Source organism: Lepisosteus oculatus, chromosome 14 (assembly GCF_040954835.1).
Source record: "Lepisosteus oculatus isolate fLepOcu1 chromosome 14, fLepOcu1.hap2, whole genome shotgun sequence".
NCBI classification, from domain to species: domain Eukaryota; kingdom Metazoa; phylum Chordata; class Actinopteri; order Semionotiformes; family Lepisosteidae; genus Lepisosteus; species Lepisosteus oculatus.
The window spans coordinates 48,416,442-48,537,028 of NC_090709.1; the positions used below are offsets into that span (position 1 = coordinate 48,416,442).

The 120,587-nt window shown below is 45.2% G+C and overlaps 16 non-coding genes across 16 annotated transcripts; 10 read left to right on the forward strand and 6 right to left on the reverse strand.

Moving 5' to 3' along the window:
* Nucleotides 1-9,080: 9,080 nt before the first annotated feature.
* Nucleotides 9,081-9,138, forward strand: LOC138243812 (U7 small nuclear RNA). Its single transcript, XR_011192430.1, has one exon. It is a non-coding gene; the product is annotated as a U7 small nuclear RNA (small nuclear RNA).
* A 20,627-nt stretch (nucleotides 9,139-29,765) lies between these two features.
* Nucleotides 29,766-29,837, forward strand: trnap-agg (transfer RNA proline (anticodon AGG)). Its single transcript has one exon. It is a non-coding gene; the product is annotated as a tRNA-Pro (tRNA).
* Nucleotides 29,838-31,954: 2,117 nt separating this feature from the next.
* trnap-agg (transfer RNA proline (anticodon AGG)) lies at nucleotides 31,955-32,026 on the forward strand. Its single transcript has one exon. It is a non-coding gene; the product is annotated as a tRNA-Pro (tRNA).
* Nucleotides 32,027-32,784: 758 nt separating this feature from the next.
* trnaa-agc (transfer RNA alanine (anticodon AGC)) lies at nucleotides 32,785-32,857 on the reverse strand. The gene has a single exon. It is a non-coding gene; the product is annotated as a tRNA-Ala (tRNA).
* Nucleotides 32,858-49,404: 16,547 nt separating this feature from the next.
* On the reverse strand, nucleotides 49,405-49,476 carry trnah-gug (transfer RNA histidin (anticodon GUG)). The gene has a single exon. It is a non-coding gene; the product is annotated as a tRNA-His (tRNA).
* Nucleotides 49,477-50,864: 1,388 nt separating this feature from the next.
* trnad-guc (transfer RNA aspartic acid (anticodon GUC)) lies at nucleotides 50,865-50,936 on the reverse strand. The gene has a single exon. It is a non-coding gene; the product is annotated as a tRNA-Asp (tRNA).
* A 1,009-nt stretch (nucleotides 50,937-51,945) lies between these two features.
* trnaf-gaa (transfer RNA phenylalanine (anticodon GAA)) lies at nucleotides 51,946-52,018 on the forward strand. The gene has a single exon. It is a non-coding gene; the product is annotated as a tRNA-Phe (tRNA).
* Nucleotides 52,019-52,127: 109 nt separating this feature from the next.
* Nucleotides 52,128-52,200, forward strand: trnav-aac (transfer RNA valine (anticodon AAC)). The gene has a single exon. It is a non-coding gene; the product is annotated as a tRNA-Val (tRNA).
* Nucleotides 52,201-52,775: 575 nt separating this feature from the next.
* Nucleotides 52,776-52,847, reverse strand: trnah-gug (transfer RNA histidin (anticodon GUG)). The gene has a single exon. It is a non-coding gene; the product is annotated as a tRNA-His (tRNA).
* Nucleotides 52,848-53,541: 694 nt separating this feature from the next.
* On the forward strand, nucleotides 53,542-53,614 carry trnav-cac (transfer RNA valine (anticodon CAC)). Its single transcript has one exon. It is a non-coding gene; the product is annotated as a tRNA-Val (tRNA).
* A 621-nt stretch (nucleotides 53,615-54,235) lies between these two features.
* Nucleotides 54,236-54,307, reverse strand: trnad-guc (transfer RNA aspartic acid (anticodon GUC)). Its single transcript has one exon. It is a non-coding gene; the product is annotated as a tRNA-Asp (tRNA).
* Nucleotides 54,308-55,501: 1,194 nt separating this feature from the next.
* Nucleotides 55,502-55,574, forward strand: trnav-aac (transfer RNA valine (anticodon AAC)). The gene has a single exon. It is a non-coding gene; the product is annotated as a tRNA-Val (tRNA).
* An 18,123-nt stretch (nucleotides 55,575-73,697) lies between these two features.
* trnal-uaa (transfer RNA leucine (anticodon UAA)) lies at nucleotides 73,698-73,780 on the reverse strand. Its single transcript has one exon. It is a non-coding gene; the product is annotated as a tRNA-Leu (tRNA).
* A 16,606-nt stretch (nucleotides 73,781-90,386) lies between these two features.
* Nucleotides 90,387-90,455, forward strand: trnae-cuc (transfer RNA glutamic acid (anticodon CUC)). The gene has a single exon. It is a non-coding gene; the product is annotated as a tRNA-Glu (tRNA).
* A 15,802-nt stretch (nucleotides 90,456-106,257) lies between these two features.
* Nucleotides 106,258-106,329, forward strand: trnap-agg (transfer RNA proline (anticodon AGG)). The gene has a single exon. It is a non-coding gene; the product is annotated as a tRNA-Pro (tRNA).
* Nucleotides 106,330-108,444: 2,115 nt separating this feature from the next.
* trnap-agg (transfer RNA proline (anticodon AGG)) lies at nucleotides 108,445-108,516 on the forward strand. The gene has a single exon. It is a non-coding gene; the product is annotated as a tRNA-Pro (tRNA).
* Nucleotides 108,517-120,587: the final 12,071 nt, after the last annotated feature.

Here is a 120,587-nt window from a genome sequence, read left to right on the forward strand (position 1 = left end):
GTACTGCCGGTTTAGGCGGTCAAAGGCCTTTTCTAGGTCTACACCTAAAATGCACAGAGGGAGGGAGCGATCCTCAGAGTACAGACAGACATCCCTCAACAAGGCCAGGTTGTCGCTCATCAGGCGTCCTGCTATCCCACAAGTCTGTTCTTTCCCTACCAGTGAGGCCACTACATTTTGAAGGCGCAGGAAAAGGGCTTTGGACAGGATCTTAGTGTCCACGCCTAACAGGCTGAGGGGTCTCCAGTTCTTTATGTCATTTTTTGCTCCTTTCTTAAACAAGAGAGAGATAGTGCCTTCTCTTAAGGAGTCAGGCAGCAATTCTGTCTTGTAGCTTTCCTCGAATAGGAGCAGTAGCGGATCCTGAAGCAGATCCCAAAAGGTGTAATAAAATTCTTTAGGGAGCCCGTCAGCACCCGGAGTTTTCCCCTTCTGTAAGCTCTCCATAGCCTGTCTCAGCTCTTCTACTGTCAAATCCCTCTCAAGTACTTCCCTATCTTCTTCACTCAAAATGTTTTCTAGCTTTGAGGTAAAAAAATGAATATCTTCATCCTTTACCTCTGTAGAGCTGTACAGTCTTGAGTAGAAGGCCTCGGTGCAGGAGAGGATAGCACTCGGCTCTGTTCTCTCTCGTCCCTCCTCATCAACTACACTTTCCATGACAGTCTTGGAGCCTACCACTTTCCTGAAAAAGAAGCGAGTACACTTCTCATTTTCTTCCAAGAACTGCACTCTGCTTCTTAACAGCACTCCTCGACTACTTTCTTCGGCTATGCTCCGGATGTCCTTTTTTAAAAGGGCGATATCCTCGAGCACATCGAAGCCACTGTGCAGCATCGTGTAGAGACGCTGCAGCTGCCTCTGTTTCCTGGCTAGCACTCCTCTCCGTCTGGCAGCAGCCTTCCTTCCCTCAGCCATGAAAAAGGCCTTTGTCCTCACCTTCACCTCCTCCCACCACTCTCCTACTGACCCGTACAGACACTGCAAGGACAGCCACTGTGATAGTTTCTCCTTGTAGCGGGATACTACCCCCTCGTTCTCTAGCAGCTTTGTGTTGAGTTTCCAGAGGCCTGGGCCAAAGACAGTCCCGCCCTGGAGTTCCACTCTACACCCTAAAGCCTGATGATCTGAGAAGAAGACAGGCTGAAGAGTGACCCCAACAACTTTCACTCTCTCTGAGACAAAGCAATAGTCAATTCTGGAGCTGCTATTCCTCCCTGACCATGTATATCCTGCTGTTGTGGGATATATACATCTATATGTGTCTGAGAGTTTAAAGTCTTGAACTAAGTTTTGCAGGGCCAGTGAGCTGGAATCCAATTTTATCGGCGAGCTAGACTGCCTGTCTGTGTGCTCTAAGATACAATTAAAATCCCCTCCCACTATCACGTCTGTGCTGCATAACAATAGGGGGGAGAGTGCCTTGAGTAGCTCCACCCTTCCTCCTACGTCAGTAGGGCAATACACATTGATTAGCCGCAGGTTAACGGTCCCCCATTCCACATCCACACACAGCAACCTGCCATCTATGACCCTCTGAATACTTTTCAATTTGAATGCCCATCCTTTGAAAAGAATGGCCACGCCAGAGGCTCTGTTGTTATTGTCCCCTGACCAAACAGAAGGCCCTTTATCCCACCTATCTTCAAAACTTTTATACCTCTCTTGATAGGCTAAAGCACACTCCTGCAACATCAACACATCTCCCTCTCTCTGCTGGAGGTAATCAAAGACAGACTGGCATTTAACTCTGTCATTGATACCTCTTGTGTTAAGAGAAATTATGTTAAGAGCCATATTACATAAGAAAGTGGAACCAGTCTTTACAAAACACATTTCTCTTCGCTCTCACCTGTTACCTTTTTCTTTTTCTTTTTCTTCTTACCAATTTCCTGCCAGCCATCCTCTGAATGAGCCTTCATCAGGGTGGCAGCAGTAAAAGCGTTCACAGAGTCCATTTCAAGGAAGGGGGTAGAGGGAGGGGTGGAGAGGTTCCAGCTGTCCCCATCGCCATGCTCTCCTTCCTCCTCGCTCGGGGAGAAAACAGAGTCATTTTTTCTTTTCCTCAAGTCCAGCTCCTGGGAGCACTGAGGGGAAAGGGGTGCAGCCGATGCACCAGTCTCCTCTTCCCCCTCACCCACCAGCTGCTGCAGATCCTCCGTGATGGACTGGATGGAGGAGAGGAGGGCATCTGTAGCACTTGCAGAGTCTGAGAAAAGCAGCTCCGCTGAATCCTGGGTATCCTCGCTGGACCCGCTCCACCGGGGGGCCCCACACTGGCCCTCGTTCTGAGGAGCAGGAGTGGGGGAGGGGTCCTCGCTGTTCTCGGGGGTTTTCAAACCCTCGTGCTTGTCTGGTGCAGTCTGCGGTTGTGGGGGCGTAGTGGATTTCTCTTCCACCAGCCCCGGAGCCACAGCAGGACTGATCCTGGCTGGAGGCTGAGAGTCTTTGTCCAACAAGGGTTCTTTGTTTGACTTGTTGTTTGCTTTGGATTTTCGGGCCGGTTTGGCTGAAACAAGCACTGCCTCATCCTTTCTCATTTTGAGTTTATTGGCGTAGGCGTGAGGGCAGTTCTTAAAAACGTGTCCTTCCGAGCCACATAAATTGCACTTTGGCAGCATTGAACAGTCAGAGGCTAAATGTCCCTGTTTGCCACAGGTCTTGCAGCATTTCACAGTGCAGGACGATGCCAGGTGTCCCACAGCACCACAGCGCCGACACACCTTTGGTTGTCCCACATAAAACACATAGCCATTGCAGGCGCCCAGCCGGATTGTAGAGGGCAGGTGCCTTAAGCCTCCATTTACGCTGTCCGGTAGCAAGCGAACCTCGAATTTCCTTGCTCCTGTTTTTATACCATCAACATCTCTAACCTCAGTTCCATGGTGGACGGTGCAGTACTGGTTAAGCCAGGTGTGAATGTCCTCCGTCTTTGCCAGTTCCGAGAACATAACAACATGCACCGTTTTCCTCTCTCTCTGTGTCAGAGGCTGCAAGTTGATCTTCTCAAGTGCAGGAACTTTGCCTCTTTTTGCCTCAAACACATCCACGCATTGTTCAAACAGAGGATAGGTAGCAAATACAACCTCAAATGCTTTCTGACCTGGGAGAGCGAAGATGAAATCCAAGTGCCGAGGTTCAAAGCCAAGTTCCTTCTGTAACACTTTTCTGCTGAACTGCATACGATCCATGAAGAGGTCATCCAAGAGCTCAAAACGTACAGCATTCTTACGGGATCCAAAGGTTGCCATTTCAAAAACCGCAAATCGAACACTGCTTCCAACAAAAGAAAAACAATCCAACTACTCCCCCTACAGGCTGATCAAGGTATCTCCCCTGCCAGGTAAGTATGAGCTGTACAAGCCCCTGCAAGCGGCCCGCACCCATAGCACAAAGCGCGCAGCCTAGGCCAGCTCCTCGCCCCACACACCACCGCCTCCTGCTGGGCCCACTCTTTCGCACACTCACACGCCACACTAACACTCAAAAGGGTGGGCAAAACGAGAAAACGAGCGCGCCGTTTTCTACACATCTGCAGTCGCCAATGCGCATTCGCAGCATGTCCCGGGACGCAATTCGGCCTCATTTGCATAACACCAGACCGGCAGATCGCTACGCAAGCTTGCGTCGTGCGCCTGCCACACACACTGTATTATTATTACTGAGAGAGAAGCTCACTGTCTGTTCCTCAGGCTGGGACAAGAGATCACACACTGTATTATTAGTATTGAGAGACAGGCTCACTGTCTGTTCCTCAGGCTGGAACAGTAGATCACACTGTATAATTATTATTATTGAGAGTCCGGCTCACTGTTCCCCATGCTGGGACAGGAGATCCCACACTATATTATTATTATTGAGAGACATGATCACTGTTTGTTCCTCAGACTGGGACAGGACATCCCACACTGGATTATTATTATTGAGAGACAGGATCACTGTCTGTTCCTCAGGCTAAGACAGGAGATCACATACTATATTATTATTATTGAGAGAGGCTTACTGTCTGTTCCTTAGGCTGGAACAGGAGATCACGCACTGTATTATAATTATTGAGAGTCTGACTCACTGTTTCCCAGGCTGGGAGAGGAGATCACACACTGTATTATTATTATTATTGAGTATCTGGCTCACTGTTCCCCAGGCTGGGACAGGAAATAACACACTGTATTATTATTGAGAGACAGGCTCTCTGTCTGTTCCTCAGGTTGGGACAAGAGATCACACACTGTATTATTATTATTGTGAGACAGGCTCACGGTCTTTTCCCCAGGCTGGGAGAGAAGATCACACTGTATTATTATTATTATTATTGAGAGTCTGGCTCACTGTTCCTCAGGCTGGGACAGGAGATCCAACACTGTAGTATTATTACTGAGAGACAGGCTCACTGTCTGTTCCTCAGACTGGGACAGGACATCCCACACTGGATTAATATTATTGAGAGACAGGATCACTGTCTGTTCCTAAGGCTGACAGGAGATCACATAATTTATTATTATTATTGAGAGACAGGCTTACTGTCTGTTCCCCATGCTGGGACAGGAGGTCACACACTGTATTATTATTATTGAGAGACAGGCTCACAGTCTGTTCCTCAGGCTGGGACAGTAGATCACACTGTATTATTATTGAGAGACAGGCTCACTTTCTGTTCCCCTGGCTGGGGCAGGGAATCACACACTGTATTATTAGTATTATTGAGAGACAGGCTAGCTGTCTGCTCCTCAGGCTGGGACATGAGATCACACACTGTTGTAGTGTGCTCTCACGAGGCACCAGTTCTGTAGGGGTTTGGGCATTTACTGGTACAATTATTTTTGTGGCAGTAAATCACAAAATTGATTATTTTAATGGTCTTAGAATCCAACCATGCGATATAACTCAAACAACACTCATACAGGTACTAATACACGAGGATACATTTATTAATATATAGAATATGCATGTAAACCTAACAGATCTTATCGTAAGGGTTATAAGAATACAAAAGATATACATTCATTCAGTTACAAAGAGTTACACATATCAAGAGGACATAAGTTCGGTATATCATTCATTTAGACTGTATCGTAATTGAACTTGTTTACAACTTCTACATTAGATACTCAAAACAAGTACATAACCCTTAGGAATTAAATTGATATCAACTGGTTGGGAGCAGTAATGCAATGAGGTTGAATACTCACTGCCACTGGGCCTGTATTCTTACCGTTTCCGTAGTTGGGAGAGCGATAGACTGAAGATCTAAAGATCCCGGGTTTCGGCATTTTGTTTCATCGCGCCCTTTGTTCCTCTCTCCAGCGCCCCCTGCCTAAAGTGACGCGTCCCTTTCTCAGCCCGAAACGCAAGCGAGACACCAGCAGCGATCCCTTCAGGTTTCCGTAGTGTAGCGGCTATTATGTTCGCCTAACACGCGAAAGGTTCCTGGTTCGAGACCTTGCAGAAACAGCCTCGTTTTGCACGCTCCTGTACTTCACAGAGGTCTTGAGCGACCGGTCATTTGTTCCCAATGTATTTCCGGTGCCTTCATGCACTCTTGTACCAAACGCACGTTCATTCTGTACGCTGCGCCGATCATTTGCAATTGTGCTGTGCCGACAGACCAGGACGAGCTCTGTCGGCTCAAAAGCAGCGCAGGACCTGCAAGAACAACAGAAAGATTAGCATCCAGAGGGGGCTTCTTAGTGAGCCCAAGATCTCATCAAGAATCGGCTCCAGCAACAGGGCTGGGCGCTTTGTTCCATTCTCCGACCACTCTTGGTGTAAGCAAGTCCCTCCTGGTCTCTGCTTGAAATGCACTTTCCTGCGTTTGCTTTGGTGTAACTGGCTTCCCCTGCATGGTCGAATGTGAAGAAAATCCTTAGTAAGTCATTGAAGAAAACCGAGAAGAGGTCGGAGTGGCCTCTGTCGTTCATCAACGATCCAGTCAGGAAGTACTCCTCTGTAAAGCGCCGTTCGTTCACATCGATTGGCTTTTTTTTGCCTTCATTCGTGCAAGTAGTAAAAGCAGACGCCCCTTTAGGGAGCCTGTCAGCACCCGTTTTCCCCTTCTGTAAGCTCTCCATAGCCTCGCAGCTCTTCTACTGTCAAATCCCCCTCAAGTACTTCCCTATCTTCTTCACTCAAAACTTTTTCTAGCTTTGAGGTAAAAAAAATAATTTCTTCATCCTTTACCTCTGTAGAGCTGTACAGTCTTGAGTAGAAGTGTCACGCCCTCTGCAGCCAGAGGGCGGTCCTTCTCTGTCCTGTCCCTAGTTTCTGGTCTGCTGTCCTTCCTGTCCCTCTCTTTCCCTTGGGCTATATATTTCCGGGTCTTGCACTCTGTCCTCGCTCAGCACTGACGTTCGGATGTCCTGAGACCCGCCTAGCACCAGGGCGCCCCACGTCCGCTCCCTGAGGGCACAGGTTTCTATACGGCATTCCTGAACTCTTTGCACTAATGAGCCCGGGCCTTTTTCCCGTCTTGCCGCTACGCATATGGGTCTTTTTCCACCCTCCTGCTCCCCACGGTTAGTCCCTTTGGACGTCCGTGACAAGAAGGCCTCGATGCAGGAGAGGATAGCACTCAGCTCTGTACTCTCTCTTCCCTCCTCATCAACTACACTTTCCATGACAGACTTGGAGCCTACCACTTTCCTGAAAAAGAAGCGAGTACACTTCTCATTTTCTTCCAAGACCTGCACTCTGATTCTTAACAGCACTCCTCGACTACTTTCTTCCGCTATGCTCTGGACATCCTTTTTTAAAAGGGTCGATATCCTCGAGCACATCGAAGCCACTGTCTCGTGTAGAGACGCTGCAGCTGCCTCTGTTTCCTGGCTAGCACTCTTCTCCGTCTGGCAGCAGCCTTCCTTCCCTCTGCCATGAAAAAGGCCTTTGTCCTCACCTTCACCTCCTCCCACCACTCTCTTACTGACCCGTACAGACACTGCAAGGACAGCCACTGTGATAGTTTCTCCTTGTAGCGGGATACTACCCCCTCGTTCTCTAGCAGCTTTGTGTTGAGTTTCCAGAGGCCTGGGCCAAAGACAGTCCCGCCCTGGAGTTCCACTCTACACCCCAAAGCCTGATGATCTGAGAAGAAGACAGGCTGAAGAGTGACCCCAACAACTTTCACTCTCTCTGAGACAAAGCAATAGTCAATTCTGGAGCTGCTATTCCTCCCTGACCGTGTATATCCTGCTATTGTGGGATATAAAAATCTATATGTGTCTGAGAGTTTAAAGTCTTGAACTAAGTTTTGCAGGGCCAGTGAGCTGGAATCCAATTTTATCGGCCTTTTGGCTAAGATCAAGTTCAAGTGGCATGCCCGTAGTTCTTGTCTTTCCAAAGTTCTAGAAGGCGATCGAAGATCCTGAAGAGTGCTTGAGCTGGTATCGCCCTAGGTTGAGCCTAGGGGGTTAAGGCCAAGCAGCAGCTGAGCTGGGTGGGATCCGGCAGCAACGTTCTCTCTCTCTGCTCTCTCCTCTCCCCTCCCCCTTTCTCTTGCTCCACCTCCTTGGCCTCTTGGCTGGGAGTAGGTACTCTTGGCCTGCCCGCGGTGCTTGCTTTCTTCCTCGAGACTCGGAAGCGCTATCCGCTCCCTCTCTCTCTCTGCCTCCTTGGCCTCTTGGCTGGGAGTAGGTACTCGTGGCCTGCCCGCGGTGCTTACTTTCTTCCTCGAGACTCGGAAGCACTATCCGCTCCCTCTCTCTCTCTCCTCCTGCGCCTGCACCCAGCTGGGCTTTGCCCACAAGGACAAAGTCTAGGGCTCACTCGCTGCTCCTTTAGCAGCTAAACCCTCCTCTCCACAGGACCTTGCTCTCTCTCTTTCTCTCCTTTTTTCTTTTTTCTCCTTTCCAGATGGCAGACAAGAAGACACTGATCCGGTTCCACTGGACCAAGAAAACAGAGACGATGCCAACTGCGAAATCCTTTTTCATTACCTTCCTGAGAGGGATCCTGCAGTTGGTGGCCGGAGATCTCTACTGCCTGCAAGACAACAAGGCAGAGAGATACATGGAGGCCTACATGGCCACGGTCACCTCATATGAAAAGGCAACGAAAATGATCAGAGAAAAAGGTAAGCACCCCCGTTTCTCTGATTTCAGGCCGGGGCCTATGAGGAAGACAAACCAGAGGACCATCACAGTCCTCACATACAACCCCTACGTACCAATGGAACTGGTAACAGCGTTCCTAGGGAGGTATGTAACTGTGGTGGGCAAACCGATGGAGATCAGGGACAGTTGTGGCGTCTGGTACGGCAAACGCCAGTACCGAGTCCTCCTGAAAGAGGACCTAGAGGGCGTCGACGGTTTCCAGCACCCCCCGGCCCGCTTCAACATCGGAGCCGACAGGGGGTACCATTACTACCCCAGGATGCCGGATTTCTGCAAGAAGTGCAGACAGTCCGGCCACAAGGAGAACACGTGTGACATCGTCAGATGTCACAACTGTAACAAAGAGGGGCACCTGGCAAAAACCTGCCGGGCAGCCAAAAAGTGCGACGGATGCGGTGCCGAGGGACACCTCCTTCACCAATGCAATCAATCTCCGTTCCGCCGTTGTTTTTTATTACATGGAGTGTTAATATGTGTGAGATGTTCCTTTTGAGATGTTTTTTTTGCGGAATAAAGTATATTTTGTAGAACAAAAAAAATCTTATGACATGGTTTACAAGTTATCTGTTGAACTACATTCTAATAGGTGTGGTCACAGTCCAGGTCATTTGTTTACGTTTTTGTTTCTGCAGCAACTGTTAGATGAAATGTGCTAATATGTAACCTAACTCCAGTGTGAATAACTAGAAGAGGGGAGCAGCTCCATTCCAGACCAAGGGAGCTTTGAGATTGGCTGGGCCAGATCTCTCATTTGCATATCTGATTTGGAAATACAACACTAAACCCCCTTCTTGCATGGATTTAACTTGCACCCAAGAGTCCCCTACTGTGTATTGCTACTTATTTTATTATGATAAGTGGTGATTACCAGTTGACAGGTTTTATTTGTTGAATTATAAATGGTTTTGTATTATCATCCTGAATGGCCTGTACTCAAGGTTTGGTAGGGTATGTGTTTTCATTTCATTTACCAACTGGAATTTTTGCTCTTTTAGTATTTGTCTAGAAGGCTTTCTAAAGTCAGGAAGCCCATTTATTTGGTGATTTATTTGGACTGTAGTGGAGTCAACAGGGAATCCTTAGGTCGCTGGTTCGATTCCGGCTTGAAGGAAGGTGCTTTTCGTGTAATTTAATAAAAGAGTTAAAAACGTTTTATTCAGACATTGATCAAAAGCTCAATAATCGACTAAGCAAAGGCTCCTGTTCCGAATTCAGCCCACGTCTGATTGTCTTGTTTTGGCCAAGATCTGATCTTTGAATTAAGGGACTACACTGTCTGCTTTGTAATTCAAAAATACATACAAATGTCAAGTTTTTTGTAGATATAAAGGTGTTCTCTGTTTTCAAAGGATAGTTACTTAATTGGCATAATGATTTGGTATTGATTTTGTATCGTTGTATTATAAAGTTTGTGCTTTCTGTGTTTTTATCGTATTGTGAACTTATTTTTTAAACAAATGCTTACAAAGGCAAACACGGCACACATCTGTTCATACCAGCGGTGAATTGTACATTTTTATTAAGTACAAGCTACTGTGCACTTCTGGGAGTATAACAGGTTCGATATAAAGTGGCAAAAATATAGAAGGGGAAAACACCCCAGACTGCATGTAAAGCCCTCGTTGTGACTGTTTTAGATAAAATGGCGTACTATGCACGAAATGTTGCAGAAACACAATCTGATATTTTGATACAGGTAGGCCAGCGCTTCCAAAGCATGCAGGTGTAGAACAGGACTTAATGCATTTTTATACAAAAATTCGTATTCTATATTCTGGTCGCTTGCAGATTAGAATGGCATATGTTTAGCAATAATATTATTTATGGTACCTGAAAGTTTCAGGTTGTTGCACAAAGCTAAGGTATGCGTATACGTGATCTGACAACTGGAATCAATTTCCTGTCGTTAAACTCTGTTTATTTTTAAGTTGAGGCCCAGGATCCAAATCTTCAGTTCTGATTTTTTAAAGTGATATCTTTCCTTCCTGTCGTGGAAGTCACACGATGTGAGCAATTGTTTTTTTTACGTTGCGATCCAAAGAGCCTCAGACGCACAGTCTAACAGTAACCAAACCAGAATGGATTCTGCTGGGAGCCGGGCTGAGCTCATTCTCACTCCCTGTGCTGAAAACAGAATTATTTCTTCCCCGAACATCGTCTACAGATCACTTGTGCGCTTTTAACCTTCTCGCAGCTACGGGCGAGACTGACGCTCATGATATGAAGGCACCCGCTGGAACACATTCTCTAACTCTCACAATCACGACAGACTTCGCTTTTTTTAAAAAAAGTAGATATAGCCCTGAAAAAAGCATTAGCTTTATCACTTTTTACATTAATCTATTTTGAATCAAAGTTTGATTTTTTTTATTGCATTTTACATTATAATAATAATAATCATCATCATCATTATTGCTTACACTTATATAGCGCTGTTCTGGATACTCCACTCAATGCGCTTTACAGGTAATGGGGACTCCCCTCCACCATTCTCCTGAATGATCACAGAGAGTGAGGACCTCGGTTTTACATCTCAGCCGAAGGACGGCACCTGATTACAGTTTAGTGTCCCCGTCATTGTACTGGGGTATCAGGACCCGCATGGACTGCAGGGTGAGCGCCCAGCGACAGAAACCAGACGTGTGTCGGGCTCGGCTGTGAGCAGGACAATGACGTCATGGGGACAAAGTAGAGGAAATCAAAACGGTTCTATAAAAGACCTGTGTCAGCTGTTGGTTTGCAGTCTGGACTCTGAATCCTCCGATCTGATTTTAAATCTCTCTAATATCTGAGCGGCTTCTTCCGAGTATTTATTCGTATACTTATTAGTAGTATGAAGGATGTGACAAATTTATGATTTCTTGGAACAAAATGGTTTTTATTTGCATTCGAAATGAAGCGGAATTTTAGCGCGACACACAAACCCTTTGTCTTTTTTAGAAAGTAATTTTTAAACAGACATAAATGTAGAAAACTTGTTTTATTTTAGCACTACAATAGCAGGGTCAGTGGCGTAATGAATAACACGTCAGGACTTCCATCAGAAAATTATACTGTAGGTTGGACTGCCGTCTGGCTTGTTTCGTTTATACCACTTACATTCTTTTATATAAAAGAACTCCACCTGAAAGCTATAGAACACACTTTAGGTAAGTTGTATGCAGCCTCATGCGAATTTCGACAACTTACCCAAAACACTTGTAAGAAAACCGGTTCAGGGACGCTAAATATGTAATCATAGTGGCTCTCTGAAGGCACCAGTTCTGTAGGGTTTGGGCATTTACTGAGACAATTATTAATTGTAGCAGTAAATCACAAAGTTGATTCTTTTGATGGCTTTAGAATCCAACCATGCGACATAACTCAAACAACGCACACACACAGGTACTAATACACGAGGATACATTTATTAATACATAGAATATGCATGTAAACCTAACAGATCTTATCGAGAGGGTTATCAGAATACAAAAGATATATATTCAATCAGTTACAAAGAGTTACATATATCAAGAGGACATACGTTCAGTATATCATTCATTAAGACCGTTTCATAAATGAACTTGGTTATAACTTCTACATTAGATACTCGAAACAAGTACATAACTCTTAGGAATTAAATTGATATCAACTGGTTGGGATAACAATTGAATTCTCGAGCTGTAATGCATTGAAGTTGAATACTCATCCAATCTCTGGGGATTCAGATCTCCTGCGGGCACAAAGAAACACTCTTTGCACTCCGCGCTCTCTGGCTCCGTGCCAGGCTGTGCTGTGCGGCTTGCGACGGTGCGCTGCTGATGCTCACTGTTGGCTTTAACTAGCAAAGTTTGTGCACAGGAGAAAAGATGACTGTGGGTCCCAGCAAGTCAGGAAGAAGACCGGTTCGTTCCTGATGAAGAGCTCGTTCTGAATAGTGATTCAGCTGTCCACAGTTCCGACCTGTTCACGAGGCCTGCTGCTGGTTACTCTCTGGCAACCTCCACTCTAGACTCTTAGAACAAAGGAAGGATCTGGCACTCGGACACACTAGCCGTTCCGTGGTTGTCCGGGCTGAGTCTCAGGATGGTCAGGAGGCGCTCTGCGAGAATGTCCTGCCCTTGGGAGCCTTCTGGTCCTGGGCCGTCCTGCCCTGGAATTCTCCTTTGAATTCCCTTTAGAACAGTCTACAGAATCCTCTCCAGAATCTTACTGAATCTCGTTGAATCTCTCAGGCTCTCTGTGTTGCCTGTTTTTACCTGGAGGAACTTCAGCTCATTGATTGGCTGAAAGTTCCATGGGCATCAGAGTCCCACGTGGGTTACTTGGCCCTACCAGTCCCTGATTGGTTGATCAAGGTGAGATATGAGTCACTTAGTCCTGATACTTAGTAATGCAGTCCAGATGTCCAACTGGCACTCCCTAGACAGATAGGCGCCAATGGATGACCATTGATCATGATAGCCAGGCTTAGCTAAGTGCATCCCCCTTTGGGAGCTGTCCTTATCAAAAGAAAACATCTTGCATGAATAGTTTCTCTGTGGCTGCACCACAGAGATGAACAGAGAAATGGGGCCTCATTTGGGAAGGCTCAGAACACTTAATTCTTTCTTATTAATAAGCCTCGCCGCTACACACTGTACTGTCTGGAGTTCAGCTCCAGCTCTGAACTCAATTGCAATGAAAAACCATGCGTAACAAAACTGGAGAACAGCTGAACTTGTGCTCAGTTCGGTGATGAGGGTTCAGAACTGTCCTTGTTGTAATTAGCACGAACTGCACAGGCTCTGAATCAGACCATGTCAATTAGTCTGATCAGTGTAGGACACGTTAATGTAGAATTATTAATAGGTTTATTAGTTAGTTAGTTCAGGTTTACCCACCTGAACTAATGTAGAATTATTATTTGGTCTGTCTCTTGTTTGTATATAAATGAATGTCTCTGACAACTTAATGTTACTTTTACGATGTAGGTCAGGCGTTGACATATGCACGAGTATACGAAATGTCTCACTCCTGATTCAACTCATGTTCTATAGGAGATTGGCGATTCCTCCTGTTTCTCGTACAACCATATCAGAACAGAAGACCGTGTCACCCAGCTGTGATTCAAGATCGACTCGCATCTTTATCCCTTTTTTGTTTGTGATCATTATTTTCTTAAGTTATGATCAATATTGAACTTTTTCTAAATGAAATGACAATAATCAAACATGCAGGCAGATTTTTGAAAAGTATTCAGAATTGACAGGGTGACCCTTTGGAACAGTCGTCAGAAAATGTGAGAAAATGAAAGTTATGTAAGCTCTCACACAAAGCATTGAAGATTGGAATCTGAGTGTAAAAAAGCTACCCGTCTCCCAATGATAGGCAGGGATACACACCATGACTCGAATAGACTCAGCGAACTTTAACACCTATGATATTACGAGTGCTTTGCACGTGTCGAATTTCAAGAAGGAACTACTACAACAGTTGTGGACATAATTCATTACCACCGGCAAAGTCCAATACCGGCAACTTCTGAGAAAATAATGTTCACTCATGGAATTTGGTCTTTGAACGGCTGGCGGGAAAATTCATTTACACTCCTGTTGCACCCTCAGCTGAAACATGTTAAAATAACAACGCAGATTTGTTGGAGAACATGACAAGAATTATTGGGTTAGCACTGTATGTATTCTGGTATATTTACTTTAATTTTAATATAAATGTTAACATGCATGCTGTATAATCTATTGTAATTTTAAAATATGTTAGCTGAGGATGCGAGGGGGGCTATTATACCTTGTGAAACACGCAAGGAACTGTAAAAAAGGCTGGTATTTGAAAAAAATTGGCGATCACAAGAAAACCACAATTTATCTGGTATTTTCATCAATATCCTTCAAAATCTACGTTCAAATGAAGGATTTGAAGAAACTATGAAAAAAGCAACAGTAATAGCAGAGGATTTTGATTTTTGCTCTTCAAGTCATTAGATCACCGTAGAGTTGTGCCCCTACAAACAGCACAAAGGATGAATCCCACCTCCTTCGTTATTGCTATGTTTGTGCCGGTGAAAGTAGCGTTTGTGCTATTGAAAGCATCTCGAAAGATGAAGGTGCAGTCACTTCCACATGTCATGATATCATTAGATCCGACGACAAGAGCTGAAGCCCCCGGCATTTTCCAAGCCAGCAATGTGAGGAAGATGGGCATGGAGGAATGTAGCGTGGCCGAGCGGTCAAAGGTGCTGGATTTTAGGCTCCAGTCTCTCTGGGGGCATGAGTTTGAATTCAACCGCTGCCAAATGATACTGTTTTAAGACCTGCAATACGATCAGTAAAAGCGCTTTTTGTTAGGCTGCGGGACGTGTTTAGAGATAGACTTTCTCAACAGAAATTCTCTTTGGCACGTTCAGCTTTATGTAGGGAACAACGTCTGCTGAGATCACTTTTGAGGCAGTGCACATGATAGTGTACCGGCAAGTACATTTAATATTGGCTGTGGTGGTGAGCTGCTTTTGTCTGTGAAACTTTTAATTCTTCACGCTGAATCGTTGGCAGGGGTAAAGCTTATTAAATCTTTGAACATAGCACTCCATCAGAAATACTTTGTTCGTGATCAAAAGAGATAAGAGGATTAACTTAATGAATTCACATAGCATACCTTACAGGAAAGATTTAAAAGGGGAATTTATTGTGCTACCTGATGTTGTTCCTGTGGTTTCTTTGGATACAAAGGTGAATGTTCTTTGACGTTCTGCTAGAGTATCCACTGGGTGGGTTTTATCGATAAGCTTGGATAGGTCATCAGTGCTCCGTCTCTGGAAAATAATCAGCACTGTTTTTTCCTGTGCTGTCTTTTAAAACATATAAGATCACGAGTTTACAGATTTCTCCAAATAACAACTATACATTTTAACCCAGCGGTTAGCATTCCTTCAATCCAATAGTTTTACTCTGGGTTAAAAGCAGCGCAATATACAGAGAGATGATATTCAAATATTTCAACGTTCTGTTGGATTACCTGTATGGAGATATCGCTCAGAATTCCTAATATGATTTTGAGTTCAGTTTTGCTTTACTACTTTCAGAGTCTTTTATTGACCTTGCTGAAGCAGAGAAGTGACATAATCACAAATGCGACCTACCTGTGCTGCTGTTTCTGGTTAATAATTATTATTGCGAGGAAAAAAAAAACAGCTTCTTGCATTAAGAGCAAGAGCAACCAACGCGCTCTCTTGTTGAGTTGGGTTTTTTCCGTGGTGCTCTTCCTCAGATGCAAAGTTATTTGGCGAGCAAGGACCTCTGAGAAGGAGCCTGAATCCGTCGAGAACTCTGAAATTCTAATATCGCACTACCGTCTTGTGTACAGAGATCTGCTTCTTCCTTTTTGAGTGTTTTGGTGTTTAAGAGCACACTTCCTACCTCGAATGTTAGTTTCAGGAGATGTGTTACCAGATCACAGATCATCTTGAAAAGATTTGGGGATGCACTGGCTCAGTTATTTGAAGGAACCTATACCACCAACGCACTTCTGAGAAGCACCTGCACATTTTTGCAATCCTCTCTCTCACCTACAAAGTTATGAAGACACAGATGACCAACAAAAACTAATTTGATTCACTCAAGGCTTCACTCTTCTGTTGTGATGTCGTTTTAATTAGTGTTAGCTGTGATGAGGTGTTGTTTCTGTCTCTTAAAGTTTAAGAGTCTGCTCCTTTCTTCCTGGTATAGAAATAACATGTTCCATCTTTGTTTACAAACACCACTGTAAATTATTTGTCCATCTCTAAAGCCTGTGTGTATTGACAAGGCAATTCAAAAGCACATATTAAATAAGAACACGATCCTTCTTGTTACCATTCACGTGGTTGGAGCGTTGTTTCGCCCTTTAACATTCTTCTACAATATTTACAAAAGGGCTTTATCACTGGAGTTGTGTGCATCGGTCCATGAACATCAACTGTACTGCTGTTTTTCTATGCGTAATTTAATCGCAAGCACTTAAAAGATGCAAAAAGGTTTCAAAGAAAACATAATTGAAAGACAGTCGAGTAAGGAGGTAGAAAAACACACTCCCCCGTTGAAGAATCAACCACCGTCGCCCATGTGACTGGATATAAAAATAAATTATTCATTTCAATTATTCATGAAGGGTGGATTGTGGTCAGTGAACATATGCACATCTTTAAGTCAGTTCCACCACCCACGCTATAGGGGATGTAGCTCAGTGGTAGAGTGCATGCTTTTCATGTATGAAGTCCTGAGTTCAATCTCTGGTGTCTCCAGATGTTTTATATTATTGTGCTCACATCGCAATCTTCTGTTGAGTAAGAACTCTTTGCTCGTGTTCATAGAGAGCCAGGTTTACATAATTAAATTCAGTCACACACGAAGTGCTACAGTCTTGCTCTGCTGTTTTAAATGTACCTCCAAAGCATTTCGTTCTGTTAACTACCAAATGATTTGAACTAATTTTACGTCATATTCAGGAAATCCAGAGAAGGTCATCAGACTTTTAGTGGCTGTTGAAGAAAACACTTGTTGAATCTCACCAGGGATTTCTTGAGAGATCATTCAGCGAGCAAGTCCTCCCTCTGGACTCCAAACATTTTGGGTTAAACTGTTATTCACATACTCTAACGAAGAGAAACATTAGTGTCTTCCGGTGTGTGAGCCCATTTCTAAAAAAAAAGTTATATAAATTGAATTGTTCTACTTTTTAGGCTTGCATAGTCTTATTAATATTTCAGTTAAATCTTTTTTTCTGTAGTAACATCAGGTGATATTAATATTAGTCCTGATTTATAATTTTTTGTCATGGTTGATCTTAAATAATTTTGTAATTAGTTTTAGTTTTGAAAAATCATGCAGAGAAGCTACCAAAACTGGTAATGTTCATATAATGTGTAATGCAATAGCAGCATTTTGGGTTGAAAACAAAAAGTATATCTTGGTATGAATCCTAACACTTCATAGGCAGCGTTCTAGGACTTCTCGCTTCAGATAAAGTTGTCAATACATCATAGATTTCTACTCAATCAATATCAGCAGTGTTATCGCTACCGAACGCTAAATATAGATCCTGGCAATACTTCGTGAGATCTTCGTAAGAAAATCCAAAATACTACAGAAGGAATCAAATGTATATGTTTCTTTGGATCGAGAAGATGATCATTATGAGACTCAAAACATGCCTGTCTTTTCTTTTTTCGAGGACAAATGGATTATTGAGGTGTAAAGATGGGTTCAAAACCAAAATCACCTGCTATCGCTGCTGTTTCTTCAAATCCTTCAACTGATCATCGATATCGAGGAATAATATATAGTTTCTTCAAATCCTTCAACTGATCATCGACATAGAGAAATAATATTATACAATTGTGGTTTTCTGTTAATTGCCAATTTGACTGTAATTACATCTTCGTTTACAGATGTCTTGCATGTATCACAAGGTATAATAGTCGTCGTGCGTCCTCAGTTAAAATGTACGACAAAAGTACAACATTTATGGTTACATCCATATTAAAATGAAGGTAAATATACCAAGATATTAAAATACAATTGTACAGTCCTAACTTAATAATGCCTGTGAAGTTTTCCAACAAATCCGAACTGTAATTTTGAAATATTATAGCTGAGAATGAAAAGAGAGTACAAAGATCAAATTCAATGAGTGAAAATGCACCAGTAGTTCTCTAAACTGAGTTTCTTCCCTGAACATGACTTGCTTGCGAAGCACCAAGCAGCCTTGAACGGATCGCGGAAATCAAATATACAGTACAGATGGATTCAGAGTGTGCTTTCCAACTTTTGTGCAACAATTACCTTTGATAGGGTGGAGTTGTCTTCACAATCTGGGTTAAATAAAAAGGAGTGACGTCAGTGTTAAACAGCTTTCCTTCTTGGAGAACAACGGTTGTGTTCCATATTTCTAATTATTTTGGTTTCAAGATCGCAATTTAGTGTGAAACATAAAAGCTAGCTGGATAAGCTTTATTAATTTCCCTCATGGGATCAATAAAGTATCTACAGCAGTGGTTCTCAAACTTTTTGGACCAAGTACCACCCCTAATCCAACCAAAGCATCCAAGTACCACCTACAAGTCATCATCTCATAGGAACCCCAGAAATAAATATTATAATAATGAACTTTATTTGATATAGCGCCTTTAAAGGTGGCTTCTCAAAGTATTTTACAGAAAAAAACATTAACAACAACTAATAAAAAAGCACCATTTCAGTGAGAGGGGTGAGCCTATTTAGTTGAGCAAAGGAGATGTGAATTAATTTTTCGAGCCTTGATACAATTCACAACAGAGTCTAACAGATATTAAATCGTCAGGCATTTTCTTGACGGCAAAGGTCTCGCGGTGGATGTTGTAATGCGTACATTAATTTCTGGAGCAACCTCTCTAATTCGTGCAACTGCACCGTTATGTCGGCTTGTCATTGCTCTAGCACTGTCTGTACAAACTCAGACGCATTTTATCAAGTCGAGGCCATTCTCTTCGAAAAATTCATTCAGAAGCTGAAATATGTGCTCTCCTGTAGTTCCTGTTGGTAGCGGTTTACAGAACAGAAAGTCTTCATGGGACATACCCTCAAACTCGTATCTAACGTAAACGAGCAAATTGGCCAAATCGACTACAGACTCATCTAATTGCAGTGAAAAACATCTGCTCATCTTAACGCACTCTATCAGTGTACTTTTGATATAATCCTTCATTTCAATAATTCTTTGAATGACTGTGTCTTTCAGGGGGAGGGGGGCAGCAGGTCGAGCTGTTTAGCAGCTTTTTCTCCACACATAATACGTGTCAGCTCTTTTGCCAACGGTAAGTAAGGTTCTTCAAAAATAGTGTAGCTTACCTGCTTTAGCAATCCGCAAGCTTGCATTTTTCCGCGTTTCTGTTTTTATTTCCGTATTTATTTAAAGTTTTTATTTCATGCGCATGGGAGCGAAACACAGAGACGCTTGGTGTATTTTTCTCAAATTCGAACAGTTCTTAAATATTTTTCTGTTATCACGCTTTCGTGTGCTCACAAGATTGCCTGCGTTCGTAGCACGTATTTCTATGCATTCCTGTGTTTACAATGTTGGCATTGTTCCAAAATCACGCACATTCTCCTTTCTCCCTATTTGCTGGAGATACAATAGCTTTTTTTAAATACAATTGGTCACTTGCATCCGTAGCACGCATTCCTATAGAGTGGTATAGAATTACAGAGTATCTCTTGTGTCCACTGAAGTATTAGCATGCACTGTATCGTAGTACGTAGGCTGCGTATTCGACACGTATTAAAATACAAAATATGAAAACCCGTCCCGATTTTTCAGTGCACACTACACAGTTCCAGGGTCATTTGGCATACCACCTGGTGGCACTCCACGTACCACTGCCGGTACGCGTACCACAGTTTGAGAACCACTGATCTACAGTATCTATAAATCTCTTACACGTCATTTACAATGGCTTTTCAACTAATAGCCCGTGCAGGGATCAAACCCTAGCTATTGGTACAGTACGAGTTGCGTAAGGCTCTGTAACGCGCAGATGAGAAACTAACCTCTACTTCTTCATTATATACACAGTGAGCTATATATGCGAGCTTACTGCCTCCTACGGGCTCTGTATTTGATTGCGGTACAAGACCGGCCGTGGAGATAAAGTGAGACGGGTGTGTACATTAAAAGGCTCATAGTGTCCCTTGGAGGGCTCAAACCACCACCTTTTTGGTTAACAACCGAACCACAAAGACTCATGTACAGCTTAACACTTCTCGGTCTCAGTGAAAGTGATACACTCCGTAAAATTTCCAGAGATTCATTTATTTTTAAAGGAAAATCACCAACAGCGGCCGAGATCTACTGGAGTTTTTTCATTCTATACTGCGATTTCTGAAGGGTACTCTGTGAAAATACGAGTTTTGACGAGAAGGGATGGACATATAAGGTCAAAAGGCTTGGGGAATTGAACTTTAAGGTGAAGACTGCGGGTTCAGTAGCAGCAGAACCTGATCAGTATCAGTTGACTCCGATATACTTTGAAAATGAACTTGGGGATTTAGAGTCAGACGTGCTACCGTTGCACCATGGGGTACTTAAGTTAAAAAAATAGGGGAAAAAAATCAGTGTTCCTGGATCTGTAATTGAGAACAACACCTGCACAAGAGCTGCACAGGAAGAATAAAATGTGGTCTGGGATGAAGAGACTCTCTTCGGAAAAGCGGCGCTCTTCACAGGAGATTTTTTTGTGTGAAGTCGATTTGTCTCCTTTGGGAAATTCAAAGGTGCTGATAGCCGTGGCGCAAAGGTAGCATATCTGACTCCAGATCAGAAGGCTGCATGTTCAGATCACATTGAGGTCTGCTTTTCGTTTTTCAGGTTCTGCTCGTCCTAAACACGGAATTCACACCATGTAGTTGAGTTCTATCTGTACACCACATAGATAATCTAAACAAAATAGAGCCCTACTGGACATACAGTTAGGATCTCACACAGCGAATACCCTTGAACACAAGAGAGAAGGCACAGTTCACATCTGCGAAACATCACATCCGTCTTTAGAGACAGCTATATCAGAGAATGGAATCCCGGAAGTTTCAAATAACTTCTTTTAATACAGGTTCAAGCAAACCTGAAAGTTAGGGAGTTTCCGGACACTTTTGTTTTATTAAAAAGTGTCTGAAGCCTGAAAATGTAATTTGAAAAAAAAAAACCCGCTATTGGACATTAGCAGGTACTTTTTGTAACGATTTGCTATTTCATGCTGGAAAACAAAGGAAACAGACCCAATGTTTGCTTTTAGGTGCGGTTCATTACATAATAGACATCTATTACTGAGGAGCTTGAATAAAATTTACACGAGCCAGGTAGAAGTCGAACCTACAATCTTATGATTCAAAATCAGATGCGTTATTTATTAAACTGCTGGTATTTCACATAACCGGAATTCCCCCCTAGTGTGCTCAGCGTCGCTACTAGTAATATACCGCCCCGTCTAAAATTTCAAAGTGAGAAACATGTGTTTTCCGATTTTTTATGATTTTTAAAATATTATTTCTTTAAATCAGACAAAGGGTTTATGTTTCGCACTGGAATTCCGATTGATTGAGAATTCAAAGAAAGACTGTTTTCTTCCACAACACCGTATAATTAACACATCCACCAGACTCTCCAACTTCTCCAGACCTTGCTGGGTGAGCATTTACTCCGATAAACTAGGTTACGTATCATGTTAAATCACCTCTTCTCAACACAACATTTCCTGGTGTACGTTTTCTCTATGAAACAAATACATTTTTTCCCTTGCACGATTTCTCGTTTTTTTATCAAAGCGTACAGAAATAAAAAAGAAGAAGAAATAGTGTTGCAAAAGAACTCTGTCGCCCTTGGGAGATGTCAAACGCATTGGACATGAAAAATGCCAGATAAAAGCCAGTTCTCTTCGTTTCTCAGTGTCGGGGCTGCTACTGTATGTAAAAGAGGCAATTTGCTCTGAGAGCAGGTTCAGCGCTTTCTGAACACAGATGTCTCAGAGCGGTGTGTCCAAGTGGGTGTAAAAGGTGATGGAAGTCATGTCACCGTAGCTTAGTTGGTTAAAGTGACTCTTTATTAAACAAAAGAACCGCGGTTCAAATCCCAGCCGTGTATTTCTTCTTATCTTGTAGTACAGAACGTACCATTTTGGGCACTCACAAAGAGCTTGATTTCGTTAAATGCATGTGTTCATTTCCCTTCTGGAAAACTTGTTTTTGATGAAATTCACACAGCTTGCGAAACATGAAATTCAGTTCTTGGTTATCAGTGCAGAAGAAATATTACCGGCTGGCAAAATAAACGGTAAGATATTTTTTTTTTGAGCCGAGGAAAGACTCTGTGGAACAATCGGTTATCGCGTTTGGCTATTAACTGAAAGGTTGGTGGTTCAAGTCCCCCCAGGGACGGCTTTCTTCTGCGATGTAAACATTGTTTTACATACTGTAGGTCGATTGGATTTCTCAGCTAAACCATAGCCATTTTAATATTTGTAGGAAATGCGACTGTTCAACACGTGTCAAAAATGTCCAATAATGCCCAACATCGCAACTCCCCAGAAAACCATATTTACCCAAGAAAAATGATCGTCGAATCGTCATTTATACTCCCGTCACATCCTCTGCTGAAATATTTTAAAAATACAATGCGGATTTGTTTGAGAACTTGACAAGCATTGTTTTGTTAGCACTGTGCAGTTGGATTTTGATATTTTGACATTTATCTTAATTTTAAACTGTAAATACTGTACAATCTATTGTAATTGTGTTGTAATATTAAAATATGTTAGCTGAGGATGCAAAGGGGTGAAAGGGAAAGGTCAGAGGGTACAGTAACAACAAGGTTAGGACTGGTGGAGGTGGTAGGGGTGTTGATGGTTTTTCTCTGTAGAGGATGATTGAGTTTTTTATCCTTCTCTGAAGTGAGAAACTGGAAGAGTGTAGTTGAGAGATCTGATGAGGTTAGTTATAAAAGGAAGTTGATGTGGAGCTGCCGTAAGAATCCCTTAATGTCTTTGATGTTGTCATCAAAGATAAACTGCAGTAAGCAAAGATAAAAAGAAAATTATCTTTGCATACTGCCCTGTCTTTCTAACACCTGAAGAAGGCTCCACGGCCAACACGTCGTGTTTCCTTTCTTCTCTTTTCAGCATGGAATAACCCTTTACTTGTTCCTTTGCAGCCTACGCATGCTGACGCAGCTACTCACCTGATATTTAACATTCCTATAATCACAACTATGAATGTCCACTGTGGGTATTTATTCCATGAGTATTTATTCTGTCATTGAAGCATATTTTATGTCATACCGAAGTGTCATAATCACTGAATTTATTTTTTCATTTAGAAAGTAAGAAAATGATACATCACTATGAATTGCATTTAGCCTGTTCTGATCTAGATTTTCTATATACTTTAACATGCCATGTTCACAATGTCACAACTCAGAAATGCAACAGTGAAGTGTTGTAATTACCAATGTACATAGTGTTGGAACATTGAGATGTTTTGGTAATGAGGAAGGAGGGACATGCCATGTTCACAGGGTCATATTTAAAAAAATGGCACAGTAAAATTTCCTAAAGTTCAGGATTTTGATAGTCTGTTCCATTGTCTCTCACACCTCAGTGTCAGAATTTTTAGATGTTTTTATAACCAGGGGATAGGTTTATAGCAAGAAGCAGAAAGTGCCATCACCAGTTGCTCATCCTCAGTTAACCATATATTCTCATATGCCATGTTCTAAATGTCCCATTTATTTTAAAAAGTTCTTGTAAAATGCAAGATTTTAAGACTTTTTATGATCAGAAGGTAAGGTTGTGGTAAATATGCAGAAAGTGCCTGTGAACTTATGTTTTACCTTTGTCTTATTTACTTATTGTGTTTGTGTTATTGTGAGTTTTGAAAATTGGTTTACAATTTTCTGAAATGTGTTTCACACAAAAATTCTATTTGGATAGTCACTACTTACATATTCCCCTTTACTGAGGATAAATACAGTAATCCATCCCGATTAGTACTTTTAAAAATTACTGTAAAGAGCCATCTACAGGTGAAAGGCGGCATAACATCACAGCAGCAGCATTTAAGGCAGAAGAAGAAGCTGGCGAATAAGAAGCCAGATTCAGCCTCGTTAATGCAATACCATTGGGTGAGGTGGAAAAATATTTCTTGCTCTGAATCCTAACATTTTTATAGGAGGTGTTCTAGTACTTCTTGCCTCAGATAAAACTACCAATACACTTATTTCTACTCCATTAATAGCAGCAGTGTATCGGTACTGAGTCCTAAATGTATGTCCTGTCATCATATAAAATGTCAAAAGTTTCGACTGCATTCAACTGATCAAATTTCTCTTCGATGACAGTTATAATGTTATCCAAAATACATCCGAAACAAATTTGCACTGTTTTTTTTTATCCAGAAGAGCATCATCATGAGACTCAAAACATACCTGTTTTTTTTTCTTTCCAGGAGGAAGGATTGTTCAGATGCAAACATTGGTCCAAAATCAATGTACTCTCCTATCGCTGTTGCTTCTTTAAATCCTTCATTTGAACGTCAATATTGAGGGATGATATCTTACACATTTTGGTTTTCTTTTAAAGCAAATTATATTAAAATATGAGCCTCAGTTATAGTTGTCTTGGAAGTTTCGGAAGGTATAATAGACCCCCTTGTGCCATCAGCTAAAATATGATAAAATACAACAAAATGTATTTACATAGAACAGCATTTGTGGTTACATGTATATTAAAATTAAGATAAATATACAAAAGTATTATGCTTGTCAAGTTCTCCAACAAATCTGTGTCGTAATTTTAAATATTCTAACTAAGGATGCATCGAGAGCATAAATGAATTCTTCTGCCAGCCGTTCGAAGATCAAAGTCCTTGGCTGAATATGATGTCCTTGAATGTTGGTCATTATTGGCAATTCCCAGTGATATTGACTTATGTACTTAATTGTTTAACAAAAACATTCACATTTCCTGCAAATATCAAGTGGGTTAAGGTTTTGCTAAGAAATCCGAATAAGTAGAGATGAGATTTACATTGCAATAATGAGAAGTGCATTTCTGGGTAGGCTCAAACCACTAACCTTTCAATTAACAGAGACTCACGTGTGTCCCTTTTCTCCATTTGCAAGCTTCTGATTAAAAAAAAGAAAATAATGCTTCTTTCTTACCAGCCTGCGATATACAAGGCAAGATTTGTATTTCATCTTTCGCAAGCTGTATGAATTTCATGAAAAGCAAGTTGTTCTAGAAAGAAAATGAAAACTTGCATTAAACAAAATCAAGCTATACATAATCATCCATAGTGATACATTTTGTAAGACAAGACAGGAAGAAAAGCACTGTTGGGATTTGAACTCAGCATCTCCTGAGGAAAGCATATTAACCAAATCAGCCAAAGTGCCATCAGTGTATCGACACCATGTCTGACTCAGTGGTTGCAGCTGACTGTCACTGGAGGACAGTTCATCGTGAACAAGTCAGTCTGCATAATGAGGGGGAAGAGACTGACTTCTGTGATGCAGTATCGACAGATACTAACCTTCTGTCCAACTGTTCTCTGCTGCATTCTGGATTAGCAGGTAAATATTGGTTTCCATGCATGTGTAGGGGTTTTGTGTATTTACTGGGACAATTATTAATTGTAGCAGTAAGTCACAAAATGATTCTTTGATGGCTATTAGAAAACCGACCTTGCGGGTTAACTCATTAACGCACACACACTGATACTAATACACTTATTAATACATAAAATGTGCATATAAACATAACAGATCTTAAGAGTGTGGGTTAGCAGAATACAAAAGGTATATATTAAATCACTAAGAGTTCCAAACCAAGAGGGACATACATTCAGTATACCATTCATTTAGACTGTTTCGTAAATGAGCTGGGATTACAACTTCTACACTAGATACTCAAAAGCAAGTACATCACTCATAGGTATTAGATTGATATCAATTGTGGTTGAGGTAACAATGGAATTCTCGAGCTGTAATGCAGAATGTTGAATACTCATCCGATCTGTGTGGATTCAGATCTCCCGCGGACACAAAGAAGCAGTGGCAGGCTGTTGCTGTGTGCAATCGGCGCTCTCTGGCTTGATGCCAGGCAGTGGCCGGTGCGGCTGGCGAGAAGGAGAGGAGGGAGAGATTCCTGCTGCGATGCGCTGCTAATGCTCTTTGAAGACTGGCTAGTTAGTGTTGGCTGAAACTAGCAGAGCTTGTGCACATGGAAAGTGACTGCAGGTCCAAGCAAGTCACACTCTTTAGATGGGAAGAAGACCAGTTCGTTCCCGATGTAGCGCTAGTCCTGAATCCTGAGATTCAGCTGTCGACAGTTCCAACCGTAGTTCACTCGTTGATCAGGCGAGCTTTGGCGGTGGAGTACCGGTGGTTCACGAGGCTGTCAGCTGGGCTAACCTTGGGCAGATCTTTTTGTTATGCACGGGCAACCTCAGTTCTCGACTCTTAGAACAAAGTTAAGTCCTGGCACTCGGACGCACTGGCCGTCACGTGATTGTCCGAGCTGAGTCTGAGAACATCCTGGAGGGACACCTTCTGGGCATTGTGCTGCCTGTTTTATCTGGAGGAACTACGGTAGTACAGTGGCTTAAAGTTCCGCGGGCATTCGAGACACACGTGGGGTTACCCTGCCCTTCCAGTTCCTGATTGGCTGATTGAGGTGGAGGATGAGTATCAATGACCTCTGACCTTGTAAACCTTGGGATGAGACTCTCCCATGGAATCTCCCAGACAGTAAGGCGCCAGAGATGACCACTTATTAGGGTGGCTGGTGAATCTCAGCCTTGGGAGGTGTTCCTTATCAGGAAACTCTATCAGCTAGAAAAACACCTTAAATGTGAACCAGATGGAATGGCCTCTCTGTATCCAGCTGCACTGAGATGAGGGAGAGAGGGACTAGCAAGGGAGCAGCAAACTTAATTCCTGTATTTTAAATACGCCTTGCCACTACAGAACTGCCCTTAGAAGAAAAACATCTTCTATGATAGTGGTACAGTCCATCACACCCCTCCTATAGCCTTTCAAAGAGAAAAAAAACTGACAACAAAGTATGTCTATGTGTGGTAATCAACCAGGTCTTACAAACATTCTTAAACCCTTCCACCTCCTTTCATTGCAAATGATTTGTACATGTTAGAAGGTTAATTTTGGCTTCTGATATTATGGTGGATTAAGAGTCCTGGAATCTTTGTAGAAGGACAAAAGACGGAAAGAAAGAGCAGTGTAATCATGGCCAAGAGAAGGCAAATGTTGGACTATCTGCTTGGAGTGAATGGAGCAAAACGTAGGCAACTCCTTGAGCAGAACCTGCTTCATCCTTCAGACTGGGGTTTCTGAAGATCTGTACATTTGAACTTTCAAAGTGACTAAAGTAAAGGAGTTTTCCCTTTTTACCACATAATTCCCACAGATCAACACTAACAGAGAGCCTAATTCCAGCCAGGATTCAATCACTGTCTCTCAGGCATCCCAGCAGTGGATTTCATGACTTCAGAAAGCCATCTTCACCAGTGGAGAACTCAATGCTCTGAGGTTTACTGGCAGAGTCTCACACTGGGTAATGTTAGATGTTGATAAATAATGTCCTATGGAATTCTACTATTGATAAATTCTACTATGGAACTGTGATGTGTCCTGAAAAAAATCTTCTATGATAGTGGTACAGTCCAGCACAGTCTTTAAAATAGAAAAAAAAAACGGACAGCAACAAAGTAAGTCTGTGGTGTAATCAACTAGGTCTTGCAAATATACTTAACCTCTTCCAGCTACCAACATTACAAATGCTGTTTACACATTAGATGGTTATTTTTGGCTTCTGATATTATGATGGATAAAGAGCCCTGGAATCTTTGTAGAAGGACAAAAGATGGAAAGAAAGGGCAGTGTAACCATGGCCAAGAGAAGGGAAATGTTGGAGAGATCTTTTTTCATTCACTTTTTATCATTGTTTTTCCAGCCCAACAAAGATCAACATATATGAGCAGGCGTCCTGTGTCAAATCCAATCTGCATTCCTTCCAAGCATACAGGAATGTCAGTGAATTAAATATTGACATATGAAAATACACAAAAATATGCAATCACACATATGCAGTTTGAGCAAATATAAGACAATAACCAAGAACCACAAACTACCAGGCATCTAGTATCATTAGCAGTTCAGGTGGGGAGCTGCGTTACCATGTGTAGGCTGCAAAGGAACAAGTAATAGGTCTATTCCATACTTAAAAGAAAAGAAAAAAAACACAACATTTCAGCCGTGGAGCCCTCACACCTGAAGAAGGCTCTACGGCTGAAACGTTGTGTTTTCTTTCTTCTCTTTTCATCTAGTGTCATTAGCCTTTTAACAGTTCCTGTCAAAATAAAATAGAAATGGATAACATTCTAGAGAGAGTTTGAAATACCAAGGTACAATTTAAAACATATCTCTTCCACTACAACCACAATATTTTGGAGAGATCGTTGAACCTCACTGTTCTGACATGTCCGTTGGCCTCCGTCCTGCTTCAGCAATGAATGTGGCGGGGCACATTCTGAGGGAGATGAGGTCAATCAGGTGGCAGGAAAACCAAGCTAAGCTTTTTTTTGAGATCCTGAAAACGAAAGAAGGGCCATGTATATGTGTGCAGCTGGATATGTAATTGCAGGTGGCGTAGCAAATTCTGCTGAAGCCCCACTGCCTGGTGTGGACGGTAGCTGTGCATGTTGCAGCATGTGAGATCAAGGGGGCATGTCATGTGTTTCAGCACTTCACTTCATTCAGTAGCACATGATTCCCTGAGTTCTTTGGATGACCTGTGGACCGATCTTTCACGATGAAGAATTCCTTAAGAAGAATAGATCTCGGCCCACCATCCCAATGCCTCCGTCTCAAAACAGCAACCTCCAACTGCCCTTAGTCTGCAAGGCAGTCCTTTCAAATGCGATGACAACGCCGGGACCTTCGTTGCCTATTGTACGAGCTGAACTTTTGTGCTCATCAATTCAACGCTCTTTCCATCAACTCATCTTGTCTTTTGACGCTTCGTGTTTTGCGCTCCTTTGACTATCGGCATATCGGGTGACTGCAAACACTGAAGTTCTTGCTTACGGAGTGTGGAACATTGTTTTCAAGTGATCGCTGTTCTGTCATGTTGACGCCGAGTGAATCTTTCTTTGGCAACATGGGCAGGCTGACAGCAGTGCGAGCGAAAGTAATGGCAAATTTCTTGACTTATTTCTGAATGTGAATGTTCTTTAGAAAAGGGATGCGGCGTTGCTTCTCGCCCGTGTAAAGGTCACGCATTCCAGACGTGGTTATGAGCGAACAGTTGCCGCAAGTGTTTGAAAAGAGCAAGAGAGGAAGCAGCCCTGCCCCGTGTGAGGATCAAACTCAGGCCCTTCAGATGACGAGACTGACGCACTACCAATTACGCCAACAAGCCCAGCTGCAGTACACACACCGGAAAGTTTGCCTCACATGGATTTCAGTCGCCCGTTCCCTAATCTTTAGACGCCCTCTGCTGAATGTTGCATTTGCCTTTTGATCTCACCGATACATTTTTGGTCTGTTTCTGTTGCGAGTCCGTCTTTCAGATCTCACCTAGCACAAGTCTCTGTGGCTGAAGTGGCCTCTCTGCTTCAGCATCGTGCCCTCACTCAGCCATTAAAAATGTCACTCGGACTTCTGACATGCTGACATGAAATGTCAAGAGAGAGGGGCGGAGTGACGCTTAAGCCAGAGAGAAGATGAAAAGGGGGCGTGGCTGCGAAATGCTTGACAGCTGCACGATGCTCTCCATATAAGGCGGGACCACAGGCTAAAGGACACCTTTTGGCACATCAAGCTCTAAGCACACACCTGGAGGATGCGGGAATTGATCCTGCTATCTCCCACATGCAAAGCAAGCGCTGTACCATACAAGCCAACCCCCCTTGCTGGGACTTATGCCTCGGCGTCACCTAGTGCCGCTTGTTCCCCTCTTACCGGGCACAGTTCACTGCCCTTCGTCTGCAAGGCAGTCGTGTAATTGCAGCTTTCTTGACTTATTGATGAAGGTCTGACTGGACGAGCGAATGGCGCCTCTCCCCATCCTCAAGCTCGCTGACAGATTGAAATGGAAAGTGCTGCTGTGGCTCGTTGGTCTAGTGGTATGATTCTCGCTTAGGGTGCGAGAGGTCCCGGGTTCAACTCCCGGACGAGCCCTCGTGTGCTCTTTTCCTCCTCTTCCACAAGACTGGGAACTGATATCCACATCACTTCGCAGCGTCTGCTTATGGCAAACGATGGAATGTGACTAATGACTGAACGAGCCTGGTGAATTCTCATCACGTGGCACAATGAGAGCGTGCAGTCAGCTGTCCAAGGCGGCAACCTCATTGCTCGTTCAAAAGAACACGTACTGAAAACTCATCACCACTGTGTCGTAGATGAGCACCGCGATCGCTTGTTGTCATGCGTCCTTACTTGGGAAATGCAGAAGCAAAAACTGCCCTCTCTCAGCCACCGAAACGTGTGCGGCTCGCCTTGCGCTCTCTGCGCCTCACATATTTGTCGAGCTGTCTGCTCTTCTTTCTGTTGAAGTAATCAAGTTACGGGGCGTCCTGCAGCCTATGATGTTCTCACTGAGAGCTTTCAAGATTTGAAGGAAAACTACGAGCTTGATGGCTCAAGTCGAACGAATGTGATTGTTAAGCAATCGATGATCAAAAGCACGTCTTCTAACAATTCGTGAGAGTATTATCAGCACTGTTTTCACTCGGATATACTTTTCACTTGCTAAGCTGACAAATTGGACGAGAAAATGCCGGAGACGCACTCAGTGCAGACTGAGGTTGGGAAGGAGGTGTGGCCCTTCAACGCTTGACAATTGAAGGACATTCTCTCCGCAACGGAGGAGCACCTGTCAGAAGTCGCAGAAGCTAAACAAGAGCACCGGGCTTCCGGAGATCCAAACTCAGACCTGGAGGATGCGGGCATCGATCCCGCTACCTCTTGCATGCTAAGCGAGCGCTCTACCATTTGAGCTAATCCCCCTCGCATCATGCATCTCGGCATCATGTCTTACCGCCTCTGCCCCTCTTACCGGGCACCGCCCACTGCCCTTGGTCTGCAAGGCAGTCCTTTCAAGTGCGATGACGACGCTGAGACCTTCGTTGCCTATTGTACGAGCTGAACTTTTGTGCTCATCAATTCAACGCTCTTTCCATCAACTCATCTTGTCTTTTGACGCTTCGTGTTTTGCGCTCCTTTGACTATCGGCATATCGGGTGACTGCAAACACTGAAGTTCTTGCTTACGGAGTGTGGAACATTGTTTTCAAGTGATCGCTGTTCTGTCATGTTGACGCCGAGTGAATCTTTCTTTGGCAACATGGGCAGGCTGACAGCAGTGCGAGCGAAAGTAATGGCAAATTTCTTGACTTATTTCTGAATGTGAATGTTCTTTAGAAAAGGGATGCGGCGTTGCTTCTCGCCCGTGTAAAGGTCACGCATTCCAGACGTGGTTATGAGCGAACAGTTGCCGCAAGTGTTTGAAAAGAGCAAGAGAGGAAGCAGCCCTGCCCCGTGTGAGGATCAAACTCAGGCCCTTCAGATGACGAGACTGACGCACTACCAATTATGCCAACAAGCCCAGCTGCAGTACACACACCGGAAAGTTTGCCTCACATGGATTTCAGTCGCCCGTTCCCTAATCTTTAGACGCCCTCTGCTGAATGTTGCATTTGCCTTTTGATCTCACCGATACATTTTTGGTCTGTTTCTGTTGCGAGTCCGTCTTTCAGATCTCACCTAGCACAAGTCTCTGTGGCTGAAGTGGCCTCTCTGCTTCAGCATCGTGCCCTCACTCAGCCATTAAAAATGTCACTCGGACTTCTGACATGCTGACATGAAATGTCAAGAGAGAGGGGCGGAGTGACGCTTAAGCCAGAGAGAAGATGAAAAGGGGGCGTGGCTGCGAAATGCTTGACAGCTGCACGATGCTCTCCATGTAAGGCGGGACCACAGGCTAAAGGATACCTTTCAGCACATCAAGCTCTAAGCACATACCTGGAGGATGCGGGAATTGATCCTGCTATCTCCCACATGCAGAGCAAGTGCTGTACCATACAAGCCAACCCCCCTCGCTGGGACTTATGCCTCGGCGTCACCTAGTGCCGCTTGTTCCCCTCTTACCGGGCACAGTTCACTGCCCTTCGTCTGCAAGGCAGTCGTGTAATTGCAGCTTTCTTGACTTATTGATGAAGGTCTGACTGGACGAGCGAATGGCGCCTCGCCCCATCCTCAAACTCACTGACAGATTGAAATGGAAAGTGCTGCTGTGGCTTGTTGGTCTAGTGGTATGATTCTCGCTTAGGGTGCAAGAGGTCCCGGGTTCAACTCCCGGACGAGCCCTCGTGTGCTCTTTTCCTGCTCTTCCACAAGACTGGGAACTGATATCCACATCACTTCGCAGCGTCTGCTTATGGCAAACGATGGAATGTGACTAATGACTGAACGAGCCTGGTGAATTCTCATCACGTGGCACAATGAGAGCGTGCAGTCAGCTGTCCAAGGCGGCAACCTCATTGCTCGTTCAAAAGAACACGTACTGAAAACTCATCACCACTGTGTCGTAGATGAGCACCGCGATCGCTTGTTGTCATGCGTCCTTACTTGGGAAATGCAGAAGCAAAAACTGCCCTCTCTCAGCCACCGAAACGTGTGCGGCTCGCCTTGCGCTCTCTGCGCCTCGCATATTTGTGGAGCTGTCTGCTCTTCTTTCTGTTGAAGTAATCAAGTTACGGGGCGTCCTGCAGCCTATGATGTTCTCACTGAGAGCTTTCAAGATTTGAAGGAAAACTACGAGCTTGATGGCTCAAGTCGAACGAATGTGATTGTTAAGCAATCGATGATCAAAAGCACGTCTTCTAACAATTCGTGAGAGTATTATCAGCACTGTTTTCACTCGGATATACTTTTCACTTGCTAAGCTGACAAATTGGACGAGAAAATGCCAGAGATGCACTCAGTGCAGACTGAGGTTGGGAAGGAGGTGTGACCCTTAAACGCTTGACAACTGAAGGACATTCTCTCCGCAACGGAGGAGCACCTGTCAGAAGTCGCAGAGGCTAAACGAGAGCACCAGGCTTCCGGAGAGCCAAACTCAGACCTGGAGGATGCGGGCATCGATCCCGCTACCTCTCGCATGCTAAGCGAGCACTCTACCATTTGAGCTAATCCCCCTCGCTTCATGCTTCTCAGCATCATGGCTTACCGCCTCTGCCCCTCTTACCGGGCACCGCCCACTGCCCTTGGTCTGCAAGGCAGTCCTTTCAAGTGCGATGACGACGCTGGGATCTTCATTGCCTATTGTATGAGCTGAACGTTTGTGCTCTTTCCATCAACTCATCTTGTCATCTTACAGTCTGGGTAATTGGAGACTGCACTGTTCTGCTTCCTAAGCTCATATAGGGGTTTTTCGCATGAAGCCGTATTGAACAGTATTTCTCGCATTGTGAACATGTGCACACAGCGGTCCCCCGGGTTCCAGTTAGTGCGTAATTACGCATCGATGAAAAACGAAATTAGCTCACTGAAAGTTTGATGTAGAGAATGTGGAAATTTCCACAAGTTGTGGTCTTTAAAATGCATTTGGTTTGAAGACGTTCTGTGCTTCCATTGTGACGATATGGACAAAACAATATTTGAGCGTGGTAAAAAAAAGTCATAAAAATGGCAAAGTGAAGGCTGAGAAAGCATTCACAATGCATTTTATACACAAAGCAAGTGTTTTTGTAACTCTAAGAGATTTCGCAAAAGCACTACAGGTGTGCCAAAATCGTTTTTGAACTTCAAGCTAACTTTACCCCGGTCTTAGAGAAAGGACTACCTTTCACTTCTCTGTGTTTTCTTTCACAGCGCTGTGCACTTCTTCATTGCTCTCGCTTTCAGAGCCTCTGCACAGCACACGACTCAACATCAGGAAGCACATTGAAGTGAAAGCAGAAAGCGCTGCGACATGCACTGTGCAGATCCCACCACACTAAGAGGTGAGTGGGTCTGTTCGATCACAGCACTAGGCGAATCCCCAAACAGTGTGCGTGGCAACAAAAAAAGCTGCTCTGTTTTGAACTGGGGACATTCCACATGTGAGGCTAACGTGATAACAACTACACTATGGAAACGGTGGGAAATCATGCCCAGTGGCCCAGTGCTGAGCTTCGCCAATGCTATTCAGGGGCTATTCAGGGGCCAATGCTATTCGATGTGAATTGAATGCTATTCAACTCGCCAATGCTATTCAGGGGTGGAAAAGGGTGGAGCCGTGTGTGTCTTTTGTTCAAAGACACCCCCATCTCAGAGCTGGAAGTACAGGCCTTCCTCCCGCAGGTCCACAAAGATGTTATTTTTTAAGAAGATCCTGCGAAAGTCGGCCATCCGCCTCTCAGCCCTGCAGTAGGCCAGACTGAGAGAGAAGCAGTCCTTCACCCTGGCAATGTACAGCCTGACAAGGTCTGGCTTCAGGCCATTGTACATCATGAGGTTCCTCCTCTCCCAGACAGCTGTCCTCGTTAGGCTGAGGAGGAGGTTCACTAAAATGGCGTTAACCCCCCTCTCAGACCCGCGGTACCCAAAGAGGAACAGCTCTTTCCAGGGCACCCCGTCAAGAACAGCTCCTCGAACAGAGCGAAACAGGCCATCCAGCAGATCCGTCAAGTACGCCCTGGCTCGAGCTGGGGGAAGATCTTACCCCAGAACACCTCTGAGACCGGCACTCTGAAGCGTTTCGCCACCATCAGCCTGTAGAACATGCTGGTGGTGAACCCCAGGAGGTCCACCCCACGGTCCCCCCACTTCACCCTCAGCTCCGGCCAGGCCGGGCCTGCTGCCCCGTCTTGTAGATGGAGCTTCTCCAGCCAACTGTCCGGGAGACCGAGTTTGAGCTGCTCGTAATCCTGACGGATCTTACTGACAGGCAGCTCATCGTCGACCTCTCGCACAGCATCGACAATAGCCTGGGTGGGCAGAAATCCGTCCTTTACTTCATAAAGAAGATCCTTGACCTTGGATATGCCAGCCTCGTAGAGCTGCCTGTTCCATCGAGACACCAGCAGGGGGTCGAGGAACAGAGGCTGTTCCAGAATCTGGGCCCGGGTCTCCGGCGTGTAGGAGACATGCTGGGACATGAACTACCCCCTCGCCAGCAGGACCTCCCTGTAAAAGGAGGGCAGATGTTTTATCAACCCCGGAGTCAGCCTCACCAGGAGAGTCTCCTGCCCCAAGCCCCCGCAAGTCTCGAGGTAGCTTCCCATACCAATCTTCCAAATGCTGACATTATCCAGGTCAAGGAACTTCTTCACTACTTTCAGCCTAAAGCTTTTCAGCTTCAGGCCTACATCACACAGCTTCAGCCCACCCCTGGAGATTTTCCCAATGAGGGTGTCATGAGTGACCCGCGGAGGCTTCCCCTCCCACACGAATCCCACCACCAGTTGCCTAATCTCATTCTCTACCCGTTCAGGAAGAGGCATCACAGACAGTGGGTACCACAAGAGGGACAGGCACAGTGTGTTAACGAGCAGGACCCTTCCCTTTAGGGTCAGGGACCTGTGTCTCCACCGATTTAATTTGCCCTCATCTTAATGAGCTTCTCCTTCCACAGGAGAAGCCCAGTGGCCTGCTCATCAGCGTTAATGTAGACGCCAAGGACCTTCAGGTGACCCGTCTCAACCCTGAAAGGGTAACCGAAGAGCGGGGCAAGGTCTGCCCTCCCCACCGGCATGACCTCAGACTTCTCCAAGTTTACCTTGGCGCCCGAGGCAGCGCAGTAGGCCTGCACCACCTCCAAAATGGCCGAGATCTCCGCCACCTCTGCCAACGTCAGTCTGGTGTCGTCAGCATATTGGTAGATCAACGAGGTGGCGGTGCCCCCAGGCAAGGTCACTGGAAAGAAGCTCGTGAGGGAACCATTCACCTTGACACAGCTCACGATCCCCTTGTACACGAGCCTCACCCAGGAGATGAAGGCCTCGCCGAAGCCAAAGCTCTTCAAGACCTCAAACAGGAAGGAATGCTCCACCCTGTCGAAGGCCTTCTCCTGGTCCAGTTTCAGGACGTATCCACCCCTCGGCTGCTCCCGCATAAGGTCCACAACATCTCTGATGGAGCACACCGTGTCCGCGATGTCTCTCCACTTGACGCAGTAGGTCTGCGAAGGCGACAGGATCCTGGGCAGAACCTTCCCGAGCCTGAGGGAGAGAACACGAGTTAGTATCTTATAGTCTGTGTTCAACAGACTGATCGGGTGCAAGTTTTTCAAAAGGGAGGGATCCCCCTGCTTTTTGTAGACAAGAGAGATCACCCCCCTTCTCATAGATGGGGTCAGAGCGCCGGTCCTGGCAATCTCCTGGAACACCTCCAGAAGGAGGGGCCCCAGGGACTGCTGAAAGTGTCTGTAGAGCTTGGAGGAGAGCCCGTCCCACCCAGGGCTCTTGTTAGGAAACGAGCCCCGAAGTGCTTCAAGCACTTCCTCCAAGCTCAGCGCACTGTCACAGAGCTCACGATCGCTCTGTGACAGGCGGGTACTCACCCAAGCCAGCATGGCCTGGGTCTGCTGCTCATCCACCCATTCGGACCGGAACAAGGCGCTATAAAAAGAAAACACCTCATTCCTAACGGCCTCGGGGGCAGAGAGCCTCACACCGTCCTCTCCCACCAGCTCCTCGATGAAGGAGCTGCGCTGCCTCTCCTGCTCCAGGCCGAAAAAGAACCTCGTGCTCTTCTCGCCCTCGGCCAGATACTGGGCTCTGCTGCGCACCCTGGCTCCTCTCCACGTCTCCTCCTCCAGGGCTTGCAGCTCACCCCTCAGCTCCAGCAAGAGCTCGCAGCCCCCGCCGTGATCTGCCAGGAGCCCGAGCTCTGAGGTGATCCGAGCCCGAAGCTGTCTCTCCCGCCTGGCCTTCTCCCGCCCCCGGGACAGGCCATACTAGATACTGAACTCTTTGATGGCGTACTTGAGATTATCCCACCAGACCAGCTTTTCTGACCTATACAGGGGACACTGCAGCTGCTGCCGGATAAGGTCTTCTATGCCCTGACAGAATGAAGCCTCCCCAGGAGCGCCTTATTAAAGCACCAGAGGCCGGGGCACCGGTCCTCCTGTGCCCCTGCTAGAGAAAAGTGAAGCACAGCATGGTCGCTCAGGGTCATGAACACATAGCGCATCTGGCTCAGGCACGGGAAGAGACTCATGTGCCCCTGCAACAGGTCGATCCGGCTCTGTCTCAAGACACCTTCAACGACCTGCCGCCGAGAAAAGTCCCTCCGCGCACACTAAGCCTGACGCCACGCATCCATGAACCAGTGAGCTTCCGCACTGCGCTCCAGGAAGCTGCGAGCAGCACTGCTCTTAAAGGTCATCCCAACCGCGACATCGAGCGCACTCAGTGCACAGTTAAAATCTCCGACGACCAGCCCTGGCTGCTGAAAGCAGCTCGCCTCCAGCTGCTTGAAGAAGGCGAGCCGCTCAGCTTCCCCATTGGGGGCGTAGATGTTGCTCAGCAGCACGGACTGTCCAGGAAACCCAAGACAGACCTGCAGGAGCTGGCCCTACGTGTCGCGGTGCAGGAGCCTTACGCTATCGTACACTCCCCTCCTCACCAGCACAGCCACCCCCCTCCTGCACAGGCTGGAGGTGTTGCTGTAAAACAGCTCCCCGTCCCACTGTGCTCGCACCTTCCGGACACACTCCTCGTCCCAGAAGGTCTCCTGGAGGCAGACAACATCCGTCTGCCCCAGCAGAGCTAACACTGCCCCCAGCTTTGCTCAGTCCCTCAGCCCGTTGGCGTTTAAAGAGGCGAAAGTTGCCATCACGCATATGGCCATAAGAGTGAAATTAATTCTCCGGCCCGCGCGACAGTTCCCCCGCCCTTTCTGCCACATTCTCATTGCCAACACTTGCCGCTTCCTCCCCACCTCCTGTCTCTGCCACCGCAGAGACATCAGGGATGGGTCTGCGGACAACTCTTGAACTGGGCTTCAGGTTGGGCTGAGGCCTGACGTGGTGCCACTGGATCCCAGCCTTCGAGGGCCCAGGCGGTTGTACCCCGGCTTGCCCACTCCCCTCCCCCTCCTCCCTGTCCTCCTTCTCCACCCCATCCATCTCCACCACCTCCCCTTCCCCCTCCATCTTCATGCCCTGTAATACCCCTCCTCCGTCCCTGCCCCATCCATCTCCAGACACCCATCCTCCATTCCTACTTCCACCACTTCCCCTACCTCTCCTCCCACGACCATATCCAACTCCCCTTCCTCAGTCTCTGCCAACGGTGCCTGACCGAGTATTGAAGAGGCTCCCTCACCTGGCAGGCCGGTGTCTTGTGGCCGCTGCAGGGCAACTGGGCGCTTCCCCTCAGGCTCCTCTGGGTCCTCGGGCGTCTTTTCGTCTGGGCCTATGTCCACCTTGCCAGGGTCTTTTCGCCGTTGCCGCTGCCGCTTGGTCACACGCCTCACAGCAGCGCCTTTGCTGACCCCAGCAGGCTTCTCATGCCTGGACCCAGAAGAGGGCCCTGCTGGCTCACTGGTAAGCTGGAAAACCGCTGACGGTGATGGTGGTGGTGGTGCTGGTGCCGTCGCCTCCTCCCTCTGCCTCTCTCCCTGCACAGGCTGGGGTGTCAAAAGCCCACTGGTACGCTGAGGGGCTGCCTCTGGTGGTGGTGGTGCCCGTAGGATCTCAGCTGCACCACGCTGCACCGCCGCATGTTGTGGAGCAACCTCCCTCTGCTTCTCTTGCGGCACAGAGTGGGATGCAGCAGGATTGTTAGGGCAACGGGGCGCCCCTGCTGGTGGAGATGCTGGCTGGTCCCCGGCTCCTTTCTGCTGCGCTATACCCAGGATTGGAGGGGCCTCCCTCTGCCTCTCCCCCATCACCGGCTGGGGCATTGCTGGCCTCTCCATGCTCAGCTGCAGCGGCCACTCGTAGTCCATCTTCAACCCCCTCGGCGTTGCGGGCAGCTGCTCCTGCTCCGGCTGGATCTTCCGGCTCCGGCTCGCAGTTGCAGCTCATGAGCGCATGGAGGCAGTCCGGGCACTTGGCAGCGGTGCAGTTCCTGGCGCGGTGGCCGGGCTGTCTGCACTCATAGCAGAGGAACTCGGGGCAGTCCTTGGCAATGTGCTCCGAGTCCAGGCAGACATGACACACCCTTTGTTGCTGGTCGTGGAGGACCCTGAAGTACTGGTCCCCCTCTGCCGTGGCGAAGCGGGTGCTGTATGGCAACGAGGCTACATGCCATCAGCAATGGTGGTCCCAGGGCAGTGGCGCATCCTGATGTCCGAAATCACTCTCACCCCCCAGCTACTCAGCTTCTCCTTGATAGTCTCGTCTGAGATATATGCCGGGAGGTGGAGGAAGGAAACCACTACCTCCTTCTGCTCCAGCCTGCGGCAGGGTCCGCGTGTTCTTTTGAGTACAGAGTCAGTTCAAACTCTTTTGGCGTCTGGGGGCGGCAGGCAAAAAGAGAGCCCTCCCCACAGACGCCATGCACCGCTGCGATAATAGCACCCGCAGATGGTTTCTCCACACAGCTCACATCCACCACAACAGTATGCGCCCTTGCAAAAACCCGCCGGGGGGGTCGATCCGAATTCCTCATCCTTCTCTTTCCTACACCACTCTCCTCCTCCACTACAATAACATTTTCTGCCTCCATGTTTTTTCCTTCCATTAAAACACAAACAGGACTCAGAAAGCAACAAAAAAGCAACAACAAAAAACCAAAAGTCTCTCCCCTCCCCAAACAGCGCTAGGCTGAAGGGGAGGGCTTCAAAAATCAACCAAAAATTCACAAAAAACCACAAAAAACAAAGTCTTACTTGAGACAAACAAATGCTCTATTCCTCTCCTTCTTCCTGCTCTCACGCTGACCACGGCCCCTGTGACGTCAGAGGGCCTGCTCAAGGGGGTGTGACCGTAAGCGAGAGCAGGGCTCAATGGCACCTTTCTTATAGAGAGGACAGCTCCGTCACCTCTTTTACGACGCTGCTTTTTTCCCTTGCGTTTTTCTCTTCTTCCCACGTTCTCTCTCTTCACTGCCTTCGTCCCCACTCTATTTCACTTCAGTCTTTCACTTGTAGCGGCAATGCTTGTTAATAAGACAGAATTAAGTGTTGCTGTGCTTTTCCAAATGAGGCCCCATCTCTCTGTTCATCTATGTAGTGCAGCCAATGTGAAGCTATTCATGCAGGCTGATTTAAAGATGTTTTCTATTGATAAGGGACAGCTCCCAAATGGGGATGCACTTAGCTAAGACTGGCTATCATGATCAATGGTCATCCATTGGCGCCTATCTGTCTAGGGAGTGCCAGATGGACATCTGGACTGCATTCCTAAGTGTCAGGAGTAAGTGACTCATATCTCACCTTGATCAACCAATCAGGGACTGGTAGGGCCGAGTAACCCACGTGGGTCTCTGATGCCAACGAAACTTTCAGCCAATGAACAAGCTGAAGTTCCTCCAGGTAAAAACAGGCAACACAGAACTATTCAAAGGAGAACTCCAGGGGTGCGAGACAGTTCCAGGGCAGGACAGCCCAGGCGCAGAAAGGCTCCCAAGGGCAGGACATTCTCGCAGCGCGCCTCCTGACCATCCTGAGACTCAGCCCGGACAACCACGGAACGGCCAGTGTGTCCGAGTGCCAGAACTTTCCTCTATTCTAAGAGTCTAGAGCGGAGGTTACCAGAGAGTAACCAGAGGATCCACACGAGGTTAGCACCAGCAGCAGGCCTGGTGAAAAGGTCAGAACTGTGGACAGCTGAATCACTATTCAGAACTAGCGCTTCATCAGGAACGAACCGGTATTCTTCCTCATCTGCTGGGACCCACACTCATCTTTTCTCCTGTGCACAAACTTTGCTAGTTAAAGCCAACACTAACTAGCCGGTCAGTGAGCATCAGCAGCGCACCGTCGCAAGCCACACAGCACAGCCTGGCACGGAGCCAGAGAGCCTGCAGGATATCTACATCCCCAGAGATTGGATGAGCATTCAACTGCACTGCATCACAGCTCGAGAATTCAATTGTTATTCCAACCAGTTGATATCAATTTAATTCCTAAGAGTTACGTACTTGTTTTGAGTATCTAATGTAGAAGTTATAACCAAGTTCATTTACGAAACGGTCTAAATGAATGATATACTGAACGTATGTCCTCTTGATATATGTAACTCTTCGTAACTGATTGAATATATACCTTTTGTATTCTGATAACCCTCTCGATAAGATCTGTTAGGTTTACATGCATATTTTATGTATAAATATTTTATTAATAAATATTTCCTCGTGTATTAGTACCTGTGTGTATGCGTTGTTTGAGTTATATCGCATGGTTGGATTCTAAGGCCATTAAAAGAATAATTTTATTATTTACTGCTACAATTAATAATTGTCCCAGTAAATGCCCAAACCCTACAGAACTGGTGCCTCGTGAGAGCACACTACAACTGTATTATTATTATTATTATTATTATTATTATTATTATTATTATTATTGAGAGACAGGCTCACTGTCTGTTCCTCAAGCTGGGACAGGAGATCACACACTGTATTTTTATTATTGAGAGACAGGCTCACTGTTCCTCAGGGTGGGACAGGAGATGACATACTGAATTATTATTATTGAGAGAGAGGCTCACTGTATGTATTTTTATTACTGAGAGAGAGGTTCACTGTCTATTCCTAATGCTGGGAAAGGAGATCACACACTGCATTATTATTATTGAGAGACAAGCTCACTGTTCCTCAGGCTGGGACAGGAGATCACACTGTATTATTATTATTGAGAGTCTGGCTCACTGTTCCCCAGGCTGGGAGAAGAGGTCACACACTGTATTATTATTATTGAGAGACAGGCAAACTATCTGTTCCTCAGGCTGGGACAGGAGATCACACACTGTATTTTTATTATTGAGAGACAGGCTCACTGTTCCTCAGGCTGGGACAGGAGATCACACTGTATTATTATTATTGAGAGACAAGCTCACTGTTCCTCTGGCTGGGAGAGGAGGTCACACACTGTATTATTATTATTGAGAGACAGACTCACTGTCTGTTCCTCAGGCTAGGACAGGAAGTCACACACTGTATTATTATTATTATTGAGAGACAGCCTCACTGTCTGTTCCTCACGCTGGGACAGGAGATCACACATTGTATTAATATTATTGAGAGACAGGCTCACTGTTCCTCAGGCTGGGACAGTAGATCACACTGTATTATTATTATTGAGAGACAGGCTCACTGTCTGTTCCTCAGGCTAGGACAGGAAGTCATACACTGTATTATTATTATTGAGAGACAGGTTCACTGTCTGTTCCTCAGGCTGGGACAGGAGATCACACACTGTATTATTATTATCGAGAGACCTGCTCTTTCCTGACTGTTCCTTAGGCTGGGACAGGAGATCATAATCTGCTTTATTATTATTGAGAGACTGGCTCACTCCTGTCTGTTCCTCAGGTTGGGACAGGAGATCACATACTATATTATTATAACTGAGAGACAGGCTCACTTTCTATTCCCCAGACTGGGACAGAAGATCACGCACTGTATTATTATTGAGAGACAAGCTCACTGTCTGTTCCTCATGCTGGGACAGGAGATCACACACTGTATTATTTTTATTGAGAGACAGGCTCACTGTCTCTTCCTCAGGCTGGGACAGGAGGTCACACACTGTATTATTATTATTATTGAGAGACAGGTTCACTGTCTGTTCCTCAGGCTGGGACAGGAGATCACACACTGTATTATTATTATTGATAGACAGGCTCACTGTTCCTCAGGCTGGGACAGGAGATCACACTTTATTATTATTATTATTGAGAGACAGGCTCGCTGTCTGTTCCTCATGCTGGGACAGGAGATCACACTCTGTATTATTATTATTGAGAGATAGGTTCACTGTCTGTTCCTCCGACTGGGACAGGAGATCACACGGTTTATTAATATTATTGTTGAGAGACATGCTCACTGTCTGTTCCTCTGGCTTTGGCAGGAAATGACACACTGTATTATTAGTAATGAGAGACAGGCTCAGTGTTCCTCATGCTGGGACAGGAGATCAAAAACTGTATTATTATTATTGAGAGACAGGCTCACTGTCTGTTCCTCAGATTTGGACAGGAGATCACACACTGTATTATTATTATCGAGAGACTTGCTCTTTCTTGACTGTTCCTTAGGCTGGGACAGGAGATGATAATCTGCTTTATTATTATTGAGAGACTGGCTCACTCCTGTCTGTTCCTCAAGATGGGACTGTGGATCACACACTATATTATTATTACTGAGAGATAGGCTCACCTTTAATTCCCCAGACTGGGACAGAAGATCACACACTGTATTATTATTATTGAGAGACAGGCTCACTGTCTGTTCCCCAGGCTGGGACAGGAGATCACACAATGTATTATTATTATTATTGAGATACAGGCTCACTGTCTGTTCCTCAGACAGGGACAGGAGATCACACAGTTTATTAATATTATTGTTGAGAGACATGATCACTGTCTGTTCCTCAGACTGGGACAGGATATTCCACACTGGATTATTATTATTGAGAGACAGGATCACTGTCTGTTCCTCAGGCTAAGACAGGAGATCACACACTGGATTATTATTATTGAGAGACAGGTTTAGTGTCTGTTCCCCAGGCTGGGACAGGAGATCAAAAACTGATTTATTATTATTGAGTTACAGGCTCACTGTCTGTTCCACAGGCTGGGACAGGAGATCACACAGTTTATTTATATTATTGTTGAGAGACATGTTCACTGTCTGTTCCTCTGGCTGGGGCAGGAAATGACACACTGTATTATTATTATTGAGAGACAGGCTCGCTGTCTGCTCCTCAGGCTGGGACAGGAGATCACACACTGTATTATTATTATTGAGAGACAGGCTCACTGTCTTTTCCTCAGGCTGGGAAAGGAAGTCACACACTGTATTATTATTATTGAGAGACTGGCTCACTCCTGTCTGTTCCTCAGGTTGGGACAGGAGATCACACACCGTATTATTATTATTGAGAGACGGGCTGACTGTCTGTTCCTCAGGCTGGGACAGTGGATCACACGACGTTGCGCTGCTGATGCTCTCTGAAGACCGGCTAGTTAGTTTTGGCTGAAACTAGCGAAGTTTGTGCACAGGAGAAAAGATGACTGTGGGTCCCAGCAGGTCAGGAAGAAGACCAGTTCGTTCCTGATGAAGCGCTAGTTCTGAATAGTGATTCAGCTGTCCACAGTTCCAACCTGTTCACGAGGCCTGCTGCTGGTGCTAACCTCGGGTGGATCGTTTGGTTACTCTCTGACAACCTCCGCTCTCGACTCTTAGAACAAAGCAAAGTTCTGGCACTCGGACACACTGGCCGTTCCGTGGTTGTCCAGGCTGAGTCTCAGGATGGTCAGGAGGCGCGCTGCAAGAATGTTCTGCCCTTGGGAGCCTTTCTGCTCCTGGGCCGTCCCACCCTGGAATTGTCTCACAGCCCTGGAATTCTCCTTTGAATTCCCTTTAGAATAGTCTTGGAGCTCTGTGTTGCCTGTTTTTACCTGGAGGAACTTCAGCTCGTTTATTGGCTTAAAGTTTCATGGGCATCAGAGACCCACGTGGGTTTCTCGGCCCTACCAGTCCCTGATTGGTTGATCAAGGTGAGATATGAGTCACTTACTCCTGACACTTAGGAATGCAGTCCAGATGTCCATCTGGCACTCCCTAGACAGATAGGCGCCAATGGATGCCCATTGATCATGATAGCCAGACGTAGCTAAATGCATCCCCATTTGGGAGCTGTCCCTTATCAAAAGAAAACATCTTTAAATCAGCCTGCCTGAATAGCTTCTCTGTGGCTGCACCACAGAGATGAAGAGAGAGATGGGGCCTCATTTGGGAAAGCACAGCAACACTTAATTCTGTCTTATTAACAAGCATTGCCGCTACAATTAGTAGGAAGAAAGATACAATATTTTGAAAATGTAATATGTTTTAAAGGATTAAAGGGAAAAGAAATACTTTATATACGCAAACTAATTCTACTGAGCTCCTCTAAACAATATCGCCTGAAGAATTGTCAAAGCACAGTGTATCAATTTGGGTGACAGTGGGGGAAAAGGATCACAACATTGAAAACCACAAGGCTTATTTTCAACAACAAAATTTGTGCTTGATAATATTTGACAAAAAAATGAATATTACACGCACGGAAATCAATATTTACCATTAGGGTAGAATGCAGCATAGAACAGTTGGATAGAAGGTTAGTGTAACTCTATAGTGCATCACAGAGGCTGGTCTCTTCCCCTCATTATGCAGGCTGACTTGTTCACAGTGAACTGTCCTCCAGCGATAGTCAGCTGTAATCACTGATGCAGACATGATGTTAATACTCTGACAGCATCTTGGCTGATTTGGTTAAAGTGTTTTCCTATTAAACAGGAGATTCTGCGTTCAAATCCCAGCAGTGTCTTTCTTCTTGTCTTGTCTTACAAAATGTATCACTATGGATGATTACATGCAGCTTGATTTTGTTTAATGCAAGTTTTCATTCCCTTTCTGATGACTCTCTACAGTAATTTTTAAAAGTACTAATCGGGATGGATTACTGTACATATCCTCAGTAAAGGGGAATATATAAGTAGTGACTATCCAAATTGCATTTTTGTGTGAAACACATTTCAGAAAATCGAAAACCAATTTTCAAAACTCACAATAACAAGACAAAGGCAAAACATAAGTTCACTTGCACTTTATGCATATTTACCACAACCTTGCCTTCTGATCATAAAAAGTCTTAATTTTAATATAGCAGTTTTAAATGGGACATTCAGAACATGGCATATGAGAATATATGGTTAACCGAGGATGAGCAAAGGATGATCGCACTTTCTGCTTATTGCTATGAACCTACCCCTGGTTATAAAAATGTCTCAAAATTCTGACACTGAGGTGTGAGACACAATGTAACAGGCTCTCATAATCCCGAAATACAAGAAATTTTACTGTAGCGTTTTATAAATTTGACCCTGTGAACATTGCATGTCCCTCCTTCCTCATTACCAAAACATCTCAATGTCTCGGCATTATGTACATTTGTTATTACAACACTTCACTGTTTCATTTATGAGTTGTGACATTGTGAACATGGCATGTTAAAGTATATAGAAAATCTAGATCAGAACAGGCTAAATGCAATTCCTAGTGATTTATCATTTTCTTACTTTCTAAATGAAAAAAAAATATTTTTCAGTGATTATGACACTTCAGTATGACATAAAATATGCTTCAATGACAGAATAAATAATAATAATAAATAATCATGGAAAAAATACCCAAAGTGGACATTCATAGTTGTGATTATAGAATGTTAGATATCGGGTGGGTAGCTGCGTCAGCATGCGTAGGCTGCAAAGGAACAAGTAAAGGACTATTCCAGCTGAAAAGAGAAGAAAAGAATCACAATGTTTCGGCTGTGGAGCCTTCTTCAGGTGTCCGAAAGACAGGGCAGTAAGCAAAGATAATTTTCTTTTTATCTTTGCTGAATGCAGTTTATCGCTGATGACATCAAAGACATTAAGGACATTAAGGAGTTTTTACGGCTAACAGCTCCACATCAACTTCCTTTCATAACTTTCATAACTAACCTCATCAGATCCTTCAACTCTTTTCTTGGGTGAATATGGTTTTCTGGGGAGTTGCGATGTTGGGCATACAGTAACTGGACATTTCCCGGTGATTCTGACACATGTTAAGCACTCGCATTTCCTGCAAATATTAAAATGGTAAAGGTTTCGCTGAGAAATCCAATCGACCTTTGCGAAGACAATGTTTACATCGCAACAGAAACCCGTCCTTTGGTGGACTCAAACCACCGACTTTTCAGTTAACAACCGAATGCGCCACACAGACGGAATGGTGGATTCGTGTCTCACATCACAACTTTCCGGTTAAAAAAAAATATTTTTTTGCCAGCTGGCAATATTTCTTCTGCACTGATAATCAAGAATTGAATTTAATTTCTCGCAAGCTGTGTGAATTTCTTGAAATACAAGTTTTCCAGAAAGGAAATGAATACATGCATTTAATGAAATCAAGCCCTTTGTGATAGTCCGAAATGGTACGTTATGTACCACAAGATAGGAAAAAAAACATGATTGGGATTTTAAGCTACTGTACGTGACCTATGGTACCAGACCGGGGTAAAGTTAGCTTGAAGTTCGAAAACGATTTTGGCACGCCTGTAGCGTTTACACGAAACCTCTTAGAATCGCGAGAATACTTGCTTTGTGCATAAAATACATTGTGAATGCTTTCTCAGCCTTTACTTTTTCGTTTATATTACATTTTTTTGGACCAAGCACGAATATTCTTTTGTCCATATCTTCGCAACGGAAGCACAGAACGCCTTCAAACCAAATGCATTTTAAAGACCACGACGTGGATATTTCCACAGCCTCTACATCAAAGTATCAGTGAGCTAATTATCTTTTTTTAAACCTCCGGTTTTTCATCGATGAGTAATTACGCACTAACTGGAACCCGGGGGACCGCTGTATACACAAGTTCACAACGCGAGAAATACTGTTCAATACGGCTTCATGCGAAAAACCCGTATATGACCATAGGAAGCATAACTGTGCAGTCTCCAATTACCCAGACTGTAAGAACGGGAATAAAGCTTTGTCTGAATTCTGAAACCCTTCCTTTACGTCCTGTTTTCATTCAGGTAAGAGTCAACTATATGCAAAATACTACTGAGAGCAAGAAGATTAAAATATTCTTTACTCAGCAGCTTATTAAACACAGCTCCCATGATGTTCAAACCGATTTTTTACACAGAACACTGACACAGCTTTGCGTTCTGAATCTCTTTTTCTCGTGTGTTTATTTAATGTGGCACAATGTACTGGGATAGGGGTGGGTATTCTGTTCACAAACCAATAGCATTTAAACCACAGCACCCACAATGCTGCAAGTAAGTGTTTTGCACACTAAGCAGAGAGCGATGTCTTCGTCGTTAGTATAGTGGCAAGTATCCCCACCTGTCACCCGGGAGACCAGGGTTCATCAGGACATGCATTGAAGTGAAAGCAGGATGCGCTGCGACATCCACTGTGCAGACCCGCCACACTAAGAGGTGAGTGGGTCTGTTCGATCACAGCGCTAGGCGAATCCCTAAACAGTGTGCGTGGCAACAAACGAAACGGGCCTGTTTCCGCCCGGTTTCGATCCGGGGAAATCGGGCCCAGTAGTGGCGGGATCTGTACAGTGCATGTCGCAGCGCTTCAATGTGCTTCCTGATGTCCTACCCCGAGTGCAGAAAAGACAGCATCCACAGCAACAACAGCTCAGGTCTCTGCACAGGAGCTAAGCTGCCCTCATCTCCTCTGCTCTGCGGCTCCTGCGGAGTGGAGTCCTGCCTGGAGCCGTGTTTGCAGGCTGCGGCTCCCCACGCCCTGTCTGTGCGTCGTGTCCAAGAGCTCCTGGGAGGAAGAGAGAGCCCTCCCACTCGGGGGCTTTTCCACGGTCTGTGTGAGGAGGGGCGGGTGTGTCCAGTAGCTTATCGAGCGGAAGCCTGGGGCGGCGGAGAGCTGTGATCGTGCAGACCTTGAGGTGTCACCTCTTTGTCTGCTTTCCCGCCCCCCCTCCGCCCAAACTCTGCTCCAAAGTAGCCCGGCAACCCCTCACACCTGCACTTGTCACAACCTAAGGTGCGGTCATGAGACACCCATGGGGTGTCGTTCTGTTCTTGCTAATTGTTTCCTGCCCGTCGCAGGCAGGAGTCCATGCGAGGAAGATGCGCTGGACAGAGCTCAGAGGGCGCAGCTGGGTGGCTTTCCTTCTGAGTGACGTTCCTGCAACACTCTCCCGCTACTCTTGGTGCGCTCATGCCACAACACAGGAAGGCTGGAGCAGGTGGCTGTGGGCTTTGCGCACCGCTGAAATAGCTCAGTTGGGAGAGCGTTAGACTGAAGATCTAAAGATCCCGGGTTTCGGTATTTTGTTTCATCGCGCCCTTTGTTCCTCTCTCCAGCGCCCCCTGCCTAAAGTGACGCGTCCCTTTCTCAGCCCGAAACGCAAGCGAGACACCAGCAACGGTCCCTTCAGGTTTCCGTAGTGTAGCGGCTATCACGTTCGCCTAACACGTGAAAAGTCCCCGGTTCGAGACCGGGTGGAAACAGCCTCGTTTTGCACGCTCCTGTACTTCACAGAGGTCTTGAGCGACCGGTCATTTGTTCCGGTGCCTTCGTGCACTCTTGTACCAAACGCACGTTCCTTCTGTACGCGGAGCCGATCATTTGCAATTGGGCTGTGCCGACAGACCAGGACGAGCTCTGTCGGCTCAAAAGCAGCGCAGGACCTGCAAGAACAACAGAAAGATTAGCATCCAGCGGGGGCCTCTTAGTGAGCCCAAGAGCTCATCAAGAATCGGCTCCAGCAACAGGGCTGGGCGCATTGTTCCATTCTCCGCCCACTCTCGGTGTAAACAAGTCCCTCCTGGTCTCTGCTTGAAATGCACTTTCCTGCGTTTGCTTTGGTGTAACTGGCTTCCCCTGCATGGGCGAATGTGAAGAAGATCCTTAGTAAGTCATTGAAGAAAACCGAGAAGAGGTCGGAGTGGCCTCTGTCGTTCATCAACGATCCAGTCGGGCAGTACTCCTCTGTAAAGCGCCGTTCGTTCACATCGATTGGCTTTTTTTTTGCCTTCATTCGTGCGAGTAGTAAAAGCAGACGCCCCTATTCTGCCGTGACCCGGATTCGAACCGGGGTTGTTGCGGCCACAACGCAAAGTACTGACCACTATACGATCACAGCGAGTTACCGAGACACACGTGGCAGGGTGGAAAGGGCTGTGCTCTCTTCGTGTGACATAATTCGGAAAAGTCCTGACGTTGCATTTCAACTGAGCCCCAGTATACATCGACCCTTCGACACTCTGAGTGACAACTCTCTTGCGTGTTTTCTCATATTTATGTAGTTTGCTTGCATGATGCCGGGAACAGCATGGTTGTTCGCTGCCATATAGTCTAGCTGTTAGGGTTCCTGGTTTTCACCCAGGCGGTTCCACTAGGTTTTGCCTCCTGCTTTCCAAAAGATCAGCACCGTGTATGAAAGAGCCGCATTAAAACTACTCGAACGTGCAAAACGTGCGAGAAGAGGGGGCGCTTGTTTCCAACCGAAACTTCTCGCGTGTGAGACGAGCTGATCATCGCTGTGGGAGGGTTACTCTGGTAGACAGGGCTGACCTTCGGCAATAGGATTTATAGTCTCCAAGATGATATTTGCACTTTCTGGAGAGGCGATTTTCTCCACTTCAGTAGCCCGATTTCGTCGATTGCGTGGAGAGGGCTGTAGAATGTGGCGCCACCTTTCCTGCTCCGTCCATGACAGGCGTGCTGGTCTCTGGAGAGAGAGCACGGTCCATCAGCGCACTCCAATAAAGGCACTGGAAGCAGCTGAATCGCATTGGCGAAGCTCAGCACTGGGCCGCTGGGCACGTCTTACCACCGTTTCCGTAGTGTAGTGGTTATCACGTTCGCCTCACACGCGAAAGGTCCCCGGTTTGAAACTGGGCAGAAACAGATATCTTTTGTCGCCAGGCACAAAAGGGGATTGGGGATTCGCCTAGCGCTGTGATCGAACAGACCAACTGGACCCACCTCTTAGTGTGGCGGGATCTGCACAGTGCATGTCACAGCGCATCCTGCTTTCACTTCAAGGCGCGTCCTGATGTACCCCAGTCTCCCGCGTGACAGGTGGGGACAGGTGACAGGTCCTATACTAACGAGGAAGACATCGCTCTCTCCGACCCCCGGCATCGTGTCCCGACCCACCGTGCTGGAAGCCGACGCGTGCTGTGATTCCTTTACGGAGCAGAAATGACAACCGAGGAGCCGAGAGATCATTTCAGCATTTCGCGTCTGAACGGAAAACACAAACGACCAACTCGGAATGACTTGCCTTTGACGCTTCTCAAAGCGTTCTTTGTGCATCGAACAGACCCACTCACCTCTTAGTGTGGCGGGATCTGCACAGTGCATGTCACAGCGCTTCCTGCTTTCACTTCAATGTGCTTCCTGATGTCGAGTCGTGTGCCGTGCGGAGGCTCTGAAAGGTAGAGCAATGAAAAGGTGCACGACGCTGTGAAAGAAAACAGAGAAGTGAAAGGCAGTCATTTCTCTAAGGAGGTGAAAGAAAAGCTACTCCCCGTCGGGGAATCGAACCCCGGTCTCCCGCGTGACAGGCGGGGATACTTGCCACTATACTAACGAGGAAGATATCACGCTCTCCAACCCCCGGCATCGTGTCCCCAACCAGCATGCTGGAAGCCGACGCGTGCTGTGATCCCTTTACGGAGCAGAAATGACAACCGAGGAGCCGAGAGATCATTTCAGCATTTCGCATCTGAACGGAAAACACAAACGACCAACTCGGAATGACTTGCCTTTGACGCTTTTCAAAGCGTTTTGTGCACGACGACTGCGCCGCCTAGCAGATACAAATGGGTTGTACAACTTTGAACTTGCAAATGGAAGAGGGCTAAGCCCCCTCTCTTTTAGCCCAGGTTCGATCTGTCTCCCAGAATCACCAGGGCGCGCACAGACACCCGTGCCATTGAAGTGCTCTGCTTCATTTCTAAGGGCAACTCAACATTCACTCCTACCCCGAGTGCAGAAAAGACAGCATCCACAGCAACAACAGCTCAGGTCTCTGCACAGGAGCTAAGCTGCCCTCATCTCCTCTGCTCTGCGGCTCCTGCGGAGTGGAGTCCCGCCTGGAGCCGTGTTTGCAGGCGGCGGCTCCCCGCGCCCTGTCTGTGCGTCCTGTCCAAGAGCTCCTGGGAGGAAGAGAGAGCCCTCCCACTCGGGGGCTTTTCCACGGTCTGTGTGAGGAGGGGCGGGTGTGTCCAGTAGCTTATCGAGCGGAAGCCTGGGGCGGCGGAGAGCTGTGATCGTGCAGACCTTGAGGTGTCACCTCTTTGTCTGCCCCCCTCCCCCCAAGCTCTGCTCCAAAGTAGCCCGGCAACCCCTCACACCTGCACGTGTCACAACCTAAGGTGCGGTCATGAGACACCCATGGGGTGTCGTTCTGTTCTTGCTAATTGTTTCCTGCCCGTCGCAGGCAGGAGTCCATGCGAGGAAGATGCGCTGGACAGAGCTCAGAGGGCGCAGCTGGGTGGCTTTCCTTCTGAGTGACGTTCCTGCAACACTCTCCCGCTACTCTTGGTGCGCTCATGTCACAACACAGGAAGGCTGGAGCAGGTGGCTGTGGGGTTTGCGCACTGCCGAAATAGCTCAGTTGGGAGAGCGTTAGACTGAAAATCTAAAGGTTCCTGGTTCGATCCCGGGTTTCGGCATTTTGTTTCATCGCGCCCTTTGTTCCTCTCTCCGGCGCCACCTGCCTAAAGTGACGCGTCCCTTTCTCAGCCCGAAACGCAAGCGAGACACCAGCAGCGATCCCTGCAGGTTTCCGTAGTGTAGCGGCTATCACGTGCGCCTAACACGGGCAAGGTCCCCGGTTCGAGACCGGGCGGAAACAGCCTCGTTTTGCACGCTCCTGTACTTCACAGAGGTCTTGAGCGACCGCTCATTTGTTCCCAATGTATTTCCGGTGCCTTCGTGCACTCTTGTACCAAACGCACGTTCCTTCTGTACGCGGAGCCGATCATTTGCAATTGGGCTTTGCCGACAGACCAGGACGAGCTCTGTCGGCTCAAAAGCAGCGCAGGACCTGCAAGAACAACAGAAAGATTAGCATCCAGCGGGGGCCTCTTAGTGAGCCCAAGAGCTCATCAAGAATCGGCTCCAGCAACAGGGCTGGGCGCATTGTTCCATTCTCCGCCCACTCTCGGTGTAAACAAGTCCCTCCTGGTCTCTGCTTGAAATGCACTTTCCTGCATTTGCTTTGGTGTAACTGGCTTCCCCTGCATGGGCGAATGTGAAGAAGATCCTTAGTAAGTCATTAAAGAAAACCGAGAAGAGGTCGGAGTGGCCTCTGTCGTTCATCAACGATCCAGTCAGGCAGTACTCCTCTGTAAAGCGCCGTTCGTTCACATCGATTGGCTTTTTTTTTGCCTTCATTCGTGCGAGTAGTAAAAGCAGACGCCCCTATTCTGCCGTGACCCGGATTCGAACCGGGGTTGTTGCGGCCACAACGCAAAGTACTGACCACTATACGATCACAGCGAGTTACCGAGACACACGCGGCAGAGCGGAAAGGGCTGTGCTCTCTTCGTGTGACATAATTCGGAAAAGTCCTGACGTTGCATTTCAACTGAGGCCCAGTATACATCGACCTTTCGACACTCTGAGTGACAACTCTCTTGCGTGTTTTCTCATATTTATGTAGTTTGCTTGCATGATGCCGGGAACAGCATGGTTGTTCGCTGCCATATAGTCTAGCTGTTAGGGTTCCTGGTTTTCACCCAGGCGGTTCGACTCGGTTTTGCCTCCTGCTTTCCAAAAGATCAGCACCGTGTACGAAAGAGCCGCATTAAAACTACTCGAACGTGCAAAACGTGCGAGAAGAGGGGGCGCTTGTTTCCAACCGAAACTTCTCGCGTGTGAGACGAGCTGATCATCGCTGTGGGAGGGTTACTCTGGTAGACAGGGCTGACCTTCGGCAATAGGATTTATAGTCTCCAAGATGATATTTGCACTTTCTGGAGAGGCGATTTTCTCCACTTCAGTAGCCCGATTTCGTCGATTGCGTGGAGAGGGCTGTAGAATGTGGCGCCGCCTTTCCTGCTCCGTCCATGACAGGCGTGCTGGTCTCTGGAGAGAGAGCACGGTCCATCAGCGCACTCCAATAAAGGCACTGGAAGCAGCTGAATCGCATTGGCGAAGCTCAGCACTGGGCCGCTGGGCACGTCTTACCACCGTTTCCGTAGTGTAGTGGTTATCACGTTCGCCTCACACGCGAAAGGTCCCCAGTTCGAAACCGGGCGGAAACAGACATCTTTTGTCGCCAGGCACAAAAGGGGATTGGGGATTCGCCTAGCGCTGTGATCGAACAGACCCACTGGACCCACCTCTTAGTGTGGCGGGATCTGCACAGTGCATGTCACAGCGCATCCTGCTTTCACTTCAAGGCGCGTCCTGATGTACCCCAGTCTCCCGCGTGACAGGTGGGGACCGGTGACAGGTCCTATACTAACGAGGAAGACATCGCTCTCTCCGACCCCAGGCATCGTGTCCCGACCCACCGTGCTGGAAGCCGACGCGTGCTGTGATTCCTTTACGGAGCAGAAATGACAACCGAGGAGCCGAGAGATCATTTCAGCATTTCGCGTCTGAACGGAAAACACAAACGACCAACTCGGAATGACTTGCCTTTGACGCTTCTCAAAGCGTTCTTTGTGCATCGAACAGACCCACTCACCTCTTAGTGTGGCGGGATCTGCACAGTGCATTTCGCAGCGCTTCCTGCTTTCACTTCAATGTGCTTCCTGATGTCGAGTCGTGTGCCGTGCGGAGGCTCTGAAAGGGGGAGCAATGAAAAGGTGCACGACGCTGTGAAAGAAAACAGAGAAGTGAAAGGCAGTCATTTCTCTAAGGAGGTGAAAGAAAAGCTACTCCCCGTCGGGGAATCGAACCCCGGTCTCCCGCGTGACAGGCGGGGATACTTGCCACTATACTAACGAGGAAGACATCACTCTCTCCAACCCCCGGCATCGTGTCCCGACCCAGCATGCTGGAAGCCGACGCGTGCTGTGATCCCTTTACGGAGCAGAAATGACAACCGAGGAGCCGAGAGATCATTTCAGCATTTCGCGTCTGAACGGAAAACACAAACGACCAACTCGGAATGACTTGCCTTTGACGCTTTTCAAAGTGTTCTTTGTGCACGACGACTGCGCCGCCTAGCAGATACAAATGGGTTGTACAACTTTGAACTAGCAAATGGAAGAGGGCTAAGCCCCCTCTCTTTTAGCCCAGGTTCGATCTGTCTCCCAGAATCACCAGGGCGCACACACACACACACACCCGTGCCGTTGAAGTGCTCTGCTTCATTTCTAAGGGCAACTCAATTCACTCCTACCCCGAGTGCAGAAAAGACAGCATCCACAGCAACAACAGCTCAGGTCTCTGCACAGGAGCTAAGCTGCCCTCATCTCCTCTGCTCTGCGGCTCCTGCGGAGTGGAGTCCCGCCTGGAGCCGTGTTTGCAGGCGGCGGCTCCCCGCGCCCTGTCTGTGCGTCCTGTCCAAGAGCTCCTGGGAGGAAGAGAGAGCCCTCCCACTCGGGGGCTTTTCCACGGTCTGTGTGAGGAGGGGCGGGTGTGTCCAGTAGCTTATCGAGCGGAAGCCTGGGGCGGCGGAGAGCTGTGATCGTGCAGACCTTGAGGTGTCACCTCTTTGTCTGCTTTCCCGCCCCCCCTCCGCCCAAACTCTGCTCCAAAGTAGCCCGGCAACCCCTCACACCTGCACTTGTCACAACCTAAGGTGCGGTCATGAGACACCCATGGGGTGTCGTTCTGTTCTTGCTAATTGTTTCCTGCCCGTCGCAGGCAGGAGTCCATGCGAGGAAGATGCGCTGGACAGAGCTCAGAAGGCGCAGCTGGGTGGCTTTCCTTCTGAGTGACGTTCCTGCAACACTCTCCCGCTACTCTTGGTGCGCTCATGCCACAACACAGGAAGGCTGGAGCAGGTGGCTGTGGGCTTTGCGCACTGCTGAAATAGCTCAGCTGGGAGAGCGTTAGACTGAAGATCTAAAGATCCCGGGTTTCGGTATTTTGTTTCATCGCGCCCTTTGTTCCTCTCTCCAGCGCCCCCTGCCTAAAGTGACGCGTCCCTTTCTCAGCCCGAAACGCAAGCGAGACACCAGCAGCGGTCCCTGCAGGTTTCCGTAGTGTAGCGGCTATCACGTTCGCCTAACACGCGAAAGGTCCCCGGTCCGAGACCGGGCGGAAACAGCCTCGTTTTGCACGCTCCTGTACTTCACAGAGGTCTTGAGCGACAGCTCATTTGTTCCCAATGTATTTCCGGTGCCTTCGTGCACTCTTGTACCAAACGCACGTTCCTTTTGTACGCGGAGCCGATCATTTGCAATTGGGCTGTGTCGACAGACCAGGACGAGCTCTGTCAGCTCAAAAGCAGCGCAGGACCTGCAAGAACAACAGAAAGATTAGGATCCAGCGGGGGCCTCTTAGTGAGCCCAAGAGCTCATCAAGAATCGGCTCCAGCAACAGGGCTGGGCGCATTGTTCCATTCTCCGCCCACTCTCGGTGTAAACAAGTCCCTCCTGGTCTCTGCTTGAAATGCACTTTCCTGCGTTTGCTTTGGTGTAACTGGCTTCCCCTGCATGGGCGAATGTGAAGAAGATCCTTAGTAAGTCATTGAAGAAAACCGAGAAGAGGTCGGAGTGGCCTCTGTCGTTCATCAACGATCCAGTCAGGCAGTACTCCTCTGTAAAGCGCCGTTCGTTCACATCGATTGGCTTTTTTTTTTGCCTTCATTCGTGCGAGTAGTAAAAGCAGACGCCCCTATTCTGCCGTGACCCGGATTCAAACCGGGGTTGTTGCGGCCACAACGCAAAGTACTGACCACTATACGATCACAGCGAGTTACCGAGACACACGCAGCAGGGCGGAAAGGGCTGTGCTCTCTTCGTGTGACATAATTCGGAAAAGTCCTGACGTTGCATTTCAACTGAGCCCCAGTATACATCGACCCTTCGACACTCTGAGTGACAACTCTCTTGCGTGTTAGTAGTATAAAGCGACACCTTTCGTCAAACTTTTGACAGGTACCACGCCCCCTTTTCCATCCAATGGTCGTCCGCGGTGTTTGGTTGTCCCGCCCCCCAGCCATCCAATGGCGTGTTGTTATTTGTGCATGTCCCGCCCCCTCAGGAGCCAATGGTGTGGTTCGGAACCCCCACCGGCCGGTCGCCCCGGCACCTCGGGGTCCCAAAGCCCCCAGCCGGCGCATCCCTGGGTGTGTGCGAGTGTGTATTGGTTCGGAATGGGGAGCATGTCTGCCGCGGGGTTGAGTGCGCTCTATTATAACCCTAGGAAATTGGGCAGTTACGGCGGCGCAGGGGGTCTGTTGCGGGCCGCGAGATCCCGGGGTGTGCGCGGTGCCAGCTGTGGCCGGGTGGTCGAGTTGCTGTCCGGCCAGGCTGCTTATACGCTGCACAAGCCGGCGCGCGTACGTTTTAAGAGAAACAGGACGCTGGTGTCCGAAATGGACTGGCAGTGGCAGGCCGACTTGGTGGACATGAGAGAACACCACGCGTTCAACGACGGTTTCTGTTACATCTTAATGTGTATAGACATGCTGTCTAAATACGCTTGGGCCGTGCCGCTGAAAACCAAGACTGGTGGGGCCGTGACAGGCGCTTTCCGAAATATACTGCAAGAGGGGCGTGCTCCTTAAAAGCTACAAACGGACGAGGGTAAAGAATTTCTTAACAGGACCTTCCAAAATTTTCTCAAACGTGAGAATATTGAACATTTCAATACGGCCAGCGATGTGAAGGCTAGTGTGGTCGAGAGGTTTAACAGAACTATTAAAACAAAAATGTGGAGGTACCCGACACACAAAAACACCTTTCGTTATATCGACGTCCTTTCAGATCTTATTTACGCTTATAACCATAGTTACCACACGACTATTAAACGAACCCCGGCTTCTTTTACGCCCGACAACTCCCTTGAGGTGTGGAGAACGGTCTATGACGCGCACTTTAAGAGAAAACCGTCAAAGTTTTCATTTAATGTGGGTGATCGCGTGCGGGTGTCCAAAATAAAGGGAGTGTTTGAGAAGGGATATGAACAGACCTTCACAGATGAAATTTTCATTGTCAAAGAGCGGTCCGCGGCTCTGAGACCCTATTACAAACTGCAGGACTACGCAGGCGACGATATTAAGGGTTCCTTCTATGCCGAAGAGCTACAGAAGATAAACCCGGATGTTGAGAACGTCTACCGCATCCAAACGATTTTAGCAACCAGGGGTCGTGGCAAAAACAAACAGCTTTTGGTAAAGTGGCGTGGCTGGAGCGATAAATTCAATAGTTGGGTGAAGGCTTCTGAGGTCCGAGACATATAGAGGTGGTGAAAAATGAACCCCAATGGTTTCTATGTGACGCTGGCCAGTAATTCATCCTCAAAGATGTTTCCAAAGAACACTAACGCCTGCTTCACAGAGCATCTGGCAAAGGCGATTGACCTGGACGGGGGCTGGGAAGTGGGCCTGGTCGAACTACACTATCCGAATACACTAAACACTTTTGATGAAGACGAAGTTTTTCTGTTCATCAGCGAGGAGCTCAAGACTATCTGGACCTGTACCTTACCGAGAGGGTACTACGGCAACATCGAGCAGCTCTTGCATGAAATGAAACGGGCTGCTGAAAAATCCAAGTTATCGGCTGTAAGTCTTAAATACAACCCCATTAGCCGGTCGGTAAGGATTGTTAGTGATAAACGGTTTGTTATGCAGCTGCGTAATCGCCTAGCGCGAATGTTGGGTTTCAATTCGGGTGTAGCGGGTGTAAAATCACCGCACCCCGTCGATATGACTGGCGGATTTAACACCATGTATATATACACCGATATCATAGAACACCAGTTAGTAGGCGACGTCTACGCACCGCTTTTGCGTTGTGTGCCCTTCAGAGGCGTGGATGGTGAATTCGTCACAGTATTGTACGACAAACCCCATTACGTGCCGGTGAGCATCGACCATTTTAACAACATCACTATTGAAATAAAGACGGATCAAAACGAACACGTGTCATTTGCATTTGGAAAGGTCATCGTCAAGCTGCATTTCAGACCTGTGAAAGCGTCAAACATCTAAAAGGATGACGGTCATCAAGAGCTAGGGGATCCTTCTCTGTATACGCACTACTACAAACAACAGGCTGGTTATGGATTACCAGGATTTTCAGGGCTACCGGTTCAGTACGGCGCTGGTATCGGGGGTATTTTCAGAGCGCTATTTAGAAAAGCCGTGCCTTTTCTGAAACGCGGGTTTGAAATAGCTACAGTGCCTTGCGAAAGTATTCGGCCCCCTTGAACTTTTCAACCTTTTGCCTCATTTCAGGCTTCAAACATAAAGATATAAATTTTTTATTTTATGTGAAGAATCACCAACAAGTGGGACACAATTGTGAAGTGGAACGAAATCTATTGGATTTTTGAAACTTTTTTAACTAATAAAAAAATGAAAAGTGGGGCGTGCAAAATTATTCGGCCCCTTTACTTTCAGTGCAGCAAACTCACTCCAGAAGTTCAGCGAGGATTTCTGAATGATCCAATGTTGTCCTAAATGACTGATGGTGATAAATAGAATCCACCTGTGTATAATCAAGTCTCTGTATAAATGCACCTGCTCTGTGATAGTCTCAAGGTTCTGTTGAAAGCTCAGAGAGCATCATTAAGACCAAGGAACACACCAGGCAGGTCCGTAATACTGTTGTGGAGAAGTTTAAAGCCGGATTTGGATACAAAAAGATTTCCCAAGCTTCAAACATCCCAAGGAGCACTGTGCAAGCGATCATCTTGAAATGGAAGGAGTATCAGACCACTGCAAATCTACCAAGACCTGGCCGTCCCTCTAAACTTTCAGCTCAGACAAGAAGAAGACTGATCAGAGATGCAGCCAAGAGGCCCATGATCACTCTGGATGAACTGCAGAGAACTACAGCTGAGGTGGGAGAGTCTGTCCATAGGACAACAATCAGTCTTACACTGCACAAATCTGGCCTTTATGGAAGAGTGGCAAGAAGAAAGCCATTTCTCAAAGATATCCATAAAAAGTCTCGTCTAAAGTTTGCCACAAGCCACCTGGGAGACACCCCAAACATGTGGAAGAAGGTGCTCTGGTCAGATGAAACCAAAATCGAACTTTTTGGCCACAATGCAAAACGATATGTTTGGCGTAAAAGCAACACAGCTCATCACCCTCAACACACCATCCCCACTGTCAAACATGGTGGTGGCAGCATCATGGTTTGGGCCTGCTTTTCTTCAGCAGGGACAGGGAAGATGGTTAAAATTGAGGGGAAGATGGATGCAGCCAAATACAGGACCATTCTGGATGAAAACCTGTTGGAGTCTGCAAAAGACCTGAAACTGGGACGGAGATTTATCTTCCAACAAGACAATGATCCCAAACATACAGCAAAATCTACAAAGCAATGGTTCACAAATAAACGTATCCAGGTGTTTGAATGGCCAAGTCAAAGTCCAGACCTGAATCCAATCGAGAATCTGTGGAAAGAGCTGAAAACTGCTGTTCACAAACGCTCTCCATCCAACCTCACTGAGCTCGAGCTGTTTTGCAAGGAAGAATGGGCAAGAATTTCAGTCTCTCGATGTGCAAAACTGATAGAGACATACCCCAAGCGACTTGCAGCTGTAATCGCAGCAAAAGGTGGCTCTACAAAGTATTAACGCAAGGGGGCCGAATAATTTTGCACGCCCCACTTTTCATTTTTTTATTAGTTAAAAAAGTTTCAAAAATCCAATAGATTTCGTTCCACTTCACAATTGTGTCCCACTTGTTGGTGATTCTTCACATAAAATAAAAAAAATTATATCTTTATGTTTGAAGCCTGAAATGTGGCAAAAGGTTGAAAAGTTCAAGGGGGCCGAATACTTTCGCAAGGCACTGTAAGCCGCACATGGCATCGGCAGCTAAAAACATCGCCAAAGACGTGGTCGGCAACGTTACAAGCGCGGTCATGTCTAAGGTGGCTGCACATCAGCAGGAAGGTTCGGGTCTAGCATACATCCGCAGGGGTGTCAGTAGAAAAAGACAGACGTCATCATCCCACCGTCGGGGGCCGCCGAAACCTGATAAAAGAACAGCTAAGCGCAGACAGGCAACTCATAGAAGCTTCAGGTCGACCAAGAAGAGCGTGACACACCGCAATCAACGCGACACGAAACGAGACATATTTTAAACATGGCTTTTGTTCACGGCGGGTCTGCAGAATGCGCCAAGTCGGAGCTGGACATATTTCAATTAGCACCTACCCAAACAAGCGTCGAGAAAAGCTTTTACATAGAAGTTCCACCCCTCACGGCCCTCACGGAAAACGCACCTCTGGAGTTCTACGTCGCAGGCAACGGTGAAGATTATTTAGATTTAAACAACACGCTGCTCTATTTGACCTGTAAAATAACGGAAGCAGACGGTCGGGACATTGATGCGGCAGCCCGTGTGAGCCTGGTGAACTACCCCATCGCTGCCATCTTCAGCCAGGTTGACATCACCGTAGGAGACCGATTGATCAGCCAGAGCAACAACTGCTATCCTTACAGAGCCTTTATAGAGTCGGTCCTGAACTACAGTGAAGAGACGCTGAAGACGCAGTATTCAACAGGTCTCTTTTACAAAGACACAGCCGGGGAACACGAGTCCACAATTTTGGATGGTCCCAATCAGGGGTTCCGAAAAAGAGCATCATACACGGCGCAAAGCCGAAAACTGGAGCTCCTGGGTCACATTCACGCTGACCTGTTTTTTCAGGACAAACTACTTCTGAATGGCGTAGACCTGAAAATAAAACTCACGCGAAACAGAGATGCTTTCTGCTTAATGAACAACGCCGGAGAACACAAACTGAGCGTACTCTCTGCATCTTTGTTTGTGAAAAGAGTCAGAGTGTCACCCGGGGTCAGACTGGGACACGCCGAAGCACTCCTGACGGCCAACGCTAAATACCCCATAGACCGCGTACAGATGAAAGTCTTCAGCCTGCCAGCAGGGAGCCGTGTGTGTAACCAAGAAAACCTCTTTCTCGGGCAGTTACCCAAAGTGGTCATTTTGGGGTTTGTGGACAACGCGGCATTCAGCGGCAGTTTTACCCAAAACCCCTTCAATTTTAAACACTACAACGTTAACTTTCTGGCTCTCTACGCGGACGGGGAACAAATCCCCACTAAACCGCTTCAACCAGACTTCCAGAATGGACATTGCGTCCGTGAATATTTTAATCTGGTGGAAACAGCCGGGAAGCGTCTGAAAGACAAACCAGTTCTGGTGGACCGCGAGGAGTACGCGCGCGGTTACACATTGTTCGCTTTCAACCTCAGCCCCGACGACGAGTGCACAGGACATTATTCACTTATCAAAACGGGTAATCTGAGAGCTGAAATACGCTTCGCGCTCCCGCTACCCACTACAGTTAACATGGTTGTGTACGCGCTGTTCGACAACGTGATAGAGCTGGATATGAGACGTCAAGTCATTTACGACTTCAGCTAAAAAGCACTTGGAGACCACACAACCTGCACATAAAGATGAACACCAAACAGCTGGAAGACATTCTAACCCGAGACCGCTATACCCGAGACAGTTTTCTAGGCGTGTTCCCCAGTGATGCCCTACCGAGCGAGAGACTGGCGCGGCGCCCTCTGAGTTTAATAGTTAATACTCACCCACACGACCGCCCCGGTGAACACTGGCTGGCTATTTACTTACCCGACGACGAGGGCGCAGAATTTTTCGACTCCTACGGATTTTCACCCCAAGCCTTTTTCTTTCACAAGAACATTAATGATTTCTTAAACAGAAATGCTAACTCCATATTTTACAATAACAGATAATTGCAAGATTCTTTTGCAGTGACCTGCGGTCTACACTGCGTCTTTTTTCTATACCATAGATGTAAAGGTTTATCTTTTAGAAACATTTTAGAACTTTATTCTACGGATGCAATCCAGAATGACCGCATGGTGGAAATGTTTCTGAAAAACCGACGTCGTGTCGTGAGACGGAGACCCCTGTACCCTTTCAAGCCCTTTGAAAATACGAATGTTCAATTATGCGGGTGTTTACGACAATTTAAAACATGTCATAAATGTTAATCGGTCGTCTAAAATAAAAATGAAATCGAACCATTTCGACGTCTGTGTGGTTATTATTTAAAAAGAACACAAAACATGGATGAAAATCAACACAATATTTTTATTATACATTCGCTGTTACAGCGCTCAAGCTTTTTTTAATACATGTTACAGACAAACCATTTTTAAACATATTGCGCACGCTTTTTAATATACATTTCAAGTCATTTAACACAAACACACAGACCCAGAGAAAAAAATGTTACAAAGACAGCCATGTGGGTCTAGGTATTAATGATCGTCTCCTTTCAGCGGTTATCTTAGAGACCGGGTCGACCGTCGACAACTCTACCGGTTGTTTTAAAGTTTTGGCCGACGCGGCACACCCCGGCGGGGCAGCCTTGAATTTTTCAAGTAGCTCTCGGTTACCAGCGTTGGCTAGCAAGGTGCCCGGCATGTTGATTTCAGCCATAGCCTCCATGAACACATCCCAACCTTTTGGCTTCTTACCGCCAGCAACTGCTTGCTGCTGCGTGAGAGCCCTGACAAGATCAATCATGTGAGAGCCCTCAACGGGTGCCCCCTTGTACACAAATTCCCCCTTTTCATTCCAGGCTATTAGTGGTTCATTGCGGGCCATGGTCTTTAACAATATCTCGGCATTTCTCCGGAACCTCTGAGACACGCTGTCCAAAATATACTCAAAGTCAGCCTCGCTCGATGACGGCGGTTGCGCGAACGTACGTGATAGTTCGGTGGGTGCATTTTCCGGTAGTACAACGGTTAATGTCCCCTTTTCGGAAGTCTCCTGGCGTACTAATGTCAAATACCGTTGCAACACCTGGATGTACAATTTCACTTTTTCATATTCGGCCAGATGCGAGTTCTGCAGAATGTCACGCATTTCATCATCCAGGCGACGGGCGGTTATTTTTCTTACATCGCTTTCGAACCCAGACCGCTCTCGGAGTCGATCGAGCTGTTTCTGAGGTACCAGGTACATTTTTTCAGCGTGCTCCATTATCGACGTTGTAGAAGCCCCGTAATCAGTGGTACTGCAATACTCAACAGGGCCCCGATAAAACCACCGGACTGGTTCACCAAGAGTCTCTTTCTTTTAAGAGAAAGACCCTTTCGACTCAAAGTCTTTATAAGCTTACGCTTTCTCTTCAGGGTCCCAAACTGCTTAGCAGATAACGGTATGTTCCCTTTCAAGGTATTCAAGGCGATTTCAGCTATGGCCTGTACAAGATCATTTGTAGCCCCGCAGAGAATAGCTTTCCGCTGTTTGGGGGTGGCTTTTACCAGAAAATTTAAGAGAGTCAGGTTTCTCCGAACGCGTGAAGACATGACGACGCCCCGAACGTGTTTTTTCGACTGAGTCGGTGGTTGTGAGATCACCGACTTTTAGATTTTTTAAACACATAAGCCGTGGCTACATCTGGGGGGAAAAGACCTGTTCGCAAGCGATAGTCATCTGGGGTGTCGGCATTTAAATCCACCAACAAGTAACCGAAAGGTTTTTTAGTAGCGTCATCGAACGCTTCCAAAAAAAATTTGGCTTTACCGGGGTACATCTGCCGGGACAGGGTTGTAATCTGTAGTTTATCTCTAGGGTTTTTAAACATCACCATGTACTTTGTATTTAACGCGATGGTTCTACTTTTCCGGCCTTGACAAAACACATTTTGGACGATATACATGATGCTGAGGTTTCGGTGGTGTACGTATTTGGTAAAAGCTTTTTCTATCTCATTATTTTCACACGCAGACTCCATCAAATCATCCACTATAATCAAATTTACTCTACCCGGCGGCAGTAGCTGGTCGTCGGAAAACGACGTCGGTAGTCCTTCTATAAACTGAATGTATGGAAATTTCACAAGCAACTCGTCGTATAGAGGTTGCCAGCAGCTGTAACACCAGACTATGTTTTCGGGTTTACGAGTCATAACGGTATCACCGCTCTCCAAGAGCTGTTTTATAAAATAACTTTTACCGCAATTCGAGGGTCCGGACAAAATGCATGAAAAAGGGTGTTTTAACCTGACATCCATCGTGTTAATATCCGTAGGGCAACGATGTCAAATTTTCTTGCAGCACCTGCTTGTCGTACACCACCTTCTGGGTTTTCTTTAAGGTCCGGGTCTCAATGCGCCAATCCTTTTTAACACGCACGATCATCGGCTGTTGAATAGAAATGTGTTTAAATTCCCGGCACTCTGCATAAGGGTTAACGCCATAGTCAAAAACCAAGTCCCGCAGACTCTCAAAGTTAACTTTTTCACAATTGTTCACATTGAGCGTAATGCCTTTTACCTTTAAACAGGCTTTCCCTCCAGACAGTTTGTACCCGTACGACTTGGGTCCTGTTGACACAAACTCGGTGATGTGTTGACCAGCATCGATTTCGCTGGTCAACACACCCAAGTAGTCGCCCAGTTCCGGATTCCACTCACCCTCCCGGCTCACAAAGATAACGGAATCTGTGTCATGGTAGAGACAACAGCCTTGCAAAGCATTTAGCAGATTGTATAACTCCAAGCGGGCATAGGCGGTTGTAAAGCTAGCGATGAAAATGTTAGTGTTTGAATGGCCCGTATAGTGGTGTTTAGTGTGTTTCCACGTAACACAGGCTGTGTTTTCATCGATAAACTCGCAGGCTGACACCTCATGATATGGCGTAAATAAGTACCTGAACAATTCATCGGGGTTTCTCACAATGGTGGTCTGTGGTAAATTGTCTCTTTGCCCATACTTGCCCCACAAACTGTTCAAGGCAATTTTTGAAAGCTGTCTTTTGGCCGGATTCTTTTTAATGTTGCCGGGGTCCAGCCGGACACCCTCTTTTTCATAATATTCGCAGATATATCTTTGTTGTTTCTCGACATCTGTACACCACTCTGGAAACCCCGAAGCTTCCTGCTTCCCTTTCAGATGCAGTTTGATGTAGTCGGTAAAAAGATCGTGTGAGGCCTTTTCGAAATGCCAAATTTCGTAAATTTTACACACTCTATACCCCAGGTCTAAGGCCTTCTGTAATTCGGGGGTGCACCAGACACCAGTCAAGGCGCGATCTTCATCACCGTGCTCACAGGGGGTGGTCTGTTTTGTTTCAGCACACGTACGACACAGCGTGAAAAACAGTTTTTTGTCAATTTTGGTTGGAAGAACTGGAAAGTACAAACGTCTGGGTGGGTAAACTTTCACCTTCGCTAAACCGAAATACCGTTTTAAATCTCCAAAGTTGTTATATATTATTCGGGGATGCCCCAGTGGGTATTTTTTAGTTTTGTTCACAAACGGATACAGACTGGTTAAATCATAGTAATGAATTTTTTCACCGGGCTGCGCTGTGTAATGCAAACAAATAGCATTTGTTCTCCCCGAAAAAGCGAATCGCGCGGTTGCAGAGGCTCTGGTAACTGCGCAGCTGTTAGAAATTTACCCAAGTCTCCATTTTCAACAAGCATGTCTCTGAACTCATGCTCCCACAAAACACGCACGTTAAAACCTCTCATTTTGAGAAAATTAATTTTAACCATCGTCTTTCTGTACAACCAGCCAAAAGTAGTGTTTGTCAGCGGATTAAAATCGTTTTCACAATAACAAACGCTACAACCGTGAAAAAAGCAACCGTTGAACTCAAAGGCTGTCGGCACTCTGCCAATTACAGCATAACCATCCAGAAAATATGGGCCAACCTTGAACTCACAGGCCGTGGTTAACGTGTGTTGGATTTTAACGGGCTCTGTGTGTTCGATGTACATAAGCCACTTTAACTAACCCCCCCACACACACACCGCATGTCTCCAAAACATCTCAAATTATCTCTAATACGTGATTTTAAAACTTTAAGACCAATCCATTAAAGTATGAAGAACAACACCCCATCATTTGCTGCCTATTAATACCTTAAAGACTTTTACGCTTGCGATGTGTGGAAATTTATCTCAAACTTTCGAAAAAGCTGTCGCGAATGTGTTATTAAAAATAAACTGTGTCTTATTACATTATTTTAAAAACTTTAAGACCAACCCCGTGTGTTTAAAATTTTTTTTCTGGGCAAACCCATCATTTGTGTTTGCGTTGTGTGTTAATACTTTTAAAGTTTAAAACTTTTAAACTGATATGTGAATACTTTTCGCTCTCGATAAAACAAGGGGGGGGGGGTCATCACAACATTGGTTGTGATGCGTTTTAAAGCATCACAACCAATTGAAAAATGTCTTGTGTTATGTAGGCGTGGTTACACCATTGGCGCATATTCTTAAACGCTCCGGACTTACAGGGTCGCAGCGCGTCCTTGGAGCTGTCAGACACCGCCCCTTGTTAGGAGCTGCGGAGATGGCTTCTTTGTGTGGAGAAACAACGGGGTCTGCTACTCTACAAAGTGAAGAGGTAGGCGGCTAAAATATTTTTTCTGATCGTGGAATTGTTGTATCGGTGCTTAGCGCATGTCATTTTAATACTTGGTCTTCTTTTTAGCAAAACCCGACCCCACCCTCTGCACCCTGTGACAGCAGCGGGGGTGTGAGTTCAGCTGGGGTACCAGATGTTGAAGAACTGCCGGGTGCTAGCGATGATACCACGCTACAAATGGTAAATATTAACGAAAAACCTTAGCTCAAAAGTTTTTTAAGCCTTTCTTTTCTTTTTCCTTTAATAGAATAAAGAGGATGTGGACGGGTCAATCTTCAGCCTACCGGCACAACTGAATGTTTCGTGTCTATGCTTGTGTGTTCGGCCAAATGTTAATAAAGCTGATGCCCAACCAGGTTTAGCTAACGATGTCCCTAATGAGCCCGATGTTATGCCCCAGATTGTGAAAGCAGTAGTTTATTGCATCTTCAAACACTGTTTAAAGAGGGTCCTGGTTGATGACTGCCCGGCCTGTTTGATTGACCATCCTGGGCAGCGGGGTCACACATGCCTGTCTGTCGGCTACACAGATGGGTTTGAAGATGTGATGTTTGCCGCTTTAGAAATTTATAAGTCTCATAGTTTAGCCTGAATTTTATCGACTGTTCTGTACACCGCCAGGTGTCTGGGTTCGTACACCATTAGAAATGACACTGAGCGGTGCATAAAACAGTTGCTGAAAAATATAATTGAGGACCGCTCCCCATACGAGCATGTACACACCATACTTGAACAGCTGGATGAAAAATTAGTAGATGTGACTTTTGATGCGTTGCAAAAGAAACACTATTCTTATTTTTACAGACGCAAAAAAAAAGATCTATGTAAAATGTGAATACAGATTTCACTCTGTTTTACAGACCCGGGTGTGCCATCGTCCGAAGAGTGAAGAATTTCGAATGTATACGTCTGAATGCTTACTAAGAGTGCTTTACACACTTCTCTCTACAAAGCTTGATATGCAAAACAAAGAGTCGAATGCTAATATCCTTAAATTTGTTAAAGAGATAGATGTGTATGTCAAGAACTTGAGTGAAATTATTGCAGATCTGATTTTTTCAGATCAGAAATGGAAGCCTGGGGTGTAGGGGAAGCCTACAGTGTGTATTCCAAAATACAGTGTGTTTTGCACAGAACCTGTGGTAACACCATCCCGCTGATTACGCAGGCAAATGTTTTTGCTCTGCTAGATCGGATCGCCCAGTGTGGTTCGCATGGCTTTAGACATGGGGAGCGGAAGGGGGTTATGAATGCTTTTTCAGATGCCTCAAAGTTTCTCAGCAATGTTGGGGTGGTGGTTACATGTACCGAACTAATTTTCCGCACCAACATTTAATTGTTGAATGCAAACAGGAGCCGGTAACGCGTGTGTGCTGCGTTGTTTCAGTGTTTGAAACACCTACTGTTGAAATAAATCGGTTCACATTTCACATGGTGTTTGTCCTGCGAGTTCTTTCCGTGAGACTTTACGCAGTCAGTGTGTGTGTGCTTACAACCCTGCTGCTTTTGAGACACGGCTTGTGCAGCGTATAAGCAGCCTGGCCGGACAACCACTCGGCCACCCGGCCGCGGCTGGCGCCGCTCACACCCCGGGATCTCGCAGCTCACACCAGACTCTCCATGCCGCTGTAACTACCCGATTCCCTAGGTTTATAATAGAGCGCACTCAACCCCGCTGCAGACATGGTCCCCTTCCAAACCAATACACACTTTCACACACCTAAAGCGAGGGATGCGCCGTCTTTGGGCTTTGGGACCCTGAGGCTCCGGACCGACTGGCCGGGGGGGGAAGGCGGGAGTTCCGACCCTTAACAACACACCATTGGCTCCTGAGGGGGCGGGACATGCACAAATAACAACACGCCATTGGCTGGCAAGGGGGCGGGACAGCCAACCACCGCTGACTCCCATTGGCTGGAAAAGGGGGCGTGGTACCTGTCAAAAGTTTGAGGAAAGGTGTCGCTTTATACTACTCAGAACACATGTAAGACTTACACACAGCTTTTAATATGCTATAGTGAATTTGCAGGTATCCTGGGGAGGGAAGAGAACTGATATTAAGGAAATACATATTTAAAGGGGATGTAAGTATTAAATGTGTTTTGTCACATCTGGGTGTTAACTGAATAACTTTTTAGCATTATTTATTGTGTTTTGACTCTATACTTGTGTTTCTCAGGAGACAGCAGAAATATTGATGTTTACATTTATATTCACATATAAATGATATTGACTAAGGTACTCCACTATTTACTTGTAGTTTGACTGGTGTCAAAAGTTGAAAATCTCTGCAAACATCAAGATGTCTAAGGACGTGGAAAGAAACTCAATCACATTTAGAGAAGGTAATGTTTAGATCGGATTAATTCGAAGTGTGTCTCTGGGTGCGTTTGATCTACCAACGTTGTGTTTAACTGAAGGACACCCTGACTGAGTGTGCCATAGAAACTGACATTTTTTGTATTTTTTCTACATTCACAGATTTTTGGCTAAAGTAAAAAAAAATCATTGTCATTTTCTTGCCAGCTGGCAGTAATTCTTTTGCACTGATAAGAAAGATGAGCATTTTATCTTTCGCAATGTGTGGATTTCTTGAAAAACAAGTTGTGCCAAAAGCGAAATGAAAACTTCATTTAAACATAATGCAGAAGCATATTGTCTGTAACAATAAACTGAGGGTGAAGACAGGAAGTAAGGCACTGCTGGGATTTGAACCCAAGATTTCCTGTTTACTAGATAGACATTTTAACCAACTAAGCCACAGCACCGGCAAAGCACTGCCCTTTTTCAGCCAGTTGGGCACACTGCTCTGTTATATCTTCGTTCGGTGTGCAGTGAGCCTGCTCACTGAGCAAGTTGAGAAAGGATGTGAAATGGCTTTTATCCGCCAATTTCATTACCAGGGAGCTTAATATGCTTTTGATTATCTACAGGGTGTCTAGTGCAACACAGGCGATGGACTGCTGGGATTTGGAGCCAGGATTTCCCGTTAACTAGACAGGTGTTTTAACCAACTAAGCCACGGCGCCGGCAGAATTCTCCTCTTTTACTGCCCCTTGGACACATCGCTCGGAGACACCTGCGTTCAGTAAGCTGAGTCGGCTGGCTGAGCATGTTGCCTCCTTTACATTCGGGCCCCGACACTAAGAGAAACGTACAGAAATGGCTTTTATCGGGCACTTTTCATGTCCAATGCTCTTGACATCTCCCAAGGATGACAGAGTTCATTTACGACACTTTTCCTTTCTTTCTTCTTTCTGTACTCTTTGATGAAACAAAACGAGAAATCATGTAAGAGAAAATGTCTTTTTTTCATGGAGAAAACGTGCACCAGGAAATGTTGTGTTTAGAAGAAGTGAGTTAACATGAAAAGTGACCTAATTTACCGGAGCAAATGCTCACCTAGCAAGATCTGCTTTACTACAAGAGAGAAGTAGAGTGAAAGACATGAATTTTTCACGCCGCTGTGGAACAAAATGCTTTTTTCTTGGAATTCTAAATCAATTAGAAATTCAGAGCGACAAATAAAGGCTTTGTCTGCTTAAAAGTGATGATTTTTTAAAACTGATAAAAATGTAGAAAACACGTTTCTCATTTAGAAATTTAAGATGGGGGTGGGGTATTACTAGTAGCGGCGCTGAACTCACCGTGGTGCAATTCATTTATGTGACGGACTAGTGGTTTAATGGATAACGCGTCTGATTTCGGTTTATTAGATTGTCGATTCGACTTCTACCGGGGTTGTGTGATTTAAATCAGGCTCCTCAGAAATAGATGTCCGTTATGTAAATAGACCGCACCTGAAAGCAAACGTTGGGTCTGGTTTCCTTTCTTTCCTGCATGAAATAGCAAATCGTTACAAAAAACACCAGCTAATGTCCAATAGCGTTAGTCATTTAAGCAAACATGAATATACTGTAAGGTCTTGGTACATGGGAGTGGATTTCAACCACAATTAAAAAAGGACAAATTATAATTACAGGCTTCAGACACTTTTTCATACAAAAGTGACCAAACACTCCCTAACTTTCAGGTTTGCTTGAACCTGTAACAAAAAAAGCAGTCTGAAACTTCCATTCTCTGATGTCACTGTCTCTAAAGCCGGACGTGATGTTTCACGGATGTGTAGTATGCCTTTTCTCTTGTCATGTTCATGATGATTCGCTGAATAAGCTCCTGACTGGGTGTTCTGTACTGCGCTGTTACTTTGTTCGATTACCTATGTGGTGTACAGCTAAAACCCGACTGCGTGGTGTAATTTCCAGGTTCAGCACCAGCAGCACCTGCAAACTCATCAGCTGACCTTGACGTGATTTGAACATGCAACCTTCTGTTCTGTAGTCAGACACGCTACCGTTGCGCCACGAGGTCGCTCGCCACAGGTGCTATTAATTCCCCCAAAGAGAACAATCAGCGTCCCTGAAAAAGATTTTTTTTCATTCTCTCCTGTGTGGAGCGCCGCTCTTCCAACGAGGGTCTCTTCTTCCCCGACCACAGATTATTCTTTCCGCCCGGCTCTCTCACAGAGAGCAGACACACCGTCTCCACTGATGTGTTTACTACATCTATAGATCTGACCCCCTACAGCCCCGATATTCCTGGACAGGATATTTACCACCAGCCTCGTGAACTTCTCATCTTGACCTCTCCCAGGAGGAGCACAATTAACACAGAATCCTCTCTCCATTTAGCAAATAACACAAAACACTGTTTACCTGTCAAGACAGAAAACCGGGCTGCTCCAGGTGAGGCTTGAACTCACAGCCGCAGCATGACTCCACTAATCATGTCATTTTACAAAGCCTGAACCTGGAAAGAGATTGGAAGCCGAAAAGTTATGGTGTTTTTTTAATACTTGCCTACTCTTTCAATTGTTCCGTCAAGTCTTTTATTTGGGAGTACTTTCAATTGATGTTAATCCTTGTCCCGATACACGTTCTGGGCCATGGTGCATCTTGAATAATGTTCTTATAGGCTTCAGTTTGGAAAAGTGCGCTCTTCAGAAGCTACCAAAACCGCTAATGGTTACATAACACTTAATGCAAAAGCAACGTTCGGGTTTGAAAAAAAATATTACTTGCTATGAATACAAACACTGTTACAGGAGGCGTGTTAGGGATATTTTAGCTTAGATCATCAATTCATCTTACATTTCTTCTCCATCTATATCAACAGCGTCATCGCTACTGAGCGCTAAAGGCAGGTCCTGGCAATACAATCTTCTTTAGAAAACATTTTTAAAACTATTTCCACTACCATACGTAAAGTAAAAGATAGCGATTGCACGCAACGAATAAAATCTCTTTTCCAGGGATGTTGTAGTTAGATGCAAATTACAATAGAAAATGTATCAGCTTTAACATTTTCTTTTGGATTCACAGGACAGTCAGCATGAGTCATCAAAGAGCAAGTGGCAAGAAGTTTAAAAGCGCACAAGTGATCTGTCTTTGGTCAAAGGAATTGCTGGAGCAGTAGGACGCAGAGCAATATCTAGCAGCTGTAGACGATGTTTGGGGAAGAGATAATTCTGTTTTCAGCACAGGGAGTGAGAATGAGCTCAGTCCGGCTCCCAGCAGAATCCATTCTGGTTTGGTTACTGTCAGACTGTGCGTCTGAGGCTCTTTGGATCGCAACGTGAAAAAAAAAGAACAAAAAACATTTGCTCACATCTTGTGATTTCCACGAGAGAAAGAGAAGATATCACTTTAAAAAAAATCAAAACTGAAGATTTGGATCCGGGACCTCATACTTGTTAAATGATTAAAATAATAATTATGAAAATATCATGTTGTGTTTCTGCAACATATCGTGCACAGTATGCCATTTTTTTCTAAAAATACAGTAGATTGTACTTAATAAAAATGTACAATTCACCGCTGATATAAACAGATTTGTGCTGTGTTTGCCTTTGTTAGCATTTGTTTAAAAAATAAGTTCACAATACGATGAAAAACACAGAAAGCACAAACGTAATAATATCATGATACAAAATCAATACCAAATCATAAAGCCAATTAAGTACCTATCCTTTGAAAACAGTGACATTTGTATCTACTTTTGAATTACAAATCAGACAGCGTAGTCCCTTAATTCAAAGATCAGATCTTGGCCAAAACAAGACAACCAGATGTTAGCTGAATTCGGAACAACAGCCTCTGCTTCATCGTTTATTGAGCTTTTGATCAACGTCTGAGTGAAAAAGATTCGCTATTTTAACTATTTAATTAAAGTTCACAAAAGCACCTTTCTTCGAGCTGTAGTTGAAACAGCAACTTAAGGATTCCTAACTGTTTCTAATACAGTCAGCCGTGCTACCAACTGAGCTATCGAAGGGATTTAAAGTGCTCCTCTCTGGCACATATTGCCCAATGTAGTGAAATATTCCGGGTACTTAAATTCCAGTTCGACATCAAGTTTCCAACTCGTTTCCTTGGTCTTGTTTACCTTGAATTTAAGCCACAAACCAGGATTCTACTGTATAATCTTCCGGGGATGTTACAAAATGTTTGATGGGGCATCAATCATTACAGGCGGAAATTCACTCCTTTTTTTTTCTCGACGCATCATATTAAACATTTCATTTGGATCGAGAAGAGGATCACCATGAGAGACAGAACAAACTGTTTGATTCCGTCTTTATTGGGAGCTGTATCACAGCTAATGCATGTAAAGCCTTCAGTATGCGATAGTGAGAGCTCAGTTATGCCAGGGAGTGGGAGTAAAGAGAACTGAACTGAAATTTAGTAAATTCATATTTAAATAGAGTGTAAATCATCAAAGTGTTCTGTCACTTAAAACTTATTACAACACTACCAGGAGTGGGGATTGAACCCACGTGGACATTTGTCCATTGGATCTTAAGTCCAACGCCTTAACCACTCGGCCATCCTGGTCTACAGCGATATGCTTTTCAGTTGTTTAACATTTAAATATGATTCAGTAATTAAAAAAAATTAAACCACGAAACCTCTTAGAGTTGCGAGAATACTTCCTTTGTGTATAAAATACATTGTGAATGCTTTCTCAGCCTTTACTTTTTCGTTTTTATGACATTTTTTTGACCGAGCACGAATATTCTTTTGTCCATATCTTCACAATGGAAGCACAGAACGCCGTCAAACCAAATGCATTTTAAAGACCAAGACTTGTGGATATTTCCACAGCCTCTACATCAAACTATCAGTGGGCTAATTATCTTTTTTTAAACCTCCGGTTTTTCATCGATGCATAATTACGCACTTACTGGAACCCGGAGGACCACTGTGTACAGACGTTCACAACGTGAGAAATACTGTTCAATACAGCTTTGTGCGAAAAACCCGTATATGACCATAGGAAGCAGAACAGCGCAGTCTCCAATTACCCAGACTGTAAGCACAGGAATAAAGCTTTGTTTGATTTCTGAAACCCTTCCTTTACGCCCTGTTTTCATTCAGGTAAGGGTCAACTATATTGACAATACTACTGACAGCAGGAAGATTAAAATATTCTTTACTCAGCAGCTCATTAAAAACAGCTCCCATGATGTTCAAAGCGATTTTTTACACAGAACACTGACACAGCTTTGCGTTCTGAATCTCTTTTTCTCATGCTTTTATTTAATATGGCACAATGCACTGGGATAGGGGTATTCTGTTCACAAACCAATAGCATTTAAATCACAGCACCCAGAATGCTGCAAGTAAGTGTTTTGCACACTAAGCAGGTCTTCTGACTTTTCCCAGCTTTGTTTTGGGTTGTGGAACCTTTATATTTTATGAATTTCTGAAGATAACACTACAGGTAATACACTGGAACAGGTGGGTCTTCTTCATGGCTCAATAGTGTAGTGGTTTGATGGGTTTACTTAGACAATTATTAATTGTAACAGTAATCACGAGGTTGTTCGTTGTAGCTTTTAGAAAATCAATCGTCAGAACAACTAACAACGCACACACACGGGTTCAATACACGAGATACATGTATTAATATAAATTGTGCACCAAAGATATACTAGTCTGCCTGGATACGAGCAGCAGACCTTACTGTGAGGGTTATCAATATACAAGGTACTTAATCTCGAAGAGATGCAAACACAAAGAGATACACAACAGAGAATATATTTCAATATATATCGTTCGGTTACCAAATCGCTAACCAGTGTTATTACCCACTGTTACTCTAAACTCGGAAGTAAATACATTACTCATGAATTAAATTGATAACAACTTGTGTTGAGGTACAATTGAATTCTCGAGAAGCAATGTAGAACATGGGGTTTACTTTTCCACTGTGTATGGATTTGGAATCTCCCGGCACGAACACCAAACCAACCAGTCAAGGTGCAGCTCGGAGTAGGACGGGCGGAGAAATCTGACTGCGGCGCGCAGGGCAGTCGTTGCTCCGAGGGGATCTACCAGCAGTCCGGCTGGCTAGTAGAAAGTCTCTATGCACAGAGTATGACCGCGAGTCCTCACAAGTCACTCTTTTGCCTGGGAAGAAACTGGTTAGTTCCCGGTCCAGCGCTGCTTCTGAATAAGCTATTCAGGTTGTCGACGAGGGTCCAACTGTAGGCTGCCGTTGATCAAGCGGAGCATTCACGTTGGTAGAATTCTGAGTACGTACGGGATCCTCGGCCTTGCGCTTAGAACAAAGTCCAAGTCCTTTTGCAGACAACAGCAGTTGTCACGTGATTGTCTCTGAGGATGCACGAAAATGGCCAAGGAGAGACCCGATCTGAGCTTGCGCACCCTTTTTGACCAAGACCCAGGTGTGTGCTGATTGGTTGAGAGTTCGGTGGGCATTGGAGACCCACATGGTATTACCACGCCCTGCCAGTCCCTGATTGGTTGGTCAAGATGAGATATAAGTCACTTACTCTTGATACTTAGGAATGCAGTCCAGATGTCCATTCGGCACTCTCTAGACTGATAGGCGCCAATGGATGACCATTGATCATGATAGCCAGGCTTAGCTAAGTGCATCCCCGTCTGGGAGCTTGTTCCTTATCAAAAGAAAACATCTTAAATCAGCCTGCATGAATACTTTCTCTGTGGCTGCACCACAGAGATGGAGGGTGAGATGGGGCCTCCTTTAGGACAGCATACCAACGCTTAATTCTGTCTTATTAACAAGCATTGCCCCTGCAATAGCAATTCAAATACAACAGCCACACTGCTTAAACCATATGTTTTACACACCAGACAGGCCCCCTAACCTCATACAACCTTGCTGTGGCTGTGACCCCTTTCTTTATTTTTTTATGATTTTCTGAAGGTAACACTTCAGGTAATACATTGGGATAGGTGGGTCTTCTTCATGGCTCAATAGCAATTCAAATACAACAGCCACACTGCTGAAACCATATGTTTTACACACCAGACAGGCCCCCTAACCTTATACAACCTTGCTGTGGCTGTGGCCCCTTTATTTATTTTGTAATGATTTTTTCAATATGGCACCATTAGACAGCCGGTACATGGGAATAGGGGGTGGTATTCACGAGTCAATAGCTCTTCAAGCACAACAGCCACAGTGCTGCAACCAGGTGTTTTACACACCAGACAGGCCCCCTAACCTTATACAATCTTGCTGTGGCTGTGTCCCTTTTCTTTATTTTTTATGATGTTTTCAATATGGCACCATTAGACAGGCGGTACATGGTGATAGGAGGGTGCTATTCACGAGTCAATAGCTCTTCAAGCACAACAACCACAGTGCAGCAACCAGGTGTTTTACATCAGACATTCCACCTAACCTTATACAACCTCGCTTTGAGTTGTGGAACATTTCTTTATTTTTTAATGATTTTTTTACTGTAATCAAGTGTTGTGCTCATTAATAATAATAATAATAATAATAATTGCTTACACTTATATAGTGCTTTTCTGGACACTCCACTCAAAGCGCTTTACAGGTAATGGGGACTCCCCTCCACCACCACCAATGTGCAGCATCCACCTGGATGATGCGACGGCAGCCATAGTGCACCAGAACACTCACCACTATCAGTGAGGAGGAGAGAAGAGAAATGTAGCCAATTCAAAGAGGGGGATTATTAGGAGGCCATGATTGGTAAGGGCCAATGGGGAAATTTGGCCAGGACGCCGGGGTTACACCCCTACTCTTTTCAAGAAACGTAATGGGATTTGTAATGACCACAGAGAGTCAGGACCTCAGTTTTACATCTCATTCGAAGGAAGGCGCCTGTTTACAGTATAGTGTCCCCGTCACTATACTGGGGCATTAGGACCCACATGGACCGCAGGGTGAGCGCCCCCTGCTGGCCCCACTAGCACCTCTTCCCTCAGGAACCTTAGTTTTTCCCAGGAGGTCTACCATCCAGGTACTGACCAGGCTCACACCTGCTTAGCTTCAGTGGGTTGCCAGTTGTGAGTTGCAGGGTGATATGGCTGCTGGCCATAATCAGCAGCCTTCAGTACTGAAGCAGGTGTGAGCCTGGTCAGTACCTGGATGGGAGACCTCCTGGGAAAAACTAAGGTTGCTGCTGGAAGAGGTGCTAGTGGGGCCAGCACCACCATTAGGCAGGCCTCCTGACCTTTCAAAGTCATGCTTTGTTGTGTGAAACTTTAATTTTTTGAACATGGCAACTTCCACCGAGATGGGTGGGGGGTGTCGGGGTGCTCTTCAATAGCTTTTTCATCTATACACACAAACGGATGTAACCAAGACACTCAGAACCTGTCACGCAGGGGCTGACTGCTGAGGATAGGGATCCAATGCGGTGCCCTTGGTAGGGTTGGCACGAGACGCAGGCGTAGTCGGAGTAAACAGGCAGGGGTCCGAGTCCGGGAAGGCGTATGTCGAAAAAAACTCAGTCTTCACTCAGGTTGGGAGATTGTCAACAGAGAACTTTAATACAATCAGCTGAAGGGGAGCATATCACAGAGAAAGGGTTTCCCCTAGCACTCAAGACATGCTCACTGGACTGAAGTTATACTTTCCTTTTTTATACATTAAAAGTAGGCAATACTTTAACATATCAAAGGAACATACAGGGAAAGGGGCAGTGTCAGAAGTCAAACAAACAGGACAGGGGGGTGCCATTTGGCATCCTACAATCTGTTTCAATTTTCTCTGGTTGAATGGGTGTGAGGAATCACAGGCTTTAGTTTGCACCTAAGACAGTGGTCTTAGGTGCGAACAGAAAACCTTTCCCACGCATAGTCACTGTCCTGACCTTTTGACTCGGTCTTCCACATGTAGCACAGGCGTAGGCACAGAATCGACAGGCGAAAGTGTAGTCGAGGGACTGGCAGGGGTAGGAGTCTGGGAAGGCGTCGGTGTGGATTCAGAAGGCAGAGGCGTAAACGAAGAGACAGGCTGGGGTCAGGATCCGATAAAGCGTAAAACAGGCGAAGGTACAAAATCGAGTGGCTAAAGCGGTAGTCGGAAAAGCGGGGTCGAGGTCCAGGGGAGAAGTCGTAGTAAGGCAAAGGTGTAGTTAGTACGTAAGCTCCGGGAGAGAATCTCAATCGTGAGCAATGACCGGGGGCAGATGAGGGTTTAAGCAGAGGACTGATTGACACGTGCACGTTTGGTACGGGGAGAGCTCGTAGGAATGCGGGAGCGCTTGCCTGCGTGAGGGAGATTCGTGGCAAAACCAACAGAATCAACCTGAACTCACAGAAAAACAAGAATGCCCCCGAGACACCTGCACCCCCCCCCCCCGGACCACTCTGGTATCAACACCCCCAAACCCATCCATACCAGCTAACAAGACTCAGAATCGGTGCAACCCTCCAACCTGGACCAAGAGCAGGATGGGACAAGAACCTGCACCACACTACGTACACAGGTTTGTATTTTTGGCTGAAGATGAAAATGTCTAACATAGATTGTTTTGGTTCTAGCAAACAATAAAAATAGTTGTTAAAATCCAAACACACATAATGAGATCACTCTCTGTCAGTATGTGTAACATTCTGGGTCTGGGCTCCTCTGTATTTGGGCTAAAGAGAGTTCAACAACATTTATTAAATGCACTGACATCATAATCTGACAAGATCCATTGTTTAGGGGAGACTTGACCACCCACTGTCCCCCTGGTATCGTGAAGCTCATTGTCCTTTAGCTTTCCAAACCAGAATCACTTGGGACTCCGGGGGGATCGGTGTATGCAAAATATGAATTCCTTATGCAAGAAATTGTATATGGTCAATATAGCGATCATAACTTATCAGCAGATGGTAATCTCCAAGGAACAAGTATTAGGTTTATTCCACGCTGAAAGATTATCAAATGATTGATGAACCCAAGTGATTTGAAAGAAATGTTAAACAACTCAAAGCGAGGTTGTATAAGGTTAGGGGAGCTGTCTGGTGTGTAAAACACCTGGTTGCAGCACTGTGGCTGTTGTGCTTGAAGAGGTATTGACTCGTGAAGAGCACGATGTACTATCCCCATGTACCGCCTGTCTAATGGTGCCATATTGAAAAACTCATAAAAAAATAAAGAAAGGGGCCACAACCACAGCAAGGTTGTATGAGGTTCTGGGGGCTGTCTGGTGTGTAAAACACCTGGTTTCAGCAGTGTGGCTGTTGTATTTGAAATGCTATTGAGCCATGAAGATGACCCACCTGTCCCAGTGTATTACATGTAGTGTTATCTTCAGAAACTCATTACAAAATAAAGAAAGGGGCCACAGCCACAGCAAGGTTATATAAAGTTAGGGGGCCTGTCTGGTGTGTAAAACACTTGGTTTCAGCAGTGTGGGTGCTGTATTTGAAATGCTATTGAGCCATGAAGACGACCCACCTGTCCCAGTGTATTACCTGTAGTGTTATCTTCAGAAACTCATTACAAAATAAAGAAAGGGGCCACAGCCACAGTAAGGTTGTATGAGGTTCGGGGGCCTGTCTGGTGTGTAAAACACTTGGTTTCAGCAGTGTGGGTGCTGTATTTGAAATGCTATTGAGCCATGAAGACAACCCACCCATCCCACCTGTAGTGTTATCTTCAGAAAATCATAAAAAAATAAAGGTTCCATAACCCAAAACAAAGCCTGGAATAGTCAGATGACCTGCTTAGTGTGCAAAACACTTACCTGCAGCATTGTGGGTGCTGTGGTTTAAATGCTATTGGTTTGTGAACAGAATACCCCTATCCCAGTGCATTGTGCCACATTAAATAAAAGAAAGAGAAAAAGAGATTCAGAACACAAAGCTGTGTCAGTGTTCTGTGTAAAAAATCGGTTTGAACATCATGGGAGCTGTTTTTAATAAGCTGCTGAGTAAAGAATATTTTAATCTTCCTGCTGTCAGTAGTATTTTCAATATAGTTGACCCTTACCTGAACGAAAACAGGACGTAAAGGAAGGGTTTCAGAAATCAAACAAAGCTTTATTCCCGTGCTTACAGTCTGGGTAATTGGAGACCGCGCTGTTCTGCTTCCTATGGTCATATACGGGTTTTTCGCATGAAGCGTATTGAACAGTATTTCTCGCTTTGTGAACGTGTGCACACAGCGGTCCCCCGGGTTCCAGTTCGTGCGTAATTACGCATCGATGAAAAACCGGAGGTTTAAAAAAAGATAATTAGCTCACCGATAGATTGATGTACAGGCTGTGGAAATATCCACAAGTCGTGGTCTTTAAAATGCTTTTGGTTTGAAGGCGTTCTGTGCTTCCATTGCGGAGATATGGACAAAAGCATATTCGTGCTTGGTCAAAAAAATGTCATAAAAACGAAAAAGTAAAGGCTGAGAAATCATCCACAATGTATTTTATACACAAAGCAAGTGTTTTTGTAACTCTAAGAGGTTTCGTGAAAGCGCTACAGGCGTGCCAAAATCGTTTTCGAACTTCAAGCTAACTTACCGGGGTAAAGTTAGCTCGAAGTTCGAAAACGATTTTGGCACGCCTGTAGCGCTTTCACGAAACCTCTTAGAGTTGCGAGAATGCTTGTTTTGTGTATAAAATACATTGTGGATGCTTTCTCAGCCTTTACTTTTTCGTTTTTATGACATTTTTTTGACCAAGCACGAATATTCTTTTGTCCATATCTTCGCAATGGAAGCACAGAACGCCGTCAAACCAAATGCATTTTAAAGACCACGACTTGTGGATATTTCCACACTCTTTACATCAAACTATCAGTGAGCTAATTATTTTTTTTTACACCTCCGGTTTTTCATCGATGCGTAATTACGCACGAACTGGAACCCGGGAGACCGCTGTGTGCACACGTTCACAACGCGAGAAATACTGTTCAATACGGCTTCGTGCGAAAAACCCGTGTATGACCATAGGAAGCAGAACAGCGCAGTCTCCCATTACCCAGACTGTAAGCACGGGAATAAAGCTTTGTTTGATTTCTGAAACCCTTCCTTTACGCCCTGTTTTCATTCAGGTAAGGGTCAACTATATTCACAATCCTACTGACAGCAGGAAGATTAAAATATTCTTTTCTCAGCAGCTTATTAAAAACAGCTCCCATGATGTTCAAACCGATTTTTTACACAGAACACTGACACAGCTTTGCATTCTGAATCTCTTTTTCTCATGCTTTTATTTAATATGGCACAATGCACTGGGATAGGGGTATTCTGTTCACAAACCAATAGCATTTAAACCACAGCACCCACAATGCAGCAAGTGTTTTGCACACTAAGCAGGTCCTTTGACTTTTCCCAGCTTTGTTTTGGGTTGTGGAACCTTTCTTTATATTTTTTAGGATTTTCTGAAGATAACACTACAGGTAATACACTGGGATAGGTGGGTCATCTTCATGGCTCAATAGCATTTCACATACAGCACCCACACTGTTGAAACCAAGTGTTTTACACACCAGACAGGCCCCCTAACTTTATATAACCTTGCTGTGGCTGTGGCCCCTTTCTTTAATTTTTTATGATTTTCTGAAGATTACACTACAGGTAATACACTGGGACAGGTGGGTCGTCTTCATGGCTCAATAGCATTTCAAATACAGCACCCACACTGCTGAAACCAAGTGTTTTACACACCAGACAGGCCCCAGAACCTCGTACAACCTTACTGTGGCTGTGGCTCCTTTCTTTATTTTGTAATGAGTTTCTGAAGATAACACTACAGGTAATACACTGGGACAGGTGGGTCATCTTCATGGCTCAATAGCATTTCAAATACAACACCCACACTGCTGAAACCAAGCGTTTTACACACCAAACAGGCCCCAGAACCTCATACAACCTTGCTGTGGCTGTGGCCCCTTTCTTTATTTTTTTATGATTTTCTGAAGATAACACTACAGGTAACACAGTGCGATAGGTGGGTCGTCTTCATGGCTCAATAGCATTTCAAATACAACAACCACACTGCTGAAACCAAGTGTTTTACACACCACACAGGTCCCCTAACCTTATACAACCTTTCTGTGGTTGTGGCCCCTTTATTAATTTTTTTAATAAGAATTTTAGTTTTTCAATATGGCACCATTAGACAGGCGGTACATGGGGATTGGGGGGTGCTATTCACGAGTCAATAGCTCTTCAAGCACAACAGCCACAGTGCTGCAACCAGGTGTTTTACACCAGACATTTCCCCTAACCTTATACAACCTTGCTTTGAGTTGTGGAACATTTCTTTATTTTTTAATGTTTTTTTTTTACTGTAATCGAGTGTTGTGCTCACTAGGCAGGCCTCCTGACCTTTCACAGTCATGCTTTGTTGTGTGCAACTTTAATTATCTTTTTAGGATTTTTTGAACATGGCAACTTCCACCGAGACGGGTGGGGGGTGTGGGGGTGCTCTTCAATAGCTTTTTCATCTATACACACAAACGGATGTAACCAAGACACTCAGAATCTGTCACGCAGGGGCTGACTGCTGAGGATAGGGATCCAATGCGGTGCCCTTGGTAGGGTTGGCGCAAGACGCAGGCGTAGTCGGAGTAAACAGGCAGGGGCCCGAGTCCGGGAAGGCGTAGAAGTTGCGTCGGTAGGCAGAGGCATAAATGAAGAGACAGGCTGGGGTCAGGATCCGAGAAAGCGTAAAACAGGCGAAGGTACAAAATCGAGTGGCTAAAGCAGTTGTCGGAAAAGCGGGGTCGAGGTCCAGGGGAGAAGTCATAGTAAGGCAAAGGCGTAGTTAGTAGGTAAGCTCCGGGAGAGAATCTCAATCGTGAGCAATGACCGGGGGACAGATGAGGGTTTAAGTAGAGGACTGATTGACATGTGCATGTTTGGTATGGGCAGAGCTCGAGGGAATGCGGGAGAGCTTGCCTGCGTGAGGGAGATTCATGACAGAACCAACAGAATCAACCTGAACTCATAGAAAAACAAGAATGCCCCCGAGACACCTGAATCCCCCTCCTGGACCACTCTGGTATCAACACCCCCAAACCCATCCATACCAGCTAACAAGATTCAGAATCGGTGCAACCCTCCAACCTGGACCAAGAGCAGGATGGGACAAGAACCTGCACCACACTACCTACACAGGTTTGTATTTTTGGCTGAAGATGAAAATGTCTAACATAGATTGTTTTGGTTCTAGCAAACAATAAAAATAGTTGTTAAAATCCAAACACACATAATGAGATCACTCTCTGTCAGTATGTGTAACATTCTGGGTCTGGGCTCCTCTGTATTTGGGCTAAAGAGAGTTCAACAACATTTATTAAATGCACTGACATCATAATCTGACAAGATCCATTGTTTAGGGGAGACTTGACCACCCACTGTCCCCCTGGTATCGTGAAGCTCATTGTCCTTTAGCTTTTCAAAACCAGAATCACTTGGGACTCCGGGGGGATCGGTGTATGCAAAATATGAATTCCTTATGCAAGAAATTGTATATGGTCAATATAGCGATCATATCTTATCAGCAGATGGTAATCTCCAAGGAACAAGTAATAGGTTTATTCCACGCTGAAAAATGATCAAATGATTGATGAACCCAAGTGATTTGAAAGAAAAGTTAAACAACTCAAAGCGAGGTTGTATAAGGTTAGGGGAGCTGTCTGGTGTGTAAAACACCTGGTTGCAGCACTGTGGCTGTTGTGCTTGAAGAGCTATTGACTCGTGAAGAGCACGATGTACTATCCCCATGTACCGCCTGTCTAATGGTGCCATATTGAAAAACTCATAAAAAGATAAAGAAAGGGGCCACAACCACAGCAAGGTTGTATAAGGTTCTGGGGGCTGTCTGGTGTGTAAAACACCTGGTTTCAGCAGTGTGGCTGTTGTATTTAAAATGCTATTGAGCCATGAAGATGACCCACCTGTCCCAGTGTATTACCTGTAGTGTTATCTTCAGAAACTCATTACAAAATAAAGAAAGGGGCCACAGCCACATTAAGGTTGTATGAGGTTTGGGGGCCTGTCTGGTGTGTAAAACACTTGGTTTCAGCAGAGTGGGTGCTGTATTTGAAATGCTATTGAGCCATGAAGACGACCCACCCGTCCCAGTGTATTACCTGTAGTGTTATCTTCAGAAACTCATTACAAAATAAAGAAAGGGGCCACAGCCACATTAAGGTTGTATGAGGTTCGGGGGCCTGTCTGGTGTGTAAAACACTTGGTTTCAGCAGTGTGGGTGCTGTATTTGCAATGCTATTGAGCCATGAAGACAACCCACCCATCCCACCTGTAGTGTTATCTTCAGAAAATCATAAAAAAATAAAGGTTCCATAACCCAAAACAAAGCTGGGAATAGTCAGATGACCTGCTTAGTGTGCAAAACACTTACCTGCAGCATTGTGGGTGCTGTGGTTTAAATGCTATTGGTTTGTGAACCAGTGCATTGTGCCACATTAAATAAAAGCAAGAGAAAAAGAGATTCAGAACACAAAGCTGTGTCAGTGTTCTGTGTAAAAAATCGGTTTGAACATCATGGGAGCTGTTTTTAATAAGCTGCTGAGTAAAGAATATTTTAATCTTCCTGCTGTCAGTAGTATTTTCAATATAGTTGACCCTTACCTGAATGAAAACAGGACGTAAAGGAAGGGTTTCAGAAATCAAACAAAGCTTTATTCCCGTGCTTACAGTCTGGGTAATTGGAGACCGCGCTGTTCTGCTTCCTATGGTCATAGGCGGGTTTTTCGCATGAAGCCGTATTGAACAGTATTTCTCGCTTTGTGAACGTGTGCACACAGCGGTCCCCCGGGTTCCAGTTCGTGCGTAATTACGCATCGATGAAAAACCGGAGGTTTAAAAAAAGATAATCAGCTCACCAATAGATTGATGTAAAGGCTGTGGAAATATCCACAAGTCGTGGTCTTTAAAATGCTTTTGGTTTGAAGGCGTTCTGTGCTTCCATTGCGGAGATATGGACAAAAGCATATTCGTGCTTGGTCAAAAAAATGTCATAAAAACGAAAAAGTAAAGGCTGAGAAAGCATCCACAATGTATTTTATACACAAAGCACGTGTTTTTGTAACTCTAAGAGGTTTCGTGAAAGCGCTACAGGCGTGCCAAAATCGTTTTCGAACTTCAAGCTAACTTTACCCCGGTCGTCCTAACCTGAAAGAAAAATCTACACCCACTTTATAATACTGAAAATGATTCAGGAAGTACAGCAAAGTTCTAAAACCAGCGAATACATCACATAAAATGTCAATTTTTCAAAAGTAAAATCTTCAGCTTTGAAAGATTACCATCCATATATTTTCGTTTTTCTCTTATTTTACATAACACGCTTTCGAGAAACAAACTGTCTTTTAATTAAGGCTTCATTAGAAAACGTGTATCTTGGTTTGCCAAGTTAAAATCGGCACATCCCAGTGGGTAAAAGATGTAGAATATACGACTATTAAACGCATACCAGACGTGTAAATGTGCTCTGTAACTGGTCTAGAATGAAATTCTAATATACGTATATCGTTATACGTCAATTAGACATCTATGATTATATGTTTATTATACATAAATGGTTGGAGTTCTATTATACAGATAAATTTAGAAGACTATTATACATATATAGTTAAAGGTCTATTATACATCAAAGAAAGATTTTTATAGGTGTAGGAACTAGTAAATAAAGCCAATGATTTATTTTAGAAATTTATTCTTAAAATATACAATTATTTACACCTGAAAAATATGTATTTCGAATTATACATTATATACAATATTGTAATCAACAAATGTCTAACCATCATAAAAAAACACAACTATTAAACTTCAGTTACAAATTCTAGTAACATGGCACTATATATAGTAATGACAAACACAAACTAATTACATGAACACGCTAATATTTAACTCAAAACCACATTTCGATTCAAATATAAATTTTAAAATTTACAACTTCTTTATTTCCACGAAAATATTATTAATGTAGCACAAACGCTACTTTCTAATAAAGACAGAAAGAAACTGTTTGTTTTGTGTCTCATGGTGATCCTCCTCTCAATACTAATGAAATGTTTAATATGATCCCTCGAGAAAAAAAAGGAATCAATTTCTGCCTGGAATGATTGATGCCCCATCAAACATTTTGTAATATCCCCGGAAGATTATACAGTAGAATCCTGGTTCGTGGCTTAAATTCAAGGTAAACAAGACTAAGGAAACGAGTTGGAAACTTGATGTCGAAGTGGGATTTAAATCACCCGGAACACTTCACTACATTGGGCAGTATGTGCCAGAAAACCTACCGCCATCCCTTCAATAGATCAGTTGGTCGAGAGGAGGAGTGTAGTGGAATCAGCAGGAAGTCCTTAGGTCGCTGGTTCGATTCCGGTTCGAAAGAAGGTGCGTTTTGTGTACTTTAATCAAAGAGTTAAAAAAGCGAATCTGTTTCATGCAGACATTGATCAAAAGCTCAATAAACGACGAAGTAGAGGTTCCTGTTCCGAATTCAGCCCACGTCTGATTGTCTTGTTTTGGCCAAGATCTGATCTTTGAATTAAGGGACTACTCTGTCTGCTTTGTAATTCAAAAATACATACAATGTCAAGTTTTTTGTAGATATAAAGGTGTTCTCTGTTTTCAAAGGATAGGTACTTAATTAGAATAATGATTTGGTATTGATTTTGTATCGTTGTATTATAAAGTTTGTGCTTTCTGTGTTTTTATCGTATTGTGAACTTATTTTTTAAACAAATGCTTACAAAGGCAAACACGGCACACATCTGTTTATACCAGTGGTGAATTGTACATTTTTATTAAGTACAAGCTACTGTGCACTTCTGGGAGTATAACAGGTTCGATATAAAGTGGCAAAAATATAAAAGGGGAAAATACCCCAGACTGCGTGTAAAGCCCTCGTTGTGACTGTTTTAGATTAAAATGGCGTACTGTGCACGAAATGTTGCAGAAACACAATCTGATATTTTGATAGTTATTATTTTAATAATTTGATCAAATTGAGGCCCAGGATCCAAATCTTCAGTTCTGACTTTTTTAAGTGATATCTTTCCTTCCTGTCGAGGAAGTCACACGATGTGAGCAATTGTTTTTTTTTACGTTGCGATCCAAAGAGCCTCAGACGCACTGTAACCAAACCAGGATGGATTCTGCTGGGAGCCGGACTGAGCTCATTCTCACTCCCTGTGCTAAAAACAGAATTAGCTCTTCCCCGAACATCGTCTACAGCTGCTGGATGGTGCTCTGAGTCTTACTGCTCCGGCAATTACTTTGACGAAAGACAGATCACTTGTGCGCTTTTAACTTTCTCGCAGCTACTGGCGAGACTGACGCTCGCGATATGAAGGCACCCGCTGGAACACATTCTCTAACTTTCACAATCGCGACAGACTTCGCTTTTTTAAAAAAACGTAGATATAGCCCTGAAAAAAGCATTAGCTTTATCAGTTTTTACATTAATCTATTGTAACGCAACGGGGGCTCAGGCGGGCGCCCTTGCCGCATCTGGTCGGCCCAAAGTATAGGTGGCTCGAACCCGGGACTTCCGCGTCTCTCTGCAGCGACATAGCCCCGTGAGCTAAAGAGAGATCTCTCTACAGCCCAGTAGCTGTGGTCCTGCTATCACAGGGAAGGGCGGTGACGTCACCCACTCTGGTACGCCGGCTCTTACACACACTGCTTGTCGGCCGTAAGCGTTACACTATTTTGAATCAAAGTTTGATATTTTTTTTATTTTTTATTGCATTTTACATTACAATAATAATAATCATCATCATCATCATTATTGCGTACACTTATATAGCGCTGTTCTGGATACTCCACTCAATGCGCTTTACAGGTAATGGGGACTCCCCTCCACCACCACCATTCTCCTGAATGATCACAGAGACTCAGGACCTCGGTTTAATGTCTCAGCCGAAGGACGGCACCTGTTTACAGTTTAGTGTCCCCGTCATTGTACTGGGGTATCAGGACCCGCATGGACCGCAGGGTGTGCGCCCAGCGACAGAAACCAGACGTGTGTCGGGCTCGGCTGCGAGCAGGACAATGACGTCATGGGGACAAAGCAGAGGAAATCAAAACGGTTCTATAAAAGACCTGTGTCAGCTGTTGGTTTGCAGTCTGGGCTCTAAATCCTCCGATCCGATTTTAAATCTCTCTAATACCTGAGCTGCGGCTTCTTCCGAGTATTTATTCGTATACTTATTATGTGTAAATGTATAGATGAAACCTTTCATATATTGTTCAGTTTAAATCAAAATGCTTTACTGATACAAGAGAGAAGTATAGTATGAAAGATGTGACAAATTTGTGATTTCTTGGAACAAAACGGGTTTTATTTGCATTCGAAATGAAGCGGATTTTTAGCGCGACACCCAAACCCTTTGTCTTTTTTAGAGTGATTTTTAAACAGACATAAATGTAGAAAATGTGTTTTTCTTAGTACTGCAATAGCAGGGTCAGTGGCGTAATGAATAACGCGTCAGGCCTCGCGTCGGAAAATTATAGGTTGGCCTGCCGTCTGGCTTGTTGCGTTTATACCACTTACATTCTTTTATATAAATGAACTCCACCTGAAAGCTATAGAAAACACTTTGGGTAAGTTGTCTGCAGCCTCATGTGAATTTTGACAACTTACCCAAAACACTGTACTGTCTGGAGATCAGCTCCAGCTCTGAACTCAATTGCAATGAAAAACCATGCGTAACAAAACTGGAGAACAGCTGAACTTGTGCTCAGTTCGGTGATGAGGGTTCAGAACTGTCCTTGTTGTAATTAGCACGAACTGCACAGGCTCTGAATCAGACCATGTCAATTAGTCTGATCAGTGTAGGACACGTTAATGTAGAATTATTAATAGGTTTATTAGTTAGTTAGTTCAGGTTTACCCACCTGAACTAATGTAGAATTATTACTTGGTCTGTCTCTTGTTTGTATATAAATGAATGTCTCTGACAACTTAATGTTAGTTTTACGATGTAGGTCAGGCGTTGACATATGCACGGGTATACGAAATGTCTCACTCCTGATTCAACTCATGTTCTATAGGAGATTGGCGATTCCTCCTGTTTCTCGTACAACCATATCAGAACAGAAGCCTGTGTCACCCAGCTGTGATTCAAGATCGACTCGCATCTTTATCCCTTTTTTGTTCGTGATCATTATTTTCTTTAGTTATGATCAATATTGAACTTTTTCGAAATTAAATGACAATAATCAAACATGCAGGCAGATTTTTGAAAAGTATTCGGAATTGACAGGGTGCCCCTTTGGAACAGTCGTCAGAAAATGTGAGAAAATGAAAGTTATGTAATCTCTCCCACAAAGCATTGAAGATTGGAATCTGAGTATAAAAAAGCTACCCGTCTCCCAATGATAGGCAGGGATACACACCATGACTCGAATAGTCTCAGCGAACGTTAACACCTATGATATTACGAGTGCTTTGCACGTGTCGAATTTCAAGAAGGAACTACTACAACAGTTGTGGACATAATTCAATACCACCGGCAAAGTCCAATGCCGGCAACGTCTGCGAAAATAATGTTCACTCATGGAATTTGGTCTTTGAATGGCTGGCGGGAAAATTCATTTATACTCCTGTTGCACCCTCAGCTGAAACATGTTAAAATAACAACGCAGATTTGTTGGAGAACCTGACAAGAATTATTGGGTTAGCACTGTATGTATTCTTGTATATTTACTTTAATTTTAATATAAATGTAAACATGCATGCTGTATAATCTATTGCAATTTTAAAATATGTTAGCTGAGGATGCGAGGGGGGCTATTATACCTTGTGAAACACGCAAAGAACTGTAAAAAGGCTGGTATTTGAATAAAATTGGCGATCACAAGAAAACCACAATTTATGTGGTATTATCATCAATATCCTTCAAAATCTACGTTCAAATGAAGGATTTGAAGAAACTATGAAAAAAGCAATAGTAGTAGCAGAGGATTTTGATTTTTGCTCTTCAAGTCAGTAGATCGACATAGAGTTGCGCCCCTACAAACAGCACAAAGGATGAAACCCACCTCCTTCGTTATTGCTATGTTTGTGCCGGTGAAAGTAGCATTTGTGCTATTGAAAGCATCTCGGAAGATGAAGGTGCAGTCACTTCCACATGTCATGATATCATTAGATCAAGAGCTGAAGCCTCCGGCATTTTCCAAGCCAGCAATGTGAGGAAGATGGAGCTGGTGGAAGGTAGCGTGGCCGAGCGGTCTAAGGCGCCAGTCTCTCTGGGGGTGTGGGTTCGAATCCCACCGCTGCCAAATGTTAATGTTTTAAGACCTGCAATACGATCAGTAAAAGCGCTTTTTGTTAGGCTGCGGTAGGTGTTTAGAGATAGACTTTCTAAAAGATAGGCTTAACATCAAGGCAGAAAAAATATTTTGTTTTCTCAACAGAAATTCTCTTTGGCACGTTCAGCTTTATGTAGGGAACAACATCTGCTGAGATCACTTTTGAAGCAGTGCACATGATAGTGTACCGGCAAGTACATTTAATATTGGCTGTGGTGGTGAGCTGCTTTTGTCTGTGAAACTTTTAATTCTTCACGCCGAATCATTGGCAGGGGTAAAGCTTATTAAATCTTTGAACATAGCGCTCCATCAAAAGTACTTTGTTCGTGATCAAAAGAGATCAGAGGATTATCTTCATGAATTCACATAGCATACCTTAAAGGAAAGATTTAAAAGGGGAATTGATTGTGCTACCTGATGTTGTTCCTGTGGTTTCTTTGGATACAAAGGTGAATGTTCTTTGACGTTCTGCTAGAGTATCCACTGGGTGGGTTTTATCGATTAGCTTGGATAGGTCATCAGTGCTCCGTCTCTGGAAAATAATCAGCACTGTTTTTTCCTGTGCTGTCTTTTAAAACATATAAGATCACGAGTTTACAGATTTCTCCAAATAACAACTATACATTTTAACCCAGCGGTTAGCATTCCTTCAATCCAATAGTTTTACTCTGGGTTAAAAGCAGTGCAATATACAGAGAGATGATATTCAAATATTTCAACGTTCTGTTGGATTACCTGTATGGAGATATCGCTCAGAATTCCTAATATGATTTTGAGTTCAGTTTTGCTTTACTACTTTCAGAGTCTTTTATTGACCTTGCTGAAGCAGAGAAGTGACATAATCACAAATGCGACCTACCTGTGCTGCTGTTTCTGGTTAATAATTATTATTGCGAGCGAAAAAAAACAGCTCCTTGCATTAAGAGCAAGAGCAACCAACGCGCTCTCTTGTTGAGTTGGGTTTTTTCCGTGGTGCTCTTCCTCAGCTGCAAAGTTATTTGGCGAGCAAGGACTTCTGAGAAGGAGCCTGAATCCGTCAAGAACTCTGAAATTCTAATATCGCACTACCGTCTTGTGTACAGAGATCTGCTTCTTCCTTTTTGAGTGTTTTGGTGTTTAAGAGCACACTTCCTACCTCGAATGTTAGTTTCAGGAGATGTGTTACCAGATCACAGATCATCTTGAAAAGATTTGGGATGCACTGGCTCAGTTATTTGAAGGAACCTATACCACCAACGCACTTCTGAGAAGCACCTGCACATTTTCGCAATCCTCTCTCTCACCTACAAAGTTATGAAGACACAGACGACCAACAAAAACTAATTTGATTCACTCAATTATTTGTCCATCTCTAAAGCCTGTGTGTATTGACGAGGCAATTCAAAAGCACATATTAAATAAGAACACGATCCTTCTTGTTACCATTCACGTGGTTGGAGTGTTGTTTCGCCCTTTAACATTCTTCTACAATATTTACAAAAGGGCTTTATCACTGGAGTTGTGTGCATCAGTCCATGAACATCAACTGTACTGCTGTTTTTCTATGCGTAATTTAATTGCAAGCACTTAAAAGATGCAAAAAGGTTTCAAAGAAAACATAATTGAAAGACAGTCGAGTAAGGAGGTAGAAAAACGCACTCCCCCATTGAAGAATCAACCACCGTCGCCCATGTGACTGGATATAAAAATAAATTATTCATTTCAATTATTCATGAAGGGTGGATTGTGGTCAGTAAACATATGCACATCTTTAAGTCAGTTCCACCATCTGTGCCATAGGGAATGTAGCTCAGTGGTAGAGTGCATGTTTTTCATGTATGAAGTCCTGAGTTCAATCTCTGGCGTCTCCAGATGTCTTATATTATTGTGCTCACATCGCAATCTTCTGTTGAGTAAGAACTCTTTGCTCGTGTTCATAGAGAGCCAGGTTTACACAATTAAATTCAGTCACACACGAAGTGCTACAGTCTTGCTCTGCTGTTTTAAATGTACCTCCAAAGCATTTCGTTGTGTTAACTACCAAATGATTTGAACTAATTTTACGTCATATTCAGGAAATCCAGAGAAGGTCATCAGACTTTTAGTGGCTGTTGAAGAAAACACCTGTTGAATCTCACCAGGGATTTCTTGAGAGATCATTCAGCGAGCAAGTCCTCCCTCTGGACTCCAAATATTTTGGGTTAAACTGTTATTCACATACTCTAACGAAGAGAAACATTAGTGTCTTCCGGTGTGTGAGCCCATTTCTAAAAAAAAAAAGTTATATAAATTGAATTGTTCTACTTTTTAGGCTTGCATAGTCTTATTAATATTTCAGTTAAATCTTTTTTTCTGTAGTAACATCAGTTGATATTAATATTAGTCCTGATTTATAATTTTTTTGTCATGGTTGATCTTAAATAATTTTGTAATTAGTTTCAGTTTTGAAAAATCATGCAGAGAAGCTACCAAAACTGGTAATGTTCATATAATGTGTAATGCAATAGCAGCATTTTGGGTTGAAAACAAAAAGTATATCTTGGTATGAATCCTAACACTTCATAGACAGCGTTCTAGGACTTTTCGCTTCAGATAAAGTTGTCAATACATCATAGATTTCTACTCGATCAATATCAGCAGTGTTATCGCTACCGAACGCTAACACTTCGTGAGATCTTCGTAAGAAAATCCAAAATACTACGGAAGGAATCAAATTTATATGTTTCTTTGGATCGAGAAGATGATCATTATGAGACTCAAAACATGCCTCTCTTTTCTTTTTTCGAGGACAAATGGATTATTGAGGTGTAAAGATGGGTTCAAAACCAAAATCACCTGCTATCGCTGCTGTTTCTTCAAATCCTTCAACTGATCATCGATATCGAGGAATAATATATAGTTTCTTCAAATCCTTCAACTGATCATCGACATAGAGAAATAATATTATACAATTGTGGTTTTCTGTTAATTGCCAATTTGACTGTAATTACATCTTCGTTTACAGATGTCTTGCATGTATCACAAGGTATAATAGTCGTCGTGCGTCCTCAGTTAAAATGTACGACAAAAGTACAACATTTATGGTTACATCCATATTAAAATGAAGGTAAATATACCAAGATATTAAAATACAATTGTACAGTCCTAACTTAATAATGCCTGTGAAGTTTTCCAACAAATCCGAACTGTAATTTTGAAATATTATAGCTGAGAATGAAAAGAGAGTACAAAGATCAAATTCAATGAGTGAAAATGCACCAGTAGTTCTCTAAACTGAGTTTCTTCCCTGAAATGACTTGCTTGCGAAGCACCAAGCAGCCTTGAACGGATCGCGGAAATCAAATATACAGTACAGATGGATTCAGAGTGTGCTTTCCAACTTTTGTGCAACAATTACCTTTGATAGGGTGGAGTTGTCTTCACAATCTGGGTTAAATAAAAAGGAGTGACGTCAGTGTTAAACAGCTTTCCTTCTTGGAGAACAACGGTTGTGTTCCATATTTCTAATTATTTTGGTTTCAAGATCGCAATTTAGTGTGAAACATAAAAGCTAGCTGGATAAGCTTTATTAATTTCCCTCATGGGATCAATAAAGTATCTACAGCAGTGGTTCTCAAACTTTTTGGACCAAGTACCACCCCTAATCCAACCAAAGCATCCAAGTACCACCTACAAGTCATCATCTCATAGGAACCCCAGAAATAAATATTATAATAATGAACTTTATTTGATATAGCGCCTTTAAAGGTGGCTTCTCAAAGTATTTTACAGAAAAAAAACATTAACAACAACTAATAAAAAAGCACCATTTCAGTGAGAGGGGTGAGCCTATTTAGTTGAGCAAAGGAGATGTGAATTAATTTTTCGAGCCTTGATACAATTCACAACAGAGTCTAACAGATATTAAATCGTCAGGCATTTTCTTGACGGCAAAAGTCTCGCGGTGGATGTTGTAATGCGTACATTAATTTCTGGAGCAACCTCTCTAATTCGTGCAACTGCACCGTTATGTCGGCTTGTCATTGCTCTAGCACTGTCTGTACAAACTCAGACACATTTTATCAAGTCGAGGCCATTCTCTTCGAAAAATTCATTCAGAAGCTGAAATATGTGCTCTCCTGTAGTTCCTCTTGGTAGCGGTTTACAGAACAGAAAGTCTTCATGGGACATACCCTCAAACTCGTATCTAACGTAAACGAGCAAATTGGCCAAATCGACTACAGACTTATCTAATTGCAGTGAAAAACATCTGCTCATCTTAACGCGCTCTATCAGTGTACTTTTGATATAATCCTTCATTTCAATAATTCTATGAATGACTGTGTCTTTCAGGGGGAGGGGGGCAGCAGGTCGAGCTGTTTAGCAGCTTTTTCTCCACACATAATACGTGTCAGCTCTTTTGCCAACGTTAAATAAGGTTCTTCAAAAATAGTGTAGCTTACCTGCTTTAGCAATCCGCAAGCTTGCATTTTTCCGTGTTTCTGTTTTTATTTCCGTATTTATTTAAAGTTTTTATTTCATGCGCATGGGAGCGAAACACAGAGACGCTTGGTGTATTTTTCTCAAATTCGAACAGTTCTTAAATATTTTTCTGTTATCACGCTTTCGTGTGCTCACAAGATTGCCTGCGTTCGTAGCACGTATTTCTTTGCATTCCTGTGTTTACAATGTTGGCATTGTTCCAAAATCACGCACATTTTCCTTTCTCCCTATTTGCTGGAGATACAATAGCTTTTTTTAAATACAATTGGTCACTTGCATCCGTAGCACGCATTCCTATAGAGTGGTATAGAATTACAGAGTATCTCTTGTGTCCACTGAAGTATTAGCATGCACTGTATTGTAGTACGTAGGCTGCGTATTCGACACGTATTAAAATACAAAATATGAAAACCCGTCCCGATTTTGCAGTGCACACTATACAGTTCCAGGGTCATTTGGCGTACCACCTGGTGGCACTCCACGTACCACTGCCGGTACGCGTACCACAGTTTGAGAACCACTGATCTACAGTATCTATAAATCTCTTACACGTCATTTACAATGGCTTTTCAACTAATAGCCCGTGCAGGGATCAAACCCTAGCTATTGGTACAGTACAAGTTGCGTAAGGCTCTGTAACGCGCAGATGAGAAACTAACCTCTACTTCTTCATTATATACACAGTGAGCTATATATGCGAGCTTACTGCCTCCTACGGGCTCTGTATTTGATTGCGGTACAAGACTGGCCGTGGAGATAAAGTGAGACGGGTGTGTACATTAAAAGGCTCATAGTGTCCCTGGGAGGGCTCAAACCACCACCCTTTTGGTTAACAACCGAACCACAAAGACTCATGTACAGCTTAACACTTCTCGGTCTCAGTGAAAGTGATACACTCCGTAAAATTTCCAGAGATTCATTTATTTTTAAAGGAAAATCACCAACAGCGGCCGAGATCTACTGGAGTTTTTTCATTCTATACTGCGATTTCTGAAGGGTACTCTGTGAAAATACAAATTTTGATGAGAAGGGATGGACATATAAGGTCAAAAGGCTTGGGGAATTGAACTTTAAGGTGAAGACTGCGGGTTCAGTAGCAGCAGAACCTGATCAGTATCAGTTGACTCCGATATACTTCGAAAATGAACTTGGGGATTTAGAGTCAGACGTGCTACCGTTGCACCATGGGGTACTTAAGTTAAAAAAATAGGGAAAAAAAATCAGTGTTCCTGGATCTGTAATTGAGAACAACACCTGCACAAGAGCTGCGCAGGAAGAATTAAATGTGGTCTGGGATGAAGAGACTCTCTTCAGAAGAGCGGCGCTCTTCACAGGAGATTTTTTTTTGTGAAGTTGATTTGTCTCCTTTGGGAAATTTAAAGGTGCTGATAGCCGTGGCGCAAAGGTAGCATATCTGACTCCAGATCAGAAGGCTGCATGTTCAAATCACATTGAGGTCTGCTTTTCGTTTTTCAGGTTCTGCTCGTCCTAAACACGGAATTCACACCATGTAGTTGAGTTCTATCTGTACACCACATAGATAATCTAAACAAAATAGAGCCCTACTGGACATACAGTTAGGATCTCACACAGCGAATACCCTTGAACACAAGAGAGAAGGCACAGTTCACATCTGCGAAACATCACATCCGTCTTAAGAGAGAGCTACATCAGAGAATGGAATCCCGGAAGTTTCAAATAACTTCTTTTAATACAGGTTCAAGCAAACCTGAAAGTTAGGGAGTTTCCGGACACTTTTGTTTTATTAAAAAGTGTCTGAAGCCTGAAACTGTAATTTGAAAAAAAAAACCGCTATTGGACGTTTTCTCTATGAAAAAAAAGACATTTTTCCCTTGCACGATTTCTCGTTTTTTTATCAAAGCGTACAGAAATAAAAAAGAAGAAGAAATAGTGTTGCAAAAGAACTCTGTCGCCCTTGGGAGATGTCAAACGCATTGGACATGAAAAATGCCGGATAAAAGCCAGTTCTCTTCGTTTCTCAGTGTCGGGGCTGCTACTGTATGTAAAAGAGGCAATTTGCTCTGAGAGCAGGTTCAGCGCTTTCTGAACGCAGATGTCTCAGAGCGGTGTGTCCAAGAGGCTGTAAAAGGTGATGGTGGTCCTGTCACCGTAGCTTATTTGGTTTAAGTGCCTCTTTATTGAACAAAAGAACTGTGATTCAAATCCCAGCCGTGTCTTTCTTCCTATCTTGTAGTACAGAACGTACCATCTTGGGCAATCACAAAGGGCTTGATTTCGTTAAATGCATGTGTTCATTTCCTTTCTGGTAAACTTGTTTTTGATTAAATTCACACAGCTTGTGAAACATGAAATTCAGTTCTTGGTTATCAGTGCAGAAGAAATATTACCGGCTGGCAAAATAAACGGTAAGAGATTATTTTTTTTTTGATTCGAGAAGAGACTCCACCAGTCAGTCTCTGTGGCGCAATCAGTTAGCGTGTTTAGCTATTAACCGAAAGGTTGGTGGTTCAAGTCCACCCAGGGGTGGGTTTCTTCTGTGATGTAAACATTGTTTTCACATAGGTCGATTGGATTTCTCAGCTAAACCATAGCCATTTTAATATTTGTAGGAAATGTGACTGTTCAACACTTGTCAAAAATGTCCAATAATGCCCAACATCGCAACTCCCCAGAAAACCATATTCACCCAAGAAAAATGATCGTTGAATCGTCATTTATACTCCCGTCACATCCTCTGCTGAAATATTTTAAAAATACAATGAAGATTTGTTTGAGAACTTGACAAGCATTGTTTTGTTAGCACTGTGCAGTTGGATGTTGATATTTGGACATATTTACCTTAATTTTAAACTGTAAATACCGTCCAATCTATTGTAATTGTGTTGTAATATTAAATTATGTAAGCTGAGGATGCAAAGGGGTGAAAGGGAAAGGTCAGAGGGTATAGTAACAACAAGGTTAGGATTGGTGGAGGGGTGTTGATGGTAGGGGTGTTGATGGTTTTTCTCTGTAGAGGATGATTGAGTTTTTTATCCTTCTCTGAAGTGAGAAACTAGAAGAGTGCAGTTGAGAGATCTGATGAGGTTAGTTATAAAAGGAAGTTGATGTGGAGCTGTTAGTCGTAAGAATTCCTTAATGTCTTTGATGTTGTCATCAAAGATAAACTGCAGTAAGCAAAGATAAAAAGAAAATTATCTGTGCATACTGCCCTGTCTTTCTAACACCTGAAGAAGGCTCCACGGCCAACACGTCGTGTTTCCTTGCTTCTCTTTTCAGCATGGAATAACCCTTTACTTGTTCCTTTGCAGCCTACGCATGCTGACGCAGCTACTCACCTGATATTTAACATTCCTATAATCACAACTATGAATGTCCACTGTGGGTATTTTTTCCATGATTATTTATTCTATCATTGAAGCATATTTTATGTCATACCGAAGTGTCATAATCACCGAATTTGTTTTTTTTTCATTTAGAAAGTCAGAAAATGATAAATCACTATGAATTGCATTAAGCCTGTTCTGATCTAGAGTTTCTATATACTTTAACATGCCATGTTCACAATGTCACAACTCAGAAATGCAACAGTGAAGTGTTGTAATTACCAATGTACATAGTGTTGGAACATTGAGATGTTTTGGTAATGAGGAAGGAGGGACATGCCATGTTCACAGGGTCATATTTGAAAAAATGGCACTGTAAAATTTCCTAAAGTTCAGGATTTTGATAGTCTGTTCCATTGTCTCTCACACCTCAGTGTCAGAATTTTTAGATGTTTTTATAACCAGGGGGTAGGTTTATAGCAAGAAGCAGGAAGTGCCATCACCCGTTGCTCATCCTCGGTTAACCATATATTCTCATATGCCATGTTCTAAATGTCCCATTTATATTAAAAAGTTCTTGTAAAATGCAAGATTTTAAGACTTTTTATGATCAGAAGGCAAGGTCGTGGTAAATATGCAGAAAGTGCCTGTGAACTTATGTTTTGCCTTTGTCTTATTTACTTACAAATTGTGGTTTTCTTTTAAAGCAAATTATATTAAAATATGAGCCTCTGTTATAGTTGTCTTGGACGTTTCAGAAGGTATAATAGACCCCCTTGTGCCCTCAGCTAAAATATGATAAAATACAACAAAATGTATTTACATAGAACAGCATTTAAGGTTACATGTATATTACAATTAAGATAAATATACAAAAGTATTAAAATACAAATGTACAGTCCTAGCATAATCAGGCTGTCCAACTGTCTTTTTTGCTTGTCAAGTTCTCCAACAAATCTGTGTCGTAATTTTAAATATTCTAACTAAGGATGCATCGAGAGCATAAATGAATTCTTCTGCTAGCCGTTCGAAGATCAAAGTCCTTGGCTGAATATGATGTCCTTGAATGTTGGTCATTATTTGCCATTCCCAGTGATATTGACTTACATACTTAATTGTTTAACAAAAACATTCACATTTCTTGCAAAAATCAAGTGGGTTAAGGTTTTGCTAAGAAATCTGAATAAGTAGAGATGAGGTTTACATTGCAATAATGAGAAGTGCATTTCTGGGTGGGCTCAAACCACTAACCTTTTAATTAACAGAGACTCACGTGTGTCCCTTTTCTCCATTTGCAAGCTTAAAAAAAAGAAAATAATGCTTTTTTCTTACCAGCCTGCGATATACAAGGCAAGATTTGTATTTCATCTTTAACAAGCTGTATGAATTTCATGAAAAGCAAGTTGTTCCAGAAAGAAAATGAAAACTTGCGTTAAACAAAATCAAGCTGTACGTAATCATCCATAGTGATACATTTTGTAAGACAAGACAGGAAGAAAAGCACTGCTGGGATTTAAGCATCTCCTGTTTAAGAGGAAAGCATGTTAACCAAATCAGCCAAAGTGCCCTCAGTGTATCAACACCATGTCTGAGTCAGTGATTGCAGCTGACTGTCACTGGAGGACAGTTCATCGTGAACAAGTCAGCCTGCATAATGAGGGGGAAGAGACTGACTTCTGTGACGCAGTATCGACAGATACTAACCTTCTGTCCAACTGTTCTCTGCTGCATTCTGGAGTAGCAGGTAAATATTGGTTTCCATGCGTGTGTAGGGGTTTTGTGTATTTACTGGGACAATTATTAATTGTAGCAGTAAGTCACAAAATGATTCTTTGATGGCTATTAGAAAACCGACTTTGCGGGTTAACTCATTAACGCTCACACACAGATACTAATACACTTATTAATACATAAAATGTGCATATAAACATAACATATCTTAAGAGTGTGGGTTAGCAGAATACAAAAGGTATATATTAAATCATGAAGAGTTCCAAACCAAGAGGGACATACATTCAGTATACCATTCATTTAGACTGTTTCGTAAATGAACTGGGATTACAACTTCTACACTAGATACTCAAAAGCAAGTACATCACTCATAGGTATTAAATTGATATCAATTGTGGTTGAGGTAACAATTGAATTCTCGAGCTGTAATGCAGAATGTTGAATACTCATCCGATCTGTGTGGATTCAGATCTCCCGCAGACACAAAGAAGCAGTGGCAGGCTGTTGTTGTGTGCAATCGGCACTCTCTGGCTCGGTGCCAGGCAGTGGCCGGTGCGGCTGGCGAGAAGGAGAGGAGGGAGAGATTCCTGCTGCGATGCGCTGCTAATGCTCTTTGAAGACCGGCTAGTTAGTGTTGGCTGAAACTAGCAGAGCTTGTGCACATGGAAAGTGACTACGGGTCCAAGCCAGTCACACTCTTTAGATGGGAAGAAGACTAGTTAGTTCCTGATGTAGCGCTAGTCTTGAATCCTGAGATTCAGCTGTCGACAGTTCCAACCGTAGTTCACTCGTTGATCAGGCGAGCTTTGAAGGTGGAGTACCCGTGGTTCAAGGGGCTTGCTGCTGGGCTAACCTCGGGCGGATCCTTTGGTTATGCGTGGGCAACCTCCGTTCTTGACTCTTAAAACAAAGTTAAGTCCTGGCACTCGGACACACTGGCCGTCACGTGATTGTCCGAGCTGAGTCTGAGAACGTCCTGGAGGGGCACCTTCTGGGCATCGTGCTGCCTGTTTTATCTGGAGGAACTACGGTAGTTCAGTGGCTTAAAGTTCCGCGGGCATTCGAGACCCACGTGGGGTTACCCTGCCCTACCAGTTCCTGATTGGCTGATTGAGGTGGAGGATGAGTAACAGTGACCTCTGACCTTAGGGTTGTAAACCTTGGGATGAACCTCTCCCATGGAATCTCCCAGACAGTAAGGCGCCAGAGATGACTACTTATTAGGGTGGCTGGTGAATCTCAGCCTTGGGAGCTGTTCCTTATCAGGAAACTCTATCAGCTAGAAAAACACCTTAAATGTGAACCAGATGGAATGGCCTCTCTGTATCCAGCTGCACTGAGATGAGGGAGAGAGGGACTGGCAAGGGAGCAGCAAACTTAATTCCTGTATTTTAAATATGCCTTGCCGCTACAGAAGTGTCCTTAGAAGAAAAACATCTTCTATGATAGTGGTACAGTCCATCACACCCCTCCTATAGCCTTTCAAAGAGAAAAAAAACTGACAACAAAGTATGTCTATGTGTGGTAATCAACCAGGTCTTACAAACATTCTTAAACCCTTCCACCTCCTTTCATCGCAAATGATTTGTACATGTTAGAAGGTTAATTTTGGCTTCTGATATTATGGTGGATTAAGAGTCCTGAAATCTTTGTAGAAGTACAAAGATGAAAGAAAGGGCAGTGTAATCATGGCCAAGAGAAGGCAAATGTTGGACTATCTGCTTGGATTGAATGGAGCAAAACGTAGGCAACTCCTTGAGCAGAACCTGCTTCATCCTTCAGACTGGGGTTTCTGAAGATCTGTACATTTGAACTTTCAAAGTGACTAAAGTAAAGGAGTTTTCCCTTTTTACCACATACTTCCCACAGATCAACACTAACAGAGAGCCTAATTCCAGACAGGATTCAATCACTGTCTCTCAGGCATCCCAGCAGTGGATTTCATGACTTCAGAAAGCCATCTTCACCAGTGGAGAACTCAATGCTCTGAGGTTTACTGGCAGAGTCTCACACTGGGTAATGTTAGATGTTGATAAATAATGTCCTATGGAATTCTACTATTGATAAATTCTACTATGGAACTGCGATGTGTCTTGAAAAAAATCAAATGATAGTGGTACAGTCCAGCACAGCCTTTAAAAGAGAAAAAAAAACAAGGTAAGTCTGTGGTGTAATCAACTAGGTCTTGCAAACATACTTAACCTCTTCCAGCTACCAACATTACAAATGCTGTTTACACATTAGATGGTTATTTTTGGCTTCTGATATTATGGTGGATAAAGAGCCCTGGAATCTTTGTAGAAGGACAAAAGAAGGAAAGAAAGGGCAGTGTAACCATGGCCAAGAGAAGGGAAATGTTGGGGAGAGCTTTTTTCACTTTTTATCATTGTTTTTCCAGCCCAACAAAGATCAACATATATGAGCAGGCGTCCTGTGCCAAATCCAATCTGCCTTCCTTCCAATCATACAGGAATGTGAGTGAATTAAATATTGACATATGAAAATACACAAAAATATGCAATCACACTGCAGTGTGCTTTCTGAAGGCACCAGTTCTGTAGGGTTTGGGCATTTACTGGGACAATTATTAATTGTAGCAGTAAATCACAAAATTGATTCTTTTGATGGCTTTAGAATCCAACCATGCGACATAACTCAAACAACGCACACACACAGGTACTAATACACGAGGATACATTTATTAATACATAGAATATGCATATAAACCTAACAGATCTTATCGAGAGGGTTATCAGAATACAAAAGGTATATATTCAATCAGTTACAAAGTGTTACACATATCAAAAGGACATACGTTCAATATATCATTCATTTAGACCGTTTCGTAAATGAACTTGGTTATAACTTCTACATTAGATACTCAAAACAAGTACATAACTCTTAGGAATTAAATGGATATCAACTGGTTGGGATAACAATTGAATTCTCGAGCAGTAATGCAGTGAAGTTGAATACTCATCCAATCTCTGGGGATTCAGATATCCTGCGGACTCAAAGAAACAGTTGCAGGCTGTTGCTGTCCAATCCGCGCTCTCTGGCTCGGTGCCAGGCTGTGCTGTGCGGCTTGCGACGGTGCGCTGCTGATGCTCACTGACCGGCTAGTTAGTGTTGGCTTTAACTAGCAAAGTTTGCGCACAGGAGAAAAGATGACTGTGGGTCCCAGCAAGTCAGGAAGAAGACCAGTTCGTTCCTGATGAAGCGCTAGTTCTGAATAGTGATTCAGCTGTCCACAGTTCCAACCTGTTCACGAGGCCTGCTACTGGTGCTAACCTCGGGTGGATCCTCTGGTTACTCTCTGGCAACCTCCGCTCTAGACTCTTAGAACAAAGGAAAGTTCTGGCACTCGGACACACTGGCCGTTCCGTGGTTGTCTGGGCTGAGTCTCAGGATGGTCAGGAGGCGCTCTGCGAGAATGTCCTGCCCTTGGGAGCCTTCTGCTCCTGGGCCGTCCTGCCCTGGAATTCTCCTTTGAATTCCCTTTAGAAAAGTACACAGAATTCTCCTGAATCTTACTACAGGCTCTCTGTGTTTCTTGTTTTTACCTGGAGGAACTTCAGCTCGTTGATTGGTGAAAGTTCCATGGGCATCAGAGTCCCACGTGGGTTACTTGGCCCTTCCAGTCCCTGATTGGTTGATCAAGGTGAGATATGAGTCATTTACTCCTGACACCTAGGAATGCAGTCCAGATGTCCATCTGGCACTCCCTAGACAGATAGGCGCCAATGGATGACCATTGATCATGATAGCCAGGCTTAGCTAAGTGCATCCCCCTTTGGGAGCTGTCCCTTATCAAAGGAAACCTTAAATCAGCCTGCATGAATAGTTTCTCTGTGGCTGCACCACAGAGATGAACAGAGATGGGGCCTCATTTGGGAAGGCTCAGAACACTTAATTCTTTCTTATTAATAAGCCTCGCTGCTACAACACATATGCAGTTTGAGCAAACATAAGACAATAACCAAGTACCACAAACTACCAGGCATCTAGTATCATTAGCAGTTCAGGTGGGGAGCTGCATCACCATGTGTAGGCTGCAAAGGAACAAGTAATAGGTCTATTCCATGCTTAAAAGAAAAGAAAGAAAACACAACATTTCAGCCGTGGAGCCCTCACACCTGAAGAAGGCTCCACAGCTGAAACGTTGTGTTTTCTTTCTTCTCTTTTCATCTAGTGTCATTAGCCTTTTAACAGTTCCTGTCAAAATAAAATAGAAATGGATAACATTCTAGAGAGAGTTTGAAATACCAAGGTACAATTTAAAACATATCTCTTCCACTACAACCACAATATTTTGGAGAGATCGTTGAACCTCACTGTTCTGACATGTCCGTTAGCCTCCGTCCTGCTTCAGCAATGAATGTGGCGGGGCACATTCTGAGGGAGATGAGGTCAATCATGTGACAGGAAAACCACGCTATGCTTTTTTTTGAGATCCTGAAAAGGACAGAAGGGCCATGTATATGTGTGCAGCTGGATATGTAATTACAGGTGGCGTAGCAGATTCTGCTGAAGCCCCACTGCCTGGTGTGGACGGTAGCTGTGTATATTGCAGCAGAATTGTGCATGTGAGATCAAGGGGGCATGTCATGTGTTTCAGCACTTCACTCCCTTCAGTAGCACATGATTCCCTGAGTTCTTTAGATGACCTGTGGACCGATCTTTCACGATGAAGAATTCCTTAAGAAGAATAGATCTCGGCCCACCATCCCAATGCCTCCGTCTCAAAACAGCAACCTCCCACTGCCCTTAGTCTGCAAGGCAGTCCTTTCAAATGCGATGACAATGCCTAGACCTTCGTTGCCTTTTGTACGAGCTGAACTTTTGTGCTCATCAATTCAACGCTCTTTCCATCAACTCATCTTGTCTTTTGACGCTTCGTGTTTTGCGCTCCTTTGACTATCGGCATATCGGGTGACTGCAAACACTGAAGTTCTTGCTTACGGAGTGTGGAACATTGTTTTCAAGTGATCGCTGTTCTGTCATGTTGACGCCGAGTGAATCTTTCTTTGGCAACATGGGCAGGCTGACAGCAGTGCGAGCGAAAGTAATGGCAAATTTCTTGACTTATTTCTGAATGTGAATGTTCTTTAGAAAAGGGATGCGGCGTTGCTTCTCGCCCGTGTAAAGGTCACGCATTCCAGACGTGGTTATGAGCGAACAGTTGCCGCAAGTGTTTGAAAAGAGCAAGAGAGGAAGCAGCCCTGCCCCGTGTGAGGATCAAACTCAGGCCCTTCAGATGACGAGACTGACGCACTACCAATTACGCCAACAAGCCCAGCTGCAGGACACACACCGGAAAGTTTGCCTCACATGGATTTCAGTCGCCCGTTCCCTAATCTTTAGACGCCCTCTGCTGAATGTTGCATTTGCCTTTTGATCTCACCCATACATTTTTGGTCTGTTTCTGTTGCGAGTCCGTCTTTCAGATCTCACCTAGCACAAGTCTCTCTGGCTGAAGTGGCCTCTCTGCTTCAGCATCGTGCCCTCACTCAGCCATTAAAAATGTCACTCGGACTTCTGACAAGCTGACATGAAATGTCTGTCTCGGACGTCCAAAGGGACTAACCGTGGGGAGCAGGAGAGCGGAAAAAGACCCATATGCGTGGCGGCGAGACGGGAAAAAGGCCCGGGCTCATTAGTGCAAAGAGTTCAGGAATGCCGTATAGAAACCTATGCCCTCAGGAAGCGGACGTGGGGCGCCCTGGTGCTAGGCGGGTCTCAGGACATCCGAACCTCAATGCTGAGCGAGGACAGAGTGCAAGACCCGGAAATATATAGCCCAAGGGAAAGAGATGGACAGGAAGGACAGCAGACCAGAAACTAGGGACAGGACAGAGAAGGAGCGCCCCCTGGCTGCAGAGGGCGTGACAATGTCAAGAGAGAGTGGCGGAGACGCTTAAGCCAGAGAGAAGATGAAAAGGGGGTGTGGCAGCGAAACGCTTGACAGCTGCACGATGCTCATCAAGCTCTAAGCACACACCTGGAGGATGCGGGAATTGATCCTGATACCTCCCACATGCAAAGCAAGGGCTGTACCATACAAGCCAACCCCCCTCGCTGGGGCTTATGCCTCGACGTCACCTAGTTCCGCTTGTTCCCCTCTTACCGGGCACAGTTCACTGCCCTTCGTCTGCAAGGCAGTCGTGTAATTGCGGCTTTCTTGACTTATTGATGAAGGTCTGACTGGACGAGCGAATGACGCCTCTCCCCCATCCTCAAGCTCACTGACAGATTGAAATGGAAAGTGCTGCTGTGGCTCGTTGGTCTAGTGGTATGATTCTCGCTTAGGGTGCGAGAGGTCCCGGGTTCAACTCCCGGACGAGCCCTTGTGTGCACCTTTCCTCCTCTTCCACAAGACTGGGAACTGATATCCACATCACTTCGCAGCGTCTGCTTATGACAAACGATGGAATGTGACTAATGACTGAACGAGCCTGGTGAATTCTCATCACGTGGCACAATGAGAGCGTGCAGTCAGCTGTCCGAGGCGGCAACCTCATTGCTCGTTCAAAAGAACACGTACTGAAAACTCATCACCACTATGTCGTAGATGAGCACCGCGATCGCTTGTTGTCATGCGTCTTTACTTTGGAAATGCAGAAGCAAAAACTGCCCTCTCTCAGCCACCGAAACTTGTGCGGCTCGCCTTGCGCTCTCTGCGCCTCGCATATTTGTGGAGCTGTCTGCTCTTCTTTCTGTTGAAGTAATCAAGTTACGGGGCGTCCTGCAGCCTATGATGTTCTCACTGAGAGCTTTCAAGATTTGAAGGAAAACTACGAGCTTGATTGCTCAAGTCGAACGAATGTGATTGTTAAGCAATCGATGATCAAAAGCACGTCTTCTAACAATTCCTGAGAGTATTATCAGCACTGTTTTCACTCGGATATACTTTTCACTTGCTAAGCTGACAAATTGGACGAGAAAATGCCGGAGACGCACTCAGTGCAGACTGAGGTTGGGAAGGAGGTGTGGCCCTTCAACGCTTGACAATTGAAAGACATTCTCTCCGCAACGGAGGAGCACCTGTCAGAAGTCACAGAGGCTAAATGAGAGCACCAGGCTCCTGGAGCTCTAAACCAGACCTGGAGGATGCGTGCATCAATCCCGCTACCTCTGGCATGCTAAGCGAGCGCTCTACCATTTGAGCTCATCCTCCTCGCTTCATGCTTCTCGGCATCATGTCTTACCGCCTCTGCCCCTCTTACCGGGCACCGCCCACTGCCCTTGGTCTGCAAGGCAGTCCTTTCAAGTGCGATGACGACGCTGGGACCTTCGTTGCCTATTGTACGAGCTGAACTTTTGTGCTCATCAATTCAACGCTCTTTCCATCAACTCATCTTGTCTTTTGACGCTTCGTGTTTTGCGCTCCTTTGACTATCGGCATATCGGGTGACTGCAAACACTGAAGTTCTTGCTTACGGAGTGTGGAACATTGTTTTCAAGTGATCGCTGTTCTGTCATGTTGACGCCGAGTGAATCTTTCTTTGGCAACATGGGCAGGCTGACAGCAGTGCGAGCGAAAGTAATGGCAAATTTCTTGACTTATTTCTGAATGTGAATGTTCTTTAGAAAAGGGATGCGGCGTTGCTTCTCGCCCGTGTAAAGGTCACGCATTCCAGACGTGGTTATGAGCGAACAGTTGCCGCAAGTGTTTGAAAAGAGCAAGAGAGGAAGCAGCCCTGCCCCGTGTGAGGATCAAACTCAGGCCCTTCAGATGACGAGACTGACGCACTACCAATTACGCCAACAAGCCCAGCTGCAGGACACACACCGGAAAGTTTGCCTCACATGGATTTCAGTCGCCCGTTCCCTAATCTTTAGACGCCCTCTGCTGAATGTTGCATTTGCCTTTTGATCTCACCCATACATTTTTGGTCTGTTTCTGTTGTGAGTCCGTCTTTCAGATCTCACCTAGCACAAGTCTCTCTGGCTGAAGTGGCCTCTCTGCTTCAGCATCGTGCCCTCACTCAGCCATTAAAAATGTCACTCGGACTTCTGACAAGCTGACATGAAATGTCAAGAGAGAGTGGCGGAGACGCTTAAGCCAGAGAGAAGATGAAAAGGGGGCGTGGCTGCGAAACGCTTGACAGCTGCACGATGCTCTCCCTGCAAGGCGTGACCACAGGCTAAAGGACACCTCTTGGCACATCAAGCTCTAAGCACACACCTGGAGGATGCGGGAATTGATCCTGCTACCTCCCACATGCAAAGCAAGCGCTGTACCATACAAACCAACCCCCCTCGCTGGGGCTTATGCCTCGACGTCACCTAGTTCCGCTTGTTCCCCTCTTACCGGGCACAGTTCACTGCCCTTCGTCTACAAGGCAGTCGTGTAATTGCGGCTTTCTTGACTTATTGATGAAGGTCTGACTGGACGAGCGAATGACGCCTCTCCCCCATCCTCAAGCTCGCTGACAGATTGAAATGGAAAGTGCTGCCGTGGCTCGTTGGTCTAGTGGTATGATTCTTGCTTAGGGTGCGAGAGGTCCCGGGTTCAACTCCCGGGCGAGCCCTTGTGTGCTCTTTTCCTCCTTTTCCACAAGACTGGGAACTGATATCCACATCACTTCGCAGCGTCTGCTTATGGCAAACGATGGAATGTGACTAATGACTGAACGAGCCTGGTGAATTCTCATCACGTGGCACAATGAGAGCGTGCAGTCAGCTGTCCGAGGCGGCAACCTCATTGCTCGTTCAAAAGAACACGTACTGAAAACTCATCACCACTATGTCGTAGATGAGCACCGCGATCGCTTGTTGTCATGCGTCCTTACTTGGGAAATGCAGAAGCAAAAACTGCCCTCTCTCAGCCACCGAAACGTGTGCGGCTCGCCTTGCGCTCTCTGCGCCTCGCATATTTGTGGAGCTGTCTGCTCTTCTTTCTGTTGAAGTAATCAAGTTACGGGGCGTCCTGCAGCCTATGATGTTCTCACTGAGAGCTTTCAAGATTTGAAGGAAAACTACGAGCTTGATTGCTCAAGTCGAACGAATGTGATTGTTAAGCAATCGATGATCAAAAGCACGTCTTCTAACAATTCCTGAGAGTATTATCAGCACTGTTTTCACTCGGATATACTTTTCACTTGCTAAGCTGACAAATTGGACGAGAAAATGCCGGAGACGCACTCAGTGCAGACTGAGGTTGGGAAGGAGGTGTGGCCCTTCAACGCTTGACAATTGAAGGACATTCTCTCCGCAACGGAGGAGCACCTGTCAGAAGTCACAGAGGCTAAATGAGAGCACCAGGCTCCTGGAGCTCTAAACTCAGACCTGGAGGATGCGGGCATCAATCCCGCTACCTCTGGCATGCTAAGCGAGCGCTCTACCATTTGAGCTCATCCCCCTTGGTTCATGCTTCTCGGCATCATGTCTTACCACCTCTGCCCCTCTTACCGGGCACTGCCCACTGCCCTTGGTCTGCAAGGCAGTCCTTTCAAGTGCGATGACGACGCTGGGACCTTCGTTGCCTATTGTACGAGCTGAACTTTTGTGCTCTTTCCATCAACTCATCTTGTCATCTTACAGTCTGGGTAATTGGAGACTGCACTGTTCTGCTTCCTAAGGTCATATACGGGTTTTTCGCATGAAGCCGTATTGAACAGTATTTCTCGCATTGTGAACATGTGCACACAGCGGTCCCCAGGGTTCCAGTTAGTGCGTAATTATGCATCAATGAAAAACGAAATTAGCTCACTGAAAGTTTGATGTAGAGAATGTGGAAATTTCCAGAAGTTGTGGTCTTTTAAATGCATTTGGTTTGAAGACGTTCTGTGCTTCCATTGTGAAGATATGGACAAAACAATATTTGAGCGTGGTAAAAAAAAGTCATAAAAATGACAAAGTGAAGGCTGAGAAAGCATTCACAATGCATTTTATACACAAAGCAAGTGTTTTTGTAACTCTAAGAGATTTCGCGAAAGCACTACAGGCGTGCCAACATCGTTTTTGAACTTCAACTAACTTTACCCCGGTCTTAGAGAAATGACTGCCTTTCACTTCTCTGTGTTTTCTTTCACAGCACTGTGCACCTTTTCATTGCTCTCGCTTTCAGAGCCTCTGCACAGCACACGACTCGACATCAGGAAGCACATTGAAGTGAAAGCAGAAAGCGCTGCGACATGCACTGTGCAGATCCCGCCACACTAAGAGGTGAGTGGGTCTGTTCGATCACAGCGCATAGGCGAATCCCCAAACAGTGTGCGTGGCAACAAAAAAAGCTGCTCTGTTTTGAACTGGGGACATTGCACGTGTGAGGCTAACGTGATAACCACTACACTATGGAAACGGTGGGAAATTGTGCCCAGTGGCCCACTGCTGAGCTTCACCAATGCTATTCAGGGACCAATGCTATTCGATGTGAATTAAATGCTATTCAACTGTCCAATTCTATTCAGGGGTGGAAAAGGGTGGAGCCGTGTGTGTCTTTTGTTCAAAGACACCCCCATCTCAGAGCCGGAAGTACAAGCCTTCCTCCCGCAGGTCCACAAAGATGTTATTGTTTAAGAAGATCCTGCGAAAGTCGGCCATCCGCCTTTCAGCCCTGCAGTAGTCCAGGCTGAGAGAGAAGCAGTCCTTCACCCTGGCAATGTACAGCCTGACAAGGTCTGGCTTCAGGCCATTGTACATCATGAGGTTCCTCCTCTCCCAGACAGCTGTCCTCGATAGGCTGAGGAGGAGGTTCACTAAAATGGCATTAACCCCCCCACTCAGACCCGCGGTACCCAAAGAGGAACAGCTCTTTCTAGGGCACCCCGTCAAGAACAGCTCCTCGAACAGAGCGAAACAGACAATCCAGCAGAACCATCAAGTACGCCCTGGCTCGAGCTGGGGGAAGATCTTACCCCAGAACACCTCTGAGACCGGCACTCTGAAGCGTTTCGCCATCATCAGCCTGTAGAACATGCTGGTGGTGCACCCCAGGAGGTCCACCCCACGGTCCCCCCACTTCACCCTCAGCTCCGGCCAGCCCGGGCCTGCTGCCCCGTCTTGTAGATGGAGCTTCTCCAGCCAACTGTCCGGGAGACCGAGTTTGAGCTGCTCGTAATCCTGACGGATCTTACTGACAGGCAGCTCGTCGTCGACCTCTCGCACAGCGTCGACAATAGCCTGGGTGGGCAGAAATCCGTCCTTTACTTCATAAAGAAGATCCTTGACCTTGGATATGCCAGCCTCGTAGAGCTGCCTGTTCCATCGAGACACCAGCAGGGGGTCGAGGAACAGAGGCTGTTCCAGAATCTGGGCCCGGGTCTCCAGCATGTAGGAGACATGCTGGGACATGAACTACCCCTTCGCCAGCAGGACCTCCCTGTAAAAGGAGGGCAGATGTTTTATCAACCCCGGAGTCAGCCTCACCAGGAGAGTCTCCTGCCCCAAGCCCCCGCAAGTCTCGAGGTAGCTTCCCATACCAATCTTCCAAATGCTGACATTATCCAGGTCAAGGAACTTCTTCACTACTTTCAGCCTAAAGCTTTTCAGCTTCAGGCCTACATCACACAGCTTCAGCCCACCCCTGGAGATTTTCCCAATGAGGGTGTCATGAGTGACCCGCGGAGGCTTCCCCTCCCACACGAATCCCACCACCAGTTGCCTAATCTCATTCTCTACCCGTTCAGGAAGAGGCATCACAGACAGTGGGTACCACAAGAGGGACAGGCACAGTGTGTTAACGAGCAGGACCCTTCCCTTTAGGGTCAGGGACCTGTGTCTCCACCGATTTAATTTGCCCTCATCTTAATGAGCTTCTCCTTCCACAGGAGAAGCCCAGTGGCCTGCTCATCAGCGTTAATGTAGATGCCAAGGACCTTCAGGTGACCCGTCTCAACCCTGAAAGGGTAACCGAAGAGCGGGGCAAGGTCTGCCCTCCCCACCGGCATGACCTCAGACTTCTCCAAGTTTACCTTGGCGCCCGAGGCAGCGCAGTAGGCCTGCACCACCTCTAAAATGGCCGAGATCTCCGCCACCTCTGCCAACGTCAGTCTGGTGTCGTCAGCATATTGGTAGATCAACGAGGTGGCGGTGCCCCCAGGCAAGGTCACTGGAAAGAAGCTCGTGAGGGAACCATTCACCTTGACACAGCTCACGATCCCCTTGTACACGAGCCTCACCCAGGAGATGAAGGCCTCGCCGAAGCCAAAGCTCTTCAAGACCTCAAACAGGAAGGAATGCTCCACCCTGTCGAAGGCCTTCTCCTGGTCCAGTTTCAGGACGTATCCACCCCTCGGCTGCTCCCGCATAAGGTCCACAACATCTCTGATGGAGCACACCGTGTCCGCGATGTCTCTCCACTTGACGCAGTAGGTCTGCGAAGGCGACAGGATCCTGGGCAGAACCTTCCCGAGCCTGAGGGAGAGAACACGAGTTAGTATCTTATAGTCTGTGTTCAACAGACTGATCGGGCGAAAGTTTTTCAAAAGGGAGGGATCCCCCTGCTTTTTGTAGACAAGAGAGATCACCCCCCTTCTCATAGATGGGGTCAGAGCGCCGGTCCTGGCAATCTCCTGGAACACCTCCAGAAGGAGGGGCCCCAGGGACTGCTGAAAGTGTCTGTAGGAGACGAGCCCCGAAGTGCTTCAAGCACTTCCTCCAAGCTCAGCGCACTGTCACAGAGCTCACAATCGCTCTGTGACAGGCGGGTACTCACCCAAGCCAGCATGGCCCGGGTCTGCTGCTCATCCACCACTTCGGCCAGAACAAGGCGCTATAAAAAGAAAACACCTCATTCCTAACGGCCTCGGGGGCAGAGAGCCGCACACCGTCCTCTCCCACCAGCTCCTCGATGAAGGAGCTGCGCTGCCTCTCCTGCTCCAGGCCGAAAAAGAACCTCGTGCTCTTCTCGCCCTTGGCAAGATACTGGGCTCTGCTGCGCACCCTGGCTCCTCTCCACTTCTCCTCCTCCAGGGCTTGCAGCTCACCCCTCAGCTCCAGCAAGAGCTCGCAGCCCCCGCCGTGATCTGCCAGGAGCCCGAGCTCTGAGGTGATCCGAGCCCGAAGCTGTCTCTCCCGCCTGGCCTTCTCCCGCCCCCGGGACAGGCCATACTAGATACTGAACTCTTTGATGGCGTACTTGAGATTATCCCACCAGACCAGCTTTTCTGACCTATACAGGGGACACTGCAGCTGCTGCCGGATAAGGTCTTCTATGCCCTGACAGAATGAAGCCTCCCCAGGAGCGCCTTATTAAAGCACCAGAGGCCGGGGCACCGGTCCTCCTGTGCCCCTGCTAGAGAAAAGTGAAGCACAGCATGGTCGCTCAGGGTCATGAACACATAGCGCATCTGGCTCAGGCACGGGAAGAGACTCATGTGCCCCTGCAACAGGTCGATCCGGCTCTGTCTCAAGACACCTTCGACGACCTGCCGCCGAGAAAAGTCCCTCCGCACACACTAAGCCTGACGCCACGCATCCACGAACCAGTGAGCTTCCGCACTGCGCTCCAGGAAGCTGCGAGCAGCACTGCTCTTAAAGGTCATCCCAACCGCGACATCGAGCGCACTCAGTGCACAGTTAAAATCTCCGACGACCAGCCCTGGCTGCTGAAAGCAGCTCGCCTCCAGCTGCTTGAAGAAGGCGAGCCGCTCAGCTTCCCCATTGGGGGCGTAGATGTTGCTCAGCAGCACGGACTGTCCAGGAAACCCAAGACAGACCTGCAGGAGCTGGCCCTACGTGTCGCGGTGCAGGAGCCTTACGCTCTCGTACACTCCCCTCCTCACCAGCACAGCCACCCCCCTCCTGCACAGGCTGGAGGTGTTGCTGTAAAACAGCTCCCCGTCCCACTGTGCTCGCACCTTCCGGACACACTCCTGGAGGCAGACAACATCCGTCCGCCCCAGCAGAGCTAACACTGCCCCCAGCTTTGCTCAGTCCCTCAGCCCGTTGGCGTTTAAAGAGGCGAAAGTTGCCATCACGCATATGGCCATAAGAGTGAAATTAATTCTCCGGCCCGCGCGACAGTTCCCCCGCCCTTTCTGCCACATTCTCATTGCCAACACTTGCCGCTTCCTCCCCACCTCCTGTCTCCGCCACCGCAGAGACATCAGGGATGGGTCTGCGGACAACTCTTGAACTGGGCTTCAGGTTGGGCTGAGGCCTGACGTGGTGCCACTGGATTCCAGCCTTCGAGGGCCCAGGCGGTTGTACCCCGGCTTGCCCACAGCTGGGGAACCGCTGACGGTGATGGTGGTGGTGGTGCTGGTGCCGTCGCCTCCTCCCTCTGCCTCTCTCCCTGCACAGGCTTGGGTGTCAAAAGCCCACTGGTACGCTGAGGGGCAGCCTCTGGTGGTGGTGGTGCCCGTAGGATCTCAGCTGCACCACGCTGCACCGCCGCATGTTGTGGAGCAACCTCCCTCTGCTTCTCTTGCGGCACAGAGTGGGATGCAGCAGGATTGTTAGGGCAACGGGGCGCCTCTGCTGGTGGAGATGCTGGCTGGTCCCCGGCTCCTTTCTGCTGCGCTGTACCCAGGATTGGAGGGGCCTCCTCTGCCTCTCTCCCATCACCGGCTGGGGCGTTGCTGGCTCACTGGGGTCCTGGGGCGCCGCTGCTAGCAACTCTCCATGCTCAGCTGCAGTGGCCACTCGTAGTCCATCTTCAACCCCCTCAGCGTTGCGGGCAGCTGCTCCTGCGGCGGCTGGATCTTCCGGCTCTGGCTCGCAGTTGCAGCTCATGAGCGCATGGAGGCAGTCCGGGCACTTGGCAGCGGTGCATTTCCTGGCGCGATGGCCGGGCTGTCTGCACTCATAGAAGAGGAACTCAGGGCAGTCCTTGGCGATGTGCCCCAAGTCCAGGCAGACATGACACACCCTTTGTTGCTGGTCGTGGAGGACCCTGAAGTACTGCCCCCCCTCTGCCGTGGCGAAGCGGGTGCTGTATGGCAACGAGGCTACATGATCGGGAAAGCGAATCCGAACAAACATCGTGCCATCAGCAATGGTGGTCCCGGGGTAGTGGCGCATCCTGATGTCCGAAATGACTCTCACCCCCCAGCTACTCAGCTTCTCCTTGATAGTCTAATCTGAGATATATGCCGGGAGGTGGAGGAAGGACACCACTACCTCCTTCCGCTCCAGCCAGCGGCAGTAGCAGGGTGTGCCCTGCACATCCAGCCCCACAGCCACCGCGTCCGCATGTTCTTTTGAGTCCAGAGTCAGTTCAAACTCTTTTGGCGTCTGGGGGCGGCAGGCAAAAAGAGAGCCCTCCCCACAGACGCCGTACACAGCTGCGATAATAGCACCCGCAGACGGTTTCTCCACGCCGCTCACATCCACCACAACAGTATGCGCCCTTGCAAAAACCCGCCAGGGGGGTCGGTCCAAATTCCTCATCCTTCTCTTACCTACACTACAATAACATTCTCTGCCTCCATGTTTTTTCCTTCCATTAAAACACAAACAGGACTCAGAAAGCAACAAAAAAGCAACAAAAAAAACCCAAAAGTCTCTCCCCTCCCCAAACAGAGCTAGGCTGAAGGGGAGGGCTTCAAAAATCAACCAAAAACACCAAAAAAACACAAAAAACAAAGTCTAACTTAAGACAAACAAATCCTCTGTTCCTCTTCTTCTTCTCCTTCTTATAGAGAGAACAGCTCCGTCACCTCTTTTACGACGCTGCTTTTTTGAGAGCTGCTGCTGTGCTTTGACATCTGAGCTCTGTGGAAAACGATCTCAATACAATTCTGAAAAACGCGACTCCCAGAACGCCAGCCGAACAAGTCTTGAAGTGGAAATCTAATAAGTAAATTGATTCTTAAAATGTAGAGAGCTTTGCAAGAAATATATTGGTGCTTTAAGATGTAGCGGTGAGGCTTAAATAATAAGGCAGAATTAAGTGTTTCTGAGCTTCCCAAATGAGGCCCCATTTCTCTGTTCATCTCTGTGGTGCAGCCACAGAGAAACTATTCATGCAAGATGTTTTCTTTTGATAAGGACAGCTCCCACAGGGGGATGCACTTAGCTAAGCCTGGCTATCATGATCAATGGTCATCCATTGGCGCCTATCTGTTTAGGGAGTGCCAGTTGGACATCTGGACTGCATTACTAAGTGTCAGGACTAAGTGACTCATATCTCACCTTGATCAACCAATCAGGGACTGGTAGGGCCGAGTAACCCACGTGGGACTCTGATGCCCATGGAACTTTCAGCCAATCAATGAGCTGAAGTTCCTCCAGGTAAAACAGGCAACACAGAGAGCCTGGGAGATTGAGATTCAGATTCAGATTCAGACAAGATTCAACAATTCTAAAGGGAATTCAAAGGAGAATCCCAAGGGCAGGACATTCTCACAGCGCGCCTCCTGACCATCCTGAGACTCAGCCCGGACAACCACGGAACGGCCAGTGTGTCCGAGTGCCAGAACTTTCCTTTGTTCTAAGAGTCTAGAGTGGAGGTTGCCAGAGAGTAACCAGCAGCAGGCCTCGTGAACAGGTCGGAACTGTGGACAGCTGAATCACTATTCAGAACTAGCTCTTCATCAGGAACGAACCAGTCCTCTTCCTGACTTGCTGGGACCCACAGTCATCTTTTCTCCTGTGCACAAACTTTGCTAGTTAAGCCAACAGTGAGCATCAGCAGCGCACCGTCGCAAGCCGCACAGCACAGCCTGGCACGGAGCCAGAGAGCGCGGATTGGACAGCAACAGCCTGCAACTGTTTCTTTGTGCCCGCAGGAGATCTGAATCCCCAAAGATTGGATGAGTATTCAACTTCAATGCATTACAGCTCGAGAATTCAATTGTTATCCAAACCAGTTGATATCAATTTAATTCCTAAGTTATGTACTTGTTTGAGTATCTAATGTAGAAGTTGTAACCAAGTTCACTTTACGAAACGGTCTTAATGAATGATATACTGAATGTATGTCCTCTTGATATGTGTAACACTTTGTAACTGATTGAATATATACCTTTTGTATTCTGATAACCCTCTCGATAAGATCTGTTAGGTTTACATGCATATTCTATGTATTAATAAATGTATCCTCGTGTGTTAGTACCTGTGTGTGTGCGTTGTTTGAGTTATGTCGCATGGTTGGATTCTAAAGCCATCAAAAGAATCAACTTTGTGATTTACTGCTACAATTAATAATTGTCTCAGTAAATGCCCAAACCCTACAGAACTGGTGCCTTCAGAGACCCACTATGATTACATATTTGGCGTCCCTGGACCGGTTTTCCCTACATTATTTGGCGTCCCTGGGTCAGCTTAATCTACAAAGATAATATATTTCAAGGATGTAAATGCTGTGCTACAGTACGTGCAGAATTTTAGAAAACAGTGTATCAACAAAGTACACTGTTTAGGTTACTTTAGAAGACAATGTACCAAAACAATATATGCTTTCTGGGTCGTTAGAATTAGCTGAAAGTAACTGATTAGCTTTGAATAACAAATCTAGTGCTTCTTCTCTCGCTTTTTGATGTAATCAGTTTTCTCTTAGGGAAAGGGGAACTTTTAGAAAGGACAAAGCGCTGAGCTTTTTTACAGCGCAACATCTTTTAAAAACCCTGTACTGCTTGTAACAAATTGAGTCTCTGGTTGCACTTTGCGAAGTGGCAGCAGGGCTTGCAATATTGAAATAAAGACCTTACTCAGGTGAGAACTCTCTCTTGTGGCTTCCTTGATAGTTCCATGACAATTTGGGGGCTCGTCCGGGATCAGAAACCTGAACGCGAACGGCTGCTGAAACTCCATCTGGACCCTGACAATTTTAGCAAAATTGGACGAACCTCAGAGGATAAATTGTTTATCCTTCCAGAGACGCGTCTGGAGAATTGGCAGCTGTCTGACGCCAGTAAGTGATCCTTAAAAATTAATAGTTTGAGAAGCGAGCCACAGGGGTGTTCTCACGTGGGTTTGATTAGTCTGGGACTCATATAAAGAACTTATCTTAACACAGACGTGTGGTTTTTGCTCTGCGGAGTAGTTGATGTGATAAGGTTCTAAGTAAGGCACCGATTGGTAAAAATGGGAAATTAAAATTCAAAGATGAAAATGGGACCGAGCAGTCCAGCAAAAGTACATGTACGACAAATTCAGAGAAACAATTATAGCCTGGGTTAGAGTAAAAAAAATGTTTTATGTTCATGAACTGTAAAGCTAGGGTAATAGGTGTAAGGGAACTTGCACATAATTTATATATGATAATTAGGGGCCCATAACTATGAAGGATCTTTGTAAGTGAATCAGAATGGACAGAGGAAAGTTGAATTAGGAAAAATAAGTTTTCTGAAGAAGGGGAAACTAAGAAGAGAAGGAGAAGAACGGAAAGAAAGTGAATTGGAAAGCTTATGTAATGGAAAGAGAAATCACAGAAATAATGGGAAGCTTAAAAAAAGACTAGTCTTGAAACTAAAGAACAGCAAGCTGCAGCTAAAGTCATGACCATGCCTTCTAAAAAGAAAAAGTCTCCACCAAAACTAGAAAGCGGTCCGGAGCCAAAGCCTTTTCACTTGTTCGTGAAATGCCAATGTGCACTTTAACAGGTCCAGAAGGAACTCCAGCATATGTACATTGACATTGGTCTCCTAGTGAATTATTTGCATTAGTTAAGTCTTTTCCTAAATTGCCTGATGACCGTAAAGAATTTCGAAGAAAGGCAAGCCTTGTTCTTGATTGTCTTAAGCCTAATTACAGTGACATAACCTTGTTGCTAGATTATATTGTTCCTAAAGGTTTACAACGTCCTCTAAAAAGGAGGAGGCAGATTGGCGGATATGTAACCCAAATGATGAAGAAGTATCCATCTAAATTAAACCACACGGACATGGAGAGGAAAAGTTAGGCGACCGCTTCTAAAAAGAGGTAAGGACTCCTCTTTTCTAAAAAGTCCCTTGTCCTCTCCATGTTGCTGTGGTGCTGAAGCAAGTACAACAGAAAAATGAGTTAATGGTGTATGTGTTTTTAGATGCCTGTTTTGTGAAGGTGGGGTAGAAAAAAGGGATTGCTGAAGGAATAGCGTCTCGCCCTGCCCGTGCGAAACAATCCAGGTGTTGCATCCTGGTACACGACTGCAGTATGGCTGAAGGTAGTAACTAGAACTGTACTCGCAGAAGAGCCGAAAATGGTAACTCGATTCAACTGTGTGTTTAAAGCCAGGATTTGGAACCTGGTCCGTGATCCTGAATTGTGATAGTTCGTCAGTTTGTCTCGACTGGGGGGTTCCGCGGGGCGCGTGGGAGAAGTGAAAATGGTTTGGTGTGAAGAAAAAAAAAAGTTTGATTAATCCAAAGTGAAACAAAGAAATATGTCGGACGGAATTTAGGCTGAACAGGAATGTAGAAAAGTGCATGAACATTTGGATAAAAATAAACAATATTTAGAGGAATATTTGAGAATTCAACAGAATATCATAGATGAGACACAAAAATCTCTGATGGAAAAGCTAAAAGCAATGGCTGAACGAAACGAAGTTATATATGCAGAAAAAGAAACAGCAAAAGAAGAAATAGAACGCCTTAAGAGAGAATCTAGGAGAAGGGTGGGAATTAGTGTGGAGATTTTTGAAAGAGCATTACCCACCGAAAACTGATTAGACAGCATGTCAGCAGAAGGAAGTGAGGATGTTTCAGATTTTACAGAAAGGTTTATAGCTTTATGGATATTATACTCGGGGTTAGCCGATGAGAAGGAAGTGAATGAAGATACTTCCACAGTAATAAAACAAATTTACTTGAGTGGGTTGATGTTGCTGATGATAAAACCTGATGTTGCCAAGAATGTACAACTATGCTTTCCTGATATTACGGACAGCGGAGACAGATTTGATTTAATAACTCGTGAAGCATGCATGCAGAAGTGCGAGCGCTGCAAATGGGGTAAAAAGACTCCCAAGGAGGAGAAAAGGGAGCCGCCAGTTTGTTGAAATTATTGTGCGACTTTAATGTTATACCGAGATATAAAACCCCAAAGACAAAACTACTAATAAGCTGGTGTACAGTTACTAAAAAAAAGGTGTTTTTTGGAGAAATTGTAAGAAAGAGGCTTGATTTCACAATTAAAGAACATGTCAGAAGCTGAAACGAGAGCCGTGCGTGAACTAACAGTTTTAATCTAGTAAACCCCTCTGTAGCCTTCCTAAATTTATCTCAGGATTTAAATAAAAGTGAAATAATCTTACAGTGTGCAGTAACTGGGGGACACAGGAGCACAGCTGTCCTGTTTTTAGACTAAAACAGCATAAAGATGTGATATAAAGTTTTCTAACGGGTAACAGGAGGCTACAGGAGAAGGGGTGCAAGGGTTGTGTTTAAAGCAAATATAAGCTGTCACAGTCTGCTTGGGAAAAGATGTACAGTTTCAACTACTGATGTGGGTGGGGGACACCCCAGACCTATTTTAGGCCCAGACCGCAGCATTTTATAAGGAATTACTGCATGAAATAGCATTTATGTAAACTAACTCAATAGAGTTATGTGATATTGTGATTGTTTTACCTAATTACGGAATCCATAAGGCCGGGCTACTCCAAGTATTGGATCTAAAGAGGAAAAAAAGGAGTATAAAACCAACTACATGATAAAGCCAGGGTGAATGCCTTCTCAGAACGAGCTTGTCCAGTGACGTATTGGTTTAAGGGGGGTAGTGCAGTCTAAAG